Source organism: Meleagris gallopavo, chromosome 31 (assembly GCF_905368555.1).
Source record: "Meleagris gallopavo chromosome 31, MGAL_WU_HG_1.1, whole genome shotgun sequence".
Lineage (NCBI taxonomy): Eukaryota > Metazoa > Chordata > Aves > Galliformes > Phasianidae > Meleagris > Meleagris gallopavo.
The window spans coordinates 2,471,580-2,606,433 of NC_139434.1; the positions used below are offsets into that span (position 1 = coordinate 2,471,580).

The following is a 134,854-nucleotide window of genomic DNA, read 5'->3' on the forward strand; positions in this document are numbered from 1 at the left end:
TGGACAGGTATTGGTGGGAGAAAAAGGGGTATTTTTATGTAAAAACAGGTGTTTATGGGAGAAAAAGGTGTATTTTTGTGTAAAAACATGTTTTGGTGGGAGAAAAATTAGTATATTCTGTTAAATACAGGTATTTGTGGGAGAAAAATTGGTATTATCGGTTAAAAACAGATATTTGTGGGAGAAAAAGTGTTATTTTTTTATAAAAACATGTATTTGTCCGATAAAAGTGGTATTTTTCGGTAATCATTGGTATTTCTTGGTGAAAAAGGGGTATTTTCTAGTAAAAACAGGTATTTGTGGGAGAAAAAGTGGTATTTTCGTGTAAAAACAGGTATTTGTGGGAGAAAAAGGGGTATTTTCGTTTAAAAACAGGTATTTGTGGGAGAAAAAGGGGTATTTTTGGTTAAAAACAGGTATTTGTGGGAGAAAAAGGGGTATTTTTGTGTAAAAACAGGTATTTGTGGGAGAAAAAGGGGTATTTTCGTGTAAAGACATGTATTGGTGGGAGAAAAAGGGCTATTTTCATGAAAAAACAGGTATTGGTGGGAGAAAAAGGGGTATTTTCGGTTAAAAGCAGGTAATTCTGGGAAAAAAAGGGGTATTTTTGTGTAAAAACAAGCCGTAACCCTAACCCTAAACCCTAACTCTAACCTTAACCCTAGCTCTAAACACTAAACCCTAAACCCTAACCCTAATCCTAACCCTAATCCTAACCTTAACCCTACCGTAACTCTAACCTATCCCTACCCTACCCTAACCCTTAACCCTAACCCTAACCCCTAAACCCTAACTCTAACCCTAACCCTAACTCTAAACACTAAACCCTAACCCTTACCCTAACCCTACCATAACCCTAACCTAACCCCTAACCCTAACCCTAACCTAACCCTTAACCCTAATCCTAACCCTAAACCCTAACCCTAAAACTAACTCTAACCCTAATCCTAACCCTAACGCTAAACCCTAAAACCTAACCCTAACTCTAACCCTAAACCCTAACCCTCACCCTACCCTAACCCTCACCCTACCCTAACCCTAACCCTTAACCCTAACCCTAACTCTAACCCTAACCCTAAACCCTAACCCTAACCCCTAAATCTTAACCCTTAACCCTAACCCTAACTCTAACCCTAACCCTAAACCCTAACCCTAACCCTAACCCCTAAATCTTAACCCTAACCCTAACCCTACCCTAACCCTAACCCTTTTACACCTACCTTGTTATGTGTTCCAAGTCCTGATGGTGACAATGCCAGAGACATCACAGAATTAATTGAGAGAAGTTGTTTTTTATTACAGTATTATTTACACTAGATATCACTCATACAAGCATATGCACACTTTAACAGCAATTGGACATTTACAAGCAGAATGTGAGTACGCAGATTCGTTACAATTCCAACACTTAGTTCATGTATAGCATACATACATTCCATACATGATGAACTTTACAGGCACAGCACATATTTATTCAATACAGTTGCAAGACACTGATTACATGTGTCAGACTAACCACGGAAGGATCACCAAGCCTCCATACCCCATTAATGACATTACGTTTACACATACATTGTATAGTGTAACCCACCTCAAAAGCAATGCAGATCTCAGCCCATCAGAAAGGAAATGCAATTCTAATATTGGACATAAAGAGGCACGAGTCTCAGACTGGCCAGGAAGGAACCAAATCACCTCCAACAGCCTTTGGGCCTTGCTTACGGGGCTGGGTTAGCCCTGCGGTACAAACAAACAAAGCAAAGCTAACCCAACCCCGTAAGCAAGGCAAAGCTAAAACCAATTTCGTTTAGATTAATTGAATGGAAAACTACAGCCAATTTAGTCAAAATAAATTGAATGCAAAGCCAAAGTCAATTTAGTAGATGCAAAATGACTGCAAAGCTCAAGCCAATTTGGTGGATAGAAGTTGAATGCACACGCCGAAATCAGCACAACTCTCAAAATGGCCGCAACAGGGCACGAATCTCAGACTGGCCGGGAAGGAACACAAATAGCCTCCGACGGCCCTTAGGCCTTGCTTACGGGGTTGGGTTAGCCCTGCGGTACAAACAAACAAAGCAAAGCTAACCCAACCCCGTAAGCAAGGCAAAGCTAAAACCAATTTGGTTTACATAAATTGATTGTGAAGCTACAGCCAATTTGGTTGAAATAAATTGTATGCAAACGCTAAAATCAGCACAACTCTCAAAATGGACACAAAGGGGCACGAGTCTAAAAGTGGCTGGGAAGGAAAACAAGTCACATCAGAAGGAAACGTTGATTGGCCTGAGAGTAGAAGGGCCCTAAGGAAGGGCGTGGGTGGGTTGGATCGCTGGGCTGAGGCCACTCGAATGAACTATAATGACACCGAGTGCCGCTTCCCACACGTCGCCTGCGACGACCTTGGGCGGCGGTAGGGGCTTGTGGCAGAGTGAAAGGAAGACTATGGAAAGGGAACGGACTGGGGGATATGGGGAACGGCTCAACTGAAACCGAGCTGGTGGTGAGCGTGGGAGGCCTGGAAAGCTGATGGCGTCCCAGGAGGGAAGTCATCGACTGGAAGTGTCGAAGGCATCTGCACCTGTAATACAGAGAGACACGCTTTAGAAAGAGGAACGCCCAGACACAAACAACGCTCGCCCTAAGACCATCCCCACAAAACATGGAAGCCAAGCACCACTCCAAGAAATGGAGTAAGACTAGGGTTAGGAGGATTTAACGGGGAAGCTGTAGGATTTTTATTAGTATTACACAGAAGGTTACAGATGGGTTTAGTGCCCAATTGAAGGGTAGGTTCAGGGTTAATTTGGACAGTTACTACAGTTATCTCTACAGTCATGCTTACAATTAGCACTGCATTTGGGGTTCAGAGCTCATTAGGGTCAGGGTGAAGGTATTAGGGTTAGCTATATTAGGATTATGCTCAGAGTGACTGTTAGGAATGCCAAGGCAAAGGCAAGAGCAAAAGGCAAGGAGAACAGCCAAGAGAACACCAAATCAGAGGGCAAAGGCATAGACAGAACAATGGAAGGCAACATCTAAGGCAAAGGGGTGGCAAAGGCATGGAGAGCACCAAAGAAAAGGTCTCGTCAGAGGTCAGGCCCTAAGAGAAGGCCTCAAAGAACGCCAAAACAGAGACCAAAGAGAACAACGCAGAGGAGGCCAAAATGGAGGACAGTGTTCACAAGAACGCTGCATGGAAGGCCAGTGCAGAAGGTCAAGGGAAATGGTCAAAGAGAACACGGCACAGAAGGCCAAAATCGAAGGCCAAAGAGAACGCCGTAAGGGATGCCAAAACAAGAGGCCGAAGGGAACGCGGCTAAGAAGGCCGTGAGCAATGGCCAAAGCGAACGTGGAAGGGAACGCCAAAACTGAGGCCAAAGAGAACGTGGCAAAGAAGGCCAAGAGGAATGGCCAAAGAGAACGCAGCCAGGAACGCCAAAACCAAAGGCCAAAGAGAACATCGCGGGGAACGCCAGAACGGGGGGGTTAAAACCTCGTTTTATTGTATTTTTTTTTTAATAAATTGAGTTTTTTTTTCCAGTTAAACCCCAAACAGCAGCTGCCCTCCCTCCCTGCAGGCCGACGCTTTGCTCATGCCACAGCTCCTGTCGCCAAAAAAAAGCCCTTTTTTTCCCATAAAACTCCATTTTAAATTACTTTCATACACGACCTGGTAGCTTAAAAACCCGTTTTTTAAAATTTATTTATTTATTATTATTATTTTTGTATTATTATTTAGAATGAGGGCTTTTTTTTTTCCCAGTTGCAATCCTCCCAACACACCGAGGGCTCCCGGCCCGGCTTTGTCGCAGGCGCTGTGGGGGCTGCGCTGCCATATCGTGACAGTGCGGAGGGTTGGCTGCCGTGACAGAGCTCCTGCGGTGTCAGCGTCGCGACGAGGCCTACGCTACGAGATGGCGGCAGGAGGGGCGGTGACGGAAGGACGGGGCTGCGGAGGGGACAGCGCTACTATCGCGATACGCTCCGCGTCGTGGCGGGCTCAGGGGCTGCGGCGAGGCGGCGGACCCCGCCGGGGCGGAGCCAGAAACAAGATGGCGCCGGGTCCGCCACCTTCGCGGCGCCGCCGAGCCGTCCCTCCAAGGGCGCAGCCCGGCGGCGCGCCCCGCCTCCCTGCGTTGCCCATTGGACAGTTTGAGACAGAGCGCCGCTCTCATTGGCGCAGAGCCCCTTCGTGGCTGACGCCTCCGAGCCGCGATTGGTCCGCGCGTCCGTCATTTTACCGATCCGCCGTCCCTGGCGGCGCGTCCCGCGCGGCCGATTGGCGAATCCAGCCGTCCGTCACGCCTCCGCTCCGCCTCCCCCACGGCGACGCCGCGCTATTGGCTGCGCGCAACGCCCATCTCGCCGCGGGGCAGGCCGCCGCGGCCGCTCCCATACGGGGTCTCCCTGCGAGCGCGCGCGGGCGCCGATTGGCCAGCGCGGCCGGCGGCCCCCCCCTCCCCGCCGCCGATTGGCCCCCGCGCTCCCCTCTCCCCCTCCCCCCCGGGGCGGGGCGGCGGGGGCGGTGTGCCCGCTCTCCCCCTCCCCCCTCCCGCGGCCCGCCCTCGCTCCCCGTTGGCCGGAGCGCCCGCCACTCACCGCCCTCGACGCGCTGCCATTGGGCGAGGAGGCGGCGGGGGCGGGCAGCGGGGCCGGGGCAGCGGTGCGCGGCTCCCTCCCTCGGCAGCCCCTCGGCGGTCACCGGCGGGGTTAGGCCGCCGCCTCAGCGCGCCGGGCGCGCCCGCCCCCTCCTCCCCGCCCCGCCGCCGCTCGGGCTCGGCCCCCGGCCACCATGAGCGGTAAGGCCGGGCCCCGCCGAGGCCCGGGGGGGGAGAGGAGAGGGGCGAAACGCTGAGCGCGAGGCGCCCGCCCGCTCGGAGGGGCCAGAGGCGGCTCCGCCCAGCGCCGGGCCGGGCCCCGCCGGGCCGGGCCGGGCCTCGCCTCACCGCGCCGGGGGGACCTGGAGCCGGGGGAGGGACCCGGGGAGGGGGATCGGCCTCGGGGGAGGGACCCGGGGGCGGGCGGCGGGGAACGGCGGGGCCGGGCTGGGAGGGCAGGCGGGGGGGTGTGGGGAGATGGGGGGCCGGGGGGCGAACCGAGAGCTGGGGGACGGGGGGATGGTGGGCGGGGGGGATACAGGGAGCCGTGGGGCAGATGGGGAGAACAGGGAGATATGGGGCGGGGGGGGCGTTGGGGGAGCGTAGGGAGTCACGAGGCGGGGGGGGAAAGAGGGAGTTATGGGGCGGGGGGGGGGAACGAGAAGGGACGATGGGGGGAGGGGGCAGCCAGGAGATGTGGGGCTGAGAGAGGGGCACGGTGATGGGGGAGCATTGGGGTCGTGGAGAGGGAGGGGACACGCGAGGCTGGGGTGGCAGCGGGAGATATGGGACTGGGGGGGGGAAATCGCGAGCTGTTGGGGCTGAAATGTGGGGAAATTGTGAGGCAGGAGTGGAAAACCGGGAGCCGTGAGGTGAGGGGGGACAGCAGTGTTGGGGGGGGGGGGGAGCGTCGGGAGCTGTGGGGCTGCGGAGGGTGGGGGGGGAGGACGACGCTGTAAGAGGAATGGGGGGAGCAGTGGGGGGTTGTTGTATGGGGAGTGGGATTTTCACGGGGGGAGGGCGGAGAGGGGAGAGAGGGTGCTGTGGGAGCCGGGGGTGAGAGGGATGGGGGGGGTCTTTGGAGAAAAAAATGCGGAGGTTGGAATGTGATGAGGGGTTTGCCGAGGGGGGAGGGGGCAGATCACAGCACGGATCCGTGGGTATTGGGATCCCGCTTAGGGCCCGGGGGAGGATCTGCCTGGGGGAATCCCGTGGGCAGGGTGAGAGGGGTGGGCCGAGGCTGGGCAGAGCTCCTGGGGCGGCGGGGAGGGGAACGGGGAGGCCCCGGGGCGGAGGAGGGGGGTGGGGGAGCAGGGAGTGTCCCCGTGGGGGCGGGGAGAAGCGACGCTGGAGCCGGGCCGGGGCCTCCCCCACCCATCCTGCTGCCAGCTGCCCCTCGGCGCCCTGCTCCGTGCCCTCCTCACCCTGCTCTCCTCCCAGCTCCACCCCACTGCCTGGAAATGTCTGTAATCCCCTCTGTCTGCCCATGTAGATTCAGAGAGTCCCGAGGAGATGTCAGCGGTGAAGGGAACGCCCGAGAGGGGCGAAGGAGATGGCAGCAGTGACAGCAGCTCACCGGCTGGGGAGGGCCAGGTGAGTGCAGCCCCTGGCACGCTCCGTGTCACAGCTTCCTGGCTCTGCTTGTCCTGGCACAAAGTCCACAGCCTGGCTGTTTGCTCAGCTCAGCCGAGCGTTGCGCAGCCTGCTTTCCCTGGGGAGAGGAAGAGAGCGCGAGGGATCATCACCACGACCCCAAAAGGGTGACACCACCACCCTGTGCCTGGTTGGGGCGTCCAGGAGCGAGTGCACATCCCAGGAGCTGCTGTCCTGCAGCTTTATAGGGAGATTTCACTACGTCGGGACAGGGAAGGCCTTCTCATGCCCTCCCTCCCTCCCCTTTCTTCCCTTCCCGGAGGGTTTTTCTCTGTGGGTTCAATCTGTCCCGGCCTGACAGCCCTGTGTCTGGCAGTTGTATTTTTCCGGCTGTGCGTGGGTTTTCTCAGGAAGGAGTGTTTATCTTTTCCAAGTACGCTCCTCCCTGCCTTTTTTTTTTTTTTTTTTTTTTAATTTTTTTTTTCCTCCTTTTATTTTCGGCCTGCCCACAGGGCCGCCTCCCTCTCCCTTAACTCCTCCTCTCCCCTCTCAGGAGTCGCAGCCGTCCCCGCTGGCTCTGCTGGCTGCCACCTGCAGCAGGATTGAGTCTCCCAACGAGAATTCCAACAGCTCCCAGGGCCAGCAAGGCGGCAGCGGTGAGTTGGACCTGACGGCCGCCGCTGCCCAGATCGCGCAGTCGGCCAACGGCTGGCAGATCATTTCCACTGGCTCCACCACGCCGACGCCCTCCAAGGAGCAGGGCAGCAACGGCAGCAACGGAGATCCCTCCAAAAGCCGCCCTGTGAGCACGGGGCCGTACGTGGTCACGGCTGCCTCCAACCTGCAGAACCAGCAGGTGCTCACGGGCCTGCCGGGCGTCATCCCCAACATCCAATACCAAGTCATTCCCCAGTTCCAGACCATTGATGGGCAGCAGCTCCAGTTTGCCACCACCCCCACCCAAGTCAACGTGCAGCAGGATGCCTCTGGGCAGCTCCAGATCATCCCCGGCACGAACCAGCAGATCATCACGAGCCGAGCGGGGACGGGCAACCTCATCGCCATGCCCAACCTGCTGCAGCAGGCCGTCCCCATCCAGGGGGTGGGCTTGGCCAACAACACCCTCTCAGGGCAAACCCAGTACGTGGCCAACGTCCCCGTGGCTCTCAATGGCAACATCACCTTGCTGCCCGTCAACAGCGTGGCCGCCAGCCTGGCCCCCACCTCTCAGACCGTCACCCTGAGCGGCTCTGGTTCCCCGGACAGCAGCTCCCAGCCCACCACCTCAGGTGCTGCCATCAGCTCGTCCAACATTGCCACGTCCCACGCCAGTTCCGGCTCTTTTTTTACCAACGCCAACAGCTATTCCACCACCACTACCACCAGTAACATGGGCATCATGAATTTTTCCAGCAGTTCCACAGTGGGGACAAATGTCCAAGTGCAGACGCCCCAAAGGGCCCCCAGCACGGACTCCCTGCAGAGCCAGGTCTCTGGGGTGGCTTTGCAGCCGGGGCAGCAGAAAGAGGGGGATCAGAGCCAGCAGTCGCAGCAGCAGCAGATCCTGATCCAGCCTCAGTTAGTCCAAGGGGGGCAAACGATCCAAGCCCTGCAGACCGCCCCGCTCTCCGGCCAGACCTTTGCCACTCAAGCCATCTCACAGGATGCCTTGCAGAACCTCCAGCTCCAGGCTGTGCCCAACTCCGGGCCCATCATCATCCGAACACCCACAGTGGGGCCGAACGGGCAGGTGAGCTGGCAGACCATTCAGCTCCAGAACCTGCAGGTGCAGAACCCCCAGGCGCAGACAATCACCTTGGCCCCCATGCAAGGAGTGTCACTGGGACAGACGGGCAGCACCAGCACCACGCTCACCCCCATCGCCTCCCTCCCCAGCGGCACGGTGACGGTCAACGCCGCCCAGCTCTCCTCTATGCCAGGCCTCCAGACTATTAACCTCAGTGCCTTGGGAGCGTCTGGGATCCAAGTGCACCAGCTGCCGGGGCTGCCGCTGGCCATCGCCAACGCTACCGGTAAGTGGGATGGGCTTGGTCCCCTCCCTGAGCCAGGTGGAGGAAGTCAAAGGTGAAACTGTGGTGCCTGGGCCCGGCAATGTGTTGGTGGCACCGAGCTGGAGCCAGATCCGGGGGTAGTCGATGTGGGATCCAGCTGGCAAGCAGCCTGGTGCTCATGCCAGCCCTGGAGAGGAACAGTGAGCCTCTGCTGGTGGCCAAGTGACACCGAAAGCAGCTTTGGGGAGTTCTGGCTCTGGTGAGCTATCTGCTGGCTGAGCAGATGCGAATGGAGCACAGGGAGGAGAGGTGGGGGGCACTGAGCAAGGCTGAGCAATTGGCTGAGGGTGAAGCACAAATGCTGGGGGGGCTGAGCAGCTTCCTGGGGAGGGCACAGTGCTGGGGGGGGAGGGGGGAGCAGGAAGAGCCACGACTGTGTGTAGGACGCAGAAAAACGCAGCAAAAGGTCTTCAGCAACCCCCCCCCCCCCGCCCTCCTCCAGAAAAACAAACAGCCCAGAAAGCCCTGGGGAGCTGCTGCAGCAGCGGAAGCTCTCGCCGGGTGTGTTTGTGCTGAAGGGACGCCGTGTTCCCATTGCAGCCTGAGCTGCTCCCAGCGTCTGCCCCAAAACTGCCACGTGTGAGAAGGAATCACTGCTGCACGAAGCTCTGCTCGTCGCTCACTGCTCGTTTTCCTTGTTTGTAACGTTCTGGCTGCAGCTAAAAGGGCCACTGCTGGATTTAGAGGCAGCCCCACTCGCTTCCTTCTCGCGAGAGGACGTGGCCGTTCGCCCGCGGTTGTTTTGCAGCAGTATTTTGGGCTGTTGCTACAGCAGCTCGGCTCGCAGGCATCCGCCGGGGTATTGCAGGCAGCGGTGCGGTCAGGATCTGCCTCATCCCCACAGCTCCATCGCCCCAAACCTCACGGGAGCACTGTGGGCTCGGGGAGGGCCGGGGTCCGTGGCGTCATGCTGCGTGCGTGCAGTGTTGGAAAACCACCACCAACGCATGGGGGAATCCTGGTTCCTGTCTGTTGCTTGGCTCTGCCCTCAGAGGGAGGACCGCTCCCGAGACCACCCCCAGCTCCCCACCCACCCCAGCTCCCCTCCGCCACCTCCTCCCCTTCTTGTTTCCTTTTTTTTTCCCAACTGTGCAGCGCGTTTTGCAGCCTCTTTGCACGCCCTGTCGCATTTGCTGCCTCGGAGCCGGGAGGATGCGACATGGAGGCGATGCTTTGATGTTGTGAAGTTGATAAACGGGGCAGGCTTCGGGTTTCAAAGGGTTTGTGGGGACCTGAGGCCGCAGGGCTCGGTGCTGAGCAGCGCCGACCCGCCTGCGTGAGGTCCTGGAGGGTTTCTGCCCTGCTGCTGCTGCTCCCACGTGGCTGTGGGTCCGTCTGTCGTGTGCAGCCCAGAGCAGAGAGAGGAGAGATTCCTGCAAAAAAAAAACAGCCTAAAAAGGGTTTTAAAATCAAAGCACAGCTCCCAGTGCGCTGCGCAGCTGTAGTTCAGGCCATGATTGTATTAATTAGCTGATGGCTGCCAATTAGCAGCACAGAGGTGAGCTCTGTGGCTGTGATGGGGTGGCATGCAGGCAAACAGGCCCTGGACCGGCTCAGCCTCTACCCAAATCCTGCACAGTGTCTCAGTGCCACCGTTCCCCAGAGCACAGGGAGCTCTGGGGTGAAGAAATAAGGTTTTGGGGGCTCCTGATGTTTCAGCACTCGGCTGCCTGTGCTCAGTGTGGTCACTGATTGTCACTGCAGTGCCAGGAGGGGACGTTCTGTGTCCCTGCGATGTGATGGCTGTGCCCAGCAGGGCTCTGGAGAAGTTTGTGATGCTGTGGTTTCGCTTCTGCCTTCTGACCAATCTGTCGAGGAGAGCAGTGGGGCGTCAGTGTCCCACAGCTCTGGTGTTGGCTCAGCCACAAACATCCATCCCTGCCCCTGTGCAGCCCTGGTTGATGAGCACTGCCTGGCTCTGGCGTTTGCTGGTCAGTAGGCTGTGCTGGGGCAGTGCTGGAGCCCACCAGCTTTGTGGCAGACAGCTGAGCGCTCATTTTTCTGCCCTGGGAAAGGCCCCCCAGCTGTGGACACACATGGAGAGTGGCACCGAGGGCTCTTTTTTGGGCCAGTCACGCTGCCTTTGTGGTATGCTGGTCATGCTGAGGATGCCAGAACGTCCACACTGGTGGGCAAAGATCCAAGGCTCGTGGGGAGCCTCATCCCTGCACTGCTGGGGGACACGGAGGGACCGACCCCAGCACGGTGAGCACTCCCCAGCCGCATCCACACTGCCTGAATCCACCCTGGACCCACTTATCACATCCCTGCGGCCTTCAGGCCCCCCCCAGGCTCCGACCCTCGCTTGGATGAAGGCTCGTGGTCAAATCAAGGCATCGATTGGAGCCCCACAGATCCTCGGTGCAGCCAGGAGCCCTTTGGGCCCCGCGTGCTGAGCACATCCCCAGCTGTGCGCCCTGACTTTGCGTCTGCCGTCGGCACAAAGCCCCGATTGTCTCCATTTTCTGTTTTTAAGGGCAGCTTTGTAGCGTGGCCTTGATGAGACATCCACATGGCATCATCCGCGGAGGGGAGGGGAGATCTGGAATGGATCTCGGGCCAGCAGGCCCTGACAGGCTCTCCCCTTCACGCGCTGTAATTGTTTGTTTCACTCCACCCATGACATCACTGCAGAAAATAATTACTTTGTGAAATTTCCTCCTCTGAACTCCGCGGGGCCGGACCCGAAATACTCCCAGCTCCTTGGCTGCCCTCTCCTTCAGCTCTGCGGGGTGAAGCGTGGTGTGACTGCAAGGCAGCACGTGGGGCCCTCCCAGCACGGCTGTCAGCAAGCACAGCATGAGGACTGCGGGCGGCTCTGCCCTTCCTCCTCCTCCTCCTCCTCGAGGCCACTGGGATGCTTTGCAGCAGTGCAGGTCGGACTGGTTGGGTGTGCATAGCAGCACACTGTGATTGTGCTGAAGTTTCCCCACCCAGCTCAGCGCTGCCTTCCCCTCCCCTGCACAGCTCAGAGCTGCATTTTGGACGCTGGGTCTGAGATGTTACCAGTCCTCCTTGCAGAGGGCAGCAGTGCAGCACAGCTTTGGGATCTGTGGGTACATGAACGTGTGGGGTTTTCTCTGCCCATTGTGCCTTCCTGGCTGTGCTCAGGCCCTCGTTGCCCATCACTGCAGGGCTTTCACTCAGCCCGGTGTGGTTCGGTCGGAGCTGTTTGTGCCGCAGGGTCGGTGTTGCAGCAGCAGAGCTTTCCAGCACTGCAGGCACGATCTCAGCCTTGCAGCAATCCCAATGGAGAGCAGAGGGCCGAGGAGACGTGTAGGGATGGTTTTCAGTGTGACCAAAGTAACTGGCACAGCCTGGGGGTCACAGTGTGAGCTCAGGAGGTGACGTCCCTGTGCATGACTGCGGGTGGCAGAGGCGGATGGGCGCAGACCTGCCAGCTCAGTGCACATTTAGTGCTTCTCCGAAGGAAGTGTGATTAATGGTGACGCACGGAGACTTCCAACCATGGCAGGGGATCACAGAGCTCACAATGTGGCTTTTCAAGTCATTAAACTGCAGAAGAAGTGGCAGTTACTCAATGTGCTGCAGCCTGACTGCAAATCTGCACGCAGCTGAGCAGTGCGTGTTCCCTGCACCCCTGTCTGTAACTCAGAGAACACAGAAGAATTATTACAGAGATAGAGCTTGGCTCATTGGCATCAATGGCTTCCACTCATTTTGCAGATTAGTGAGGAAATCAAATGAGATAAAAGCGGAGGGGCTGCGTTGCGACCCGCACTGCGCTCCTTGGTGCAGTGAGCGCACTGTGATCCTCCGGGATGTGATTTGGGAGAGCAGCGGTCGGACAGAGCTCTCAGGCTGCCAAAAATAGAGAAAGAATGAAGGCAAGGAGGAGGAAATGGGACGAGGCGCAGCGTTGTTGGGCGCTGGGAAGGTTTGGTGCTGTGTTGTGTGCATGGCTCACGCTGTGCTGTCGGGTTTGGGGCTTTGCTGCCCTTGTTTTGTGCCTGAAGCCATCCTGTTGTCTCTGCGCTCTGCTGGAAGCTGAAGCTCCGTGCTGCACGGCGCCGATTTCTTTCCCTTCTTCCTCTCCTCAGCACAGCTGTGGCTGCCAGTGCTGCTGTTTGCACAAGAAGCCGTTTCTTTCCAGCTCCTTCCCGGGAATGAACGTCGCTCCTGTCCCCTCTGGAGGTCACCCGGGGTGGCTCTGAGCAGCCCCGTCTCCCATCCGCAGAGCATTTCTCACCTCGGTTCAGTTTGCTAAATAAAACCGCCGGGTCCGAGCTTTGAGCGGCTGGAAGACAAGCAGCACTTTGTCTGCAGTGCGGCCTCCAGCCCAGAGCCCAAAGCTTTGGGCTTTTAATGGCAGAGCAGCGGGCAGAGCAGGGCCAGGAGGTCCCTGTGCCACCTCCCAGCCCATCCCCTCACAGCGCATCCCCCCGGTTTCTGCTCTCCGTGTGTTTGTTCAGGACTCCGTTGACCTGAGTGTGGACCAGGGACTTGGCAGCAGCATAAAAGCTTTAGTCTTAGAAGCGATCTATATTAGTGCAGATAATAAACGTAAACTATCCAGCTGGTTTCTCTCCACCACGTTCTCCTCTGAAGCTGCAATATTCTGGAGGCTTCGGCTCGGCCTGAGATGTGAAGGATGAAGCGTGCACATACACGATCTGTCTTCTCCTGCTGTAATTTATTTATACCTTAATTAGATGCGAGCCACAGATTACCAGAAGGAAGCCTTGGGTTTTTTCCCCTCCGTGTGACGTGCCAGCAGCCTGCAAAGCGCTGCGTGGGCTTTTGCCTGTTGGAAGGTTGAAGCAGTTCCAAGGTACCCGTGTGGGATCCTCCCCTCCCCAGCGTATTTTCTGGGGGGGGGCTTCGTTTGTCTTCCCGTCCTGTTTGCTGCAGCCCCCCCCTCTCAGGACGGCGCAGACGCAGCAGGGAAATCTCTAATCTGGGAGCTGCAAGCTGTCGGCTTAGGAAGCTTAAAAACAAAACCACCTCGGTTCCTCCCGTGCTGCTTTTAGCCTGTAAACATATGTTGTAAGAGCTGGGGGGCACCGGGAAGGGTTTGTGCTGAATTTACTGAACGTTGTGGGGAGTGCAGCAGTGGTGCTGCCAAAGGGCCTGGCCTGCATCTCCAAACCTGGTGGCAATTCGGAGAGATTTCGCTGCCCTCCTTGTGCCCAGCACTGAGCAGCAAGACCTGGTTTGCATCCAGCAGCCTCCCTCCGTTGCGGCGTGAGTACAACCAGGGCAGCACCTTTAGGGGAAAAAGCCTTTGTAGCCCGTGGTTGCGGCATGGAGGAGCCCTGCCAGAAGGGTTTGGGGGTCTCTGCGTGGAGCCCAGGCATCAGCCCCTCCAAGGTTCATTGGAAGCTGCGAAGATCTTCTGCTAGTTCTTGGAAATGGCAAAAAGAGGAAAGTCGTGTGCTGCAGCCGTGGGACAGAGGGGAGCAGCCTGAGGTGTGCACAGCTCTGGACAGCCCATCCTCCAACCCTCAGCCCCACTGCTGTGGGGGCAGGATGTGGGCACAGCCCTCACCTGATGGGTGACACCTGGATGGAGCTCCACTCTCCTGCTGAGGATCCTTCCGTGCAGCGACAGCAGCAGTGGCTGAGTGAGTCAGGGCTTGTTTCCTTGATTGCAGCCCTTCTGCTTCCGTCCACAGCAGCAGCAGTTCTGCTCTTTCTGTTCCCCTTTCCGTGGAAATCTGCAGAGCAGCTCGTTTTGAGCCTCGTTAAGCATCCTCGTGTGATGAAGAGGGTGAGACTGGAGCTCTTCCTCCTGCCGGACGCTGGTGGTGCAGGAGGAGGAAGCCAAGAGCTGATGTGTTCACTGTGTCACATCCGTGGAAGCTGCCCCAGTCTCTGTTTGGTGATTTTTCATCTTCCTGAGGCACCACTGACACCTGCTGGTAACAGAGCTGCTGAGCACAGCCAGAACCTCTCCCACAGCATCTCCGTCATTTTCCCTCTGCCCTCTGGGGTTGGAAGCTCCTTCCAGGCTGCAGAATTGCTCCCAGACTGCAGCCAGTAAACATTCCAGGCTGACAGAACCCGCAGTGATCCCACCTGAGGTGCTCACTGTGCTGCCTGCTCCCAGAGCACGGAAAGCCAGATTCTTAAAGCAAACGTTGCTGCTTTGCTGGAGGTACTTCTGCAGGCGGTGGGGAGCAGAGTTGGGGGTGAGTCCTGTGTGATGGGGAGCGAATCAGTGACACAGTGTCCCTTTTAACCCTGCTGGCCACCCTCTGTGCAGTGCCTCCCAGGGAACCGTCGGCCTTCCTGGCCACCAGGGCACACTGCTGGGCCACGGTCGCCCTGTTGGCTGCCAGGACCCCCAGATCCTTTCTGCAGAGCTCCTCTCCAGCAGCTCAGCCCCTGACCTGCACTGATGTGTGTTTGCTCCTCCCCACGTGCAGGACCCCACACTTGGCTGTGCTGAACCTCATCAGGTTCCTCTCTGCCTGTCCAGGTTTCTCTTCCCACCTCGGCATCATCTTACAAACCTCCTTATCTCAGAAGGTTGGTAGGAAGAGGTGAATTTGGGGCTGGGATCACCACAAGATGAGGCCCAATCCGGTAGAAATGTCCCAGCCCTAAATCTGCCATCAGCCCCATTAGCATATGTTAATTGCTGCTGAAAAGAGATTACTCAGCCTGCCGGCGCAGCTCTCCGGCATGAAAACCATCAAGCAGCGGAGCTGGAAGGGAAATAAAACACTTGTGAAGTGTAGCTGGGGTTATTGGAGAAGCAATTAGATGACAGCATAAGCTGCAGAGCAATAAAACGGCAATGAAAACTGATAGGCTTGAAAACTTCCTCGCCCTTCACCCCCCCGTTACGAATGGTTTATGTTTGTCTGCCTTTGAGAGCTCAGCACTGCCGTCCCCATGGCTCATAATTGGGAATTGCTCCTCCAGGAAGGGGGGGGAATGCGTCCCACCTGCAGTGCCAGATGATTTTTCAACTTTATATGTGCATCTCTTTTTGTAATTGCAGTAATTAAGCAGGAGCTGGAGCTGATAACTTCTCTGCCAGTCGGTGGTGTTCCGGGCTGTGTTATTTATTGCTGCCTTTTTGGGGGGTTTTGGCACCAGGCATCGCATCTGTTCTACCGATTTGCTCCTGGGTTGGGATTAAAGCAGAGATGCTTAGGGGGGCAGGCTGGTCCACTGAGCCCCGAAACAGAGAGGAAAAAGGGACTTCTAGGGGAAGAGAACCAGAAAAGGTCGTTTTTGGAGCTGTCGGCAGGGAGAGGAGAGAGAAAACGGCCCCGACTGTTGGAGGTGTGAATGTGGGAATGAGGAAATGCCAGCAGCAGGCCTTGCTGGGGAGGGCAGGACTCCCCTCGGTGGTGTGTTGATGCTTTCCTTATCGCTGACACTGTTTGGAGCCGCCCGGTGCTGCTGGGTTTACATTTTTTTGCTTTTCTGCACTAGAAATAGCTGAGATAGTTGGCAGGTGGTGAGAGGGACGTTGGAGGTCTGGTTTTGCTGAGAAGTGCAGCACTGAGCTGTGATCTGGACACCATTGGTGGGCACGGAGCACCGGCTTTGCTGGGGGCTGGAGGTGGGATTCCCAGGGATGGAAAACCATGGAAAGCTGAGGGAGGAAGCCGGGATTAATCACATCCCGGGGCTCGGTCAGGCTGTCAGTGTTGGGGTGGGCACGGGGACACCTCTCAGTCCCCTTTTCCTCCTCGTGGACTCCCATCCCAAACCCTGCTCTGCCTTCCAGGGGAGCACGGCGCCCAGCTGGGGCTGCACGGTGCCAGCGGGGACGGCCTGGGCGACGACAGCGCAGCGGTGGAGGAAGGGGAGACCAGCCCAGACCCACAGCCCCAGCAGGGCCGGAAGGTGCGGAGGGAAGCCTGCACCTGTCCCTACTGCAAGGACAGCGAGGGGAGGTAAGGCTGCGTGCGGGGCAGCTGCTGCTGCCGGGCTCTGCTTCCCTGCCGGAGCTGCGTTTTGGGATGTATCTCATGGGCAAGGGATGGAACCTGGCTCTCTGTCACCCTTTTGTTGGGTGGGGATGGGAATGGGGGAAACGCCGGCGAACAAAGCGCGTTCTTCAGCTTCCTCCACGCCGTCGGGGCTGTTCTAACTCCCGTCCTCACGCTCTTCTAGGAGCTCTGGGGATCCAGGTAAAAAAAAGCAGCACATCTGCCACATCCCGGGCTGCGGGAAGGTGTACGGCAAAACCTCCCACCTGCGGGCCCACCTGCGGTGGCACACGGGGGAGCGGCCCTTCATCTGCGGGTGGATGCTGTGCGGGAAGCGCTTCACCCGCTCCGATGAGCTGCAGAGGCACAAGCGCACGCACACGGGTAAGGCCTGGGGTGGGGGGCGGTGTGGGGGGCTCGGTGCTGCTGGGGAGCCCATCCGGGGGGCTCGGAGCTCTCCTTTGGGCTTTCTGTTGGGGAGAGGGGAAATAAAAGGAGAAAAAGTGGGTGGGGAACTGTTCTGTGATCTTTAAGGACCCAACTTCAAGCCCTTCTATGATTTTTCAGAACCCTCCCAATCCAAGCCATTCTATAATCTTTGAGGTCCCTTCCAACCCAACCATTCCTTGGTTCTATGATCTTTAAGGACCCTTCCAACCTAACCATCCTATGGGTCTGTGATCTTTCAGGACCTTTCCAACCCAATCATCCCTCAGTTCTGTGATCTTTCAGGACCTTCCCAACCCAACCATCCCTCAGTTCTGTGATCTTTCAGGACCTTCCCAACCCAACCATGACATGGCTCTGGGACCTTTATGGTTTTACAGTCTTAGGACCCTTCCAACCCAACCCGCTCCATCATTCCACAACCTTTAAGTCCCTTCCAACCCAACCACGCTGCGCTTCTGCAATTCTCTCTCTCTTCTCTTCCAGGGGAGAAGAAATTCGCCTGCCCGGAGTGCCCCAAACGCTTCATGCGCAGCGACCACCTCTCCAAGCACATCAAGACCCACCAGAACAAGAAAGGCGGCGCGGCCAACAGCGTGGCCATGAACGTCTCCGCCGTCCCCATGGACACGGGGGCTCCGTCGGAAGGCAGCGGCGGACCCACGCCGTCGGCCCTCATCGCCACCAACATGGTGGCCATGGAAGCCATCTGCCCCGACGGCATCGCCCGCCTGGCCGGCAGCGGCATCAACGTCATGCAGGTGGCCGACCTGCAGTCCATCAACATCAGCGGGAACGGCTTCTGAGGGCCTGGGGGTCGCAGTGGGGCAGCAACGGGGCGAACGGAGCCGAATCCCCCCCAGCGTGGGGCAGCCGCAGCGCTGCACCGCCCGGGGCACCGCGGCCCCCCCAGCACCTGCGGGCTGCAGCGTCACGCAAAGGCCAGAGCTTGTCTGTATTTTTAATTTCGGCTTCACTTTATTATTATTATTACCCCCCTCCCCTCCCTGCAGACCCTCCCATCCTTGAAATCCGCCCGCGCCCCCCCGCCCCCCCCTCCGGAGCTGCAGCCTTCGATGCCATCATGCCTTGGTGAGAGGAAAAACAGAAAGCAGAAAAGTATGCTATCATTGGAAAATACTTTTTAGGAAAAAAAAAAAAAAAAAAAAAAAAAGAAAAAAAACAAAACAGGCCAAAAAAAAAAAAAAAGAGGGGGAAAAAAAAAAAAGATTCTATATTATTATTATATATATAAAAATATAAAATGTGTTCGTTGGAGAGAGGAGAGGTTCCTCTTTGCTGCCTTATCTCAGTGCCCACCCCGGGGGCGGTTCGGACCTTCGGTCGCTTTTGATGCTGTTTGACACAGAGAGGAGAAAGAAACCCAACCAACCCCCCCCCATCCTTGGTTCCTTTTGCTTTTAGGGTCTTTCCTTCCTTTGTCATTATTTGGGTGACGTTTTGCTTTCCCCTCCCCTCCGCTTTGTGCTCTGAGCCCCCCTGCCTGCTGCCCCCCCCCCAGTGGGACTGCTGGGATTTTCCCCTACCAGGCAGCAGAAATGGGTGTCAGAAATTGGGGGTGTTTTGGGAAGGCTCCATTTTCTCCCTATTTCCCCCCCCCAAGGCTGCGCAGTCCCTTCCTCTCTTCCTCCCCCTCCTCCTCTTCCTGCTGCTGGACAATATCTGCCCTCCTCTCCCTCCTCTGGGCAGGAAGGAGTCGTGGGGGGGTCCCGATGCAGCCCCCCCCCCCCCGCAGCCCCAGAGCTGTGCTGTGGGGCTCAGTGCCCCCCGGAGCTGCATTGTGCCCAGATTTGCACACAGTGGGGGCTTTGGGGGCTGCGTGGCCCCCTGTTACCCACACTGAGACCCCCCCCCTCTGATTTCCAGAGGGATTTTTGGTGGTGTTTCCCAACCTGGGTCTGGATGAGGATCAAACCCACTGCTGGGGGGGGGCTCCCATCGCCATCCCTCCCTCTTGAGGGGGGCCACCCCACATCACTGTGCTCTCCCAGAGCCCCACATCCTACGGACCCCTACGGACCCCCCCTCCGGGGCCAAACAGGAACGCAGCCCAGCTGTGAACCGAACCCCTTTTGGTTTCTGTGTGTCACAAATGGAGCCCTGCAGGGAGGGAGGAGCTGCCCCCCCCCAAATACCCCCCCATCCCCCCCCGCTCTCTCTCTCTCGATATATATTTTTGCATTTGTATATTTTTATATAGGAAACTTTAAGCATTTGTATTTTAATAATCTGTGAAGCACTATGAATCCTCCGACCCCCCCCGGCCCCCCCCAGCGCCTCACATCCGTCTCCTCTCCCTCCATACTGGAAGCTGTAAGGACTGGGAAGAAAGCGGGATGTTAATTTAATGCTGATTCGGTTCCCCCCCACCTCCCATGACCTTCAATAATCCCAAATGCTGCGGGGGGGGCACCAAGGCCACCAGGACCCCCCCCAAAAGGAACCAAGTGCCAACCCCCTCCCCCCACGCCCTATATGGGCATTGCTGTCAGGTTTTTGGGGTCCCCCCATGGCACCACCCCAGTGTCACTGTCCCCCCCTGTCCCCCCATCCCCCCCCCATTATCCCTTTGTTAAATGGGCTGATTGATTAATTTTCTTAATTTTCCTATGGAAACGCGGCCGGTGGTGCGGAGCTGTGTGGGGTGGGGGAGTCCATTGCCCTGCTGTGTTTGGGGGGGGGGGGGTTTGGGGCGATGACCCCGGAGCTGTGGCACTTCCAGCACTGGGGGGGGGAGGGGGGTTGGGGGGGGGCACCAGGACTCATTTGTCCCCATTTCAATTCTGTGGCAGCCCGATCCCAGCCCCACTCTGCGCACCCCAACCCCCCCCCCCCCCCCAAAAAAAAAACAGCTCCTATGACGACAGGGGGAGCAAAACGTGCCTTGATCCGGGGGGTGGGGGGGAACACGGGGGCAGAGTTCAGCTCCTCCCCCCCCCCCCCACCTCGTCCAGGCTTCCATACTGCCGGGGTTATGATCTGGGGGGAAAAAACGGGGGTTTTGGGGGCTGCCCCCTGAGCTTTAAGCACCGCGGGGGGGTTGGGGGGGGGTGGCCGTGCTGGCAATAAATGACCCCCCCCACGTTGGCACTGCAGCCCTCTGCCATGGCTGGGCTGTTTGGAACCCGGCGGCCCCCGCCCCCCCCCGACGTTTTTCAGAAGTGCTATTTTTTGTACAAACGGACGTAGACAAATTGTAGTTTTTTTGGGGCTCCTTTGTTTAAAAAAAAAAAGAAAAAAAAAAGAAAAAAGAAAAAGGAGGAAAAAAAAAGAAAAAAAATATGGGGGTGAACGACTTCTTTTGTAATAAAGTCGCTGGCTTTGTCTGCACCGTCTGCGGAGCGTCAATGGGGACACCTGGGGGTTTTTGGGGGCACTTTGGGGTCTCTGGGGGCACTTTGGGGTTGCTGGGGGTCCATAGAGGACCACTTCGGGGTCCCTGGGGTCACCCTGAGGCCGCTTTTGGGGTACCTGAAGCCAAGCTGGGCCCACCTTGGGCTCCCCGGGGTGTTTGGGGTGCACAGGGGATCACCTCGGGGACGTTGGTGACACCCTGAGGTCACTTTTGGGGACCCTGGGGCCATTTTTGTGGTCCCTGAGGCCAAACCCTGGGGACACTGGGGGCATTGGGGACCACTTTGGGAGCTGTGGCCGCTTTTGGGACCTCTGAGGTGCTTGGAGGAGAACTTCAACCCCAAATGGGGAAACTGAGACGGGGAGCGATCTGTGATCCCCCTCCCCCCCTTTTGCCACCGGGTTTGGGTGCTGGGGGGGGGTTATGGGCCATCCCCCAGCCTCGCTCCTCCCCACTGCGGGGCCCCCCTGGTGCCTTCATCCTCCTCTTCCTCCTCTTCCTCCTCCTCCTCCTCTCTGTGTCAGCGCTCCGCAGCCCCCGCGTGGATCCTTCAGCTCCGTCCCCACAGCCGGAGGAACCCATGGGGCCACCAGGTGGGTGCTGCCCCCCCCCCCGCCGGGGAAGGGGGGGTCGGATTTTTGGGGCTGGGGGTCACCATCAATATCCGCTCCCAATGTGTCAGACAGCGGAGCCACCAGGTGGGTGCTGACCCCCAACTTGGCTGGGGGGGGAGGAGAGCGGGGGGTTGGTCAGATTTTTGGGAGCGGGGGCCACCATCGGTGTCCCCTCCTCCCCCCATTTTGTTCCCCCCCCCATAGGGCACAACCTGAGCTGCGTGTCCTATAAGCACCCCAGCGTGCGGGGCAGCCTGGTGGGGGGGGGAGAGGTGGGGGCGGCCCCCAGTACCATCCGCTGCCCCCCCCGGCAGTGCTGCATCGGGATCTGGAACCGCAGTCAGGCGTTGGTGCAGGGTGAGCCCCCCGGGGGGGGGGGGGGTCCGTGGGGGGGCTGTGGGGCTGAGCAGCCTTTGGGCGCAGCTGTGCGGGGGGGGTTCGATTCGCTCCCTGCTCCGACCTCGGCCTTGGGATGGGGCTGCGCCGGTGCTGGGAAGGATCGGGGCGGGGGGGGGTGAAATAACAGGGGAGAACGTGGAGGGGGTGGGAATGGGGAGAGGATGGGGGGGGTCCCAGCAATTTTTTCCCAACGGGAAAGAGGTCCTGGGGGATGTAGGGGAAAGGGGGCGGTTAGGTAATGGGTGTACGAAGGAAGGGGGGGGGTTCCCGGGGAAAGGGGGTCCCAGGAAGGGGCTCTCCATCCTGCCCCCCCCCACCCCAGGGCAGGGGAACCCCCTCAGCAGAGGGGGGGGATCTCTGGGGGCGTCCCGGTGACATCACCGCTGTCCCCAGGCTGCTGGGGGGGCGGGGGGCCCGCCTGCCCTTCTCCTTCCTGCACCCCCAGCCCCGCCGGACCCCCCGGAGCCACTGTCCTCGTGTGCCTCTGCCACGGTCACCTCTGCAATGGGAACGCCAGCGGGAGGGGGGGCAGCGGGGGGGGCCTGTGGCCAGGGGTGGCACCCCCTGACTCTGGTATGGGGGGGCACTGAGAGGGGTCCGCTGGGAATCTGGGAGTGGGGTCTTTCGGGGGGTCCTGGGAGATGAATGAGTCATGGAAGGGGGCCTTTGAGTGGGTGGGGGGGGGTCTGGAGGCTGTGGGGGACATGGAGGGGGGGTCAGAGGGACACAGAGACCTTGAAGGGACTCATGGAAATGGGGGAGGGGACCCAAGGGGACCCAAAGCACCCATGGGGGGAGGGGGTTCTTTGGAGTTGTGGCATCAATGGGGGGATGGAGATCGGGTTGGGATTGTGGGGACCCATGGGTGGGGGTTTGGAGCCATAGGAGGTTTCTGTGGGATGGGGGCCCCAAAAAGGGCAAGGGGAGCCCTGGAGGACTCTGTCTCCCAATAAAGGAGTGATGGGTCCCTGTCATGTTGGGGGGACGGTTCACAAGGCTAGGGGGGGTCCCCAGGTGGGGGGTCCTGGTGTCACCGAGGTCTTTGTCCCAGCGCCCAGCAAGGTGCCACCCATGGGGATGCCGTGGCTGTGGGGTGCTGTCCCCCTCCTCCTCCTCCTCCTCGCCTGCCTGGCTGCGCTGGGTAGGGTCATCAAGGGACATGGGGTGACATGGGGGGGCAGGGGGGCACCCGGCTGCAGAGCACCCCCAGCCCCACCTGGGAGGGATCTGAGGTGCTGTGTCCATGGGTACGGGTGCTCGAGTCCCCATTGCTGCTGTGGGTGTCCCCACATGTCCCATCCCAGCATTCCCAAAGGTCCCCAAGCACCATGGCACTGTTTCTGGGGTGGGAGGTCCCTGGGTGTCCCATCCCCCATGTCCCTAAAGTGGGGGGCTCCTGTGCATCCCCAGGTTCTGTCCCCATGTCCCCATGTCCCCCTCCCAGGACGCAGACGGACACAAGCGCAGATGGGTCGGACACCACAGGGACGCCGGGAGCTCAGAGCCCCCCCAAAGCCCCCCAGCCCAGATCTTCCTGCGCTGCGCTTCCTCCAGGTGGGGCGGCACCCATGGGTGGGGACACTGATGGGAGGTTCGGGGGGCAGAACCCCTATTTGGGAACTGTGGGTATGGGATTTGGGGTGTGCAGCACCGGGGGTAACGGGGTCGTGGTGTCTGGGGGCACCCATGGGTGCATGGTGATGGGGTTCCCTGGGCATGTGGGTGCTCAGGGCTGCTGACACCCAGGTGTCCCTAAGATGGGAACACCAGGATTTGGGGTCTGGGGGTTGGGGACACCCATGGGTGCCGGGTTTCCTGCTATGGGGACACAGCCCCCCCCCCCCCCCGTTGGGCGCAGGTGCTGCAGGCTGGGCGCTTCTCGGCGGTGTGGAGAGGCACCCTGCAGCAGCGCCCGGTCGCCATAAAGGCTTTTGCTGCGGGGGCGGCCCGGCGCTGGGCAGCGGAGCGGGCGGTGCACGAACTGCCGCTGATGGAACACGAGAACGTGGCGAAGCTGTTGGGCACCCGGGGGGCCGGGCCGTGTGCGCGGGGGGGGCTGCTGGTGCTGCAGCTGTACCCGGCTGTGAGTGCGGGCAGGGGCGGGGGGGGGAGAGGAAGGGGGGGCACAGGGGGGTGGGTGGGCGTGCGTGGGTGGGCATCGAAGCACGTGGGTGGGGGGGGTGTTGATGGTGGGCATCGAAGCACGTGGGTGGGGGGGGTGTTGATGGTGGGCGTTGAAGCACGTGGGTGGGGGGGGTGTTGATGGTGGGCATTGAAGCACGTGGGTGGGGGGGTGTTGATGGTGGGCATCGAAGCACGTGGGTGGGGGGGTGTTGATGGTGGGCATTGAAGCACGTGGGTGGGGGGGTGTTGATGGTGGGCATCGCTGCACGTGGGTGGGGGGGTGTTGATGGTGGGCGTTGAAGCACGTGGGTGGGGGGGTGTTGATGGTGGGCGTTGAAGCACGTGGGTGGGGGGGTGTTGATGGTGGGCATTGAAGCACGTGGGTGGGGGGGTGTTGATGGTGGGCATCGCTGCACGTGGGTGGGGGGTGTTGATGGTGGGCGTTGAAGCACGTGGGTGGGGGGGTGTTGATGGTGGGCGTTGAAGCACGTGGGTGGGGGGGTGTTGATGGTGGGCGTCGAAGCACGTGGGTGGGGGGGTGTTGATGGTGGGCATTGAAGCACGTGGGTGGGGGGGTGTTGATGGTGGGCGTTGAAGCACGTGGGTGGGGGGTGTTGATGGTGGGCATCGCTGCACGTGGGTGGGGGGGTGTTGATGGTGGGCGTTGAAGCACGTGGGTGGGGGGGTGTTGATGGTGGGCATCGCAGCACGTGGGTGGGGGGGTGTTGATGGTGGGCATTGAAGCACGTGGGTGGGGGGGTGTTGATGGTGGGCATCGCTGCACGTGGGTGGGGGGGTGTTGATGGTGGGCGTTGAAGCACGTGGGTGGGGGGTGTTGATGGTGGGCGTTGAAGCACGTGGGTGGGGGGGTGTTGATGGTGGGCATTGAAGCACGTGGGTGGGGGGTGTTGATGGTGGGCATCGCTGCACGTGGGTGGGGGGGTGTTGATGGTGGGCGTTGAAGCACGTGGGTGGGGGGGTGTTGATGGTGGGCGTTGAAGCACGTGGGTGGGGGGGTGTTGATGGTGGGCGTCGAAGCACGTGGGTGGGGGGGTGTTGATGGTGGGCATTGAAGCACGTGGGTGGGGGGGTGTTGATGGTGGGCGTTGAAGCACGTGGGTGGGGGGGTGTTGATGGTGGGCATCGCTGCACGTGGGTGGGGGGGTGTTGATGGTGGGCGTTGAAGCACGTGGGTGGGGGGGTGTTGATGGTGGGCATCGCTGCACGTGGGTGGGGGGGTGTTGATGGTGGGCGTTGAAGCACGTGGGTGGGGGGGTGTTGATGGTGGGCGTTGAAGCACGTGGGTGGGGGGGTGTTGATGGTGGGCATCGCTGCACGTGGGTGTGCGGAGCCCTGGGGGTGCACGAGGCATGGCTGGGGGTTGCAGAGCACTGGCTGCTCACAGCACCGCTCCCCATGCAGCCGCCAGGTGCCCCCATGCCCCACACTGTCCCCCAATCCCCCCAACCCCCCCGGTTGCCCTCCCGCTCCCCATGTCCCCCCCAGGGCTCCCTGCAGCACTTCCTGCGCCAGCACGTCTCCCCGTGGGCTGGCAGCGCACGCCTGGCTCTGTCCCTGGCACGCGGCCTCGCCTTCCTGCACCAGGAGCTGTGGCGCGACGGTGAGACCCCCCCCCGACCCCCAAATATCCCCTCGTGTGCCGCCCCACAGCCGGTGACCTCCCCGCATCCCCAGGGCTGTACAAACCCAGCGTGGTGCACCGCGACCTCAGCAGTCAGAACGTGTTGGTGCGCCAGGACGGCACCTGCGCCATCGGGGATTTCGGGCTCGCCATGGCGCTGCCGCCCCGCGCCCACAGCAGCAGCGGGCAGGGAATGGCTCACATCCGCAGGGTGAGACATGGGGGGGGAGGGATGACATGGGGGGGAGGATGGACCCAGGGTGTGCTGGGCTGTGGTGTGAGAATGAGCCGGGTGTGAGCGTGGCTTTGGTGCATGAATAGATTTGGTGCGAGCACGGCCCTGGTGTAAATGCAGCCCTGATGTAAACATAAGCACAGCCCTGCTGTTATAAGCACAGCCCTGCTGTTATAAGCACAGCCCTGCTGTTATAAGCACAGCCCTGCTGTTATAAGCACAGCCCTGCTGTTATAAGCACAGCCCTGCTGTAAGCACGGTGTGGGTGCAGGCGGGCACCCAGCGCTATTTGGCCCCCGAGATCCTGGATGAGAGTCTGGACCTGCGCTCGTGGGGCCGCGCGCTGCTGCAGGCTGATGTGTACGCCTTGGCGCTGCTGCTCTGGGAGATCCTCTCACGCTGTCAGACCCTCAGCCCCGGTGAGCGCCCACCCCCAAAGCCCCGAGAGCCGCCCCCAGGTCCCATCAATGCAACCGGGCCCGCTGAGCCCCTGCTCCCCCCCCCAACTCCCCTCCTCCCCCCCCACCTCCCATCCTCCCCCCCAGGCGTTCCGGTGCCGGAGTTCCGCCTGGCCTATGAGGCCGAGTTGGGGGGCAGCCCCACAGCAGCGCAGCTCCGGCGTTTGGCGGTGGAGGAGCGGCGGCGCCCATTGATCCCCCCAGCGTGGCACCGCACGGCGCAGGTGGGACCCCGACATGGGGCGGGGGACACGGGGGGACCCGGTGCGTAGGGGTGGCCGGGGGGTCCCTGGGGTGCCCGTGGGGGGGAGGGTGCCATAGGGGTCACCTCATACTGGGGGGCTCTGGGGGATCTCGGGGTGCTCAGAGGGGGACTTGGGAGTCCCGTAGGAGTGGCTTTATGCAGGGGGTGCCTATGGGGGTCTGGAGGTGGCTGGGGTGGCCCGATATTGGGGGTGTGTGAAAGTCTGGGGGTGCGCTGAGAGGTTTGGGGGTCCCATAGGGGTGCCCAGGGTGACCTTATATGGGGGAATGGGGGTGCCCATGCTCGGGGGGGCCCTGCCCAAGTACCAGGGGTGCACTGTGGGTGCCCAATCCCAGGAGCTCCCCACCGAGGGTCCCACATGGGGTACCTTGGGGGTGGGGGTCCCGTGTACCCCATCACTGACCGCGGTGGGGAGCGGGGGGGTTTTCCCTGCAGCCCTCGGGGGCTCTGCAGGAGCTGCTGGAGGACTGCTGGGACCCCGACCCCGAAGCGCGGCTGTCGGCCGAGCGCGCCCTGCAGCGGCTGCAGCGCCTGGCGGCTCCCCCCGAGCCCCCCCCGCGGAGCTGACCCGGAGGTGCGACCCGAAATGGGGAAACTGAGGCACGGGGGGGGGGGGGGGGGAGGGGCCCCCCACGCCGCCGCGGTAGGAAGGAAGGTCACGCCCCCAAAGGGGAGGAGCAATCGATGGTCCCGCCCCTCCGCATGCTCCGCCCACTTCCGTAGACCCCGCCCCTCCCCGCTTCCTGCAGGGCGGGGCCGCGCTCGGAGTGGAGGCAACGGAGGTGGGAGCGGAGCGGGCGGGACCCCCGGACCCCGCACCCCCAGATTCCCCCCCCACCACCCCCAGTGGACCCCAAATCGCCCCCCTATGCTTCTGCACCCCTACGTACCCCAAGTCCGCCTTGCTTTTGCACCCCCAAATCCCTATTGCTCCCCATCCTCCCCCTCCTACACCCTTAAGCCTCCTCCTCAAATCTCCCACCACCCGGAACCCCCAAATATGTCTGACCCCCCCCCCCCCGCCCTCCATCCCCTTTGGTTTCCTCTCGGGAGCATCGTGGGGGGATGTCCCCGTGCAGGAGGAGGGGACCTCTGGGGGGGTTGGGGTCACAGCTCACCCTGTGTCCCCCCATCTTATCCCCCCATATCCAGGTCCTGGAGCAACTTCCGCCATGTGGGATCCCAGTGCAGGTAAGAGGGGGAGCAACATCCCAAAAAGTCTGGAAATGATCCCTAGAAATGGGGGGCAGCTTCACCTCTAGCTCCTATCCTCCTTCCAGAGTGACTGGGGAAGTTGCTCCCCCCTAATTTTCTCATTTCCCTCCCTAAACAGGGCACCCGCCTCCTCCCAACCCCGTGTACCCCCCACAGCCACCACCCCCCAACCCCTCCTACCCCCCCCACCCCACGGTCCCCCCGTACCTCCCTGGGCAGCCCCTGTGTCCTCCTGCAGCTCCCCCAAGCACCCCTGTAGCCCCCCCATACCCCCCTAGCACCCCTCCGTACCCCCCCGGTGCTGTCCTGCCCCCCTCAGTCCCTCTGTGCCCAACGGGACCCCCGGGGTGCCCCCCCCTGCAGCCCCCCTATGCCGGGGTGCCCCCTCTGATCCCCCCCGGGCTGGACAAGAAGGCGGCGAAGAAGATGAAGAAGAGGATGAAGAAGGCTCAAAAGAGGCACAAGGTGATGGGGGGGGACACACAGGGTTTGGGGGGACGCATTTTGGGGTCACCCCCCCAGTGCTCACTGTGTCCTGTTGTCCTGCAGCACTCTTTGTCTTCCTCCTCTTCCTCCTCCTCCTCCTCCAGCAGCGACTCCGACTGATGGCGCTGCCACCCATGTCCTGGGGCCACCTGGGGGCCACCCGTGTCCTCCTGTGACCCCCCCACATGCTGTGACCACCTGTGGAACCGTCCATGAGCACCTCCTGGAGTCCCAGGACCACCCAAGACCACCCGTGACCACCTGGAACCCACGACCACCTGGGACCATCCGTGACCACCCCATGTCCATGTAGGATCTCCTGAAGTCACTCATGACCACCCCATATCTGCGACCTCCTGGGACCCCCCCCCATGACCCTCACGACCACCTGGAACCGTCTGGAACCACTCATGATGAACATCACCGTGTGACCCGTGATGATCCACGACCACCAGGAACTGTCTGGGACCACCCCAACCACCCCATATCCATGTAGGACCTCCTGGGACCACCCCATATCCACCACTGACCACCTTGGAACCCCCCCGTGCCCATGGGGTGTCCCCATGTTCCTTCACCCCACGGGCCGTGTGGGTGCTGAGGGGATGTTTTGGGTTCAGTGGGTGTCAGCGTATTATGGGGTGATCCCATTGGGTTCTGTAGGGTCCCATTGGGTTCTGTAATGGTTCTGCAGTGCTGTGGGTCTGGTGGATTCCGTGGTGTCACACCTGCCGGGGTTGCTGCTGCCGCCTCCCAATAAAGCCCTCAGACCCCCCCAGTCTGTGTCAGAGCCTCCTTTGCGTTGTGTGGGGCAAACTCCACTGGGGAGGGGTCACCCCTAACCCTAATGCCCCATTGCCCCCGTCGCTCTCCCCATCCCCACCCTTTTCTGTCCCCCTTTGTCCCAGCCCCCACCGTCCCCCCCCAATCTCCCGTTTCACCCCCATCGCTCGCCGCCACCTCTCAGTCCTCCCCGCCGCGGGGGGCGCTGCCTGCGGACGGCGGCGCTCTGCCCGCCCTCCTCTCTGTGGCGCGGGCTGAGGCCGGAGGGCGGAACGAAGGAGGAGGGGGCGGAGCGCTGCCGCTCTGTCCCCGCCCCGCCGCGCCTCGCTGGTGCGCGCCGTCCGTTTCCGGGTCGGGGCGGTTGTAAATCGGCCGCTCCCGCCGCCCCCGCCCAGACCCGCCGCGGCCGCCGCAGCAGGAGCAGCCGCCGCCTCCTCCCGTCGCCGCCATCCCGCCCGCCCCGGCGCGCTCCCTCTCCCCCCCCACCTCCCTCCCCTCCTCCCCGCCCTCCCTCCTCCCGCTCCGCCCGGAGCGCCCTTCTCCCGCCGCAGCCGTTACCGGCGCCGCTCCAGGTAGGCCCGACCTCCGCCCCCCCAGCCCCATCACCCCCCGCTTTCCTTTTACCCGCTCCCCGCGCGCCATCCGCCGCCCTCTTCCACCCCAATCGCGAAGCCGCGGCCTCGCGTAGCGCCGCCGTCCCGCCCTGCGCCGCCCGCCGCCGGCCGCGCCCTCACGCCAGCCCGAGGCCTAAACGCGGCCTACTGCGGCCTAGGCCGCGGCCTGCGCGCCGCGCCGCCTCTGGGGGGGGGGGGGAGGGGGGTGCCGCCGCCCCTCCCCCCCCCCGCGCCGCCACCGGGACCGGAGCGGGGGGGGCCGGGGGGGTTGGGGGTGGCGGTGCCGCGTGACGCAGGTTGCCCCCCCCGCTCCCCCCTCACCACGGGGGGGCTGTGGGGGGGGGGGGGGGGCGGTTATTTGTTATTTTTCAATTTTTTTTTAAATTTTTTGGGATGCTTTAAATTTTTTTTTTTTTTTAAATCGTGCGCCGTTCATTTTTTTGTTTTGTTTTGTTTTTTCTTTAACGGCGATTCCCGATTTTCCTTTTGCTTCTTTTCTTCCTTTTTTTTTTTTTTTTTTTTTTTTTTTTTTTTTTTTCCTTCCCCTTCTCTCCTTTCCCCAAAAAGGGTCCGGTTGGAGCCGGGGCCCCTCGCGGAGGGGCGGTCCCGGTTTGGGGGCTCCGCTCCCGGTTCCGGCCCGTTTTGAGACAGCCCCCCCCACCCCCCCAAATGTTTTCGCAGCCGTGGTCGCAGCGCTTCTCTTCCTCGAGCCCGGCCCGCTCCGGTCCCCCGTCCTGCTCCCCCCATTTCAAGTCTCCTCCATTTCTACTCTTTCTCTCCGTTCCCTGTTTGGGGCCCCCCCCGCGTTTAGGCCCCTCGTTTTCTGCTCCCGGGTCCATTTCCGAGCTGGGTTCCCCACTCCCCTCCTCGTTTTTCTCCCCCGTAAACCCTTTCTGGGCTCCCGTTCACCTCGGGATACCCTCGCAGGGCTTCGATCCTCTCCCAAAACTGCCTTCAGTTTGGAGCAGAGCCCCCCAGCCCTCCCCCCCCACCCCCGTGTGTCGGGCCGATTGAGGCCCGGAGGTGAAGAGAAGTTCGGGGAACTTTCCCTGCTCAGCCCCTCTGCCCGCCCCACGCTGCCTTTTGTCCCCGGGCGGCTCGTTGGACCGGCAGAACCGCTGCGAATGAATGCAAACGATGGCAGCGTGCTGAGCTGGGGGAGGAGGAGGGGGCAGCCAGGAGCCCCGAAATGCCCCAAATTCTGCGGCTGAGGCTCCGTGCTCCCCCAGCCCCACTTCCAGCCCTGCTTTGGCCGCATGGCTCTGACCCAAAACATGGAGTTTTTGGGAGCCTTCACTGCTCACTACAGCAGAAAACTCCACTGCCAGCAGCTTCCCCTTAAAAGAGCATTCGCTCGGAGCTTGGCACGGCCCTGTGAGATTAATCCCCCTGCCCTTGCCCTGCTCTGCCCGGCTCAGTCCTTCACTGGGTTTGGTTAAACTTTGATGAGGCACTGAGCTGACGAAAGCAGAGCACAGCCAAAATTCAGTTTATTTAGTTGAGTTGCTTGTAGTGTTTTTGTTTTGTTTTTGGGTTGTTTTTTTTTTTTTTTGAGAGAGAGGTGAGAGCTAAACAGACATTTTGCTGAGCTGCTCTGCTCTTAGGCTGACTGTGGTGTTTTGCAACTGCTGTCGGCTCGGGCCGCAGGTTGTTTGAAACCTGATCGTGGGCTCATGTGGCCTTATCTGCTTTGAGTAAATCAATTTGGAAGCTGCTCTGAAAGCCCTCAGTGCAGGCGGAGCTGGGAGAAAGCTTTTTTTGTTTTTTTTTATCCTCCCTCCCCTCAACAACTTGGCTTCCCAAGCGGGTGAAACGAGAGGGAAATGGGGCAGCAGCTGTGTGCGCCTACACGTGGCTGCCTGGGGAGGCTTCTCGTTGGGTTGAGGTGCAGAGGCTTCGAGTCGAGGCAAGTCCTGGAGCAGTGGGCAAAGCTTCTGATGCGGGGATGAGCGAGCCTGGCCGTGCTGCCCCATCCACTCTGAGTGGGGAAGAAGAGCCTCGTGGGGCTCCCAGCCCCATGGGCTGCCTTAGGGAGGAGAACTCCGTGGGGACTCAACTCCATGCAGGATGGGGTCTGACACGGATGGGGAGGGTGAGGGAGGGGCCTCAAAGCCGACCCCTCTCTTTCCCAGCTCCCGCTACCCAGCGACCAAAGATCTGACCGCTGACAAAGCCTGACCTGACCCAACGCAGCCCAAGATGGACACCGGTGTCATTGAAGGTGGATTAAATGTCACGCTCACCATCCGGCTACTCATGCATGGAAAGGTACGTGTGTTTCCCCCCGCAGATCCCCCCCAAAATCCAGCTGGCAGCGCTCGATGGCAGCGCTCCCTCACCTCCCCCTCCCCCCCCACTGCCTCGTGGCCGCCATTAGCCAGCGGTGTGAGGAATGTGCTCCTTGGCACCCGGCCGGGGCTCGGGCAGCTCGTGACAACCGAGGCAGGGCTTTAAAAGCACAACCCATCAATAAAAATAACAGCGGGGGGTTGGGAAAGAATGAGCGCAACCGTGGGTGCGATGTCAGCGTGGTTGAGAAGGGTGTCCAGGAGTTTGTTTTGCCCCCAAAAACTGCGTTTTGTGCTCTGTAGCTGGGAGCTGTGGGGATGCCTTTGGTGCTGGGGGAGTTCTTTCAGCACTTCCTAATTGTTGCTTTTGTTCCCCTCCCAGGAGGTCGGCAGCATCATTGGGAAGGTAAGCGGGCAGCAAATCCCCCCCTCCCCAGTGCTCCCCCTCGTCCCCCACCCAGCGCAGCCGCGCTGACACCTCTCCTTTCTCTTCTTCTTTCACAGAAAGGGGAATCCGTGAAGAAGATGCGCGAGGAGGTGAGCCTTAGGCGGGGGGTGGAGGGGGGGCTGAGGGGTCTGCAGCGCTGCCGGCCTTGAAAGGAATTTTCTGGCGGCGCGGCACCGGCAGCAGATGGAGCCGGCGGGCGCAAGGCATGCTGGGAGATGTAGTCAGGGCTGGGGCAGGAAGCCAGCATGGCTAAGATGGCTGCCGGGCGCTGAGCCGAGGGAGGAGGGCGGCCTCGTGGCTCTGCGGAGCCCTGACGTCCCACGCTGCTTCCTTCCCACAGAGTGGTGCTCGCATTAACATCTCAGAAGGGAACTGCCCCGAGCGGATCATCACCCTTGCCGGCCCCACCAATGCCATCTTCAAAGCTTTTGCGATGATCATTGACAAACTGGAAGAGGTGCGTCTCGGCCCTGAGCCTCTGCTGTGTGCTGCAGGGATGGTGCTCCACTTTTTTTTTTTTTTTTTAATTCTTGTACTTTTCTGGACAAATTTGCCCTGTGGAGCTGCTGTGCAGGGCTGGGGTCTGCCCCACAGCTCCTGGGGGGGCTGGAACAGCCCCGTGACCCTCCCTGTGGGTGAGTAGTGTTCTCCCAGCTGGGGCTGATCTTTGTCCTTCCTTGAGCAGAGTCCAAGGTCCAGGTATGATTTTTCCCTCCTGGGTGTTCAGCCAACCTTAAGTGCCTGCTTGCTGAGCGTCAGAGCCCTGTGGTGATTGCCCAGGGCTGGGAACCCCCTGTGACCACCACTAAAACAGCATCAAACTGAGCAGGGCTTTGAATCCCTGCTTCCCTTGTTCTTCTGGACTGTCCTGCTGCTTCCCTGCCTGCATGTTTCTTTGTGCAGTGGGGGCTCAGCCCGATATCCAGCCCTGCTGAGGAGGGGTCTGGGGGTCCTGCAGCACCGAAGGACAATCTGCGTCCCAGCCCTGCTCCTGCAGAACTGCTGATTCTCAGTGGGATGCTGATCCGAATCCCAGCTATGGGAGTCAGACCTTGCTCAGGGCTGTGACGTGAGGAGCTTTGGGCTTTTCAGAAGGGTGAGCTCCTTGGCCCTTCCATCTTTTGTGGGGCACAGAGTTCCTGGTGCCTTATCCCTCTGGATTCAGGACCCCCTTCCTGTCAACACATCAGACCCCTGTGCTCATGGGAAAGCTCAGAAAGCTGTGAGTCCCAAACTGCTGCTGTGTCCTGGGAGCTGACATCCTCCTGGCTCTCGCTGCTGGTGCTCTGAGCCTGGGGCTCAGCAAAAGCTTTTATTTTAGTAGGTCAGCTGAGCCCAGCCGTGTGCCTCCCCTCCCCCTGCCCACATATGACTGCTTTAATCAGCGCCCCGCTTGTTCTCACTGAGCTTTCATCCCCGTTACAGCTCTGAGCTGAACTGGGAGCTGTCTGCAGGGGGAGACTGAGCCCCCAGCCCCTCATCTCTTCAGCACAGCTGGTTCCCATTCAGCTGTGGCTTGACCCAATGCCTCTGCGTTGGGCTGGTGGGGATTAAAACCCCATTTCACCAATACAGCAAGCCACGGAGTTTGGCTGTTTTCATCTCAAAAATGTGGCTGTGTTGATTCCAGCATGTTAACAAAGCCCTGAAAAATGGGATCTGGGAGGTTCGGATGTCACCTTGGAACAAACCAGCCCCGTTCCTCTGGTGTGAGGGTCCTGCACCAAACTGCTCCCTCTGAGCAACTCCTCTTCCTCGCAGGACATCAGCAGCTCCATGACCAACAGCACAGCTGCCAGCCGGCCCCCGGTCACCCTCCGGCTCGTGGTGCCTGCCAGCCAGTGCGGCTCCCTGATTGGAAAAGGAGGCTGCAAGATCAAGGAGATACGAGAGGTGAGTGCTGGCTGCCCTGCTGGTGATGTGCAGGGCCTGGTGCGTGGCAGAGGGGCCAAGAACTTAGGTCTGCCCTGCATAAGTGGAACTGCATAGTGTAGAGGCAGCATCATTTGGCCCTTTTTAAAAAGCTCCTTGTATTTTTAGTGCTTGTGAAACTGAGACTGGGTCAGAGCCTCCCCTTCCCGGCACCGTCCCCTGGAGCGGGATGCTTGGGTTCCTGCTACTCTCGATTCCTTTCCCTAGGCTTTTTCCCAGCTGGCGGGGGGGGAATGCGTGCCACCAGCCTGCCAAGCCCCCAGCTCTCAGTGAGAAAGGCATGTAATGCTGCTTAGTGCTGAGTGCCACTGACCCTTGGCTGCCAGGGATTAACCCTGTCCGGTTCTGCTCACAGCAGAGATGGGCTTGACTTGGGTTACAGGGGAAGGCCGCAGCCCGATTCTTCCTCCTGACCGAATTATTTCCAGCTAGGATTAAAAGGCATTATTTTGAGGGAGAAGGGGGGCACTTCTGGCTATGTATAACTTGGCCACGAGGCTGCTGGATGCAGTGAGCTCACTGTCCTCCCTGGTCTGACCGTTTATTTTTATCCTTAAACTTTGCAGAGCACAGGGGCACAGGTCCAGGTGGCAGGAGACATGCTGCCCAACTCGACTGAGCGAGCCATCACCATTGCTGGGATCCCACAGTCCATCATTGAGTGCGTCAAACAGATCTGCGTTGTCATGCTTGAGGTAGGGCCCCCCCAGCTGTGTGTCGGGCTCTCTCCCTGGGGACACGTGTGAGGCGCAGGGATCCCTCTGCCCTTTCCTGGCCGCAGCCCTCCCGACCAGTAGAAACCCCTGAGGACAGAGGAGCGGCTGCTGGGGGATAAAAGGATAGTTGGGGATTACAAGTGAGGCTTGGAGCTGCTTTAAGCTGGGGTCGAGCCAGTCCTCTTGAGCTCCTGCCAGCTGATGGTGCTGCTTGCTGCCCTGGTGAGCAGTGACACCGAGCAGCAGCGTCCCCCTGTCTCAGCACGGTGCTGCAAGCCTCCCTCTGCTCAGTGCATGGAGCATAGAATAAATAGGACTGTTTGTAGCCCTCGAGGCTCAGCCAGGCTCTGTGCCCTCCTGGGAGCAGACTTGCACTTGAGGTGAAGCGTTGGGTGCTGGGAGGGGGTGGCTGGCAGCGCTCGGTGCCTGATGTCCCTTCTCTGCTGTCACCCAGTCTCCCCCGAAGGGCGTCACCATCCCGTACCGACCCAAGCCATCCAGCTCTCCCGTCATCTTTGCAGGCGGTCAGGTAAGGCCTCTCCTCAGCTCGTGGGGTGCTGGGAGGGGAGGGGTGTCTGTGTGGCGGGGGGGTGGGGGATAAACAAGCTGCCACACCGCCAGCGCACATCAGCTGCTCTGCGTGCCTGTCACCCACACCGCTTCCTCTGGCATGGGGCAGCTCTGCTTGGCCTCGGCCTCCCAGAGCCTGCTCCCAGCCTTCCTCGCTGAGCCTGCTGCGGGAGGCAGGAGGGCAGAGGCGGGGAGGGAGCTGGGAGGGTTAATTTGGGGAGGGGGGTGGTTTTGTCAAAGTGCTCCTGGAGCAACCGGGGGAAATCCTGACGTGGTGGTGGTTGGGAATTTGAATTGGGATGGGAGTCCAGCTGCCAAAGCCAGTTGTCCCCTCTCTGGGACTGGCTCCGAGGACTCGGTGCGACCTGTGTGGGTGACCGGCCCAGAGGCTGGGGGTTCTCTGCTCTCTGGGGCTGGCTCTTAGGGTGCAAAGGCTCAGCCTGTGCCTTGGGCAGGGTTGGGGTGCAGAAAAGCTTCGTCTTGGCGAGGGGAGGGTGTCAGATAGAAGTAGCCTTAAGGGATCGGTGGTGCAGCCCCTCTTGTGCTGACCTGATCCTGGGGAGTCGCTCGCTCCCCCCTGCCCTGCCTTGGGGGTGTGCTGGCAGCTGCCTCAGGCCACCCCGTTGCTGTAGCCATGGAGCCAGGCGCTGCCGTTACAGACGACAGGGCTCCCTTGGGTTCCTGTCTGCTGTAAAGCCCCGAGTCCCCCAGCTTTTTGGGGGTGTGCTGGTCCCCACTGGGTGAGAGAGGAGGTTGGAGTGTGGGGGTCACCGCTTCCCACCCCTCAGTTCCCAGGGCTGCCATTACCGCTTGGAGCAACACAGGGCAACTTGCAGATGCGTCTGCTGCCTCCGTGCTGCCAGGGAGGCCCCCCCCCAGGGTGGGTGCACGCTGATGGGGAGGGCTCGGAGCCCCCTGCCATCAGTCTTGGGGTCCTGCTGTAGGGCAGAGCCATGGCCACACAGACCGGATCCGATGCTGCAGCTGGGGTGGAGAGCTGCTGGCAGCCTCCCCTGGAGCCGGGCCTCCGAGTGCCACGCTTGTCTGGGGACGGAGCTGCTGCCGTCCCCTCCCCACCCTCGCCTCAGCACCCCCACCCCTCGCCCTCCCTGCCTCTTCCTTCCCCCCCTTGACCCTGGTCAGCCCCCGCTCTCCGACAGCTTCTCCTGCCACTCTGCACCCGGGGGGGAGCGCCGGGCGAAGCCACCCGCGCCCTTTGCCAGCGGAGGGTCGTCCCGTGCAGCCCCCCCGGCAAGGGAGCCGGCCGCCATCCCCCTTAGAGCAGTGAGGAGCAGGCTCCCGACAGCCACGCATCTCTTCCTTCCCTTTCCCTTTTTCTCCCCTCCTTGTCTTCCACCCCTCTCCCCGGCCCAGGGCCAGCCCGCTGCAGCCGTCCGGGCCCGCTCCTGGTGGTGTTGTGCTCTGTCTCGCAGCTCAGAGTCGTGTGTAGAGCAGGGTTAGCCCTCGAAAGCAGAGCTAATGTCGATGTGACTTTGGTGTTAGCGGAAGGTTTCGGATTGACAGCCCTGGAGACTGAAGTCCTCTAATTTATCCACAGGACAGGTACAGCAGCGGCAGTGCGAGCTACCCCCACACCGCCCCATCCATGTGCCTCAACTCTGACTTGGAGGGACCACCTCAGGAGGTGAGAGGGGAGTTCAGTCTCCACGGCCCGTTCAATCCTTGGCCTCTCTGAGACTGCCAACAAGGGTGGCATTCCCTGTCCCCGTCCCCCAAAACCCGTCACGGTGGCTTTTGTGCTGTGGACTCCTGTCCACTTGGGAACTGGACTCTGAGCCCACCAACCTCTCCTCACGCAGGCCACCCGGCAGCCACTGCATGGCAACGAACTTGGGCCAATTCCAGCCTGGGCTGCAGTTCTTCCGGTGACCTGGAAGTGAGGCTGTGTACCCCCCTCTCCCCTGCCTCTCCTGTCCCCCCTGCCCGGCCCCCCACCTTAGCCAGCCAGGCCCCAGCCAGTGACTCGCCCTTTCTGGGTAGCTTCAGGAGGAATCTGAAGTCTGTGGCTGTCCCTTAACCTCGAGACGAGGAATTGGCAGGTCAGGCGCTCAGCCTCGTTACCCCCCGAATGCCTCTCTTTGCCTTGTCTAGCATCGGTAGCCAGCTCCAGCAGTGACCTCTAGCTTGCCCGGCGACGTTTCCTAGGCGTGCGGAGTGACGAGAGGACTCGGAGCGGGACTTTTTGGGGGGCTGCTGGGCCGGGGAAGGAGGGGCCGGGAGCTAGCAGGGCTGGTGGGCGCTGGAGACCCTCCCCTGTCGGCGAGGCGGGGGGCGCAGGGCTAGAAGCATTGTCGGACTCCACCACACCATACATCTTCATCAAGATCCCAGCCGTTCTGTTTGTCTGCCACCTTTTTTTGGGGGGGACGGCGCCATACTGTCCACTCCCTCCCTGTAACTGCCACCTAAGGCCAATTTGAGTACCTTCCCGTCTAGAAACTGCTTGGTACAGCATTGTCCGTCCCCTGCCTCTCCCTGCCCCACTTCCCTTGCCCCGGAGAACTCTCCGCCTTGGCTCTCTGACTTCCTGGCTAGTTGAAATGTCTGTCCCTGGGTGGCTGTCCGATGGTTGTTAATAGGACTGTTTTCCTCCTTTTGTAGGCCTATACCATTCAAGGACAGTATGCCATTCCACAGCCAGATGTAAGTTTTTGTTTACACTTCTTGTCTTGAAATCCACCCTTCTTCCCCCTTCCAAAATTTTCTCCGTGCTTTCTCGACTCGAGCTGTCAGCTTGGGCTGAAACTCGATCTGATCCGAACTCCCCCCCAAAAAACTTCGCCCTCCTGCAGCCAGCTTCACCTGGTCTCAGATCTCTCCTTTTCCCCCCTCCCCTTTTCTCTCTGACATTCCCCTCCTCCGTTTTTCTGCTCCCCCCCTCACCGACACCACCACCACCACCTCCCCCCCAGCTGGCATTTCACTCCAGCTCTGCCTTTCCCTCCCCTCTTGAATTTGGCACACTTCCCATCCAGGGACACCACAGCGCATGACGGGACGCTGTCACGGTGGCTCTCCTGGGGGCAGGGGACAGCTGAGCCGTCGCAGGTGGCAGTGGAGGGGGGGATCTGGCCTGGCCCAGGCTGCTGCCAGCCTGTGGGGGCCGCTGGGTGCAGGAGAACAGTCCAGGCGGTGGCCGCCCCCCTTCCCCCTCGCCGTGGGCGCTGTCCCTGCTTGCTGGGATGCCGCCCTCCTCTGGCAGCCATGCTCATCCCGTAGGCTCGTTGCAGGCTTGGCGGGGCTGATCTCTTCTCCTGGCACCCTTAGAGCAGTGAGGGGGGGCTCTGGCAAGGAGGGGCAGGAGGAAGCTGTGCTCTGAGCTGCTGCAGGGGCCGCGCGCCGCTCCGGGCTCCATCCTGGCCTCCCTTCATCACATCCCTCTCCCCACGCTGCTCCCTGCATGGTGTGGTGTGAGCACCCTGCGGTCTCATTTCTCCTGCTCCTCTCTGCTCGTCTCCCTGAGCTCCTCTCATAGCTCCTTGCTTCTCCTGGGGGGTGGGCGCAGCCCCCCAGCCCACTCCTGGCCGAGGGTGGGGGGAGGCCTTTGGTGCCGCTCGCTGTGTCCGTGTGCCTGCCGCGTGGTTCTGGCCCTGCTGGGCTTGGGAAATAGCTAACATCAGCTTTTTTTTTTTTCTTTTCTCTTCCCTCTAGCTGACCAAGCTGCACCAGTTGGCAATGCAACAGTCACACTTTCCAATGTCTCATGGCAACACTGGATTCAGTGGTATGGAAACTCCTTCTCTCCTCTGTACGCTAACGTGGGCCGAAGGCCAACCTGGGAGCCGGGCTCCCCTCTAAGCAGGGCCTCTGCACGGGGTCTCGTGTGCTCAAAAAAAAAAAAAAACCACAACCAAAACACAACACCAAACAAACCCAAAAACCCACAGCGTGAATGATGAAGTCTGGCCAGGTAACCGTCTCTGTCTCGTTGCCCCTGGGGGCAGCTGTGGTCTCTGCACCCCCCCCTCCCTGCAGAAGGCAGATCAGTGAGCAGGCAGGGCCTCCGTGCTGCTTTCCTCCCTCCCACCCTGTCCTTCATGGCTTTGCCAACGCTCTGGGGACCCCCCCAGCCTGCAGCACCTGCTCTCCCCCCTCTGGCTGCTCCAGCCCTGAGCAGGCAGCTGCTGAGTTGCACCAAATTTGCTGGAGCGTTTGCTAAGGTGGCTGCATTTCCATTTGGGGCTCTAAACGTGAGACAGCCAAACTCATTGTCACTTGTGTCTTAACAGGCATTGAATCCAGCTCTCCAGAGGTGAAAGGCTATTGGGGTAATGATTGAAACACAAAATCTATAGTTTATTGTGTATTAATACTGACCGGGGTCTCGTTCTCCCTGTTAAATGCTGCCCGCCTTGTGCACGGGTGGGAGGGGCAGGGGGGGCAAGGGAGCTGCTGGAGGTCCTGGATGGCCCTCAGGAGCTGTCAGTTTGCACTCTGGATTCTGGAGAGCAGAGCTTTGTCAGAGGGCTCAGCTGTGTGGTGTGTGATGCTGTTAGAAGGCCTTGAGCACATGTGAGCCCCCCCACAATTCACCCATAGGCAGCCCCCCACCCTTCCCTGCCCCCATAAAACTTTTGCCCCGGATCACATCCAGCGGCGCAGCCCCTGCCAGGCGCTGCAGGGATCACTGCTGTGTCTGCACTGAGCTGCTGCTCCCCTGCCAGTGAGGTCGCAGCTCCCAGAGTGGGGCAGGGGGGCAAAGTGCAGAGTGAGAAACCCGAGCAGCAGCCCGGTGGGGGCCCGACCTGGCACTGCCCTGCTGGGCTGAGGGAGCGAAGCGCTTGGAGGCTGCAGGTGTGGATGGTGGCCCCGTGGAGATGGGGTGCTGCTCCAGGACGGCCCCACTGCAAAGGAGAGCTTGTGGTGGCAATGGGAGGACAAATAGGGGGTGGGGGAGGGTGGCAGGTGAGTGGGAAAGAGGAGAGGGGAGTGGGGCTCGAGTAACTTCACTGCTTGCTCTGCCCTTCCCGTCCTGTCTGAGCTGTCTCCGAGGTGGCTGTGAGGCCAGCAGTGATTGCTGGCTGCCCGCTGTGCTCGTGCCCCCCACCGCCCCCCCTGACCCTCTCCTGCTTTGTCTCTGTCTTTTAAACAGGTTTGGATGCTTCTGCTCAAACCACCTCTCATGAACTCACCATTCCAAATGATGTGAGTATCTGCGCCCTCCCCCCTTGAAGGATGGGGGGTGGGGGCTCAGAATCTGTGTCCCTAGGAGATGGGGGGTGGGGCTGCCCTTCCCTGCCCACAGAGGGGCTCAAGGCAGTGCTACGAGTGATGGCTGCACCCCAAACAGCTCCTTGGGCTGCTCTCTTCATCCTTCCTCCTTCCAGCCAGATTTAAGGCAGAAATCTCATGTTTCTTCTGCCGTTGTAAATTGAATCGTAGAATGGCTTTGGTTGGAAGGGACCTTTAGGGGTCTCTCAGCTCTAACCCCGTGCCCTGGGCTGCTCCCACCCATCAGCCATGCAGGGACCCCTCTGTGGCCCTGAGCCCCTCTTGGGAGGGGGCACCCACAGCTCTGGGTGCAGAGCTCCCTCCCCCCAGCTTCAGTTTGAAGCCGTTGCCCCTCGTCCTGTCACCGTCTGCCCATCTAAGAAGTATCTGTATAAAGGAGTGCTGAAGGGGTTTAAAGCCCTCCTGGGAGCCATCAGCCCCACCTCTGGGTGATGCCCCCTGTGGGTGATGGAGGGGGACGGGATGCCCTGCCCACTGCTGATGAAGCTGCTAATGAAGGCGCTAACGAAGCCGCTGTCTCCCCGCAGTTGATTGGCTGCATCATTGGGCGTCAGGGCGCCAAGATCAATGAGATCCGCCAGATGTCCGGGGCGCAGATCAAAATTGCCAATCCAGTGGAAGGATCTACTGACAGGCAGGTTACCATAACTGGATCTGCAGCAAGCATTAGCTTGGCCCAGTATCTAATTAATGTCAGGTGAGTCTCTGTGATGAGGCAGCGCGGGGGGGAGGGCTGGGACCACCCTCGTGCCCCCAAGCATGAGCGGAAGGGGCTTCCATCCCCATCCCCATCCCCCTGCCCTTCCTTCCCCTTCCCCACGCCTGCCCCCCTGCTGCGATCGCCTCCTGCTCTGTGGGAAGCTGTAGGACGAGGGAAGGCTGCAGTGGGTCGTGGCTGCGGGGCTGAGGGGACCGTGGGGTCCCCAGAGCTGCGTTTGGGATCTCAGCAGTTTGGGTTGCGCGGTTCGGATCCGTCGCTTTCTGTGCTGAGGGCTTCTGGGGGTGCTGCAGCCGGGGGGGGATCGAGGTGGGATCCCCAGCACCTCCCAGCGGGATGTGGGGATCCCTGGGATCCCGACGGACGCAGGCAGCGTCTGCCCTGCAGCAGCTGTGAGCCCTCGGGGATCGCTGGGTTCCCCGTGGGGTCTGCGGCGCTGTGGGGTGAGGGATTGGACCCTCAGGGCTGCGCTGAGGCCTCCGGGTGTGCAGATGCGTCCCATGGTGAGCGTTAGGGCTGGAATTGGGGTTCGTTGGGACCTCAGCTCTGTGGACGCTGGAGATGAGCGGTGGCTGTGGGGTGGCAGTGGGGCTGTGTGGGGCTCTCCCTACGGAGGAGCAGCCCCGCTTCTGCTCCTCTCGGCTCCGTGCTGCGCTCCCCCTCCCCGAGCCGGGTTTCGCTGTTTGTCCTGTGCTTCCTCTGTGCTCTTCCCACCCACCCACCCATTTTTTTGTTCCTTTTCTCCTCTGTTACAGTTTAGAAAGCGCTAAACCCTCCTCCCAGGCAGCCTCCGTCACGATCCCTGACCACCTCAGCATCAACCTCTCTCAACCCTCCACCCCTTCTTCTTCTTCCTCCTCCACCACCACCCCCTCGCTCGCCACAGCGGGGGCCTCCGACGCGCCCGCCAGCCTCCCCAACCCTCTTCCGACCGCCCCTTGTGTCTCCAGTCTGCTTGGCATGAAACCTGTCCCTCTCCTGGCTCTAAATGTTGTGTCTGCTGCTAAGGGTGCCTCCGCCCCGGCCGTGCCGTGCGTTACTAACAAACTGAAAACGGAAAAGCAGAGGTTCTCTCCTTACTGAGCCATAGGGCAGCTGCCCCATGCGGGCGCCTCAGATCTCATTTCCCCTCTCTGGGTTTTTTCCCCTCCTCCCCCCGTTGTGATGTTTCTTAGACCCCCACTTTTCTGGCCAGGGCTGCCCGTTGCTTTTCCTCTCCCCGTGCCCTGGGGTGCGGTGCTCCATTCGCCCCCATCCGTCCCAGTAGAGCTTTGTAGCCTTTGGTTCTTTGGGTTGTTTTTTTTTTTTTTTCCTCCTCTTTTCCATTTTTTAGTAGCTCGGTTGCAATCGCTTGGGTTGGGGTGGGAGGGGGCAGAAGGGGAGGGGGGGTTGGTGGGTCGTTACCAAATAAACGAGTCTGGATTTAATTGCATTCCCGGTTCCGTTGCCCACGGGGCTCGCGGCCTCGCTGTCTCTTTAATGTCTGTACCTGTAATAAAGTTGCCACGGTGAGAATGTGCTCTGCAGCTCTGTGCGGGGGGGGGGCCGAGCCCCACGCGTGGGGAGGGGGCCCGGAGGGGTTCCTTGTGGCAGAGGGGGGGCTCACAGCCACCCTCCGTGGGGCAGCGCTCCGTGCCCCGTTTCAGGGAGGGGAGGAGAGGCTTTGAGGCGCAGCTCTGGGGCTGTGCTTCGGGGGTGCTGCGCTGTGTTCCCCCCCTCCCACCTCCCGCTGCTCCCTGAGGGCCCTTTGCGGGTTCCCCGTTCCCTGCTGCCCCCCCTCCCCTCCCTGCTGCCCCCCCTCCCCTCCCTGCTGCCCCCCCTCCCCTCCCTGCTGCCCCCCTCCCCTCCCTGCTGCCCCCCTCCCCTCCCTGCTGCCCCCCTCCCCTCCCTGCTGCCCCCCTCCCCTCCCTGCTCTCGGGGCCCTGGGGGTTCTGCACTGCTCTGCTGGGAGCTCCGTCCCCATCCGCAGCGCTGCGCTTTGCTGGGGGGGCGGCAGCCCTCAGCCCTGCATCCCCCCCCTCCCACATCGCACTGCCAGCCCTCCAGCAGGCAGAACCCCCCCCCACCTCCCCCCAGCCCCCCTCTGACGGCTCTTCTTCCTTGCAGGCTCTCCTCCGAGACCGGGGGCATGGGAAGCAGCTAGGAGGGCCCCGGCACGGCCTGCGGACCCTCGGCCTCACCTCACCATCCATCTGTGTAGTCCCTTAGCAGCAGCCCCAGGTTTTAAACTAGTTTGTAAATTTTTCAGTTCCTCCCATTGCTCTCCTCGCCACTCATCGGATTCTTTCAGTTTTATTTCATTGATTTTTTTTTTTTTTTTTTTTCTCCTCCTCTTCGTCGTCGTCGGTTTAATTTTTGTTTTCATTACAGCATTTTATTTCCTTTCCGCTCCGCTGCCGAGCGCCCATCTTAGTTTTATTAAAGCTTCTCTCTCCCCTCCTCTGCCCCCCCGCCCCACCCCCCCTTTTTTCGGCTCATGAAGTTTCTGTTGGTCACATTGTTAAGAGTGGAAGAGCGACATTTCAGTTTAGTTCTGTAACGTCAGGAGATTTTTCAGAAAAAAAACAAAAAAAAAAGAAATAATAATAATAAAAAAAAGATGGACTGGAGCTTTTCCTTGTGAATAGAAACCGGAGGATATTTTGGTTAATGGATCTGCCTGTCTCCGTCTTTATTTGAATCCCCCCCTCCCTCCCAGTGTGGGGTGGGGGTCCCTCTGTGCCCCCCAGCATCTCCCTGTGCCCCTCTCTTTTGCAGGGGGGCTGATGGTAAATCCGTCCCCCCGTTGTTCTCTATGGGGCTCTGCCCCTAAACTGCTCCCAGTTGCACCAGTGAAGAGCTGGTGCTGCTCTTATCAGCCCCATTTCCCCCCCCCAGGGAGGAGTTGTCCTACTGTGCCCCCACCCTACAATTTTACCCATCCCTTTGGGATAAGCTGCCTTCTCACTTCACTCCCCCCTTACACTAGGTCCTACACAAACAAAAAGGGGATGGATTCCTGTTCTCCCCCCTTCCCCTTACAGTAGGTCCTACACAAAAAGGGGACAGGACCCCCCCCACCTCCCCGTTTTCACCCCCTCCCCCCAGGGACAGAGACAGCACAGAGTTGTGTAGAGATCGATAAATATTTATATAAATATTTGGGGCTGTACAAGTGGTGGTGGTGGTGTGGGGGGAGGGGAGGTGTGTGTGTGCAGGGGGGGTGGGGGCTGCAAGTCACAGGCCGGGGGGGGCTGTGGGCCGGGGGGGTCCCTCTGCGCTCCCCGAGTGGTCCAGTTCTGCGCTGTCGCAGTCAGAGTCCTCCGAGACCTGGGGGAAGGATGGGGGTCCCTCAGAGCCCCCTCCCAGTGCTTCCCCCACCCCACAGCTGCAAATGGGGGCTTTGGGGGAACCCACCCCCCTCTGAGCTGCTCCTGGGGTCCCTCATCCTGTGGGATTTTCCCTTGGGGAGGGGGCAGCTCCTGGGAACCCCCCTCGCAGTGATGCTTTACCGGAGAGGTCTCTACCCGTGGTACGAAGACCCCTCCCCTATAACGCCTCCTTCTGGGGGATCCCAGCTCTGTGGGGACCCCTCCCCATAACCACCCATTGGTTTGGAGACCCCTCCTCTTATTTCCCCATCCTTTTAGGAACCCCTCCCTATTTCCACACATTTTCGGGGCCCCCTCCTCACATCCACCCCATAACCACCCCTGGGGGGGGGAGGGAGGGGAAAAAATGGAGGATCCCCTCCCACCCCACATCACCCATTCCCAGAGGACCCCCCTCCCCCCACCCATCCGGGTCAAACCGAAGGTTGGGGGGGGTCACATCACCTTGGGGCTGCCCCCCCCGTGCCGACGGCCGTCTGGGGGAGCGGCGTCCAGGGGGATCTCGGAACCCTGCGAGAGTAAATCCTCGGAGCGGTCGTCGGGACGTTCGTCCGTGTTGGTGCTGCCCACGTCGGGGGTGGCACTGTGGGAGGGTTCGCTCGTGTGCCCCTCATCCCCGTCCCCGTCCCCGTCCCCGTCCGAGAAGTTCTCCGAGCTGAAGGTCGACAGCGACTGCCGTTTGGTCATACCCGGGGGCCACCTGGGGGGGCGAAGTGAGGAGATGGGTATGGACCCCCCGCCCCCTCCCCACCACCCCAGCGTCCATCACGAGCCTCCCAGCACACACAAACCCCCAACAACTCATTCTGGGGGGGGGGGCTGAGCACTCAGTCCCCTCGCAGCAGCCCTCCTGGGGGTCTGAGCGCTCATGGGCCCCCCCCCGGCACCCACAGACCCCCACCCAGGACCCCCCGTGCACCCACCTCTGCCGCAGCGGCAGTTCCACTTCGCTGTCCACTTCTCCCTCCTCCTCCTCCGACGACACCCCCCGCTTCTGGGGGCACAGAGGGGGAAACCGGGGGTCCCACGGCTGCTCCCAGGGGTCCCATTCTCCCCAACCTCCCCCCCTCCCGCTCCAGACCCCCAGAAGCGTCGCCCCTCCCCCCCACAGCCACTCACCTGTCCCCGTGTCACGGCTGCACGGTACAGCATTGCCGCGGGGGTCAGGTGCTGCCCGGCCCCCCCTCGCCCCCCCCGGGCAGCACCGCTGTCCCTCTCGCTGTCCCCGGCTGTGGGGGGCTGCGCTGGGGGGCTCCCCTGGGTGCCCACTGCCCCCCCAGACCCCAAATCAGGTTCTGCTGCCGGGGGGGCCCCCGCAGCCTCCAAAGTGCCCCCCAGGAGGTCGGGGCCGGCGGTGGATGAGGGGGGTCCGGGCAGCCCTCGGGGGGGTCCGGCTTCGGGGCCGGGTTCTCCGCAGCCCCCCCGGGACCCCCCTTTGCGGTGTCGTCCTTTGGCTCTGCGGCTGCGTCCTGGAGAGGGGGGGCCTTTGGGACAGCCGGGGAGGGCCACCTGCGCCATGGCTGCGTCCAGTTTGGGGAGCAGCACCTCCGGCTTCAGGATGTCGGGGCTGCGAGGGGACACGGGGACATGGAGACCCCCAACTCCAGTGAGCAGGGGGAGAGCCTGGGGGCCGCGTCCCCAAATAGCCCCACGCCAATAGGGACACCCCCAGAAGCGCACTCCAGGGACCCAAAAGGAGCAAGGGAGCCCAGGTCCCCAGACCCCCACCCCCAAGGACTCCAGCCATAAAGAAGACCCCCCCCACACACACAAACGTGTCCCTTTTCCCCCAAGGATCCACATACCTTCATCCCCAAAAAATCCCCCCAGTGATGGGCCATGAGACCCCCCCCCAAGGGACCCCAATGCCCTCAGGTCCCACAAATCCATCCCCCCGTGATGAACACCCCCCATATTCGACACCCTTCGAGTCCCAGCACTCAAAAACTGGGACACCTCACACACGACACACTCCAAACCCCCCCACCCTAAAAAACCTGGATCCCCGCCCCCCCATCCCACGACCCCCACGCACCGCTTGCTGTGGGGTGAGAGCTTTTGGGGGACGTTGCGCTTCTTGATGAGGGTCTCCACGGCGTTCCCATGCAGCAGCCCCCGCGGCGCCCGTGGTTTGAAGAGCCCGGGGTAGCGCTTCTCCAGCGCCTGCTCTCGCCTGGATGGGGCCATGGGGCCAAACATGGGGCCATCAGTCCTCCCCCAGTGGCAAGCATAGGGTTGGGGCAATGGGTATGGGGTGGGGAAAGGTTTGAGGTGAGGCAGAAGTGGTTGTGGGGGTGGGATAAGGGTGGTCGTGGGTGTGGGATGGATATAGGGTTGGCCGTGACCGTGGGGTGGCCATATGGGTGGTACAGGGGTGGCCATGAATAGCCATTACTGTGGGATGGAAATAGGGTGGGTGTAGGGGTGGCCATGACCACAGGGGGACCATGGGGTGCATATAGGGTTGGTGAAGGCCATGGGGTGGCCATGGGGTGGGCAGGGATCCCATTGGGTGCTGGTCCCACTCACCGGAGCAGCTCCTTCTCCTTCAGCTCCAGCTGCAGCATGAGGGCACTCAGCTCCATGTACAGGTTGTTGGCGCGCTCCAGTTTGCGCTCGTAGTGCTCCCGGATGTCCAACGCGTGCCTGGTTGGTGTGGGCACCCCATGGCACCCCATGGCGCCCCATACCACCACCCCATCACACCCCACGCAACCCCACTGACAGCTCGTGGCACCCTGTGGTGCCCCATCACACCCCCATGGCACCCACCTGCACCACTCTGGGGCACCAAAGGCCCCCCTCCAAACCCCCCTGACCCCCCCCATTTCCATGTCCCCATTACTCCCCATTCCCCACTCCCCCTGTTCCCATGTCTCCCCCCATCCTCCCATCCTCATGTCCCTGTGACCCCCCAGCCCCCCAGCCCCGCACCGCAGCTCCTCTCGCCGCCGGTTGATGAGCTCCTCCTCCAGGCGGTGCAGACACGTCCCCTCCGATTTGATCTTCTCAAAGTGCAGCTTCACCTCCTCACGCCACTCCGCCTGCGGCACCGGGCACTGGGATGTACTGGGATGTACTGGGACATATACTGGGCATGGATCCCCTGAGCACTGGGATGTACTGGGTGTGACCACCGCGAGCACTGGGATGTACTGGGCATGGATTCCCCCCAGCAGGCATCAGAGACCCCAGCACCACCCCCGAGATGTGAAGCGTGGGGTCTGGGGGTCCCCGGGTGCCCCAGATGGTACTGGGGGTGGTGGGTGCCCCCACGGATCCTGGTGTCCCCACGGAGCTGGGTGTCCCCGTGGGGCTGTGGGTCAGGTACCTGGGATTTGAAGTAGGTCTCCTGTGGGGTGGAGAGGACGTCGGCGGAGGCGATGTCGAGGTGCAGCAGGATCTGCCGGAAGGACGGCCGGTTCCGGGGTTTGCTGTTCCTGGGGGGGCAGTACGGAGCTGGGGGCTTTTTGGGACCACGGGGGGGGAACGGCTCCCGACAGCATGGCTCACCCATGGGGACGTCCCACAAACAAGGGGACAGGCAGGCAGGGCGGGTGTCCCTGTGATGGGGTTCCCCATATCAGGGTGACAGCGGGAGGTCTCTCATGGGAGTCCCTAAGGTGGGGGTTCCCACTGGGGTTCCCTGTGCTAGGATCCCCCCACCCAAAGGCACCCGTCCCCACGCATGTCCTTACAGCGTGTCCCCACGGGGCGTCCCCACGTTGCATCCCCTCTCTGTGCCCCCCCTCTGTGCCCCCACACCCCACAGCAGTGCATCCCAGCTGTGTCCCCCCCCCCGGTGCGCTCACCAGCACTGCCGCAGCAGCACCTTGAAGCCGTCGGGGCAGCCGGAGGGGACGGGCAGGTGGAGGCTGTTGCTGCCCACCCCCCAGATGATGGCTGAGGAGTCCACGTCCTTGTAGGGGATCTCACCCGTCAGCAGCTCCCACAGCACCACCCCGAAAGACCTGGGCGCAGCGTCACCCATGGGAACCCCCGTCTCCGTTGTCCCCTCCCCCCACCTCTGCCCAGGCTGCCCCCCGTCCCTCCTTAACGCCCCTAATCCCAGTCCCTGCCACGTCCCCCTCCGTGTCCCCATCCCCATTCACCCGCAGTGACCCTGAGGTTACCCCCCCGCGTTCCCCCCCCCTATGACCCCCGATGCTTCCAATGCATTCCCATTGACTCCCAGTGCTGCTGTGCACCCGATGCCACCACGGCTCCCTGCTGCTCCCCAGGTCCCCGCTGTCCCCATGCCCTCACCAGATGTCGACCTTCTCAGAGACGGGCTCGTTGCGGATGACCTCAGGTGCCATCCAGGCCACCGTGCCAGCAAAGGACATCTTGGTGCTCTTGTCAATGAGCTCCTTGGAGGTGCCGAAGTCCGAGATCTTCACCACGTCGTCGTAGGTGATGAGCATGCTGGGGGCAGCCACTCAGCGTCACTCCAGGGGCACAGGGACGGCATCACCATGGGCACGTCCCATCGTGGGAATGCCACTGCCATGGACATGGCACCACCACGGACACCACACCACCATGGGCATGGCACCACCACGGACACTGCGCTGTCACGGTCTTGCCACTGCCATGGGGTTGGGCACCACTATGGACATTGTGGACATGGCATCACCGTGGACATGGCACCAACATGGACACGGAATCACCGTGGATATGTCAATGTCATGGATGTGGCACCACCGAGGACACATCATCATCACCACGGACACGTCAACGCCATGGACATTGGGGCACGGCCCTGCTATGGCCAAGTCACCACCATGGACACACATCTGTACCACCAAAGCTTTGGCACCACGGCGGTTGTGCCCCCGAGTGCCTCCACCAGCAGCACCCACCCAGCACCCAGGGGCGCTCGCTGAGCCCCCATCCCCGCTCACTTGGGTGACTTGAGGTCGCGGTGGATGATCTTGTGGAGGTGCAGGTAGTTCATGCCGCCGGCGATGCCCATGGACCAATCCACCAGGAGCGAAGGGGTGACCTTGCGCCCGGCACGCAGCACCTCGTAGAGCTGGCCCTGGGCGCAGAACTCCATGATGATGCAGTAGCAGGGCGCCTGGGTGCACACACCCCTGCTGGCACAGGGCACCGTCAGCGCAGCACCCACTGTTGTTGTGGGGGCACCCGTTGTTGTGGGGGCACCCGGCTGCACCCGGTGCCCGTGGGTGCTGGGGTGCCATCTGGACTGGGGCACCCGCTGGGGCTGGGGCACCCACCTGCATCCCAGCACCCATCAGCACCGGGCACCCATTTGTGTCCCCCCCCGTCTCCCCATCCCCAATCTGCCCCCCGCTCCGTGCCACACACCGGAGCTGCCTGCATCCCCGTGGCCGTGCCGTGTTGGTGCTCCCCATGCACACGTTGTGTCCGTGGCCCCGTGTCTGCCCACGCCGTGCCCCGGTGTCCCCAAGAAGCCATACCCATGGTCTGACCATGCTGCGTCCATGCCCATGTCCACAACACTCTCCACGCCCGTGCCGTGTCCACGCCGTGTCCGTGCCATGCCATGCCCCCATGCCACATCCACGGTGTTCTCCATGCCCACGCAGTGTCCGTGCTGCGTTCCGCGCTCCATGCAATGTCCATGCTGTGTCCCCCATGCTGCATGCCCCACACCATGACCATACCCATGCTGTCCCCCGCACCTCATGCCATCTCCCCCCCAGTGCTGTCTCCCACCCCGCACCCGTGTCCCTGCCCCATTCTGTGCCCATACTCACAGCGTCTCCCACCCCATACCCACGTCACACCCCACGCCATCTCCATCCCCGTCCCCATCTCTGTGCCCACACGTTCCCCACCCCCCCCCAACGCCCCCACGTTGTGCCGTGCCCCCCGCTCACTTGAAGGTGATGATGTTGGGGTGTTTCAGTTTGCGCAGGTGCTTTATGTCGGTCTCCTTCAGGTCCCGCACCTTTTTCACCGCCACCTCCTCGCCGTGGAAGCGGCCCAGGAAAACGGCACCCTGCGCACCGCTGCCCACCCACTGCAGGTCCAGGATCTCCTCGAACGGCACCTCCCAGGGGTCTGCGGGCACCTCCACTGCTCCGCTGCGCCCCTTCCTCACTGCGCTCCCCACAGCCCCACTGCACCCCTACTGCACCCCCAATGCACCCTTATTGCAACCCCAACCCCACTGCATCCTCCTAATCCCACTGCATCCCTTCTGCAACCCCAACCCCACTGTACCCTTACTGCAACCCCAACCCCACTGCATCCCTACTGCAACCCCCAACCCCACTGCACCCTTATTGCAACCCCACTGGACCCTTATGCTCCCTTATGGCCACCCCAATGCACCCTTATTGCAACCCCACTGCATCCCTGTTGCAACCTCACTGTACCCTTACTGCAACCCCAACCCCACTGCATCCTCCTAAACCTCCTGGCCCTGCATGTGGCAGGGGGTTGGAGATTCATGATCCTTGAGGTCCCTTCCAACCCTGGCCATTCTGTGATTCTGTGAACCCCACTGCATTCCTACTGCAATCCCAACCCCATTGCACCCTTATTGCCACCCCACTGGACCCTCCTAACCCCACTGTTTCCCAACTGCAACCCCAACCCCATTGCACCCTTACTGCAACCCCACTGCATCCCTATTCCAACCCCACTGCACTCTTATTGCTACCCTAATGCACACCTATTGCAACCCCACTGCACCCTTATTGCCACCCAATGGACCCCTATTGCAACCCCAACCGCACTGCATCCCTACTGCAACCCCAACCCCACTGCACCCTTATCACTGAATCCTCCCAGCCCCATTGCATCTTCCTAACCCCACTACAACCCCAATGCACCTTTATTGCAACCCCAACCCCACTGCACCCCTATTGCAACCCCAACCCCACTGCACCCCTATTGCAACCCCAACCCCACTGCATCCCTATTGCAACCCCACTGCACCCTTATTGCAACCCCAACCCCACTGCATCCCTACTGCAACCCCAACCCCACTGCACCCTTATCACTGAATCCTCCCAGCCCCATTGCATCCTCCTAACCCCACTGCAACCCCACTGCACCCCTATTGCAACCCCAACCCCATTGCACCCTTATCCTCCCAGCCCATTGCATCCTCCTAACCCCACGGCATCCCTACTGCACCCTTATTGCAACCCCACTGCATCCCTCCTGCAACCCCAACCCCATTGCCCCCTTATCACTGAATCCTCCCACCCCATTGCACCCCCTGACCCCCATCGCACCCCCACCCCCTCCCATCCCCGCAGCACCCCCAGCTCCTCACCCTCGGCCTGGTGTTTGTGCTCGGCGCTGTAAGCCTTTCCAATCATACTCCACACGGGTTTGAGGCACCCAAAGAGCCCCTCCAGGAACCCCCCCGCCGCCTGGCACCTCAGATGGGCCCCATCCGCCGCCAGCGGCCCCGCAGCTCCGGGTTCCGTAGCACGGGGGGGACCTCGGCGGGGCCAGGCGTCGGGGGCTGCGGGGATGGGGGGGGGTCCTTCCCGCAGGGCGCACTGCGTGGGGGTCAGCTCCTGCTCCGGGGTCCCCTCCGAGGCCACCGCCAGCGACGGGGAGGGCGTCCGTGTCTCATGCAGGCAGGCCATGACCTGGGGAGGGGGAGGGTGGCTGTGCACCCCCTTACGTGCACCTGCACCCCCCTGCACCCACCTGCATCCTCGCACCCACCTGCACCCCATCCTTTGCACACCCGTGCACCCTGCACCTCCACGCAACCCCTGCACGGGTGGGCAGCCCAGTGTGCACCAGCGCTGCTCACACCCGCGTGCAGCCTCACAAACCTTCTGCACAACCCTGCACACCTGGTGTGCACCTCCCCGCTCCCCCCCCGCATGCACCTCCAGCCCCCACGTGCACCCGCACACCTTGACACCCACGTGTGCACCCACCTGCACCACTGTGCAATTCCCCGCGCTCCACGTGCAACCCGTTGCACGCGCCTGCATCCCTGCACCAGCGTGCATCTCCTGCACCGACGCACGCCCCGTGCGTGCGCCTGCACCCCCCGCAGCCCCCGCGTGTGCACCCCTTGCACCAACGTGTGCAGCCCTTTGCACGACGCCTGCACCCCGCCTGTGCATCCCCGCGCCTGCGGTGCACGCGCAGCCCCTCGCACACGTGCACGGGCGTGCAAAGCTGTGCACGAGGGGGAAACTGAGGCTGGGGGAGGGGAGGGGGGGGCTCAGCTCCAGTCGAGGTGGGGGGTGTTGGGAAGGCTCCGCCCCCCCGAATTTGGGGGTGGGGGTGGGGGGGGCGTTGCTATGGCAACGGAGCCGCGAGCGGATGAGGTCATCCCTGAATTTAAGCCGGGAGGGGGGGGGGGGGTTGAGTCACGGGGGGGCGGGGTTTCACCTCGGGGACCCCGGGATGAGGGGGGGGTCAAGGGGGGTCAGAGGGGGGGACCCCTCCCCGCCAGGTGCCGCCCCGCCCCCCCCCCCCCGTGAGGCCATCGCGTCACGCTATGACGTCATGGCGGCGCGGGGAGAGGGAGGAGATGCCCCAACCCCCCCCCGGGGGTCCCCGCATAAGGGAAACTGAGGCAGAGCCCAGGGTGGGGGTGAGGGGCTCTGTCGCGACATACGATAGGCCCGTGTCGCGATAGAGCGGAGATGGGGGAGGAAGAGGGAGAAGGAGCGCCCCCGCGCTGCCCGTGGCGGTGCGGTATATCGCGACAGAGCGCCTTATCGCGACACGGCGGATAGAAGGAGCGCGGAGGGGCTGTGGGGGCACACGCGCGTGCACACACGGCCTGGTGGGGTGAACCGTCGTGCAGGGGTGCACGCGCGTGTGCAAAGCGGGGGGAGTTGCGGTGCTGCCCCCCCCCGATACACGGACAAGCCGATCCCACGCGCGGTGCACGCGCACCTGGGGGGGGGGGGGGGGCGCGCATCCCACGCGTGCACGAGGAGGAACTGGGGGAGGGGGGGCGGCAGCAGCGCCCACGCGTGTGCAATGTGGGGGGGGCGGGGAGGCACGCGCGTGTGCAAAGGCCCCGCGCCCCCCCATCCCCATCCCGGTACCGACCCGGTGCCTCCCCCGCCCCCGTCGCGGTGCTGTGAGTACCTCGCGATGCGCGGCCCCGCGGCCGCTGCGCGCTCCCGACGCCGCCGGTGCCGCTCTCCGTTATCCGCGGGGCCGTTCCCGTTCTCCCGGTGATGCTCCGCGGCCGTTCCCGTTATTCCCGGTGCCGGTTCCGCTGCCGCCCCCGGAGCGCTGCGGTCGGGGCCGGGCCGGGTCGGGGCGGTGCGGGCGGGGCCGGTACCGGACCCGGTGCCGCGGTCGGGGGAGAAGCGGCTCCGAACGGCCCCGCCCGGCGCTCGGCCCCGCCCCGGCCCCGCCCCGGGAGCACCGGAACCGGCACCGGGACCCCCCCGCTCCCCATCCTCCGGTGACACCTCCGGACCGGGATCCCCCCGAGAGGCACCGGGACCCTCACGAAACCGGGACCAGGGGGAACCGGGACCCCCCGACCAAAACTCTTAATGGGGGCACCGGGACCATTCTCCCACCCCCCCAAAAATCGGCGCCGGGAGAACCGGGAGCCCCACCAATACTGGCACCGGGACCCCCAGAGCCGGGACTGGGGGCACCGAGACGCCCCCCCCGGTACTGAGCTCCCCCGGTCAGTATTTGGTACCCCCAGTGCTCCCCAGATCGGTACCGGGGGCAGACGGACCCCCCCCAAAGTGCAATGGAGGCACCGGGACACCCCCCGGTCCCCAGTACCAGCACCGGGATCCCCCGGGTGCTTTTCGTAGCCCCAGGACCCCCTCCGGTCGGTACTGCGACCCCCGGGACCCCCCCCCACAGTAACGGGGGCACCGGGTCCCCCCCCGGCCCACCAAAGTTCCCCTCCAACCGGCACCGGGACCCCAAAACTGCTTCTGTGCCCATCCTCGTGCTCCCCCCGTACCCCTCGGGGGTCCCAGTCCGGTCCCACTGCTCCCTATGGGTGTCCGTCTGTCCCCAGTGCTCCCCGTCCATCCCCGCTGTCCCTCTGTCCTGTGAGGCGCTGTCTGTCCCCGTCCATCTGTCCCCATTGCACCACATCTGGCCCCATCCACTGAGCCCCGTTGGTCTCTGTCTATCCGTCTGTCTGTCCCTGTCCGCTGTCTGTCCCCACTGTCCCACCCCAATCCAGTGGCCCCCCCGCCTCGCTCCCTGTCCATCCCCGTCCCCATTGTCCCCCATTTCTCCGCCCCCCCCTTTTCTGTTGGTCTCTGTCCCCATTGTTCCCATCACCTCCCCACCCGGATCTCTTCCGTTTGTCCCACGTCCGTCTGTCCCCATCTCCCCCTTCTGCGCTCCTGTTTTCTTCTCCATCCCTGCCATACATCCCCACCGTCCCCATTGCTCCTCAGTGTCCATCGCTGTCCCCATGTCCATCATTGTCCCCTTGTGCCCCACTGCCTCAATTCTCCCCATCTCTCCCATTGTCCCCATTGGTCCCCTCTGCCCCCATTGCCCCCATTGCCCCCATTGCCCCCGTTGTCCCCGTTGTCCCCATTACTTCCTATCAGTCTGTGTTGTCCTCTATGTCCCAGTGCCCCCATTTGCCCCCATTCTCCCCCATTGTCCCCCATTGTCCCCATTGCCACTCACTGTCACTGTGTCCCCCTCTGTCCCCCCATTGCCCCCCATTTCCCCATCGCTCCCCATGACCCCACACCCCCCACTGTCCCCACGTCCCACATTGCTCCCCCTCCCCCTCCCCCCCCGGGGAAATTGGGGCACGGCCCCTCCCCCATCCACCCACGTGACCTTTCCATGACGGCCCCGCCTCGCTCCTCTCCCATCGCCCCCCGCGCGGACTGCGCCTCCCATCGCCCCCCGCGCGCCAACCCCTCCCTTTCCCGTCGCCCCCCGCGCATCGCGGCGCAGCGCGGCGCAGCGCCCCCCGGCGGCGCGGAGGTGGAGGCGGCGGCGTTCGGAGCGCGGCGGGGATGAGCGAGGAGGGGGCGGGCGGCGGGGCCAGGCGGAGCGGCGGCTTCCCCAGGTATGGGGGGCATCGGGACCCCCCGACCGCGACCCCCATCCCCTCCTCCGCCCCCTCCGTCCCTCCCGGAGGCACCGGGCCCGCTCGGGGCCTGGCTGTGCGCGGTGGCGGCGGCGGACGCTGCGGCCCTGCGTGCCCCCCCCCCAATCCCCGTCTGCCCCCCCACCCTACGGACCCCGACCCCCCCCCCCACTCCCCGTCTGCCCCCCTCTTCCCCCCCCCTCGAGGTGCCCCCACACCGCTCTGCCCCATCGCTGCGTTCCCCACAGCCCCGGCCCCAAATCCCCATCCCAAATGGCTCCATCCTCACATTGCCATCTGTGTTATCCCCATAACCCCCATAACCCCATAAACCCCCATAACCCCATAACTCCGTAACCCCCATAACGCCATAAACCACCATAACTCCATAGCCCCATAAACCCCCATAGCCCCATAAACCCCCATAGCCCCATAACCCCCATAGCCCCATAACCCCATAAACCCCATAGCCCCATAGCCCCCATAAACCCCCATAACTCCATACCCCCATAACTCCGTATCCCAATACCCCCATAACTAACTCCATAACCCCCATAACCCCCTTAACTTTATAACCCCATAACCCCCATACCCTCCATAACCCCCATACCCCCATAACTCCATATCCCCATAACTCCGTAACCCCCATAAACCCCATACACCCTTACCCCCATAACCCCCATCTCCCCATCCTTGCTGTCCCCTCCCCACATAGCGCTGCCACCCCCCATCCCCACACTGAGTGCCACCACCCCATCCCCATCCCCCACCCCTGACAGCGGTGCCACCCCATCCCCGTGTCCCCATACTGCATCCCTGTGGCCCCATCCCCTTGTGCCCACCCCACACCCCCTCCCTGTGGCCCCACACCCCATCCCCACGTCCCCTTCCTCATCTCCCCACACCCTCTCCATGTCCCCATCCCCTTGTGCCCACCCTCGTGTCCTCCCTCCCGATGTGCCCATGCCCCCCCACACCCCATCCCCGTGTCCCTCTCCCCATATCCCCCTCCTCATCTCCCCACATCCCATCCCCATGTCCCCCTCCCCTTTTCCCTACCCTCCACCCCCATCTCCCCCTCTCTATATCCCCACACCTTCTCCCTGCGTCCCCATCCCCACATCCCTGCGTCCCCCTCCCCATTCCCCCACCCCGCACCCCCTCCCATCTCACCGTGGGGTGCAGCCCTGTCCGCAGCCTGGAGCAGATGCTGGCCTCCAGCCCCGGGAAGACCCCCATCAGCCTCCTGCAGGAATATGGCACACGCATAGGGCGCACCCCGGGCTACGACCTGCTGAAGGCAGAGGGCCAGGCACACCAGCCCAACTTCACCTTCCGTGTCACCGTCGGCGACGTCAGCTGCACCGGTGGGTCCCGGAGTGCCCCACTGTGCCCCACGGCACCCCACAGCAACCTGTGGTGCCCCACAGCATCCCATAGAAAAGGGGAACCAGGAGGGATCTCCCCTGATTTGGTTCTGTGGGGATGCTGTGGGACAGGGGTTGGTGTGGGGCGGGCTGGGGGGTGTAGAGGGATCCTATAAAGTGGGTTCTGGGTGGTGAGATTCCCCCATAGCTCCGTGCCTGGGACGTATGGGGACTTATGGGGGCATCTCTGGAGGAGCCGGCATTGGGCTGTGCCTTGGGAAGCCCCAGAGACCCTAAAAGTGCATCCTTTGGTAGAAGGATGGTAGCCCCAAAAGTGGATCCTGGTGGTGACTCCCCACGACCCCCGCACTCGGGGTTCCCACAGACCCCAGTGCTTGACCCCAGCACTCTTGTCCCCCTCCTTTCCTCCCCCCCATCCCCTCACCGCTCAGTCTAGAAGCCCCCACCATCACTCTCACTTTCCCCAAGACTTGAGGGGGTTCTCAGCCATCTCACCCCATCTCTCGAGCTCTATGGAGTTTGGGGGGAGGGGGGACATCCCAGGTGTCCCCCACTCCACTCAGCTGCTGTCCCGTCCTCTGCTCCCCCAGGGCAGGGACCCAGCAAGAAGGCAGCGAAGCACAAAGCAGCAGAGGTGGCTCTGAAGTTGCTGAAGGGGGGGGACATGCTGGAGCCCGGCGCCCCCGAGGAGCCCAGGTTGGGGGTCCAGGGGGGCTGCTGGGGGTCAGGGGAACTTTGGGGGGGGGGCTGGAGGCAGCTTGGGATGGCTCAGGGATTTTGGGGGTTGGGCGGGATTTTGGGGCAACCTGAAAGGGTTTTGGATACCTGGGGGTGGGCATTGGGGAGGTTGTGGAGTGCATGGAGAGTGGTAGGGGGCACCCAAAGGGGATTTGGAGGTATCCAGGGTGACTGGGGGTGGGGGGTTGGGGGCTTAGGGTCTGAATTGAGGCTGCTTGGTAAGACTGGGGGGGTTGGAGTTGTCTGGGAGGGGTTAAGAGGCTCTGGGTGGGTCTGGGGGCTCGTGGGAGCATTGAGGCTTGTTCTGGGGGGAGCCAGGAGAACTGGGGATGCCTGGAGGGGGGGTCCAGGGGGAAACTGCAGGTTCCTGTTAGGATTTGGAGGGAGGTTTGGGGCTGGGGGGGCGGCTCGGGCGTTAACGTGTCACCTTCTGTTCCCAAGCTCTCCTTTCCCCTCAGAGCCCCTGGCAGAACCCGGCCCCACAGCCGCCCCCCCGGCCCCCGCTGTGCTCCCTCCTTCCCCCAGGTCAGGGGGTGGGGGGCACCAAGCCCCCCCCCAGCTCCCAGCGCCCTGATGCCCCTCCCTGGCCCCCCTCAAACTGGGGGTCTTGGCCAGGAGGTGGGGGGGTCCTGGATGCCCTCCTCATGTTGTGCCCCTCCGCCCCACACAGGGGTCCCCCCCTGGAGGTGAAGGCGCCCGTGCCCCCCCCGCAGTCAGAGTGTAACCCGGTGGGGGCTCTGCAGGTGGGTGAGGGGCTCCCCAAGGACCGCTTTGGGGCCGGAGGGGTTGTTTTGGGGGGTGGGGGGAGGTGTCCTTGTTGGGGACCATTCTAGGGTGCAGTTGGGCCGGTGTTGGGGGTGGCTGTGCCCATTTTTGGGGTGGCTGTGCCCATTTTTGGGGTGGCGGTGCCCATTTTGGGGGTACCCATACCCATTTTGGGGACCGACCATCTCTGTTGAGAGCCATTGGGGGGGGGTGCCCACACCTGTTTGTGGGGGGGGGGGTTGTGACATTTTGGGGTTGCCTGTCCCCATTTTGGGGCCGCCTGTCCCCTCTTTGTGTCTCAGGGCAGCTGCCCCTCTTCTCCCCACATCCCTGCCCATTTTGGGGTCGTTTCTCCCCGTTTCGGGGCCGTACCCTCCCTAACCCCCCCCATTTCCCCGCCGTGCCCCCCCAAGGAGCTGGTGGTGCAGAAGGGTTGGCGCCTGCCCGAATACACGGTGACACAGGAATCGGGGCCGGCGCACCGCAAGGAGTTCACCATGACGTGCCGCGTGGAGCGCTTCGTGGAGATCGGTGTGTGGGGCACAGCGTGGGGTGCAGACACGAGCTGGGGGGGGGGGGGAGCCAGGGGACACCCAGCTCAGCCCCACGTCCCCCCCGTGCCGTCGTCCCCCCACCCCCTGCAGGCAGTGGCACCTCGAAGAAGCTGGCGAAGCGCAACGCGGCCGCCAAGATGTTGGTGCGAATCCACAACGTCCCCATGGAGCCACGCGAGGGCAGCGAGGCTGAGGTGGAGGAGGATCAGTTCTGCATGGTATGGGAGGGGGGGGCACGTGGAGAACCCCCGGGGGGGGGGGGTCACTGGGGGCTCCTTGCTCCGTTTCGGGGCACGGGGAATGGAAATGGTTGAAACCGGGGGGGTGGAAGTGTAGGGGATGCCCTCTGAATTTGGGGTCTCTGGGAGGCTGGGGGGGTCCTGCAGCCCTCAAACCCCTGTGTACCCGGGGGGGCCCCACCTGGGGCTCCCAACACCCCCACATCTCAACTGCTCACACATGGGGACCCCCAGGGCGTCCTTTTGTGCCCCGAGCGTCCCCGTGAGGGCAGCAGAGGTGTCTGAGCCTCTCTGTCCCCACATCGTCCCCAAACGGGGTCCCTATGGTTCCTGAGTACCCCCCCCCCCCCCAGCCTCAAATGTGTCCATGTATGGGGGGTCCTGGTAGTCCCTCAGCCCCCCATGTCCCCAGAGGTGTCCCCATATGGGGGTCCCTATAGTTCCATGAGCCCCCCATGTCCCCAGGGGCGCCCTGACGGGGGGTTCCCTGCAATCCCTGTGCCCCCCCCACCCCCAAAAGGGGGTCCTCACACTCTGCCCCTTCCCCACAGGCGGGTCCTCGGCTGGAGGGGCTGCGGGGCCGCGCTCCGGGCTGCACGTGGGACTCCCTGCGTAACTCCGCGGGCGAAAAGATCGTGCAGCTGAGGAGCCACCCGTTGGCACCCATGGGTGCGGGCGCCTGCGCGCTGCTGCAGGAGCTGTCTGAGGAGCAGAGCTTCGCCATCAGCTACCTCGACATCGGTGAGACCCCCCCCACCTCCCAGCACCCAGCGCCGTCCCCGGGCTCAGCGACCCCAGTTCTCCACCCGCGGGTGCCCCAGCTGTGGGCTGAGGGACGATTCGGGGGTCTCGTGGTGACGCTGTGCCCCCCGCCTCCCCTCAGATGCGCTCAGTCTCAGCGGGCTGCACCAATGCCTGGTCGAGTTGTCCACGCAGCCGGCCACCGTCTGCCACGGCGCTGCCCCCTCCCGTGACGGCGCCCGCTCCCACGCCGCCCGCAACGCCCTGCAGTACCTCCGCATCATGGCGGGGGGCAAATGAGCCCCCACCCCCCGCCCGGATGGACCCCCGGCGCCCGGAGTCCCCTGGATGGAGCCGGGGATGCGCAGACGGACCCACGGACGGATGGAGCCACAAAGTGACACACGGACACCCTGACGGACACCCAGATCCACCAACGCGCCGTGTGGGCACCTGGACGGACCCTGGGGCGTTCTGACAGACACACGGATGGACATTCGGGCCCTGGATGGAGCTCAGGGCCGGGGGGACCTCTGTTCTGCCCCCCACCCCCAGGGGGTCCCTGGGCACGGGCAGCCCCCAGGAATAAAGCTGGGGGGTTTGTAACTCCCCGTGTCGGTGTGTTCTTGGGGGGCTGTGGAGGGGGGCACTTATGGGGCAGGGAGGGGACATTTACCCCCTTCATCTCCCCCTGCCTGAGGCAAAACCACTGCGAGCATTCAGGGTTTGGTGGCACCGCTTTATTGGATGAGCCACGGACAGACGGACTCAGATCCATGCAGGGGGACGGACCCACGGACGGCTCCGGGGACGGACGCTCAGCGGCGGCGGCCGAAACGCTGCGGTGTGGCCATGGTCCAGAATGGAGCAGATGGGGGATCCCAACTGCGGGGGCTGAGCCACGAAGGGGCCCCCGGCCCACGGGGAAACCTGTGGGGAGGGGAGAGACTGACGGCCACCGGGGGACAGACGGACAGATGGGGATGGATGGATATGGACAGGGGTGGACAGAAAGGGATGGACGGATGGAGAGATGTACACGGGTGGACATTGGGATGGATGGACAGGGATGGATGGACTTGGACAGACAGACAGGGATTGCTGGACAGAATGGACGGACAGGGATGGACGGACACAGATGGTAACAAAGCAACAGGCAGCTGTGGGCAGCTGGGGACAGACATCAGTGGGGACAGAGGACGGGTGGACAAAGGGATGGATGGGGACACACGGATGGACAGACAGGAGGCGGTGGGGACAGCTAAAGATGGATGAAGGAGGACCGAGTCAGTGCCGAGGAGGATGGATGGATGGGCGGATGCGGACAGAGGGCAGGACAGACGGACAGGTGGGACGGATGGGACGGACACACACGGGACACACAGACACGGGGCCACGCGCACCCTTCGGGACCCCCCGACATCCCTACACCCGACCTCCCCCCGCCGCCCCCCACCCTCCTCACCTTTGCGGCTGCAGCTCCGGGGCAGCGCCGTGCCGGAAGCGCCCCATGGAGCGGAGCAGCGCGCCCAGAGCGGACGGACCCGACGGGGCGGCGGCACCCGGACCTTCCGGGAGCGGATCGGGCCGGGGGGGTTCGGGACACGCGCGGGAGGTGTTGGCGGTCCCGGCCAACAGCAGCAGCAGCGCCAACACCGCCCGCGCTGCCATCGCCGCCGCCCCCCCGACCGCCGCCCTCCGCTTCTTATAGACGGGGCCGCGGCCCCGGGAGCTGCCGGGGGGTCCCGAGGGACGGGATGGGATGGGGGGGGGGCGGTCTCGGCTCTCCGTTAATTGAAGTCATTTCGCAGCCGCGACAGCCGCCGCGGGGATGCGATGATGGGACGGGCGGGGATTGGGGGGGGGAGGGCGGCCCTGAGACGGCGGACCCCGACAGCTGAGCCCCCCCGCAGACTTCCGATCTCGGGACCCCCTCCACCCCCCGCCCTCCATCCCCACAAATCCCCCCCCCCCCGAGACCCCCTTCGGACCCCCTCCCACCCCCCCGAGCCGCTCTCTGTCCCCACCCCGCGGCCTCGCAGCGCTCCCGCAGCCCCGACGGGGCGGCCCCGAACCTCGCCATTGACCCCAACGGACAGCAGAGCCCCCCCGGGGGGGTGACGGCCAGAAATGCCCCTCAGGGCGGTCACCCCGGCACTGCCCCCCCTCAACCCCCCCCGTAACACAAAGTTCAGCCACGCACTCCTCGGTAACAGTTTAATGTCGTATCTGCAGCATAAATAAAGGCACATGAACGCCGTTCCCCCCGCGCCCCCCGGGGCTGTGAGGTCCCGCTCACAGGGGCGGCCCTGGGGGGGTCGCGGGGGGGGGACGGCGCAAAACCGTTCCGTAGCGTTAAGGGCTGCGCGTCCGTTCGGAAGTGATACACGTCTATATAGGTCTGGATATACTCATAATATGCGGGTCTGTATATACTACAGCTCGTGGTTACGCGTACTTTTTATTTTGGGGGGGGGGGAAGGAGGGAGGTCTTTTTTTTCTTGGCTTCTTCCATTATTGATCGTCAGAGCTGAGGGGGTCCCTCCGTCGCCTCCAAATGAATGGGGATCCAAAAGGGAACGGGTCCAGAAGTGACACAACGGGCAGCTCCGGCCCAAAGCTGGGGGGGGGAGCGGGGGGGGCACAGAGGGGTTAAGGCACCGCAAAAGGGGAGGGGGGGGGGGGCAAAGCAGAAATCCTTCATCCCAGAGCAAAGTTGGGTTCCCCCCACCCCAAAGTCCCGGAGCTGAGATGGGAGGACGGGCAGACGCCCAACCTGGGGGGGGAGGGAGGGAGGGGGGCGGGACCCAACCCGGGGTGCCACAGAGCCCCCAATTTATGGCTTTGGGACGCTGTGCCCCCCAGGATGGGAACGGGATGGGGGGAGACGCCCGGCTTTATCCAACGCACCCATTTGTGGGGCCTTCACTGCACTGGGGGGCTGGGGTCCGCTCAGGGCACGTGGAGATGGGGAGGGATTTGGGTTGGGGTCGGGGCAGCGGGGTCCCCTATGGGGTGAGGCAGTGACAGCGCTGCCACGGGGACACGGGGCTGGGCCGGGAGCTGGAAAATCCCTTTTGGGGTCGCGAGTGAACCCGGAGACACCGAGATCTCAGCTGCGCCAACCCGCAGAGCTCCGGGGCAGAGCCGTGGCACCGGGGGTCCCGGGGGCACCGGGGGTCCCTGCGGGGTCCTGGCGGCTGTTGCTCCGGATTTGGGGAAAGCGAAGCAGCCCCGACTGCTCTCCTCCATCAGTTCCTGCGTTCCCATCGCGTTTCGCAGCTTGGAGGAGCTGCTGAGCCGCCGTCGGCGCAGGGCGGCCCGCAGGCGATCCGGGGAGCGGAGCAGGGAAAAAAAAACGGGGTGGGTTTGAAGGGAAGCGCAGAGCTGCTGATCGATGGGAAAACAACCAACCCACGGCGCTCCCGCAGCGGGACCGCATCATCGCTTTGGGTTCTGCTGTCCCGAAGGAGCGGCGCTGAGCACCGAACTCAGCTCCAAAGTGACGAAGTGCGACCTGAGGGGAGCTGGGGGGGCGGAGGGGCGGTGTGGGGACACAGAGCTGTGGGGGGGGGGTCTCATAGGAGCCCTTCGCTTCCAAAATACCGACTGCATCCCCAGTGCCCGCACGCGGAGCCTGGAAGGACACCTGCAGCTCTCGGTGCCGGGTTCGGCTGTTTTCTGCTCAGCCCCGGGTCGGAAGAGCAGAACGCGATGGGGATGGAGAGGAAAAAACAGGGCAAACCAGCGGCATCCCCCCCCCCACCACCCCCGTGCTCCCACCCCCCCCCACCTCGGAAGAGGCAACGATGCGCGATTTAAGGCCACCAACGCGAGGTCGTCGCGATCCTCGGGGCTGGGAGCGATGAGCGCCGGTTCGCCCTGCAGGAAACCCGCAGGCACTGCAAACAGCGACCGGCCCAGCCGCGGGTCCCGGTGCGGTTCTGAGCTCCGAAATCCGTCCCTGGAGAGGAGCCCGACCTCCCCCCGTTCAGCAGCAGCTCTGCTCAGTCTCAAACGGCGCCGGGCAGCGGCAGCGAAACCTCGCGGCCCCCCGGGGCTCAGCTTTGCTGGGAGCGGAGCTTTAGTGTTCAGGGAGCCGAAAGCAAAACCTCTGGAGGCGCTCACGAAGCGCGGCTGTGCGCCTTCGGGCGACGCATCCGGGGCTGGGGGCCGCGGCGCAGCCTCAGAAGCCCCACAGCCGCCCTTCGCTCAAAGCAAAGAAAACCAAACCCCAAATCCGCGCCGTCCCGCGGTGGGGGGGGAGGGAAGGGGGGGCGGCCGCGCTCAGTCCTCGGGGCCACGAGCATCATCTGCCGGCAGACTGCGACTGTGGGGCCATGATGACGTGTGGCTGCAGGGCCAGCTCTGTCCTTTGGTTCGCCATCTGCGTCAGCACCGACGTGGCCACGGCTTCGGCTGCCGAGCGGACGCTGAGCCCGTTGGGGGACGCGGTGACGGAGCTGTGCTGGATGACGGGCGCAGGGGAGCCGGTGGGCTCCGAGCTCTCCTTGGGGCTTTCTGCTGGGGAGAAGGGGAAACGGAGAAGTGGTTGGGGAACCATTGCGTGCTTTTGGGCTCTTTAAGAATCCTTCCAACCCAACCACCCCATGGGTCTGGGACCTTTCAGGACCTTTCCAACCCAACCATCCCATGGCTCTGTGATCTTCAGGACCTTCCCTTCCAACCACCCCATGGTTCTGTGATCTTTCAGGACCTTCCCAACCCAACCATCCCTCAGTTCTGTGATTTTTCAGGACCTTCCCAACCCAACCATTCCATGGTTCTGGGACCTTTCAGGACCTTTCCAACCCAACCACCCCATGGCTCTGTGATCTTTCAGGACCTTCCCAACCCAACCATCCCATGGCTCTGGGACCTTTACAAACCCTTCCAACCCAACCACCCTACAGTTCTATGACCTTTCAGGACCTTCCCAATCCATCCATGCTGTCATTCTGTGGTTCTGAGATTCCTGAATGCTCACCTCTCAGCCCAGAACTGAAGGGTTGAGCCCAACAGGAGCCACAGCTCCACCCCAATCCCCCCACTGGTACAACTGGGCAAAAGAGAGTGAGCTCTGGAAATGAAGCTGATGAGGGTCTGAACGTAACACTGCAATGGGAACTGTAAAGTTGGGAGGGGGGGCAGAGTCCTCCAAAGGTCTCTGCACAAACACAACGCAATGAGGTAAGAAGCAGCCAGGCAGATTGCCTAGCTGAGAACGAAATAGGTGGTATAAAAAATAAGAGGAAGGAAAGGAAGAAAATGGGAAGATAAAAATGAGGCCTTCAGCTTCCTGAACCACTCTGATGCCAGTCGCAGGGAAGGAGATCTGGAGCCCCGGGATGCCACTGACACAGCCTGCCCGTTCCTGAGCCCGCTTTCAGAGCAGCGATGGTCTTTGACTTTAAAGCCATGGAGTGCTCTGCGTGCTGCCCGCAGCGGCTGTGTGGGTGCAATGCCCCCCAGCGCAGGGACAAAAAGGCCACGTGAGGCTGCAGGCGGAGACAGCGGGCAGGAGGTGATGGGGCAAAGCCTGAGGCAAAGGTTCCCTCCCTTTGTGGTCCCTGCTGCCGTTGAACCTCCTGGCAGCAGCAGCAGAAGGCAGCGCTCACCAAGGTAGCCCTGGGTCTTCTTCTGCAGGGCGGTGACGGGGCAGTCCTTGTGAGCCAGCAGCAGCTGCTTCAGCTGAGCCACCTCATTCCTCAGCAGCGTCACCTCGTTCTGCGATTGAAAAACAAGGACATGTGGACGTGTGGACATACGGACACACTGCTGTCAGCTCGTCCTGCAAGCTCGCCGCTTGGCATCGAACTGGAGATGGCCTGGGGACACCAAAGCTTCTGGGTGGGGGCATTTGGTGACTACGCTCCCCTGAGCTGCCCCTCGCTGTGCCATCTCTGCCCAACCCTTCCTGAGCCCCCACAGCTTTCAGGCCCACTTCCCTCCAAGCTCTGTGCAGCAAAATCACTCGCCTCTATGGAAAGGTTTGGACAAACAGCTGAAACTCCGTCAGTTACGTTGCAGAACTGCCCAAGGAAACAGTTTCTATAATTACTTTGGGAAGAGAATTAAATGCCATGATCGGTGCTATTGAAAAAAAATTCCATTCCATGAGTCATGGGCAACCAGTGGGAGAACAAAGGCCAGGATGGACACGAGTTGTTTTTGCAGACCAACCCTCGGCCAACGCTGAGGGCATTAATGAGGGGGATAACTGCAAAAGGAGAAAGGTTCTGTTCAGCTGTTTTTAGATTTGCTGCACTTCTGTAGGCACGAGGGGCGCAGCCAGAAAGTCCCAATTCTTCACAAAAATCTGTGGCTGCAGCTGCGAAACCTCCTTGCTCAGCCCTCCGCCCCATGAAGGGAACTGGGACTGCTGTGCTGACCCTGTGCCAGCAGAGAGCTCTCACCTGTGGGAGGGAGATTTCCACCCTATAAATACAGCTGCTTTCAGCCCGTCCCCACCAGGAGGTGCTCTGTGCAGCTCCCCCAAGGAAGCACTGGCCTTCCTGGCCACTGGAGCACACTGCTGGCTCACGGTTGATCACCGGTCAGCTGTTGGTCAACTGTTGGACAACCAGGGCACCACTGGCCTTCTTGGCCAGCATGGCACACTGCCGGCTCCTGGTCCAGCGGGACCTCCAGGTTCTTTTCCAGAGCTCCTTTCCAGCAGCTCAGCCCCTGACCTGCACTGATAAGTGAGGAGTTCACTCCAGACAGCAGCACGGGGACGGCGTTCCCTCCGTGGTGACCGACCCGGAGCGGCCGGGCTGAGCTCAGCCTTAATGGTTACATACTCACGCTCAGCTGGATGTTCTGGGTTGTGAGCTCCTCGGCTTTCTTCTCCAAGGAGGACACCCACAGCTTGCGTTTCTGCCGGCAGCGCGAGGCAGCAGCTCTGTTCCTCTCCAGGAACCGCTGCCGGCGCTCGTCGGGGTCCTCATCAACCGTCCGCCTCCGCCGACCGCCGGTGCTGGGAGTGGGTTGGGCAGGGGAAACCTGGAGATGGGGAAAAGAGGTGCTGAAAGGGAGCATGCAGCTAACAGAGCCCGGAGCAAGCGTTTCCCACCAGGTCTGGCAGAGGAGATGTGGGATCTTGGGGCTGGAGGAAAGAAGGATCTGGTTTGCAGAGCAGGCCGGGGAGGAACGGAACCACGCGCCGTCTCCGCTCGGGGTCCGTAACCGCAGGCAGAGCACAAACAATGGCTTCTGAGTGGGCAATTTGCTTTCAAGATTAATTTGCTTTCCATTTTCTCCGAACGCCTTCAGCCAGACGCACTCTCGGAGGCAACGGGAAGATTTTGTAGCTCCACACCACATCCCAGTCTCATTTCAGAACAAAGGAAACGTTGGGGAGGGTGCGGGGTCCCAACCTGGTGGGCTCTGCCACTGCGGCTGCTGGGCTGTCAGGCAGCAGATGGACATTAAAACTTTTGGAAGGCGCTGTAACTGACAGAGCAGGTGGCGGTGCTGATGGAGGGCTGGCATTTGGTGAGCTGGCAGGAGCTGCCGGAGCTGATTGCCTGAGAGAGGAGCGTTTAACCCTCGTAATCGAACGGGGAGAAGGGAGCAAAATATTCTTTCAGAACTCCAGCCCTTGTCAAGCAGTTTAACGCCTTGGTGGAGTTCTTTTTCTGCCTGGTGGCGTTCGAGAGCTGAAGCAGCGCTTGGAAAAACAAAGTTTTTAACCCATTTTGCAAACCAGGACGGTGTGAGGTTTGCTCCCCTCTCCCTGAGGCTCAGTAACCCCCAGCGCCGGGGCTGAGCAGCAGCAGACCTGAGGCTGAGCTGGCGATGGAGCGTCGGGGTGCTGGACGAGGATCTGGCTCTGCTCCGGGCGCGCCGTCACCATCGTGCTGGCTGAGCCCACCACCAGGCTGCTGCCGTTCAGCGAGGAAGACGCCGTCAAGCTGGCCTTCAGCCTCTGCCAGAGGAGAACAAAGGACATCAGTCACCCCTTCCCCGCTCCGCTGAGGCTTAATGCAGCTCCTTTCCCACCCAGGGAACCAGGTGACTGAGGAGTGGCAGCGGCCGTTCCAAACCCAAGTGAAGCCACCACCACCGCCTGGTTTGCCCCAAGGCAGGCAGCAGCTTCCAGCTCAGACAGGTGCCCGAATCCCCAGACCGGCCCAGCGGGACCACATGGGGATGGGAAGGGGATGATGGAGCCCCATCCGGGCAGCGGGGCAGGGTGGCTCCTCTCATCCCTCGAGCGTTCTGAGGTATCCCGCCCAGTGTGCAGCTCTGCAGACACTTGGTGGTGGGACGGAGAGGGGCAGCATGGAACAGCACAGCGCTGCCAGGAGGCAGATCTGTAACCCCCAAAAAACAATGGCGTTTCGCTGCCCTTAGTTCTAGAATTGAGGTGTTTTTTTCCTCACAAACCTTCAGTTGAAGGCTCTGCACAAAACCCATTACCCAGATCCTCCGACTGCAGCACAGCATCCCTGCTCTTGGCTCTGCCATCCCCAAGCCCACCTCCAGCCCATCTGTTACCTTGGAACTGCGGGCAGCAGCTCTGCACAAACAACGCTGGGCTGAGCTGCGTCCCACCAGCACTGAGTGCCCACCCTGCCAGCCAGAGCAGCAGCCCCACCAGCACCTGATCCCAGCGCAGAGCAGCACTCTGACTCATTTCGGAGCGGCTCTTTGCAAAAGAGGGAAACGGGGAAAAAGCCTTCGTGGAGGGGCCGGCGCAGACGGAACGCTGCGGGCACGCGTTGCACACTCACCATTTTGGCTTCTGAGTGCACGGGGAGACCCGACGGGGAAACGGAGCCACTGCTGCTGATGGGCGGCCCGGGAATGCCGGGAATGTTGGGCACGATGGACACGGGCCGTGCCAGCTGACGGGGAGGAACCGACGCAGCGTTAGGAGCCGCGGTGCCAACGAGCTCCGCAATCGTTCCCCGACCGAGCGCATTTATCAGCCCTGACAAATCTCGGCATTTAACTGCCTCCATCCATCAGTGCTGCTGTCAGCCCAGGGCAGCAGCCGCCCCTTTGGTGGCCACGGTTGCTGGTGAAGGATTGCCCGGCCGCAGCAGCCCCACACCTCCCTCCTCTCCTCATCCCTGGCTGGGGAGGGAGGGAACGGAGCGCTCCGATTCTCGGCAGCGCTGCAGAGCTGCAGCAGCACCGGGGTGCATCGAAGCGTCTCCTCCTGCTAAGCAAGGAGAGCTCTGCCCTCGCCACGGGGAAAAACAGAACCTGCACTTGCGTTAGCACGCCGCTCAGGTCCGCTGTTGCAAAGCAGTGCAGCCCCAAAGCCGTGGCTGCAGCCTGCAGCATGGCACAGAGCTGCGTGCCCACGAGCTGCGCGGGGCTGCCTGCTCTGACACCGACCTCCCCTCCACCTGGGGCAGATTTGGCTGCGATTCGCTCCAAAACCAAAACACAGAAGGATTCGTGCCCGGGGAGGGGGGCTGAGGTTCTCGGGGGGGCTCAGAGCTGCTCCTGAGCTCTGCACCACGGGCAATTCCCTGCATGCAAAAAGCCCAACACGTGAGGAGAACATTTGCAGGCACTCTGGTGACGCCGGGGGGGTGGAGGGGAGGGGGCTTTGCTGGCCTGCAAAGAGCAACACGTTCACTGCAAGCTCGGATGGTTCCGACTGCAGCACGCAGCTCCAAATGGGAGCAGTAATCAGTGCCCCTGCAGCTCCCAGCCTCGATCCACGGCGTGAGCCATCTGTCTGGGCACGGCTTTGTTTTTCCTCCAGACTGATTGCCCTCTAGTGTGATCGCCGCGTTATTGCTGCCTTGCCAGAGCTGCCCCCCACCAAACCCACCCTCCCCTCCCGCTCAAGCCTTATCTTGCGCGGGGGGGGGAGATACGCTTTAATGTCTGCAGCACGGAAGTGCCTTGGCAGGGGGAAAAGCGCCGTCCCTCCCTCCCCTCCGCCTCGCAGCGCCGTGCTGCGCTTCCCTTACCGATATCACAGACGGCATCTGCATGGGGGGGCCGGGCAGGACAGGCATCGTCTGCCCGTTTGGCAGCTGCACGACGAGCGGAAGGGAACCTGAGGGTGACCTGCAAAGACAGCCCAGGGCGCGGGGGTTATTTGGGGCCGACGTTGTCCGGGAGCACAAATGAACTCCGGGCTGCCCCTTCCCGAAGGGCACTTTGTGAACAGAGGGATGTGGAAGGTGGGGTGGAGGCGACGGGGACGGAGCTTCGTGGCTACAAATGGAAACAACCAAGGATTTTTTTCCACTGCAGATCGCTTGGCTAAATGGGAACGCACAGCTCTGCCTCCATTTCACTCCTCTCACTCCATTTCAGAGCGCAGCGCTCAGGCGGTGACCGTCCTGAACAGGGAAAGGGGGGGGAACGGAGCAACCGATGGGGAGAGGAAGGAAAACGTCCCTGGAGCTCCTCCTGCTCGGTGCAGCCGGGAGCAGAACGGACAGAGAGCAGCGGGGAGGAGAGCAGAGCTGCCGGGATGGAGGAAAGAAACGCTGCCCCCCCTCCCGGCACAGCCCAGGGGATGGGGGATGGATGGAGCCAGCATGGAGCGACGGCGGCGTGGGGGGAGTGGGGTCAGAGCGGGGGGCTCCGCGTGCCCATAACTCAGGCTGGAATTTTTAAGGCTGCCCTGGGAACGCCAACGCTCGGCTCTCATTCATTTCTATTGGGCATCCCAAATCCTCCAGGCTGCTTTGAAAATCCCAGGCTAACAAGGCGAGCTGTAGGGAGGTCACAGCCCTCCCTTCCATCTCTGTCACGCTGACAACCCCCCCCGCGGCCGCTGCGGCCCCATTATGGCTGCAGCCAAACCCCCCCGTGGAGCTCTGGGACGGATCCATCCCTGAGAGCTGCAGAGGACACAAAACCCCACTGAAGCCCAGATTGCTCCAGTTTGATTTTCTCATGTCTCCAAGTGAGGGGGGACTCTGCGCCGAACAGCCTGGGTTACAGGCAGAATGCAGGCAGAACAACAGGCAGAATAAGGGCATCTCCCGAGGGCTGCAGCCAGCAGTGAGCACCGTGCTGATGTTGTCCACATGGATCAAGGGGCAAAAAGGAGCAGTCGATTGCTGTGCTGAAACAAACGGCTCCCACGGCAGATGCTGAGCGTGCAGGAGGGCAGAGGGTTGGAGAAGAGGTTATGCTGCAGAGGCAGCGGCTGTCTGAGAAAATCCCAAAGCCACTAAAGACACAGACAGCTTCCTACGGATGGCTTTGCTGAGCTCTCTGCTCTGCTCCAGGCTGCAAAGGCAGCTTGGGAGTCCCCAGACACCAGCAGAGCTGGGCTCATGGGAAGGAGCTCTGCAGAGAAGGACCTGAGGGTCCCGGTGGCAAAAAGGGAGAGCGTGAGCCAAAAGCGTGCCCTGGTGGCTGAGAACACCAGTGGTGTCCTGGTTCACCAATGACTGACCACAAGCCAGCAGTGTGCCCTGGTGGCCAAGAAGGCCAACGGTTCCTTGGGGTCACTGCACACAGCGTGGCCAGCAGGGCAGGGAGGTGCTCCCCACTCTGCTCTGTGCTGGGGAGGCACCACCTGGAGCACTGGACCCAGCGCTGGGCTCCCCAGTTCAGAGCAGACTGGGAATTGCTGGGAGAGCTGTGGGAGCCCAGAGCACCTCCTGGTGGAAGCTTCTATGAGTCTGTGTTTGGGGATTAGTTTCTCCCTGCAGTGAGATCCGCCTCGTTTCATTACACTACAACAATTAGTTCCTGCCTCCTGCACTTCCACCCCATCCTGCTTTTGCAATGAGGCCCTTATGCCCAAGCAGCCGCAGCACCTCGGATCCTCTGCCAATCAAGGAACTTCTCCGGGTCCCTAATTACTGCTCAGGAAGCATAACAGGAGGGAAGCCCTCAGGGCAAGGACTCCCTGCTACAAACTCACCCGAGCTGCCTGTTGGATGGCGGGGCCTGGGTGATGACAGAGGTTGGGGAAGGCAGGGTGGGGTGCAGGGGGTCGTAGCCCAGGTGCAGGGGCAGCGATCCGGGGCGCACGATGGTTGGTGTTGGTGTGGAAATGATCACAGGCTTGGGAGCGACCTCCTAAAGGTGGTCAACAGATAAAAGGAGACACGAAGTTACTGTTTAGTTATTAAGTGGAGCTGTAAGATCCGTTCCGGCTCAACCATCCTATGGTCTTTAAGGACTCTTCCAGCCCAAACTCTACGATCCCATGAATCACCTTCACCAAAACCTGGCTGCCTGTTAATTACAGTCTGACAGATCAATGCGGTGGAAGGGCAACACGGGAGCATAGCAGCAAAGGGACCAGAGAATGGGAGGCATTACAAAGGAAAGGTGCTCACTCATCTTTGGACTGCGCAAGGAGGGATCTCCAAACAGAGACCCTTCCCCAGTGGCAGTCAACCCTTAAATGGGGTCTAAGAGAGGTGCAGCCATGCTCCATCCCTTCTGCTTGCACAGCTGCATCGCCTTCACCTGTGCTCCCAGGGCTGACCGGGTCCTTTCCCCGGTGCTCAATCAGTGGGTCAGGCAAGGACTCAGCAGTTCCCATACTTTGCCCCTTCTGGTTTCCCTCTGATGGCTCTGAAGGCATTCAGTGAAACTTAAGGCACGGAGGGGCACCACCTACCCAAACTGATCGTGTATCACTGCAGGGAATGGGGCACAGAAATTCTGGCTCTTGGAAGTCATCCCCTCTATGATTCACTGCTCCTGCCCCAGCCAACGCCTCCACAATGGGAAATGCTCCTCTCCTGCTCTGACCACCTGCAGCCCACCCTGGGGGCGAAGCTGCACTGCTGCACTTCATCCCCACCTGAAGAGCATTCCTGGGATAGGCAGGAAGGTTCTCTTCACCTCCACGTGGAGATTTAAGTGTGTCTGAAGAGCGGTGGGGGGGAAGGAGGGAAGAAGCGTTGCTCTCTCTTTCACAAACAAGATGAGCCACAGTGGTACCCAAATGGGGGGAGGCCTCTGCCAGGGCTCGGGTCGGACGTACCTTCTCCTTGCTCTGCGGCGACCGTGGGTTGGAGGCAGGGCTGTCAGGGGGGGACGAGTCCACCTCCACCGGCTCCTCCTCCTTTATTTTGATGTCTGGGGTGGAGGGCAGCGACATGTCCAGGGCTGCGTTGCTCTGCGGAAAAACCAGCGACGGATTGAGAGGACAATGAGCTCACATCGCCTGCCGAACGGCCGCTCGTTTTCCCAAAGGAAGAGCTGCAGCTCTGAGCTGCCAAATTATTATTATTTATTGGTCCTGAAGCAGCAGCTGGGAGCCCGAGGCGGAGAGCGGAGCCGCGCCGGCCCCGTGAGCACACAGCCCCAATGGCACCTCGTGCTGAGAAGACAGACCTGACTCTTTGCATCCCTCTTTTCCGAAAAGGGCTCTGCGGAGGAGAGCAGGTAACAAAGCCCTGAGCCACAGAGGGCACCTTCATCCGCAGAAAGAGCCGCAAAGCGTTGTATAAATCAGCCTGAATTATTTTACTGCCCGATCATCGAAAGCAAACAAAGAGCCGTGCGAGTTATTAAACATCCATGGGCTCCCCATTAAAATGAAACCCGACTGCATGCCCACAGATGGCAGCACGCCGCCAGCCCGGGAGCCTGCAGTGCCACGTGCCCCACTTCAGCTGATGGGGAGCTGGTGGGGGTGGGAAGGAGGTGACAAAGGGGGGGGACACGAGAGAGCGGCTGCTTCTGTGGGGCTGGGAGGGAACGGAGCGGGATGGGGCTGTGGGGTGGATTCGGACGAAGTCCCTGCACGGAGCATCAGATTAGGGCAGAAATGCCCGCACCGCAGAGCTGCTCTCCATCCCCCATCCCTGCTCAGCAGCCCAGCCCAGCCCCTAACCCACACCTCCTCCTCTGCTGCATCTGAAGTCCTCTCCAGGGAGGGAAAATTGAGGCAAAAAGGTAAATCTGTGCCTCTGGGGCTGCTCTGGCGCTGATTTACACCGGAGCTTGTGGCCACGTACCTGCCCTGCTAAGCAGAGATGGGAAGCACAAAGGAGAAGGGATTAACGTGCAGGGAAATTTCGAACCACTTAAAGTGCCTCCAGGGAAGCTCCCGCTGCTCCCATGGTTTTAATTAAGGCTGCTGTCGGACCACCCTTGGAAACGGAGGACAAAACCCGGCAGCAGCCGTGGGGCCGCGGGCAGCCAACGCTCTGAGCATCGCAGCGATGCAGCAGCAGCTCCGGGGGGGCACACAGAGCCAGCAGGGCTGGGGGCTGCGGGGTCTGCAGAGCTTTTTGGGGAGGGTTAACACATCCCCTCCACCCAAACCACCCCCTGAGCTCGGAGCCACCGCTTTCTCCCGCTGGTGGAAATCTCTCATCTCTCATTGCTGGTGGGAATATTTTGCCTGCGGCCGTCCTGAGGAGCAAAACAAAAATTAAAAGGCAAATATCCGAGAGCTGAAGGCTGCAGAGCAACGGGAGCTGGGTGGTCTCCCTATAAAGCCAGCGGCGAGACTGCGGGCGGCTCAGCCACGCCGACCCGAAACCGCAAACGGGGCGCAGCCTCGCTCTGAGCTGCAGAGAACAAAAGGTGCAGAGGGGAGGAAGGCCCGCACGGCCCCGCAGCGCTGAGCGGAGATGGATTGGTGCTGCCAGGAGCAGAGAGAGGCACTTTGCAGCGCTCGTTCCCAATTCCTCCGTCCCCCATCTCGGGGAAGATTTACGCCGCTCTGCTCCCGCGGTTTATTTCCGAGCAGCGCCGCTGACTGCGGGCGGACGGACGTCCATCCATCAACCCCGTAAATGTATGTGGCAGCCTAAGAGCCCCGCACGCAGCTGTGCTCCTCCGATCCCTGAGAAGGGAAGGGGGGGAACCGTCCTTAATGAGCTGCTGGCTGATGAGATCCCGCCGTCCTTCAGCCCCGGGGTGGCGGGGGCAGCCCGGATCGATGCCGCCGGCAGCCGAGGGGCTCTTTGTGAGTGCAGCCCCTCCTGCACGCAGCCCCTCTCCCCACTGCAGTGCACCGAGCATCTGGATGGTGCTGGGGGAGCCCTGCCCTGCTCCTTGTCGGGGGGACCCCAGAACTGCACCTCTGGGGCGCATCGTTGGGGATCTGACACCCGGAGAGGTTCAGAAGGGACTCTGCTCAGATCCCGGAGCCCCCAGGGTTGGTCCTTTCCACCCCGACCCGCACAGCATTTGGGATACTGCCTCTCTGCTCTTTGGAATAAGGGAATAATCAGCCCTTCCAACCCGCTCTAAACGGGGCTCCCATCACACGGCTGCCAGCCAGAGTCACCCCACAGGAAAAGCCCAACATGCGCACAGCAGGACGTCCTGCCCAACGTCTGCCCTCCAGCACAGCCCCCCAGCCCAGGCTGCCCTTCTCCTCTTGCCTTTTTCTCCTCATCCTCGGAGGCTTTCTTGAACTCGTGCTCGAAGGAGCTTGCCAGCTCGTTGAACAGCCCCACCTCCTCGCAGTTCTTCAGGAACCGAGTCGGCGTCGGGGTCTGATCTGGGGGGATCACAACACCACCAATTCACACCGTACCCCCGTGCCCCTCCTGCACCCCCCGCTCAGCACAAAACCTGATGATGTTTTCCTGTCCTGTCCCTCCCAGCCTGGGGCTCTGCCTGTCCTCAGGGGCGACACCGGAGGGGAGGAGTGGGGTTGGTGTCCCCAAAAGGAGCAGACCCCAAAAGCACAGAGGGATCAGAGGAGGAGGAGAAACCCACCAGCAGCAATCCACCTGCATGGGACCCCCTGCACTTTCCAGCACGAAGGGGGTCCTTGGGACGCTTCCCTTGAGCCGGGGGATATTTCACCCTCCCTGCCCCATTAAGGTTTGTCCATTAAGCACGCTTTGCTCGCCCACACCTCTCCCCATTAAGCCCACGACCTGCTCTGGCTGCAGATCTCAGTGGGATGCTGCGTCTGCAGCATTTTCGGGGCTGGACCTGAAAATTTTGGGGCCATTCCCCACTCAGCATCGCTCTCCTGATGCCACAAAGCACCAGGACTGCTCCCACCCCACCACCTCTCCCATCCCAACCTCCAGGAATTGCCCAGAAGTGCCCAATTCCCATTTCAATCAGTCCTTGCACGGGGAGAGCTCTGTTCCTTATGACCCTCCAGATCCTCACTGCAGTGTTTTGGTGGGGGTGAATCCTGCTGCTCGTTAGCACAAAGCTAACGAGGGAGGGAGCAAGGAAACCCCTGGACAAAGCAGCCCTTCCTGAAGTGTTTTGTGCTGGCATCTCACCCACGAGTGTGTGCACCTCTGGGAGCTGCAGAAATGAGGATCTGGGACCCCAGCTGTGCTCCCATCCCCTCCCAGCCAACACGGATGGGAGTTCACTGAGGAAAAGCCAACCTCCCCTCTATTTAGCAAAGGGCTCAGTGAAGGAAAACCGACCTTCAGCAAACTGAGCCTGCCTGCAGCCCCCACCCCAATGCCTTCCCCATCAGCTCCCGTGAGGCTGATCCCACATGGAACGAATTCTCCCCATTTTGTGTCCCTTGGGGTCCACCCTCAGCTCTCTTAGGACCTCACCCATAGTTGCCAACCCCAACCCCAACCCAACCCCACACACCTTACACCTAAGCCCTAACACTAACATTAAGCCTGGCTCAAAGGCTCGCAGCAATCTGAACTGCCAGTTCCCCCATCAGCCCCAAAGTGGGGATGGGGATGGATCTGGGGAAAGTGTGTCCTTCCCAAGGGCTGCAGAAAGCATTTTCCTGCTCTCAGCCCTACACAAACCCCCATCCCATCAGAAACCCAGAAGAGGATCCCAACGAAGCAGGAGAGCATCAGTAAGCAGTGATGCTCTGCTGCCAGACACCGATACGTGCTTTCTTTTTCCCATTCTATACGGGCTGTGCCGACCCTGCAGCACTCAGAGCTGTTTGGGTTTACAAAGCAAAACCCCAAAAAAGGAAAAGCCGACGCCTGCGCTGGGGAAGGAGCTTTGCTGTCACATCCAAAAGCACAGCCAGCACCAGAGGAACCTCCATCCACCCATCACCCCCTCCACATGACAAAAAAGGGAGGAAAACAAAAGAGAGAGAGAAAAAAAAACAACCCACCAAAAAACCCAACACCGCCGTAAAGAAAGGGGAAAAAAAACCGAGCAGAAAGTCAGCAAGCAGCCTCCGGCTCCGCTCTCCTCCTGATTAAATGCAGATCACAGGGCTTTTTATGGGAGGCAGAGACGTGGCTCGCTGCATCTGCTCCCCAGCATTAATCTTGCAGCCGTGGGCATTAACGCGGCGCGGGGCTGAGCAGTACCTGCCATGATGACCGAGTCGGTGCGCGCCGGGCCGAATTTCAATGTCATCTCATGTTTGTGTTTATGAACTGCCAGGTGGTCCTCGTTTGTAAACCTCTGAAATGAAACGGTTCAGAAAAGGGTGAATCAATGCGGGCTGCGTTTTATGGGACTGGGGTTGGGGATGGGATGGGATGGGATGGGATGGGGTGGGTTGGAATGGAATGAGGATGGGGATGGGATGGGGTGGGGTGGGAATGGGATGGGATGGGGATGAGATGGGATGGGGATGGAGATGGGGATGGAGATGGAGATGGGGATGGAATGGGGATGGAGATAGGATGGGGTGGGTTGGAATGGAATGAGGATGGGGATGGGATGGGGTGGGGTGGGATTGGGATGGGATGGGGATGAGATGGGATGGGGATGGAGATGGAGATGGGGATGGGATGGGGTGGGGTGGGATGAGGTTGGAATGGGATGGGGTGGGGATGGGATGGGATGGGGATGGAGATGGAGATGGGGATGGGATGGTGTTGGGGTTGGGATGAGGTTGGGGCACAGTGTGGTGTTTGCACACTGCTCAGATGGAAAACAGCACTGTGTGCAGTGAAAGGGGCACAGAGACGGCCGAGAACCCATTTCTGAAGATTGCAGCTGAGATAGGAAATGCAGGTTGATGCCGGCCCTAATTAGAGGCCATGATTAGGGGCTGCTCAGCTCTTTGGGATGGGGCAGATGAGGCTCTTTTGCTGTGCGATTTGCAGCCGGTCCAACATCCACCAGAGGCAGAACAGCGGGGAAAAAACCAAGGGATTTCTGTGGGGCCGGGGGGCTCACGGCCACCCCACGGAATTCTGCAACGGGGACGGGATGCTGCCTGAACACAGACAAAGGCAGGAAGGGCAGAGGGAGGACAGGGTTAAAGCAAACCCTCCTGCAGAGGAGGACGGAGCTGCTCCTCGTGGGCTGCAACAAAGCACGGCTGCAGGGCGGGCGCATCGCAGCCATCGGGATGGGGGTCAGCACGGGACGGGGCCGTTTTCATTTTGCCATTATCTCCCACTCCCAATTCTTCGTTTCCCATTATTTCCCCTTCCCCACCCCTTCTTTCCCATTCTTGAATTCCCCATTTCCCATTATTTCTCATTCCCTTTCCCCATTCCTTATCTCCCATCCCCATTTCCCATGATTTCCCATTCCCCGTGTTTCCCCATCCCCATTCCCCATTATTTGCCCATATTCCCATTAATCCCCAGCCCCCATTATTCCCACTATTTCCCATTATCTCCCATTATTCCCCACTCCCCGCCGTTCCCCATTTTCCCCACCATTCCCCACCGTTCCCCAGTTCCCCCTCCCCATTCCCAACCCACACCATTCCCACCTGCAGCACAACAAAACCAACCCAAGGACAAAAGCTGCACTTTTTACCCCATTTTTCCAAAGGGAAACTGAAATCTGCAGCACATAAACCCTCTGCAGAGGTGGGGGGGGGGGGGAGGGACTCACACAGCATTTCCAAATGCTGAAAAAAGAGGAAAGGCAGAAAATCCTCCATTCTGCAGATCTGGGTGCTTTGGCAGCACTCGGCGCCCACCATCCCCCCCCCAACCCCCAACCCCATGCAGCAAAAAAACCCCGAGACGGAGCCCGGCACGTCAGCCCTAAATCATGTCATGTTACACTGAGAGCAGCGCCGGGGGGACGGGGGGGGGGGTAGAAGGAGGGATAAAAAAATGGGATGAGTTACGGCCACGGCGCTGCCTTTCATATCCAATCCCCTCCAGCAGCAGTTGAAGAGCTGCCGTGGCTGCAGCCGCTGTTTTGGAGGGGCTGAAGGATTTGGGGTGGGATGGCAAGCATTGCATTCCCCCAAGTGCCACTTGCAGCCCGGATTTTGCCTTTTTTCGGCTCATTTTTGGGGCTCTGGGTAAACACGGTCTGCACCCCAAAGGAATCTTTTTTGGAGAGAACCAAGGAGGGCTGTGACAGCGTGGGGATGAGAGCTGTGCATTGTGCAAACCTTTGTTTGCTGGGTGCAACGCAGAGCAATGCTGGGTGCAACGCAGAGCAATGCTGGGTGCAGCACAGAGCAATGCTGGGTGCAGCACAGAGCAATGCTGGGTGCAGCGCAGAGCAATGCTGGGTGCAGCGCAGAGCAATGCTGGGTGCAACGCAGAGCAATGCTGGGTGCAACGCAGAGCAATGCTGGGTGCAGCGCAGAGCAATGCTGGGTGCAGCGCAGAGCAATGCTGGGTGCAACGCAGAGCAATGCTGGGTGCAGCGCAGAGCAATGCTGGGTGCAGCGCAGAGCAATGCTGGGTGCAGTGCAGAGCAATGCTGGGTGCAACGCAGAGCAATGCTGGGTGCAGCGCAGAGCAATGCTGGGTGCAGCGCAGAGCAGTGCTGGGTGCAGCGCAGAGCAACGCTGGTGCAGCGCAGAGCAATGCTGGGTGCAGCGCAGAGCAGTGCTGGGTGCAGCGCAGAGCAACGCTGGGTGCAGCGCAGAGCAATGCTGGGTGCAGCGCACAGCAATGCTGGGTGCAGCGCACAGCAATGCTGGGTGCAGCGCAGAGCAATGCTGGGTGCAGCGCAGAGCAGTGCTGGGTGCAGCGCAGAGCAATGCTGGGTGCAGCGCTACCTGCACCCCCTGCATGGTGCAGAGCCCACTGCACTGCGCTCGATGGGTTTTTACGTCGCTAAGGGCATTCAGAGCACACAAAGCGCTGGCTGAGCACTGAGCCAGAATTCAGCTTCAATGTAGATGAGACTGCAATGGCACAGAGCTCCCTGCAGCAGGGAGACTTCACGTGCAGGGAAGCACAAGTCCTGTTGCAGCCTTAGCAGAGATGGGGGGGGCTGACCCTGCTGCCCCACGCTCATCACAGAGCTCAATTAACAAAGCTGTTGTTAATGTGGGAAGGCAGAATGGCACTCTGACTCAATGTGATACGGACAACGTGGGAGACAAAGCAGAACGGTGACAGCATTGCAGCTGAGCAAAAAGGGCTCAGGGAGGAACGGCAGCTCAGTGCCAGCACTGGTGGTTGGGGGCTGTGTGGTGTCTGCCATTCTGCCATTGCTGCATTGCCCATTGCTGCCCATCATCTCCCATTACTGTCCATCATCTCCCATTGCTGCCCATCATCTCCCATTGCTGCCCATCGTGTCCCATTGCTGCCCATCGTCTCCCATTGCTGCCCATCATCTCCCATTGCTGCCCATCATCTCCCATTGCTGCCCATCGTCTCCTATTGCTGCCCATCGTCTCCCATTGCTGCCCATTGTCTCCCATTGCTGCCCATCGTCTCCCATTGCTGCCCATCGTCTCCCATTACTGTCCATCATCTCCCATTGCTGCCCATCGTCTCCCATTGCTGCCCATTGTCTCCCATTGCTGCCCATTGTCTCCCATTGCTGCCCATTGTCTCCCACTGCCCACTGCTGCCCATTGCTGCCCACTGTTGCGCACAGCCACTCCTGACACACATCACAATTCCAGCCCCGTTTTCTCTTTGCTGCCATTCCCTTCTGTCAGCTGGGTTTTCTTACCAGATCTTTGGGGGTGTCTGCACTCCCAAAACCACCCCATGTCCAGCAGTGCCCTTCCACCAGAGGAAGGGCGAGACCGCAGCTCCAAGCATCCCAATGAGGACGAATGCAAAGAGCAGTTTGGGGCACTGCACCCACACAGCACAACCAGCCGTGGGTGGGGAGCACCCCCACACTCATAGGGCAATGGGAACACCTCCAAGTTTGCTCCAGCACTTTGTCACGGAGCTCCTGGAGCCCATCCCAGCCCATCCCATCCCATCCCATCCCATCCCATCCCACCCCGTTCCTCCTTGGCTAGAAGGGCAGAGCATTTAGCTGGGAGCAGGTAAATAATTTAATTTACATTTCTATAGCTCTGCTTGTCCCAGAGGGCTTCTCACACACATCCCCTGTGCTGAATGCAGGTGTTGGGGGGGGGCAGCAGCCATCTGTCCAACAGTGCAGCGAGGAGAGAAGCTTTCGGCCAAGGACGGAGGGGAGAACTCCTTCAGAAACCGCCCTCAACTTTTCATTATCATTAAATGGTTTTTAATTGCTATCATTGAGCAGGCGCTGCGTCTCCTCCGCCTGCACGGAGCTGAAGTTCCGCAGCAGCGCAGCCCTGGGGAGGAGCAGATCTGATGCTGGGCTGAGATCCCAATGGGTCTGAACTGCTGTGGGCACTGCCAGGACCACCACCAAAAAGGGGTTTCTGCAAGGTGTGCTGAAGGATCAGGAAGCATGGAATGGTTGTACGGCCTGAGCTGGGAGGGTCCTTAAGGATCGCAGAATCACGGGATGGTTGGGTTGGAAGGGTCCTTGAAGATCACAGAACTATGGGATAGTTGGGCTGGAAGGGTTCTTAAAGGTCACAGGACTGTGAGATGGTTGGGTTGGAAAGGTCCTGAAAGATCACAGAACCACGGGATGGCTGGGTTGGAAGGGCCCCAAAGCCCCCCCTCAGCCCCACCTTTTGCCCTGGGCTGCTCCCACCCCCACCAGCCGCCCAGGGCCCCATCCATGGCCCTGAGCACCCAGGGATGGGGCACCCACACTTCACCGGGCAAAGAGGAAGGAAGGAACATTCCTCCACTTTGCAACAGAAGCCTGTGTGAACAAAAGCAGAGGAGGAGCAGACAGCCAAAGTCCTCCGGAGGAGGAGAGCAGCCCGAACCCCAAACCCCAAAACCCCAAAACCCCCAGTTTGGGTTCAGCACATCCCCCACGCCGCCATCCCTTCTATCCCAAGCTGCAGTGAGTTCTGACCTCCACACGGCGGAGCATTCCCTGCCTCCTTCCCAGACAAGGGAAGGTTATCAGAACCCCGGTATTAATTACCGCTGCCACATAACTCGAGAGGCGCAGCGGTAATTAACGGAGCTGAGCGGAGGGGCGGAGCGGAGCCCACGGATGCGTGGCTGCCCCATGGGAAGCCCTGGATGGCTCCTGCGTGGATGTGAATCATCCGTACGGCCCCGACTCGACTCCCAGCAGCACCGCTGTGACCTTGGGAGAGCCATCAATCCTCCCCCACCCCACCAGCAGCACAGAGCGGGGAGAGGCAGCCGCTCAGCTTCAGCAGGGGGAGAGCAGACGGAGCTGAGAGCGCATGGAGCTGCACTGCAGGGAAATGTTAACAAAGGAGATGATGGCTGCGCGTCCGACAGCGAGTGCTGGGACTCCTTGGGAGCTCAGCATCTCCCGAGAGCAAAGGGAAGGGCAGGGAGCCGAAATCCAGCCTCTTCTATAGCGGGGAGCTTGATTCCTTCCTGCCTTACAGCAGGGAGCTGAAATTGTGCCCTGTCTTCTAGCAGGGAGCTCAATTCCCTTCTGCCCTACAGCAGGGAGATGCATTCAGCCCTGCTCTACAACAGGAAGCTCCAGGGCTGAGCTGTTTGGGCAGCTGTGTGGCACTGAAGGAGAAAAGTGGGATCCTGTGCCATCACAGCCACCCGGTGCGAGGGCTCTTCGCCCCCATCTCACCTACACTGCACTGGGTTGGAATCACAGAACGGTTTGGGTAGGAAGGGACCACAAAAGGCCACAGGTTCCTCAGGCACGAGTTGCCCTTGGTGCCTCCGTGGTGGTTACCACCAATCCCCTCCTCTTTATTTTCCACGTGCCTTAGTAGGGCCCTCAGGAGGAAGCCTCCTGGCATTCTGGCCTGCCTTCCTTTCTCTGGGGATGCAGAGCTTCTGGGCTGGGAGGGAATGGTCCTGGAAGGGAGGAGATGGTCCTGGAAGGGGGGGTGGTCCTGGAAGGGAAGAGATGGTCCTGGAAGGGGGGGTGGTCCTGGAAGGGAGGAGATGATCCTTGGATGCGGCACTGCAGACGGATGCCTTCGCTGTTTACACACAGAACCAGAATGCTGGGTGAGGGCTGTGCACCTCACAGCTTTGGAGAGCAGAGCAAAGCCCCTCCAGAAGCCACCCCAACTGCAGCGCACCCCAACGCTCCTAATTGCCCAATTCATCATTCACAGGGCAGCCTAACGACGACTCAGCATCGCTGTGCGCCTGCACTGCTCCATAAGGACGGAGCAGAGCAGCTCCTTCGGTGCAAGGAAAGCCAGTGGGGACGGAGCACAGGGAGGGTGCTTTGGCTGCAGGGGTGGATCTGTGGTCCCTTCAGGTCCCTCCCAGCTCAGATCCGCTCACACGGACGCTCTGCAGAACCTCATTTCATGTAATGGTGCCATTTAGCGGAGCCGCCGCCGCCCGATGGATTTACGGCTCTCCCACCCTCTGCTCACACTCACACACAGCCCTCATTGTCTGCATCTTTACTCTCCGGGGGGAATTTTAAGGACTTTTAATGTTTTTATTGTTTTAATCCGCTGTATAAAATCAAATCGAATCAAATAAAATGATTTGAGCAGAACAGCTGCCGCGATGCCGGCGATGTGGCGGTGCAGTTTGTCGGCGCATCGTTAAGCAGAGTTCGTTAGTTAACACCCTTCACCCCCCCACCCATAGTCACAAAGCCCCTCCCCACCCCACACCTCTTCCCATCATTACCACCCATGAGCTCAAACCTCCCCCACTTCAGCCCAAATCCCCCCGGACAGGGAGGGGTGATGCTCTCAAAGCAAAACCCCCAAATTGCCACATTTTGCACAACGAAGGGACCCTTTTTTGTGCCCCTAAATGGAACTGCACTGCACCTCTCCCTTCTGCCCACGGCTGTGTGGCTCTTCGTGTGCTTGCAGCCCCTGCAAACCCTGCATGTCCTCCAAACCAATCCCTGGAAATAAACCCATTTATTGCTCAACAGAAACACAGCATCGCCAGCAATGGGCACAGCGGTGTGGGGTTCTGTGCCTTAAGGAGGAGCTGCACCCCTGAGCTCGTCACGCAAAGCAGCAGCCACAGAGGGGGGAGAGGGGATGGCAAAAAAACCCTACAGCTTAAAATTCAGAAATGCCTTCTATGCAAAGCTCTGCTCACACCCTCAAAGCTCTAAGAAAAAAATGCAAAAGAAAAATCCCAGATTTTGCTGCGGAGAGGTGTGCTACCCCACCCCCATTCCTCCAGCAAGGAGAACCTGTGCTCTTCAATGGGTTTTTCCCCCACGCAGAGCTGTGGGCTCTCTGCAGAAGGACGCACCGTCCCCATTCACACTGCGCTGCCGCAGAGGGGCGGAGCGACCCCCCAGCACCAGAGACAGGGGGGGTCCGGACCCCGAGGGGGGGCTCAGCCTCCGGGAGGGGTTTGAGCTCTGCTTGCTCTCCTGCTGCCCATTTCTCCCTCCTGCAGAGCCGTGGGAGAGTTGCACGGGGCGGCAGCGTGGCTGAAAGTGCCCCCCTGTGTCGGTGAGCGATGGAAATTGAAGCAGGGCAGCAAAGGAACACACAGCCCTTCTTCTCCTTGGGAGCCTCCTCTGCATCGCTGGGGCTGGGGAAGGAGGTGGGAGGTGAAGGCTGAGCCCCCCCGGATGATTTTTGTCCCAGACTGTGTACAGCAAGTCCTGCACGCTCACGCATGTCTGGGAATTAAATGCCTCTGCAGGCATGGAGGAGAAGGGCTTTGTCACAGCTGCATGCTGCATCTGCGCTGCAGAATGAGAGATCTGCTCCTGTCATAAAACACAGAATGTGCAGAGATCAGCAGAGGGGTGAGATGGGAACCTCAGAGCAACAACAACAAAACCCCCAAAGCAAACAACCCGATCAGCAAAAGACTGCTTTTAAAATAGCAAAGTATTTGTGCCTGCTGCAGGAGCACTGCAATGTGCATTGCTGCAGGAGCACGGCCAGCATGGAGCACTGCAGGGTGCATTGCTGCAGAAGCACAGCCAGCATGGAGCACTGCAATGTGCACTGCTGCAGGAGCACGGCCAGCATGGAGCACTGCAGGGTGCATTGCTGCAGGAGCACAGCCAGCATGGAGCACTGCAGGGTGCACTGCTGCAGAAGCACAGCCAGCATGGAGCACTGCAATGTGCACTGCTGCAGGAGCACAGCCAGCATGGAGCACTGCAGGGTGCATTGCTGCAGAAGCACAGCCAGCATGGAGCACTGCAATGTGCACTGCTGCAGAAGCACAGCCAGCATGGAGCACTGCAGGGTGCACTGCTGCAGGAGCATGCACACCTGGGCAGCTCTGTGCTCCTGTTAAGCTGCAGACCACAAGCAAGTTTTTAGATCCATCTAATTTTGAGTTAATAAAAGAGCCCAGCTCGATTTACGGCCTCGTGCTGGCAGCACACACAGCTTGCATCTGTGATATAGAGCAACAGCTCGAGGTAAGGACCAGGCTGAGATTACTTTGTTCAGAGCAGACACTCTGTGGTTGTGGAGCCCCTTAAATCACAAGGAGAAGAAAGCATTCCCTGCCAGTGCCCGGCCGTGCTCCTTTGTGGGTAGTTCTGCAGCCCTGATCATGTTCCCAAGAAAGGAGAAACCCTTCCTCCCCGTCCCCCCCTGCTTTGGAAAGTGGAAACTGCCTCATAATGTGGGAACAAACAGCGAGGATACGGCTCAGGAAGAAAAAAAACCAACAGAGAAATGATTTGTTAGAAACCTGGCAGCGTTGGAGGAACTGCAGAGACGGCTCCGTGGGCTGCGAGCAGCCGTGCTGCAGGAGGGCCCCTCGTGGAAGGGATGGGAGCTCTCTGTGCCCCTTTTGCAGCACCAAAATGTAAGTGCACCTTCTGCAAGACCTGCACCCAGCGATGGCAGCTGCTGCATACCTGGAGGCGTTGCTCTCAGCCTCAGCGCAGCATCAGAGACAGAGGGGAAAGCCTCGCCGCTACTGCTGCAAATCCAGAGCTGCTATTTCTTCCTGCTAATTGCTGCTGCAGCCAATGGGCTGGAAATCCGAACGCAGCCGGAGCAGATAACTCTAAGAAATGTGAGAACCGCTGCCAAACCTCGGTGCAGCTCCACAGCGAGCAGCCAGGCGGCCCAGCTGCTGCTGCTGAGAAAATTGGAGCTAGAAAAGAGTCAACACGAGTTGAAGTCGCTTATCTCCGCTATGGACCCGTAAAGCAATTCATAGCCTCCTCCCCCCAAATCTACACCGAATTGAATCTGAGAGTTCTTCAGTGAAATTTGCTGCAGAGCCGTACGGAGCGGAGCCAGCAGCTCCCAGAACCTCCCGGCCGTGCCCACACCGTGCACAGAAAAACCCAGCACAGCAACAGCAGCTGCAGTGCCCTGGGAAGCAGCACCCACCCATGGCTGCAGGTGGAGAGCAGCCCGTCCCAGTGTGGAGGGTGAGGAAGGCAGCTGGGTTAACCCAGGGAGGACACGGAGGAAGGCAGCAGCAGAAAGCAGAGGTCACTGTGCTGTCGCCTTTCCACTGCTCGTCCCGCTGGCACGAGGGGAACAGGTGTAGCAACAGCCCCTGCACTGCAGCACTGCAGCAACCACTGTGGGGTTGCTTATAAACCTACAGCAAAGGGGTTGGGGGGGGGACGGCAGCAAAATTGAGGAATTATCCCAAAAGGGCAGGGATGGAAAGCGAGCCCTGTGCCGGGTGCCGGGTGCGGTGCAGCGGCCGCCCTGCAGCACGCAGAGCAGTGCAGGGCTGCAGGGAGCTCTGCAGCAGAGCAGCACAACCACAAGGGACGGCCCTCCCTGCTGTGCTGCAGTGCAGACAGCTGCAGATGGCTGCTCCGGGCACGGCTGGGAACAGCAGAGCTCCTCGTTAATACCTCACAGCTCCTAATTAATGCCCCGTCAGCCAGAGGGAATGCCAACACGTTCTCCTGCACCGGCGATTTCACGCGAGCACAGGTCGGCCCTTTGGCACAGGTTGCCGTGAGTTTGCTGTGGGATTTGTGCACGGGTCCTGCAGTGCCGTGGCACCCGGGCTCTTACTGAGCAGAGGGGGGTCTGGAAAGCTGTCCGGAGCCATTTCCATCTGACAGACAAGTGTCTGCACCGCTTCAGCGCGCGCACGTGCTTCCAATGCAAAGCAGAAATGGCCCTCTTGGAGCTGGCAATGAATCCCAGCCATAGGAATGATAAAGGCTTTAACTTACAGGAAATGCTGCTATTAAATAATATTTAAGTCTTAATTATATTTTAAAACAGCCATTTTATAAAAAAAGAAGTTCTGTTATAGTGCTTTTGTAGTTAAAGGTCTGTCAACATTTCCATTTTAAGCCTTCATTTCTAGGGGGTTTATAATTTGGTCATAAAAATTCATTCTAGGCTGGAACTTGGCATAGAGGGGCTCAGCCTAGGAGCAATATTTTTTATTATCCAATTTGGTTTAAATTGGTTTGGCCGTTTTTAAGTTATAGGAGTGTAAAAAATAAACGTTTACTGGTTTCAGATGCCTTCTCCAGCTGATTACTATTCAAAATTAGCTCTCCTCTCCCCACCTCCAAAAACACCTTCGTGAGAGGTGGGGGAGATCATTCCGCTCTGCTGACACCACGCACGAATTGCAGTTCAGACGAACGCACTTTTTTGGAGCTAACAACCCCAGAGCTGCTCCAAACAAACCCTCCTTCCACCCTGTCAACGTGCAGCCTCTGCCATTTGTGCAGGTAGCGCAGCTGGAAGGGCCGTAATTGGAAATCAATAATTAACTCCGCGAACCTGCATTCCTGGGAAGTGATGGAAGGCCTTTAAAGCGAGATGTTTCTCTGCAGAATTTCACCTGGGCCGCTGGCAGCTGCAGATAAAGGGCTGCAGATGTGGAGCTGCAGACGTTTTGCTTCCATTTAAAACACAGCGAGGAAAAACTGCGCTTTACGGCTCAGCTCTGCGAACCACGCGGGCGCGGAGGGGCTGCACGCGACGTGGCTCTGCACGCTAAGTGCAGGACAGGGCTGTCTGTGCCCACGATCAGGAAGAGCTCAGGGAAGGCCGTTATCTTCGCTCCGTCTTCCCCATCCACCATTTTTCACTTTGACGTTTGGCCGTATGTGGGCACGGCCCTCGGCTGTCCGGAAGGGCTGATGGACGATGGACGGGATCTGTTCCACGTGGGATCCAGAGCTGCGTGGCCCCCTGGTGCCCCACGGCGCCGTGTCTGTGCCACCCCACGGCTGTCCATCCCCACCAGCCCACTTGTGACCAACGCTATCGGCTGCTCTCCTGCTTCATCAGCTCAGGTTTCCAAAGACGAATCAGCACCGACCTCATTAAACCCGCGGCTGCCAGGAGCCCGAGCTCTCTAGGAAAACCAGTCTGTGCCCAAACGGAGCCCTGCTCAGTCCCAGTGCCGAGACAGGAACGATTTCTACAGGAGGACGGGGTGCCGTAACTCTGCTTAACAGCCATTTAAATCCTGCCTGCTCTCACAACAGGTCGCCAACGGGGCTGACGCCGCTCACAGATTTGATTTCAGCCCTCTGAATTTCCCGTGCTGCCCTTCGGCAGCGCCAGGAATGGAGCCTCAGGAGGCAGACCCCAGCAGGGCCGTTAAATCAGCACCAAGAATTAAAGTGGAAAACACTCAGCTGTAAAGCAGACCGGTGCAGGCGCTGCTCTCCCTCACCCTGCGCTGCCCGCACACCTCCCTGCCTGCTGCACTCCGCTGCTCTGAATCCAACCTGCCTCCCCCGAGGGCGTTCAGCCTCTGCAGGAACGCAGGCCAGGCTCAGTCCTTGTGCTGCTCCCTGCCTGGTGCTGGGACAAAGAAATATCAGCACGAATCACAGCCCAGAACGTCCCACAGCAGCGCCCGAGCTGCCCCAGCACCACGCATGTCCCAGCCCACGTCGAAGTGAGACCCTCAGCAAGGAGAGCCCGTCACTGGGCGCTCCTCAGAGGGAGAAGCTGCCCGTTTCTTCCCCCCTCTGCCTCGTATGAAAGGAATAATCCATATTCGTTTGGATTATACAAGCCACAAAACACACCTTTGCTTCGGTCCCACCCTGAACCAATCGCTGAAGCCGTTTGTTGCCTCGTATATTACAAAGCAATAGAGATTTAAGGGATAATGGTCATGGTGGCAGAGTATACAAAGCAATAAACTGCTTTTGAGGTTGGTTAAATGCCAAGTGATGCTGAGGCCTCAATGCCATAAACATTATTTCTATTATATGACAAGATAAGAGGATACAATAAACCACAAAGAAGAAAAATCATTGTCTGGCCTCGTGAAAGTTCTGGGCTTTGCGTTTCTCGGACACTGCACGAGCATCACCTCGGTGCCGTGGGCTTAAAGGGAATAAATTGTTAAATTAAGGGCGGGTTTAAAAAGCAAACGATTGTTTGAGGAAATGGCCTGGATAACTGCAGTGCCGAATGAGGACACAGCAGTGATTTGCGTCGCTTCCGAGGAGGGAAATGGCGTGGGGTGTGCGGGCAGGAGAAGCCCTGCTCTGCGCAGAGCCGCTCCGTGGGATGGGCCCCATCTGTCCGGGATGGGAATGGACCAAGCATCTCTACTGGTAGAGACGTCCTCTGTTGCGATGCTTTGTCAGGCCTGGAGCCCCCGAAGCTCTCTGGGAGGGCAGCAGAAGGCGGCTCAGCAGCCAGCGGTGCCTTTCACAGCGCTCTGCTGCCCACCCCGGGCATGGTGGGAGGTGCTGGCAGTGCTGGCAGGGAAACGGACCCTGCGAGGACCCCCCCGACTGCCCCACAGCCCAGCGCCACCCACTGCCCTCCTCCCTTACAGACCATGGCTCCGGATCCCTTCAGCTTTAATTACCCCGTGTTAATGAGTCACAGCCGTGTCGTTATACAGACTCAGCCCTGCCTTCCAACTTCACCGGCAGCGCGTCGGCTCACAGCGAGCACATGGTTGTGCTGAGGCTGACTTTCATCTCTGCACAATAAATGGCATTAGGAGACTTTTAACGATGATTAGCGGCGCGCAGCACCTCGTTTTGCTTAATGAGTTCAATAGGAGCCTCAGTGCAGGCACAGCCCTGCGCCAGAGGAGGCAGCAGCTGCCCACTGCCCTGCAATGCACACAGTGGAGGGTCAGGGGGGAACGGTCCCATATCTCCCCCCAGAAGGACCCACCCCCCACGACCTTGGGAAGAACCCTTTTTAAAAGCATGGGGAGCATTTAGAAGTCAGCTGCGTCGCAGCAGTCGTGCTGTTGGGAAGTGATGGAACACACAGGATCCCAAAATAACAGCCCTTACAGACCTAGCAACCACAACATGTTTATGGCCCCCCCCCGGAGCCCCACTGACCGCGGTGATGTGGGGGGCACGGAGGGATCAGCGCATCTATTTTTGGTGGCTGCTCCCATTTCCCCCTCCTCGCTGCCCTGGAAATTCAGTCCTATGGCCTCCTTGTGCCCAAAGCAATGAAGGGAAAGCAGGGAAAAGAGGAACAAAGCCAAAGAATTGGGGTGGTGTGAGGTACGGAGGGAAGGAAGCAGCCGACGGGTCAAAGGAATGGCACTGGGAAACAAAAGAATTCTTTTGCCTTTAAGCTGAAGTGAGAAAATCACCACTGGTTTCATGGTGATTGCCTTCAGTCCCCTGCTCGGGTCGGCCTGGCTCTGTTCTCCCTCCTCCTGTCACCTCTGGCGCTGCTGTGCATCTCAATGCAGAGCTCACACAGGGAAGGACGCAGCACTCGGAGTGGAACGGCGCTGATGGTTGCTCTGTGCCTTCTGGTGACGGAAGCTGAACCCACTGCCGCTGTTTGGAGCCCTGGCAGCACGTCCTTGGGAACAGGATCCCCCCGAAAATGGGGGATGTACCCAAAGAAGCAGGAGCCTGCAGGGACCAAAACATGCTGACGGATCGGGGAAGAGATCAGAGGTCTGGAAGTGAAAGGAACAGAGACATCGGAGCCACGGCAAAGGGACGCAGCCAGCAGGCACTGCCCCACACACGGTGACCCTGGTGGCCAAAGTGGCTCAATATCCAGCACAGCTGCCCACTCAGCAGTACTTGCATACAAAATACACCCAAAGGTCTTAAAGAATGAGAAAATGAGTTGAACGCTGCAGGAGAGCCCCTCCAGCACCAGCACAGCTCTTTGTTGGGCTGGGAAGAATCTCCCCATGCTGCTGCTCCGCTCACAGGAGACCTACAGGGAGAGGCTGGGGCTGTGTGTGCAGTCTGAAGGACTGCAAAGGGTGACTCCATCGGTCGGTAAACACCCACCGAGATCTGCTAGGAAGGATTTTCTGTCTAACAAACAAAAATTAATAAGATCCGCAGCCCAGGAGCTGCAGCCGAGCAGGTTCAGACTGGAAATAAGGCAATTCTTCCCCACCAGAGAGAGCAATTAACTGTTAGAACAACTTAACCGAGGGCTGCGGTGAATTCTCCATCACTGGAAATATTTTAAATCAAGCTTGGATCATCATTATTTCATACATGCTCTGGTTTGAACGGGTACTGAAGGACGTTCCAGGAAGCCGTGCGCGAGGTCAGGCTGGATCACAATGAATCACAGCGGGATGAATTACCTGGATTCGAACATTTCAATATTAACATGAAGAATTGTCAGAATTACCCATAAGCAGCAGTCTGGAACAGCGAAAGGAGGAAGCAACCACCTTTATATGTCATTTGTGGGAGATTGTGGGAGATTAAATTTAAATACATTGTTGTTTGCCTTAATTGCTTGTTTGAATCCGATTTTAAGGTTGTATGATTGAGGTGCTCACATCATTAAGTGCTCAAATGCAGCTAATACATTTTATAAATGACTTGCACAATTTCACAGGCAAAGAAGTTCAGGATAAAAAGCAGCCTACAAAAAAAAAAAAAAGAAAAAGAAGGAAGATCACCTGCACGTGGATGGGAAGCGCTGCGGACGGGACCGAAGTGCAGCAGAGCTGAAGCGCTGCTGGTTAAAGAGCCACAGGTGCAGGTTTGGAGTCCTTTTTTTGGACCCGTTTCTGCACTACAAAAATAAATGTCGCAGAATTCGCATGGGATGCAACATTATCCCTCCTTTCAACTCCCAGGGGGGACGGGGGGGACCCTGTGGGGGGTCAGAGCTCCCAGGCGTTGTGACCAGCAGCACACGGCGGGCACGGAGCGCCGGAGGCCCGACTGAAGGCACAGAGCCCCCTCCTCTCCATCCTACCAGTTGCATTCTGAGGTCGGAACGCTTCAGAACAGACCATCCCAGCTGTCCACACCCCACACAGGGCTGTGCTGGTTCCTCCCAGTCCCCATTGCAGCAGCACACGCAGGGTTGTGCAATGCTCCGCTCCTCCCACCAACGCAGCGCTGGGACGGCCTGGAGCTCACTCCAGTTTGCACCAACGCTTTGCACGGCTGCAGCCGACTCCACTTTGTCACCCACAGAGCAAAAATTCGCAACGGGTCTTTTTTCTCCCTCTCCCTCCCTTCTATTTTTCAGCAAGTCCGGAACAGACGACAGCAGTTTGGGGTCTGCATAACACGACACAAACCATCAGCTGATGCACACGGCAAAGAACTCGTCCACACGGAGTGAACCTCCGCCCTCCCCAATGCTCTGATAGGAGACAGCAGAGCTCTGGGCAGACGTGAACGGAGATGAGGTTGTGCTGTGCAGTGGAACACACGGACACACGGACAGAATAACAACACACCACAAAGCACAGCAGGTTTCATTACGTTGGAGTGCCCGCGCTCGCTCATAACCTGGATTTACACACTGCAAATCCTCCGATCTGATTACCTCCAGTGATCACGTAAAACACCGCCTTTAAACTCTTTGCCTCAGTGATAAAACAGCCACTTTGATTCACAGCGACACGTTCACAATAAAGCACACTGTGCAGGTACCTGGCCGCAGCCGGGGGCGTTGCACACGAAGGGTCTGTCGTCGCCCATATTTCATGCAGCTCAGCTACGCTGGGGAGAGAGCAGAAAAGAGGAAACTGTTAAATAAGAAGGGAAAAAAAATAAGTCAATTTTAAATACCTGGAGCAGAAGCAGCCACGTGCAGGACTGTAATTAATCAGGGAGGAGGAGATGGCTGCGTCCTGCGTCCCATCGGGGAACAGAGATCAACCCGAGCCGTTAACGAGGCGTCGGAGGGTCCCACTGGTTTTCATGTATGGGAAAAGTGCTGCCCTGTGGGCAAAGGGCCACTGGGAACCACAGGGGGCTGCCCCACACTGAGCCCCACGGCCCCCAGGCATCAGCCACCGCTTCGTCCCCACCTGCACTGCAGCGAGCGAAGGCAGCGGTGGTCTTTGGGGGGGGGAAAAACCCAACGTGTGAGCACGAAGCGATGGAATAAATCCAAGTCCTCTCTATGTGCAAGTTATATTTTCAATGGGAGAGAACTAAAATTTGTCATTTAATTAATTAAGGGATTATAGGAGTGGTGCTCCATTTTACAAGGCAATAATCCGGCTCCCTAGTGGGTAAACTACGAGGCTGATGGCAGGGGCAGTTTATCACAGATTACAGCCAAGGATAACAAAACACTCGCTCCTATTATGCTACGAGTGAAGCCACTCTTATTAATAAGAAATAAGAGTAAATAAAGCCGCCCCCACCGCCCCAAATTGGAGGAATAACCATTCCCTCCACCCACTGCTATTCTCATAGCGGGGTTTTAAAAAGCCATCACGCAGCGAATGCTCTCCCTTTGCTTTGCAGAGAACGCCATGGCTGCTCCAGCAGCTCTGTGCTCCGGGTTGGGTGCAGGAGCAGAAAGCTCAGCAGCCAGACCGCATCCATGGGGACACGGCACCGGGGAGGGGGGCACTGCTTTTAGGAGCTGGGTACAGGAAAGTGCTCTGAGAATGCAACACTGCAGCGCAGGGTGAGCAACACGGGGTTCAAAACGGTCCCCCGGTGCTCAAAATCGACGTAGTTTAAGGAGGAATAAAGAAATTCTTTAGTAATTTCCAGGCGAGGCTCCAACGCGTGGCTGCAGGGCGGAACCTCCTGCAGCACAGCACAGCACCAACCCAAAGCTGCGCAGAAGCGGCTGCCCGTTCCTCCCCTCCAAAAGGGGGGGATCCCACAGCACCGGGCTTTGGATTTATGGAGCAGACCCACAGACATCCCAAATGGAATCGGACAGTGGGCAGAACGCTCCCGGATGGGACAAGAGTGACAGTAAAGATGGGCAAAAACATCCCAGCACCACCGAGAGCCCTGAGGCGCAGTGGGGCACTGAGAGGTGACAGCACCGTGCAGGGAGGTGAAATGCCAGCAAGGGGCAGCCTGTGTCCCAGCACAGGACAGCACAGCAGCTGCTCTGAAGGCACACGGAAGCCCTGAAGACGGAGCTTTACCCACAGTGCAGCCTCGAGAGCAGGGAGAGATGGAGAGGTCGAACCTTCCCACGGCACCAAAGCGCTGCTCACACTGACTGCACAACACTGCAAATGGAAGGGATCTCACATCCAACCCAAAGCTGCCAACCACGATGTCAGGCACCAGACGGGGTGCCCAGGGCCTCATCCATGGCCATGAGCACCTCCAGGGATGTGGCACCCACGGCTTTGAAGGAGAAGGGAAGCAGAGAGCTCCTCATATGCTGTGTCACCTGCACTCAAAGTCCAGAAGAACAGCATGTAATATTCCTGTTAGCTGAGCACAGCAATGCAAGGCTGGGTGAGGCAAGAGACAGCCCTTGCTCACCAGCTGCAGCACAGGGCCACCCAGTCACTGCTCTTCCTGTAAGGAAGGAACAAAGGATAACAGCTGGGACACGCAGCACGCTGCAGCTCAGCACTGGAGTCATTTCACCGCCTGCCGTACAGGGGCTGGTAAAACTAAAGGTGGTAAATCTAAAGAACAACTAAAGGTCTGATAACTGCTGTCCTGGGCAGCCTGGATCTCGTTTTCCCATCACAGCCCGACTTTGTGCCTGTCCTCCTCGCCCATAGGAGGCACGGAGGAGTCACAGCACTCAGCACACGAGCTGCAGGCAGCGTTGTCCATCACACTGAAAGTAGAAGCAAGTCATTATTTCCAGCCTCTCCACTCTGCATTTAGTCACTGATTTGTGCAGGCTTTGACAAGTTGCTTCCAGAGCCTGGGGCACAAGTTTGCACTCGCGGGGCTCGGAGGTTAATGTCTGAAAAGCATTCCTGGATGGAAATAGCAGCACGGCCATCCTAAGAAGCTCCTCCTGGAGCGCAGGCTGCGAGGGGACCCTGAGCCTTCGGGGCTCCCCAGCTCACCCCCGGACCCAGAGGCTCCCAGGCCGGCCCACATTGCAGCAGTGGTGCTGCCCACGGTGAGAGCTGCAGCACTGAGCCAGCAGTGAGGGCACGAGCTGCAGGAAACGCCATAACACACCCTGCTGTCAAACAGCTCAGCGCTGGAAGTGTTTACAGACTGCTGAAGCCACCCCTGTATGCGTATGGTGGTGTGGGATGAGCTTGGGGATGTATCTGTTCCATCAACAAACAAATCTTATTGTCCAACACGTGGCATAATTATGGGAAGGAGCTGCTGTGTCTCCCAGGGCAGCCAACACTGCACTGCTAAGGTTGGAAATCTGTCCATCCCACCCTCTGCCTTCCCAACAAGAACAGCACGAGGTCAGCAGAGCCCTAAGCCCACAATTCCAAGGCGAATTAAAACTGCCTGAGAAACGAAAGAAACGGATCAGCCATGGCTGCTGGGGCTCCAACGGCCCACAGAGAATGAGAGAGGGGGAACCAAAGCAAAGCAAAGCAAACCAAAGGAAAGCAAGGCAATCCAAAGCAAACCAAAGGAAAGCAATGCAAAGCGAAGCAGAGCCCGGTGCTGCCTCGTGCTCTGCCTGCCAGCCCCATCCCACGGCACAGCTCTGCCACGAACTGGGGACAGCACGCAGTCAGAGCTGCTGGGCTGGCAGCAGGAAGCTTTGCTCGTTCTTTAAAGGCAGATTCAGCCGCTCGTTCACGACGGAATAGGGCTGCTATGCACATACATGTGCTCAGATTTATATCACATTTAGTCAGGATAAATTGCTTCAATAAATTCTCTTCTTAAGAACAGGCAGGATAAGCAGATGATTGGATACCAGCAACACACTCCCATCCCTCTTCCTGCAGCGTGGAACAGTATTTCCACGCTTTGATGATTTTTAGCATGTTGGGAATGGTGAGGGGAAGCGAGGAAACGCAGACAGATTACCAAAGTGTGCTTCAGAGCTCCGTCATCACCGAGCTGACGGGCAGCTGTGGCCAGAGAAAACTGAAAAGTCACTTCCAAGCAAAGCACACCATGCTGCCATAGCTCACGTGTGATTTTCTCTTACCCTGCTAACAAGCACGGACTGCCTGCAGGAAGTAAACCCAAAGCCACGCTTCACGGCAGTCCCCGGAGCACTGCGCTGCCCAGCAGCACCCCTGGGTTGGGCAGCCACGGGATGCAGGAAAACGTCAGCAGCCCGGCTTCCAACAGTGCGTCTCTGCAGCCGATCTCATCCCCACCTTCACCTGCAACCCGCAGTTCCTCACCGACGCAGTGGAGCCTCGCGAGAGGATGCTCCCAAAGGCAGGACGAGGGCATGCTGCACATGTTTACCACTTCACTGCTTACCCACGGGTGTCAGCGCTGACAAAGATGACTTTTTCCTGAAGTTAAGCTCAGATTACTGCTCTGGTGAAGAAAGAACTGGAGACGATCTACTTTATTTTGAGGCTTTGGAAAATGTGAGTCAGGAGTGTGAAGGCGGCGGTGCAGACACTGCATCAATTCTGTGTGCAACTCACCAAGCGGGCTGCAGGCTGCTCAATAAATCAGGCGGTCAGCAGAGCCACCTGGAACCTGCCAGCATAATTCCCTTGTGAAGAGTCGAGAGAATTAAAACAGAAAACCCTCAAACAAATCAAAGTATCAAATTAGCACCTGCGGAACTCAAACCAGGCAAAATCCCTTCAGAACAATTCGGTGCAAATGGAAAATCCATCCCGGGGATGGCAGGTCCAGAAGGTTGGGCTCGATGACCTGAAGTGGTCTTTTCCAACCATAGTGACCCTATGAAGCCCCTGCACTGGGAAGGCAGGCAGACAGGAGAGTTCTAACCCTAATCCTGCCCAGCGCCGTCCCCTCGTGCGGCTTTGCAGCTCATTCCCCTCTGCTGCTGCCCTCAGTGCTCCCCGATCCGATAGGGAAACGCCGCCCTTCCCCACCGCTGCCCCCCATGCACACGGGGATCCCATCCCCCGCTGCTCCCCGGCACTGCAGCAACACCACAGGTGCCATTCTGCCTACTGAGGCTCAAAGAGCGGGCCGTGCTGCTGGGCTGGCAGTGAGATCCCTTCTCTTGCCTCAATCATCAACATTTCCCCTTTTTTTCAAAAGTTCCATTCTTCCTGCAGATATTAAAGCCAACCCATATGCTGCTTTCCCCCTGGTAAATCAGTCCATAAACCAAAGTGGTCCCAAAGCACGTTAACTAACCCATTAAGAACGAAACCAAGCCCCTTATCCTAGTCTAGACAGACACCTAGGGGTAATATTTTCACTCCCTTAAAACAAATTAGATGTACTACACGCATCAACAGCAGCAATGAAAGACCAGCCTTCCTGAACGGGATTTCCCCCAGGACGGTGCTGGCACCTCACGGAACCCATTTCGAGCAACTTCCATTTGGAAACACTTTAGGAGAAAGAGACAAGAAGCAGGATGCAGGTTTTCCAAAGCACTTCTGGCATTTATGGGCCCTTTCATCCGAGATGCTCTGCATCTTTTCAGGTCAGCTTTACACAGAAGGGTTTCTGAAGTGTGCCGCAGCCTCAGGACGCGGTTTTGGCTGCAGCCTTGGTTGGGCAGCACAGGAACAGCCGCAGCCTGACTGCTCTTCTTTGGTTCTGTGTGTTACCCACGGGGACTCTTCCAAAATGCATCTCACTGCAAGCGTCTCACGTCCCACCAGGTGCCCACGACGGCCCCCATCCGTGCCACGATGCAGGCAGAGGCAGCAGGTATTCTGTTTGCAAAGCTGTTACAGACCTGCTCCAGCCAACCGCCGACGAGAAGTCGAGATTGGAAAGCAGTCTGAAGCCAAGATCTGCAGATGCGAGTCACGATTTGCAGAAGTAATGAGCAACCACGGCCTGGAGACCAGGATAGGATGCCCCTCATCCCCCCAGAGCTGCTCCTGCTGCCCCACGTCCAGCTGCCCCACGCACAGCCCACACCCTGCATCACCGCGGGACTCCAAACAGCGCACGCTTCTTCTGCACTGCCACAGAGCCCCACTGAAAACCTTCCCCTTACATCTCCAGATGGCACAAATCCCCAACCACAAACTGCTGAACGCTGGGGGACAGGGCTGGTATGAAAAACACTCTAAAAATAAGGCTCTATTGTTGTGCTTGCATGTGACTATTGTTATTGCAGGAATGCCTGTGCCCAACACTCGTACATCTGCGTCTTGCAAAACAAGCTGAAATACTTCAAATCCCAGTGAATCTCGGGTGGATGCAGAAATTGTTCTGTTGCAAATGTGCCAGCGCAGCCCCACAGCACAGCCCCACAGCACAGCCCCACAGCACAGCACTGCCCCACAGCACAGCCCCACAGCACAGCACTGCCCCACAGCACAGCCCCCCAGCACAGCGCAGCCCCACAGCACAGCACTGCCCCACAGCACAGCCCAGCCCCACAGCACAGCCCAGCCCCACAGCGCAGCCCCACAGCGCAGCACTGCCCCACAGCGCAGCACAGCCCCACAGCGCAGCACAGCCCCACAGCACAGCCCCACAGCACAGCCCCACAGCCCAGCCCCATGGCACAGCCCAGCCCCACAGCACAGCACAGCCCCACAGCACAGCCCCACAGCACGACTCCCCGCCCTGCAGGGATGCACTCTCTGGTTTCCCAGCACCAGCACATTTATGGTTCATTCCCATAAATCAGAAGGATAAACTTTATATTAATATGACCACAAAATTAAAGCTAGAGGTTTGCATCAACTATGAAACAAAACCAAAAGAGCTGCAGAGCTACCTCCTAAAAATAGGCTGAAAGTGGAACAGAAAACAAAAGCAAATGGCACGCTCTGCTGACGTGTGTGTGCTCTCTGCTACCATTCACTCGCCCGAAGGATGAGCTGCTAAATTAGCAGAACCACTGGAGATGGGGACACGGAGAGAAAGGAGGTGAGCTGAGAGGTGCAGTGCACAAAGACGAGGGCTGCTGGCTTCGGGCAGAGAAGCACACGGCTGTGGGTGGGATCAGCTCTGTGCTCTGTGTGGGTTGATGTGTGTGCTCCCACCCGACCTGTGGCTGCTGTGGGTTGAGTTGTTCTGCTTTCCAAAACGACGCTGCAGCTCTCATCAGTGCATGGCAGCCCAGCAGAGCACAGCATCCCAGCATGGCAGCCTGGCAGCACCATCAGCCCGAGCGTGCAGCAACAAGCCTGAGCAGGGTGCAGCTGGAGGCAAGGTGCCTTTCCACCGATGGGCAACAGAGAAAACCTGTTTGCAGTCCTGCCGTGCTGCCAAACAGAGCAAAGGGCTTTTGAGAAGGGTGGAGGACCTGGAGAGAGGGGCAGCTTTTGTAAAAATGACAGCACGGCGCGGTGAGGATCCCTGCGTCCTCCCGCAGGGACTTGGGCCAGCTGGGAGCCCTGCAGCTCCCACCTCCCTGCCCACGGCAGCTCGTGTGAAAGGCAGCACAGAGCGAGGAGTTCGGTTTTGATGAGGCTGAGCTACATGGGATTAATTCTCGCAGACTAATGAGTCACAAGGCCATCCCAGATCAATTTGGGTAACTTTGTTGAGACCTGGGAGCCATGCCAAGAGCATTAACAAGCGGAGCCTCGATACAAACAAGCCTATTCAAACCCAAATGGTGCTCAAGACACCAGAGGAGCCCCAAGGACAGGCAGTACATCGCTACTGGGAAGAAGAGATAAAACCACAATAAACGAGATTATTATGGATGGCTGCACAGGATCTGTGCCGCGGCATACATCTTAGACAGAGGGATAGACAAGATTGCAGGCAGGCTCAGCGCAGAATCCGTAATTGCCACTGGGAGCAGGAACGCGAGGGGGAGGTTCAGCGCAACGAAAAGCAAAGAGCTGCTGGATAAGCACGGGGGAAGGAAAGGCAGAGCACGATGGCCATTTCTAGGCCACTACCCAAAAAAGAAGGAAGTGTAAGGCACTGCCCCAAGCTTTCAAAAATAGTAAGAGATTTCCCACTAAAATGCAAGGAAGGAAACATGTTGCTTTGAGACCCTTCCAGGAAAGGCTCTTTATTATTCGTCTAAGCGCAGCCATTAACGCTCTCTGCTTTGTGTTTCCTGACCTTCCAAAGGGACGCTCAGCTGAAATCTGGAGCCAGAGAGCAGCAGCACCCCGAACAGCACAGAGGGGACCCGGCTCCATCCCAGCAACCCGGCTGCATTCGGTGCTGCCACCCCCAGCCCCACCCCCAGCACTGCTGCGATGGCACAGAGCCCCACCAAACCCACCTTCAGGTGCCATAAAAGCGAAGAGTTCTTCCTTTTTAGGCAGAGCAGCCGCCTGGACACTCAGCAGGCACAGCCCTGCTGCCCGAGCTGCCCTGCGGTCCTTGCAGAGCTCGGCTGGAAGCGGCTGCCGGCTCTCAGCCCCACTTCGGTGCCTGCAGGCTCTCAGGGAAGCGGCCCGTTCCTCCCCTGGGTTGCCCGGCTCTCCGTTCACCTCTTCGTCACCATCTCTCACGCCCGGAGATGTGCTGAGAGCTCTTCAGCTGTGCAGGGAGGATGGCACTGAGGGGGAGCGTGCCGGCTGCTGGGAGCCCCAGGCTTTGACTTCAGAGTTATTCTGGGGTGTGAGGGAAGGAGCGAGAATGTTTGCTTTGCAACCAAAAAGCGACAGGCGAGCTTAAAACTGTCAGCTGGGAAAGAACGCCAAAAGCCAGCGCTGTAAAATCTGCTTCGGAGCCACAACACCCTGATGCTTTATAAGCTTGATAAAGTAAACCCAACTGTATAAACTGGAATATTGGCAAGGAACTACCACGAGGTAAATCTCCGATGGACACGCCATATTTAACAAGTCATTACGAGTCAACCTCCGGCTCGGAGTAAAAGCAAAAGTCCAAGGGGGTCCCTCCTGGCTGCACAGCTCTGAGCCTCGAGCCTGCACAGCTCGGCCACAGGATGTCCCCAGCAGCAGGCCTGCTGGTGAGTGCGGGATCCACACAGCACCAAATACATCCTTGCTCCCTGCCTGCAAGAGCCACCCAGCAGCCCTGGAGCTGCACCACTGCCGTGAGCAGCAGCTGCTGTTAGCAGGATGTCCCTTCCTAGAAGGCAGGGCCCAAGAGCCTTGCAAAGCAGGCAGCAGCGCACGGAGGAGCAAAGCGACAGCGCGGCTGCAAATAAGAGCGTTCCCACACGCTTTGGGAAAAGGCTCAAATCTCACATGAAGCAGAAGCCGCCACCAAGAGCTGCTGTCCTCCTCCAGACACGCATGAGATGGGACAGGGAGCATTGTCAGCGTCCTGTCAGATGTAAAACCCCAGCACAGGATTACCAGAGCCCTGGGGCAGCACATCAGCCAAAGGCACCCGGCTGGGACTAGAAAAGCTTTCCCTTAGACTAAGATCAACAAACCCCTCGGCTCAGAGCCCCGGGCAGCCAGAATGCTTCCCCCAGCACAGCTTCCACCAGTCCTGCCAGCCACACCACTCACTGTTTATAACTCCTGTAAACAATACCGACTTTACTGTTACCATAACAAAAAGTGCCATTCCTTAACCCTGCTTCCAGCCAGGGGCTGGCAGGATAAGAGCTGTTAGAAGAGCCTGGTTGTCCACCATCCTCCTCGCCCTGGCCAACCTCCAGATCAGATCTGGCCTGGCCTCTGATGTGGGAGAGGTGTTGGGGAGGTCCCACATCACCTCCCAGCCCAGCTGCAGGGCTGCACACATCACAGCACAGAGGGAAGGATGCTGGGGTCACACACAGCTGAAGGGTGAGGGAAGCACGCAGGTGGGTTTGGGGACCCCCCTCCCCCCTCCCCAGGCACCTCACAGCAAAGTTCTGCCTGGGTTTTATTTTGTGCCCATTTCCCCCCGTCCCACTGCTGTGCACCACTCAGCAGAGTTGGCCCCATCCTCTGTGCGTCCTCCTGCTCCTCCCTGCTCAAGCAGATTCCTGGGAAACAAACAGTGGCTTCTCTTGAAATGCCTTCCCTCACCAAGCCTCACCAAACACCGCCAGAGCAGCCCTTGCTTGGCACAACAGGCTTTAACACGAGCAAGGTTTCTCTAGTGAAGTGCCAAGTATCAGATTCCTAACACAAAAAGGCATCTGTCCAAAGGGTCTGGAAGCCTTTGATGAATATGAGACAAAATCCAACACAAACCAGCAAGTCAGCAACTTCCCCAGGCAAGAAGATGGAGAAAGATCATTTCTAAACCATAGTCCAATTACTCACAAGGCAGAACTGTGCTTCCCCTTCCAGTTTCTGGTAAGAGAAGGGCTGAAGGACTGCAGCAGCAGGCAGAGCGTGGCTCCTTGGCACCAGGATGTGATTTGGTGGGAGCACAGAGCAGCTCCTCAGCAGCAGCAAGGCTCAAATCACGGTTCATCACCCAGTGGCTGCTGCAGGACCTCTCCAGCTTAGGGGGAGCTGCACAGAAGTCCCTGAGCCGGACGTTACACCAACTCAACTCCCAGCTCCACCACCTCCGAGACGAGGGCAGACGCTGCTCCTCTGCTAAGCACAGGCACAGGGAACAAAACAACCTCAGTGTGAACCCAGAAGGACAGCAGGTGAGAGCAGACCTGTGCCCAGCGCCGAGCACCACAGCGCAAACCTCCCCACGACCTCTGCTGCCCTCCTTCCTGCCACAACCAAACGAACCCTCGCAGCCTACAGGAAAAGATGCTCAGGACAGATCACCAGGTGGGATTTCTTTGGGTACTGCCCTCAGGTCTGCAGCAAACGGAGCAAAAAGCATCTCCAAAAAGCAGCCAGCAGCCCCGGGTCTCCCCGTGCTCCTTCATTAGCAGCAATACATCTTTGGGCGTGTGCGTCTTCACAGCGTGCTGCAAGAGATCTACTGCAGGAGAGAGAAATAACTCAAGTGTAAGAAAGGGAGAAAAACCTCAGAGAGCCACTGCTTCTCACTGAGCAGAGATAATTACTGCAGGGCTGTGACAGGCCCTGCAGAACGCGCTGCTTTATCGAGGAAATGCCAAAGTGACCTAAAATTGCAACCCATTTCCTGAAATTATTCAGTCGATAGGAGCCCATGTTTCAATGGAAGTGAGGAAAAACAGCTCCCGAAAGTGGGACTGAGGAGCCCGAGTGAAACTCGGACGTGTTTTCCCTGCGATGGTGTGTGAGCAGTTCTACAGCAGGTCCCAGTCAGGGCTGCGTGGTGCTGCGAGGCTCTGGTGTAAGCACTGCCCGTGAATTAAAGCCATGGGAACAGCAGCAGCAGGACGGGGGGACGGCACAGAGCTCAGTTTGAGGGCTGTCATAAAGGAAAAGTATTCCGTCCCACCTGTTATTATTTACACCGCAGGCGGGCGTTTTTATTTACTCAGCATTTGAAGGCACACACGCTTTATGGAATCATTATTCGATATGCGAGCCCTGAAATCAGAGGGGAGTAAGAAATCCTCCAAATAAAAGGCACGTCTGGAAATTCAGCACACGACTGTTTGACCAGAGCTGCCTTCCACCTTCGGAGCGATTGCGTTTCAGCCGTGAACAAAGCAACCATTTCCTACAGACAGCACAGATCCATTCAAAACCTCACGCAGGTGACGGATTCAGCGACCGCAACGCTGCTCACACGAGGGCAGGGAGCTTCCAAAAGCAAAGGCAAGGCAGCAGCGGGCGGATGGATGAGAAGCATGCAGAGGAAGGCGGCGCGGGGCCTCTCAGAGCTCCATCACAACACATCTGCTTGCTGACTGCGCTCGGGGTGACGTCCCACAGCCACGTCTCATCGCGTTGGCTTTGCTCAGCGTGAGCCCAATGCAGGTGATGAGCAAAGCTCTTATATAAACTCCTTCCAATCCAGCTAAGCTTGCAGGCAGGCCTCCTCGGCCCCATTTGCAGGCAGTAAATCTGCACTGCAGGCGCTCGCCGTGTCTGCTCTCACATTTCGGGGCCCCAACAGCTGACCCAGGGCCGTCGCCGTCACCCCTCCTCGTCTCCCTCCGCTCCTCACCCAGCCCCGCTCCACCACCACACACAAAGAGGGGGACGTTGCTGCCATGGGGATGGCAGGAGAACGGCCAGCCCCCCCCACAGCTCCACTGCAACGAGAGCAGCGTGGAGGGGAAGAAAACCCCACGTGTTGTTCTTACAGCCGTAAATGGCAACCCAGGGCTGCTCGGCCAGCAGCAGCAGCCCCTCACTTCCAAAAAACCCCCATGAATTTCCAGCACCTTCGACCAGGGACACGACCAGCAGCACCTGCTCTGCACCACGAAGGTTTGCTCCTTCCGCAGACTCAGCACCAACGAAAGCATTTGGCAGAAAACGCGGCGCCGTGTTCTGCTCTAAGCCTGCTTTACTCACGTTGGAAACAGTTAAAGGGTATAACGCAGCTCAGCGCCGTCACTCAGGTATAAATACACTCTGCTGTATTCCCCAGCACTGCCAAGTTCACCTCCAGCCAAGTTCTTCATATGCTGAAGTTTGTGAAAGCTGCCTTTGGGGTTTTTTTAATGTTATTTTTAATAGCAACAATGGTATTCGGAGCGAGGGCTGAAAACAGCTCTACAAGGGGAAAAAAAAAATAGGAAAAAAAATGAGAAAGCTGCATAAGCAGCAGCACTGAGAGCATGGCAGCCCGTCCCCAACAGCAGGGACGGAGAACTTGGCAGCTTCGCCCTTCGAACCAAAAGCACAACGAGCATTTCGTAGCAAAGCAGTTTGAGAAGGGGGGAAAACACCTCCGTGGTGCTTCTCCTGCAGGGGCAGCTCGTGGCTGTGCCTCACAAAGAGAGCTGGGAGGCGAGGCTGAGCGTGCAGAGAGAAATCCCTGCATGGCGCAGCACGGCCCCGCGCTTTGTTTGCTGGCCAAGCAGCTGGCACTGCATCTCCTGCACGAGGGTGGGACGGCACAGCAGCGTTCCAGAGCGCTGCAGGGCCAGCTCTGCTGGCAATCCCTGCGAGCCGAGTGCGTCGCTGCTGCTGGGAAGTGCAACAAATGGCCGTGCTGACATCCTGGAGCTCAGCTCTGGCCCCATGTGGGGCAGCAGTCCCTGCTCCTGCACGGAGGGAGGAGAGCTCACCGCAGCCAGTCGGGCCTCCCAGCCGAGTGTGCAGGGCTTGGTGGGAAGAGGTGCAATCCAAGAAAGTTGTTCCGCTCAGTAATTAGCCAGCACGAAAGCTGGGTTTAGCCCTGGTGAAACCACACTGCGTTGGAGTTGTTTAAGGCACTGAATTAATCATGTTTTAAAAACAAATGTCAAGCTTTGGCACGCGGCACAGCGCAGCGCGTGCTACGCAGGGGCTGCTGGATGGCTGTGTGCGCTCACGCGTGTCCAACCAGGTGTGGCAAAGGGTGGAAAGAACAGCAAGAAACCTCCTGGAAGACTACAAAGCTGAGCTTCAGAGAAACAATTAAGGTAGGCTCCCAGCAGCCAAGGCTAATTGCAGCCAAACAGAAGAAAAACACGAGCTCCGCAGAGGGAGAATGCGGCGGAGCAAAGAACATCACCGCAGGGCACGGCCAGGAACCCAGGGGCTGCGGGCGCAGGGTGGGCACCCATCTGCTGGGGACTCCCAAGGGACACGAGCTGGGGATCTGTCAGCATGATGAGATGTGGCAGGCGCTGCTGCAGCACCGTGTGGTGGATGGGAACCCGTGGTGGGCTCAGAAGGAAGGCAGGCTATAAATGTGCTTTCGTTGCGCTCACGGTGCGCGGTTTCCTCCTCACCAAGGGGCCTTTGGGCTCCCCTGGGACACCCAGACCCGCTCACACCTCTGCTCTGTTGCTCTGCACCTGCCCGCCGTGCTACCAGCTCCTTGAAATGGAAAATGAGAAAAAGAAATACTCTGAAGTGTAGGGGGGGGGAAGTTAAGAAGCAACAGGTCTCCAGTCCCCAAGGTCTGCCATAACACGTTTTCTGCCAGCAATGAAAAGCTCTCCTGGAGTGTGTGCGTTGTATTTGGGTGCTGAACGCTTGAAGGAGGAGCAGGTTTGGAAATCTGGCCCCAAGGAAGTCAGCAGCATAAATCACAGAACGGCCAGGGTTGGAAGGGAGCTCAAGGACCACGAAGCTCCAACCCCCCGCCACACGCAGGGCCACCAACCTCCACATCTCACAGCAGCCCAGGCTGCCCAGGGCCCCATCCTTGCTGGCCTCGAACACCTCCAGGGATGGACGGGGATCCACAGCCTCTCTGGGCAGCTGTTCCAGCACCTCCCCACTCTCACAGCAAACAACTTCCCCCTGACAGCCAACTGAAAGCTGCCCTCCCTCCACTTCCAGCCGTTCCCCTCGTCCTGCTGTTTCTCCCCTTTCCAAGAGCTGATCCCCTCCTGTCTGCAGGCTGCACTCAGCTCCCCCCCAGCCTTCTCTTCTCCAGGCTGAACAGCCCAGCTCCCTCAGCCTGGCTTTGCAGGGAGGTGCTGCAGCCCCTGCTCATCTTTGTGGCTCCTCTGGACCCTCTCCAACAGCTCCCTGTCCTTCCTGTGCTGGGGGCTCCAGCCCTGGACGCAGTGCTGCAGACAGGGCCTCACAAAGCGGAGCAGAGGGGGACGATCACCTCCCTGTCCCTGCTGCCACCCCTCTGCTGCTGGAGCCCAATAAATAAAACCACAGAAAACGAATCCAAAACGATATCTAACCGAAGAGATCTTCTGGTAATGCATTCTGCACAACGCTGTGCACCACGAGCACTGCCCCACGCGGGCTGGGTGGACGAGCCCTGCTGTCCCCAGCACTGTGCACATCCCAAAGGGCTCCTGCAGCTCTCAGCCAACACACTGCGCAGTGCTGCTGGAGCTCAGCGAGTCCTGCTGGGCACAGGGCACTGCTCTCCTCCCCGCTGCCAGCCCAGCACCCAAACTTCCCCCTTTCAGAAGAGGGGAAGGAAACCTCCCGCCTGCCCCACACCACGCACAGACCTTCCTACAGCCCCGCTGCTCCCACAGCTGAGGTCCCAGGGGCTCTGAATAAAGACACTGCTGAGAAGTTACAGTCCTGCAGCCAGGTCTCATTATTCCTGTCTGCTCCTACGCTGCTCCTCTACACAGCTGCTGCTGCTGCGGCTGTGCCACACGGACTGCAGCTCTTCCAGGCTCACCACAGCCCCACTGAACTGCTGAAGAAGGGCAACACAGGCATAGCAAGGTGTGTGCCCAACTGCAGCGCTGAGCACGGCTCCACAGGAAGTTTGTTTTCACCCAGGAGCTCCATGAATCACACCGAGAGAAAGAAAAAAATCAGAGCACCAAACGCACACGGTGGGAAATGCTGGAGAAAACTGGGAAACAGGGAACCTTGAGAGAGCAGAAATACAAGCAGAGTGAGAATTAGTACAGATTAATGCCAGTGTGGGGGAAGGTTACATTGGAGTGAGACACAAAATGAATCGGAAGGTTTCAACTCATTTAAAAGCTTTTGTAATGCTTTCCCTTCTTCGTAACCCGGGACGCAGCGCGGAGCCCCAACCCAGCACTGGAGGGAACCACGTCCAGCTCAGAGCCACAGAGGGATTCTGGCAAACTGGAAGGCATTCAGGAAAACGGAGTCGAGCAGCTGGAGGGATTGATTTACAGGGGAAGATTAAAATAACTGGGCGTGGAGCTGGGCTGAGGCTGAGGAAGGTGGACAGAATAATTTTTAGCTGGTTGACAGGCAAGTGCCAAAAGGCAGAGGAAGTGTTTAGCATTCTGCAATTAGGTACAAGCAAAGGATTGGCACACAATTAAGGAGATTCGTGGCTGTGCTGTAAAAGTTCTCACAGCGGTGAGCTCTGCTGGGTGCTACGTATTGGCCCACTTTAGGACTTCCAGGCTGGGAGAGGGGCAGAAATAGAAGGTGCTGCTCAGAAGCAGAGCTCCTGGAGGGGAAATCCAACTGAGATGTGGGAATTCCTGGCAGTGCTGCCCAGAAGTGTGGGCGCCCCATCCCTGGAGGTTCACTGGGCCACGGATGGGAACCTGGGCGGCCGATGGGGGTGGGAGCAGCCCAGGGCAAAAGGTGGGGCTGAGGGGGGGCTTTGGGGCCCTTCCAACCCAACCATCCCGTGGTTCTGTGATCTTTCAGGACCTTTCCAACCCAAGCATCCCACAGTTGTCTGATTTCCATTGCTGAGGTGCTCCCATCAGCCGACCCCACTGCTTTTGGGGTTGGCTGTTCTAACACCAAAGGCAAACAAGCACTCCAGCACTCTCCAGCCCACAAAGCGATGATGCTTGGTGACACCAATCCCTGCACTCACGTCACAGAAGGCAAATGCAATCTCTCACTTCACAGAACAAGGAACGAGGACCTTAACCTACTCATTTTCTGAAATCTGGCTGTTGAATCCACCTCCCACAGACTTCTCCTCCACTTTTAAACAGTGAAGTTATTCTTAGTCCCCACCGAGAAAATCCCAATCCAAGAAAACCATCCAGCAAAGCCCGTGGTTCAGAACTGCAGCCGAATTCCCCTCCAGAAACGACTGCATTTCAGTGACAACTATTTTTAAAGCAGTTTGCAAAGAACCAGACAATCCCTTCAGACTTCAGTGCCGCTGGCCAAAAAAAAAAAAAAAAAAAAAAAAAATGCCCTACTCAAAGAGTGCTGCAGCGAGGCAAAGCAAATCGGGCAGCCTGCTGAAGTGAGAGCAACGCCTTCGTGTTGGACTCCTCCACGTTACGCTGGAACGTCGTCGTTGGAAGGGGCCTGAGCAGGGAGAGAAGGGATAACTTCACAAAGATAACGGTGGGACGCAGCGAGGAGAGGGCAGCACTGGAGCTGTGCAGGATGAGGAGTGCTTACTGTCAGACCACACACCTCAACCAAACGATGACAGAATTGTAAGGGTTGGAGATATTGATCAGCACTGATCAGATCCCCTCTCCCCTTCTCTCCCTGAGCTGCTCAGCCCTGGGGCTCTCAGCCTGTCCCCACAGCTCTGCACGCTCCGTGGGGGTCTCCCAGCAGTTCCCAGTTTGTCCTGAACTGGGGAGCCCAGCACTGGGCCCAGTGCTCCTCATGGTGCCTCCCCAGCACAGAGCAGAGTGGGGAGCACCTCCCTGCCCTGCTGGCCGTGCTGTGTGCAGTGACCCCCAGGGAACCATTGGCCTTCTTGGCTGCCAGAACACACTGCTGGCTTGTGGTTATCCTGCTGGCCACCAGGACCCCCAGCTCCTTCTCTGCAGAGCTCCTTTCCAGCAGCTCAGCCCCTGACATCAGCCTTCTTTCCCCCAGGCTGCACAGCCCCAAAGCAATCAGTCTTTCCCCATCAGGGAGACGCTCCAGGCCCCCCACCATCTTTGCAGCTCTCCATTATAGCTGCACAATCCCACGCTGACAATTCCACAAAGCAACTCTGAAGCTGTGCTCACAAACTGGAGCCGCCCAGAGGCACCGCAATGCTTCAGTGCTCCCAGAGCCCCCCAGGGAGAATGAACCACTGGGGTCAGGGCTGGGGAAGCAAACACCAAATTCCCCACATTCTGCTGCTTGCAGATCTCCCTCTATGCTATGGAGATCGCCCTGGAGGTGCGTGGGGTGGGGGTTGGCTCAGAGCCCCCCATCTCCCACCCCAACCCGGGGCACTCACAGCTGTATTGTGGCCTCTGGACACCGCTGGGAGCTGGGAGCTCTGCAGCACTCCGGGGAGGGCTCACAGGACACCTCCCCACCCCACAACACGCCCCATCCCCTCGGGGTTCCCCAGCTCTGTCTATCAGAGCCTCTCGCAAACCTCAGAACTCGCTCAAATCCCCTCTCCCGTCCCACACTCCCCCACATCCCCCCGCCCTCGGGACCCTTCCACCTCTCCAGGGAGCCCCCCGCCCTCAGACCCCCCCCATCTCACTGTCCCACCATATCCCATATGGAGACCCCCACCCCCCTTTTACAGCTCCTCCAGACAATTCTCCCCTCCTAGATCCCCCCACGACCTCCACCCCCTCCAAGAGGCCCCCACCCCAAAGCCCTTTTGTACCTCTGAGCCTCCTCGGGTCCCTGAGCCCCCCCACTCTCCCCTTTTTCCCCCCATCCCGTTCCCCTCCCCCCCCCCCCGAGGCCTCCCCGCTCCCCCTCAGGCACCGCCCGGGCCCCCTCTCAGCCTCCCGCAGCCCCGCCCACAAAAGGAGGGGCGTTCCGCACTGGCAGCACCCATCCTGGCCGCCATTGGCTGAGAAGCCCGTCATTCAGAGCCTACCACGCAGCCCATTGGCCGCCGCGCGCCGTCAGTCAGCGGGGAGGCGGGAAGAGGGTGGGGTGGGGGTGGGGGGGGCAGAGCGGCCGCCTGAGGAAAACTCGGGGAGAGTTGTGGGGGGAGGGGCCGGCGCTCCCCACCGCCCTTCGTTCCCTCCGGGGCTGCCCCAGCGCTACCGGGGAGGCCTCGCCGAGCACCGGAAACGCCGCGTACCTCAGGGAGGGCCGCTGCCGCCGCTGCCGGGGCCTCGCGCTGGCTGCGTCTCGCGCTCGGGCTCCCGCCTCCCCTCAGCCGGGCCCGGCCCCCCCGAACCCCCGCCCGCCCCGCGCACCGAGATCTCGCGAGACCCAAGGGGAGGAGACGCCGCCGTGGGCACCAATGGCGGAACTGGGAGGGCGGGGCTTCGCTGCACGGGGCGGGGTTTGCGTGTGGGCGGGGCTTACGGCCACGCCCCCCCCCCGCGGTGTTCTTTCGCCCGCAGCGGGAACGGCAACACGGAGATGTCGCGACAGAACAGCGCAGAGCACTGGGAGAACTGGGCCAGCTGGGGGCTGCAGGACCGGTTGAGGAGGTGCAGCAGGACAACCCTGGGAGAACTGGGGACGTGGCTGTGACTCCCCCAACCCAGCTGAGCCCAGCTCCTGCCCCAGGTGCTGCTCAGTGTCCCCACGGGGATGTCCCTGGGAGGCAGACATGGAGCTGACTCAGCCTGGACCAATGCCCTGCGGGCTCCTGGCTGTCCCCAGCACGATCACTGATGCCTCCAGCCTCTTTGGGACACAGCTGAGTGCGCTGGAGATAAGAGGGCTCAGCACAAGGTGTCTGCTTTGGGGGGGACACTGTCACCCACCAGAGCACCCAGCGGGGCTGTGCTGTCCCCATGCCAGCCAAGTGACAAGGCCTGGGGCCACCAAGAAGGCACGAGGACACAGAGCCATTATCCAACTGTATTTATTCCCCCCAGCAGTTGGGGTGAGGGTAAGGAGCGGGGCTTGCCCTGCCCCACGCTGGACATTCACAGCTGTGCCTGGGCTGCAGGCACTGTCACCATCACTGCGTCACTGCCATGGCTCTGTCACATGGCAAAGAGGATCAGGAAGGCCACCATGAGGCAGAAGAGCCCCATGGCCTCAGAGAGAGCAAAGCCCAGGATGGCATAGGAGAAGAGCTGCTGCTTCAGTGAGGGGTTCCTGGGGGAAAGGGGACACGGTCAGTGGGACACAACTGGTGTGCCTCCCCCTGCCCCCCCCATCCCCTCCTCACCTGGCATAGCCGATGATGAGGCTGCCAAAGACGGTGCCGATGCCGGCCCCAGAGCCGGCCACCCCTACAGTGGCTGCACCAGCACCGATGAATTTGGCAGCAGTGTCGATGTCCCTGCGGGCCACACTTGTCACGATGGTCCTACAGGCACTCGGGTGCATCTGGGGGATGGGGTGGTGAGGACAAGTGGTGGAGTTGGGGAGGCAGCCTCACCACACCTCCCTCACGCCTTAATTTCTCTCCACTGATGGCCTTGCAGCCTCCTGAGGACCCCAAACTGGACACGGGGCTCAGCTCCTTCCCCATGTCCACGAGTGCTGAGTCCCCCAAGTCCCCATGTGCGGAATCCCCCTGGTCCATACGTGCCCCCCCACCACGTTACCTGCTCCATCCGTGCATTGGGTATGCTGAGCAGGGAGGCAGAGAGAGGCTGGCACAGCACCCGCGGGCTCCTCCACACCTGCAAGACACGACTGCTGTCACATTCCTGGGAGGAACATAACAGCCCCACCTGCCACCCCCAATCACAGCCTGCAGCCTTAAAGATGCAAAAAGAGTCCCCAGACTTCTCTCCCACCTGAACCCAGAGCACCACTTCATGTCACTCCTGCCCAGCCCCACACTGGGGGGACAGGACGGGATGCTGGGCTTGAAGCTTTGTCACCCATCAATGCTTTGTCACCAGCTGTCACCACTCACCAGCGCAGGAACAGTGACGAACTTTGTACAGGCGTACATGGTGAGGGAAGAGGGACACACGTGCGGGACACAGCTGGAAGAGACACATGGACACAGGAGAGTGAGGGGGAAGGCGGCCCTGGGGACAGGCAGGGGGACGAGGCAACACCAGGAGGGCTGAGCCACATGGGTGGGACGTATCCCTGCCATCCAGGGGACGAGGCCAGCTGAGTGCTACCTAAGGGGTGGTCAGGGAGTGGGAGGCAGAGGGGGGGCATAGATCGGATGAGGGTCTGGGTTGGAGGGCACGGGGATGGGTGAAGAGAGAGCAGGGGGAGGGCACATGGGGGAACTAAGAGGGACGGGATGGGGGTGAGGATCCCAAAGGGGGCTCCCAAAGCTTACGATGAGGGGGGGTGATGGCAAAGTGCAGTGTGAAGGGAAGGTGACCCCAAAATGCCCTGTAAGGGGGGGGGAGGCTCAGCCTGAGGTGCAGTGCGAAGGGCTCCCCTCAAAGCAATACGAAGGGTCACCCCAACGCCAGGGAGCGCCTCTCAGTGCACCGTATGGGGCGGGGGGGAGGGGGTCACCCCAAAACGGGGGAGGTTCACGTGGGGGCCGGGAGGGGGAATCACCCCCAGTGAGGAGGTTCCCATAGAACTCAACGTGGGGGTGACCTCACCGCAAAGCAGCCCCTCGGGAGATTCCCCCTCCCTGTTTCCACCCCGGGACGGTGGTTCCCTCTCTCTCACCCTCACTTACGATAAAGCACGATTCTCCCCCAGCGCCTCGGGCCCACCCGCAGCCCCGGCCCTCTCACCTGGCGCACCGGCAGCGGGCAAACCGCGGGCCTCCGAGTGCGCACGCGCTTCCGGAAGCGCCACCGGAAAAACCATAGAGCGGGAAGGAAGAAGGCGGGACCTGTGTACAGAGCGTCCCCTTCCGCCCAGCGGCGCCGCCTGCCGGGCTGGAGGACGAGCAGGAGGGGTGCGCGGGGGGAAGGGGCAGAAGGGGGCGTGTCCAAATGGAGGCGGGGCAAAATGAGGGCGGGGCAACATGGGTCGGGAGATGCAGCGCCCCCTGGCGGTTCAGCGGAGAACAGCGAGCGGCATTCCGGGAGGCAGGGGGCGCAGATATGAGTGTGAGTGTGAGTGTGAGTGTGAGTGTGAGTGTGAGTGTGAGTGTGAGTGTGAGTGTGAGTGTGTGAGTGTGAGTGTGAGTGTGAGTGTGAGTGTGAGTGTGTGAGTGTGAGTGTGAGTGTGTGAGTGTGAGTGTGAGTGTGAGTGTGAGTGTGTGAGTGTGAGTGTGAGTGTGAGTGTGTGAGTGTGAGTGTGAGTGTGAGTGTGAGTGTGAGTGTGAGTGTGAGTGTGAGTGTGAGTGTGAGTGTGTGAGTGTGAGTGTGAGTGTGAGTGTGAGTGTGTGAGTGTGAGTGTGAGTGTGAGTGTGAGTGTGAGTGTCTGTGTTCATACACTCACGTGTGCACGCTTTTGTGTGTTCGTGTGTTTGTGTGTACGTACATCTGTGTGCATGCCATGTGTGCGTGTGTTTGCATGTGCATGCAGGTCTGCACACCCGTGTTTGCGCACATGTGTGCATGTGTGTGCATGTATGCGCGTGTTTGCATGTGATTATATGCATACATGTGTGTTTGCACTTGTGTGCGTGTTTGCATGTGCACGCACGCCTGTACACATATGTGTGTGCACACGTGTGTATGTGCGTGCTCGCGTTTGCACACGTGTGCATGCCCACATGTGTTTGCATGTGTGTGTGCCTCTCTGTGCATGTGTGTGCATTTATTTGGGTGCAGCTCTTTGCCGCGTGGATGTGTTTGTATGTGTGTGTGTGTGTACCCGTGTACAAACGTGTGCATTCACACACGTGTGTCCATGTTCCCATGTGGTCACAGCAGTGGGGGGAGGTCTGGGGGGTCCAGTGGTGCTGTCGGGGGGGATTTATGGGCCGCCCAAATGCGGGAAGCCATAAAGCCGGAGAGCGCCGCTATTAATTAAATCATTGTTATAATTAACTTTCATTAAAGGAAAATCAATAGCGAGGAGCCGGGCTGGAAGGAGCCCATCCATCCGTCCGTCCAGCTGTCACGGGGGGGTCCATCCCCACCCCCTCCCCTGACCCAATTCCCACAAACCCCCATCGCTGTCCCCCCCATTATTATACCCCCCTAATATTACGCCCCCCCCCCCAATCAATTTTTTCTCTCCTCATTTATTTTTTAATTACCATTTTCCCCATTTCCCCCTTTATTCCCTGATTTAAGCCCCGGCTCCATCCGCCACCATTGACCTTAACGGCTTAAATTAAAGCTCAGTGTCTGCGCTCCCCCCGGGGGGCCCCCCCCACCTCCCTCCCCACCTCACCCCCTACCTCCCCCCCAATCCCCCTCCACCGCCGCCGCTTTAATGTCACTGCGATGGCTTTGACCTTGGGATGAACGTCGGCTCCAAAGCACCGCGGGGACAGCGGCTGCTGAGCCCACGTGTGGGGTCTTTATGGAATGGGGGGGTTGATGGGGGAGGGGGGTGGCGTCACCCCCGGGTCACTGTTACTGTGGTGGTGGTCCCTGCTGTGTCCTGGTGAGGGATCAGGGTGGGATGGGATGGGGTGGGGATGGGATGGGGAAGGGGATGGGCATGGGGATGAGGAAGGGGATGGGATGGGATGGGATGGGATGGGATGGGATGGGATGGGATGGGATGGGGATGGGGATGGGGATGGGGATGGGATGGGGATGGGATGGGGATGGGGATGGGGATGGGGATGGGGATGGGATGGGGATGGGGATGGGGATGGGGGTGGGATGGGGGTGGGATGGGATGGGGTGGGGATGGGAATGTGGATGGGGATGGGGTGGGGATGGGATGGGGATGGGAATGGGATGGGGGTGGGATGGGGATGGGATGGGGATGGGGATGGGATGGGGGTGGGATGGGGATGGGGATGAGAAAGGGGATGGGATGGGATGGGATGGGATGGGATGGGATGGGATGGGATGGGATGGGATGGGATGGGATGGGATGGGATGGGGAAGGGGAAAAAGAGATGGACACTTCCAGAGGGGCAGAAAGGATCACATCCTGAAGGGTCAGGGGCAGAGGACAGGGATGAGGGATGGAGAGATGGATGGGCAGAGGGGTGGGACAGAGTGAGGCTCTGCTACGGTGTGCACAGCTGGATCCCAACATCGCCATCACAGCTGCACTCAGCTGGATCCTGGGAGGGGGTCGCTGCCACATCTGGGCACGGCTGGATCTCAGCGTCGCTGTGACACCACGCACACAGCTGGGTCCTGGGATCGCCTCCACATCTGGACGCAGCTGGGTCCCAGCATCGCCATTCCACCTGCACACAGCTGGCTCCTGGGATCGCTGCCACATCTGGGCACAGCTGGATCCCGGCATGGGGGGGAGGGGGAGGAGGGAGGGGGCAGAGAGCAGTGTCGATCTGGTGACACTGAGAACAATCCCATATCTGCACGGTGGGTGACCCACCGGACTCCCCCACCCGCCTCCCCCCCGGACACAGAGCAGCACCTCTGGGTGCTGGGTGCCCCTTTACCACCAACCCCCCCCCCCCCAGCCCCCCAATACCGGGGTGGCCCCGGGCTCCCAGCAGGGATGCTCTCACGGTGCCACCGTCTGAAATACGGCCCCATAAATCCGCGCCGTTGTGGCTCATTGCTTAATTAGAGCCTGAAACGAAGTGATTCAGAGGGGCTCGAATGGGATGGCGTCATGCGAGGCGCTGGGATGGGAGGAGGAACCACTGGGGGGGGGGGGGTTCTTTTGGGGCGACTTCGGGGCTTTTTGGTGTTGGTGATGAGGATGGGGTGGGATGCACTGCACCACACCGATGCACCTACCGGGATTTGGGGGCACAAATGCAACCCCCCCCCCTCCCCCATGTGTCACTATGGGTGTGGGGTCTCAACAGGGCTCCCTGGGGGTCCCCTATCACCCGGTGGGGGCAGTGACCCCCCCAGCCCCCCATTCTGCCACCTCTGAGGGACATTTTCTTCTTTTTTCTTTTTCTTTTTCTTTTTCTTTTTTTTTTCCCCCTTTTTTTACAGCCTTTTTTTTTTTTTTTATGGCAAACTTCACTTTACGTCTCTGACATTTAACAGCAGATCGGATCTTCCCTCCGGGACAGCAGGAAATGGAGATATTTATTGGGGTCGGGGGGGAGCTGTGAGATTTACTCCGATAGCGCAGCGCCCTTATGGGTCTGTCCGTCCGTCCGTCTGTCTGGCAGTGCCATGAGATGCACTGTGGGTGGAGATGTCCCTTTATTGGGGGCTCAGGGATGGTGTGACCCCCACTCCCCATCCTACCCCACCCAGAAGGGCTGTGATGGGAAGCCCGGGCTGGTGGGGATCCTCTGGTGGCAAATATGGGGTTGTGTCGCCCCTGGGATATGGGGATGTGTTTGGGGACAGAGATGCTGTCCCCAGAGCTGGGGACACGGCATAAGGACAACATTTGGGGACATGGTTTAAGGATCGTATTTTGAACTCGGGGATGTGTTTGGGGTCAGAGGTGCTGCCCCAGTGCTGGAAATGTGACCTAAGGATGACGTGCGTGACCTGGAGATGTGACCTACAGACTGTGCGTCAGATCTGGGGAATCACCTCAGGGTGGGGACAGTGTCACCCACCAGGAATGGCCCTATAGCCCCATAACCCCACAACCCCATATCTTCATGGTCCCATAGCCCCATTACCCCACAGCCCCATAGCCCATTGCCATTTGGGTGCCCTTAAGCAGATGTCAGGCTGGGGAGCAGCCCCCATTACAGCAGTGTGGGGATTTATGGGCACAAAGTTTCCCCCCACACCGTGAACCTATGACAAAAGGCAAAGGGGGGGGGGGGAGGGAATCAATCCCATATATTTCTCCCAATATTTTCAGCCATTCCTTTGTTCTCAGAGCACTGGGAGCTGAAAGGACGGCTCCGCCTGTGGGGTTGTAGTATTTTTCCCTTCTCTTTCAGAAATTCCCCATAAAATTGGATATAATTTTTTGGAAGGGAAAATAATTCCCATTGTGGTTATTTGGGTTCTGATCAGGAGTGTCCCCCCCCCCCTAACCCCCCCAGCTTCCAGCTCTGGGTGTGCTGAGCCTTTTGGGGTTATTCTGTCTGTTTTGGGGCAATGGTTCCTTCCGAGGTGTTTGGGGAGAAGTGAGGACCTCCACCCCACACTGACCCCATTGTGGTCCCAATCCCCATCACCACGTTGGGATGGAGAGATGGGGAGGGAGGAGAGAAAAGAGGTGAGATGGGAGGGGTGAGGGAGGGGTCATGGAATGGGATGGGAATGGGGATGGTGGGTTTGGGGTGGGTGATGAGTTGTAGGATGGGTGAGCAGAAATGCTTGTGGAGTGGGGAAATGGATGATGGGATGGAATGGATGGGAGCCATGGGGTGGGATGGTGGGTTTGGGGGTGGGCGGTTGGCTGCAGGATGGAGGGGTGGCTCATGGGGTGGGGGGGGTGGGATGGTGGGATATGGGATGGGGCAATAGGTTGGAGAAGTGGGATGGGAGATACGGAGAGCCAGGGGTGGGATAGGATGATACAGCATGGGATGAAAGGATGGGTGATGGGATGGGATGGATGCAGTAGGGTGGAATGGGATGGAAACCCATGCGGTGGGTCAGGAGATGGAGCTGCGCCATGGGGTGGGACACAGACAGCCGGGATGTCCCATAGGGCAGCAGCACCGCCGGCTCTCTGCCCCACAGCCCGGTTGATGCGTGGGGTGGAAACTCCATCACGTCCCATTTTTGGGGCAACTGCTCCACCCTCCGGAATCGCACAGGAACGCAGCGACGTGGCCGCCCCTCCCGGGAGACCCGAACCCCCGCGGGGTCCGTCCGACCCCCCCCCACAGCCCCCAAATCCCCCCGCCCCCCCGGTTCAGCCCCTCGGGCGGTGGATCCTCCGATGGCTGCTAAGGGCTGTGCTCGCTGTGTTCTATGGGACTGTTTGCCCACTTCCCTCCAAATTCACCCCAATTTGGTAAAACACTGCATTTTTCCCTCCACCTCCTAAAATTTGTTTGAGAAAAGCCATGAAATGATGGGGAAAAAGCAGAGATTTGTGCCAGGGCCACGTGCTGCCCCTGCTCCATCCGTTGCCCCCCACATACATCCCCAATGAAGGACCCCAAAGCCAGGGCTGAGGATTTGCCCCCCATAAGGCAGCATTTTGGGGCCCCTTCTGAACCGAAAGGTTTTCCCGTTGAGCTGAGAAATGGGATCCATTCCATCACAGAAGTGTGGGAAGGGGTCATGGAGGCGACACGATATGTGCTGCAAAATGGCTGGGGAGACCCATTTTGGGTGGAAAACAGGCAAAACGAGGTTCGTGTGGGGCTGCCTCACCTTTCCCTGTGGAAGATGGAGGGGTCAGTCCTTGGGGTGACCCCATCGGGGTGGGGATCTCAGCACTGCAGTGCTGGGGACCTCCGCATCCCCTCCCATCCCCGATCCCTTTGGGGCCCATCGAGGACCTCTTTCCATCCCAACGATCCCACCTCGACCACTTCTACCTTCCGAGTACAGAGCAGCCAAGGGATGGTTTCCATGACAACCCGCAAGAAAAAAAAAAAATTACATCTGCATTTCTCCATTTGGGGTTAAGGCTGCAATTTGTATGCAGGCAGGCGCGCGGCGCCTGAAATCCAGGCGGAAAATCCAACAGGAGGAAGCGGGAGGGGATGGGATGTAAGGAGGTGGGAGCGCCGTGCAGCCCCTCTCTTGTATAGGGCCACCCCCAGTGAGAATGGGATGGGGACGGGATGGGGACAAAGGGACAGGAGGGGTGGGAGTGGAGGGGGAGAGATGCACAGAGGTGCTCAAGGAGAGAGGAGTCATCATCCGTCCTTCACATCCGTCTGTCCTTCCCCTCCGTCTGCCGTTATCCACCTGTCCTTCCCATCCATCCATCCTTCCCGTCCATCCTTATCCATCTGTCCTTCCCGTCCGTCTGTCCTTATCCATGTCACATTCCTACCCACCCATCCTTCCCATCCTTCTGTGCCCTTCCTGCCTACCCATCCTTTCTCTCCTTTCCGTCTGTCCTCTCTATCCATCCGTCCTTCCCCACACCCTGCATTCTACGTCTCTTCCCTTTCCACCCCTCCTCACCTCTGTCCTTTCTGTTTCTCCTTCCTATCTTTTCTCCCCATCTACGTATCCTTTCCATCCCCCTATTCTTTCTCTTTCTGTCCATCTGTCCTTGCTCTCTGTCCATCCATCCATCCATTCAGCCCACTTGTCTGTCCTTCTAGTCCATTTCTCCATCTTTCCTTCCCATCTGTCCTTCCCATCCATCCGTCCGTCCATCCATCCATCCATCCATCCATCCATCCATCCATCCATCCATCCATCCTTCTTCTCCCTCCTATCAATTTATCCCTATTATCCATCCATCCTTCCCATCCATTTCTCCTTCCCATCCATTTCTCCTTCCCATCCATTTCTCCTTCCCATCCATTTCTCCTTCCCATCCATTTCTCCTTCCCATCCATCCATTCTCTCTCCCCATCCTTTCCACTCCATCCATCTATTCTGCTTGTCAGGGGGTGGTGGGGTTGATCCTGCCTGTCCCATTGCCCCCCTCCCATTTCCCCACCCTCTTCTCCCTCTCCCATCCCCCACCCCAATTCCACCATCAGGAAGGTCACGGACGCCCTGCAGCCCAGACCTCTGCTCACCCCATTACCCCCCCATCGCTGCCACGATGGGAACCAACCCCGTCATGGCACACAGGTGACACCGCAGACCCCGGGTTGACGCCGTCGGGTGACACCGTGCTGCCACATCCCAGTGCTGGCAGCGGCCCCACAAGCACAGCAGTGATTTATGGGCTCCTGGCAGCCCCCCGCCCGCCGTCAGCCTTTGTCTGAGCGCAGCGCTGCGGTCCTTTGTCCTCACGGTGCTGCTTTGTCACCGCTGTGATTTCCCTCTTCCTGGATTTGGGGACACTGCGGGGACAGCACCGGGCGCGGGGTGGTGGCAGCGTGGTTGGAAGGCGTTGGGATGTCAGCGGGATGCAGCCCCGACACCACGGTGAGGGGCACCCCCAACCCCCGCCCTCCATCCCTCCCATGGGATCCACTGGGGATAGGATCTGTTGGACGGGTTCTCTTGGGGATGGGATCCATTTAGGATGGGGTTCGTTTGGGGTAGGATCCATCAGGGATGGGATCCAATGGGGATGGGGTTCACTGGGGATGGGATCCACTTGGGATGGGTTCCATTTGGGGTATAGGATCCATCAGGGATGGGATCCAATGGGAATGGGATCCATTTAGCATGGTGTCCATCCTGGATGGGATCCATTTGGGATGGGTTCCATTGGGGATGGGATGCATTGGGGATGGGTTTCATTTGGGGTAGGATCCATCAGGGATGGGATCCAATGGGGATGGGTTTCATTGGGGATGGGTTCCATTTGGGGTATAGGATCCATCAGGTGTGGGATCCATTGGGGATGGGATCCATTGGGGATGGGTTCCATTTGGGGTATAGGATCCATCAGGGATGGGATCCAATGGAGATGGGATCCATTTGGCGTGGTGTCCATCCTGGATGGGTTCCATTTGGGATGGGTTCCACTGGGGATGGGTTTCATTTGGGGTGGGTTTCATTTGGGGTAGGATCCATCAGGGATGGGATCCAATGGGGATGGGATCCATTGGGGTTGGGTTCCATTGGGGATGGGTTCCATTTGGGGTATAGGATCCATCAGGGATGGGATCCAATGGAGATGGGATCCATTTGGGATGGGATCCACTGGGGATGAATTCCACTCAGGATGGGATCCATTGCATGGATCGGATGGGGATCCATTTGTGTTGGAACCCCACCAAACACAGAGGAGCAGAAATTCCAGGCCCATCCCCGTGCCCCACACCCAGGGGTCACACACATCACTTTCCCTTCTGAGGCCCCAAATTCACCATTTTTTCACCCAAGCCGTGCACTGAACACTTTTATCCCCATAAATACCCCAAAGCTGCCACAGATGGAGACCAGCAAAAGTGTTGCCCCAGTTCCCTCCGCAGACATTATTACCCCTGGGCTGAAATCCTCCATTTTCCCCCCAAAATGCCATTTTTTTCCCCAAAATGCCATTTTTGCACCACATCCTCCTGCAGCGCTCTGAGGCAGATGCTGGGACGGAACCCCAGAGGAAGGCTGCGAATGCCAACCTCCCCCAGCGCTAATCAGCCTTGCAATTATCCCGGCTAATTAAGCAGTGCTGGGAGGTCTCACTTCTCCCTGACTGGTGGTTACTGGTGGTTACTGGTGGTTACTGGTGAGAGGTGATCTTTATGCTGCCCTATTTCTGTAGCTCTGATCAGGGATTGAATGACAAAAGAGCATTTTTCCCCCCAATCTTTCCAGGAGGAATTTTTTCTCCGCCCATTTTTTTTAGGGCTGGAATTGCAAAAAAGGGTCATTTTGGGTTTAAAAAGCCCCAAATTTGGCTATTTTCAGCCTCAAGGTGGAAAAGATTCAGGAATACTGACAGGTCTGATCCCAACGCTATTCCTATTGCGGGAGGGACGACGTCGCACCCCGATACCTTTGGGGTCCTTTTGGGTTTTGGGGTAATGCTTAAAACAAACAGCTCCACATCTCCAAAGCCCCAAAATCCCCCAATCTGCCCCCAAAAGGTGTTTGCTGGGCAGTGATAGGGGGGGGGGGGGATGGTCCATCATCTTTATGTCCCGCTGTAACACACTGAGCCACGTTTTATATCAGACCCCTTTGGGCAGAGGGGAGGTGGGGGACCCGATTTTGGGGTGGTTGTTTTTTTTTTGGGGGGGGGGGTTGTTTTTTGTTTTGGTTGTGGATTTTTTTGGTTTTTTGTTTTTTTTTTTGAGAAAGGAGGGGGAAAAAAAGAAGAAGAAAAAAAAAGTCGTAAAATGAAAATAATAATCATAATAAAAACTAAAGTTAAAAATCGCCCAGAAGAACAGAACCGACGGTAATGAGCACCGCAGAGATGGTCCATAAATGGGGATGGGGAATAAAGGCAAAGGGAGGAGTGGGGAAAGGGCACCGCGGCCCCAAAACCCTCATTGCTGCCCCCAAAAAGTCGGGGAAATGTTTGATGAACGAACCCAAAATGCTGCAATCCCAAATAGGGGAGGAATGTCCCAGAACTGCTCCAATGGGAGACCCCAAAGCGGTGGGGAAACTGTTCCCAAATGGGGGGATCTCATATTGGTGGAGATACAGAACTGAATCCCCCAAATGGAGACCCCAAATCGGTGGGGAAATTTCCCTGCATCCCCCACATGGGGACACCCCACGTTGGTGGGGAAACGGCATTGAATCCCCCAAATGGAGACCCCAAATTGATGGAGATTCAGTCTCCAAATGGGGGAACCTCATATCGGTGGGGAAACAGCGCTGAATCCCCCCAGATTGGTGGGGAAACAGCCCCACATCCTCCAGAAACAAACCCCGGGGGGTGGGGGGGAGGTTTGGGGGGGGGGGTGGATATGAGGGCATTGGGTTGGGGGTCGTTGGGGCAATAGTGGGGATTTGGGGTGGGGGTTGAGGGAGGAGTTGATTCGGGGATTGTGGGGGCAATGGGGCGGTTTGGGGCGGGGGGTGGGGGGGCAGTGGGGGGGTCGGGGGGGGCTGCAGCGCAGTGCGGAGCGGCTCTGCAGTGGCGTTTCGCAGCGGTGCGTATCGACAGGGGGAGCGATGCCGCTGCGGATCCGCAGATCGCACCGCACAGCGACGGCGCGGAGCCCCCCCGGCACTTCGCCCCCCCTCCCCCCCCTCGCCCCCCATCCCTTCACCCCTCTTTCCCAAATCTTATTTTTGGGGGTACGCGTCCTCGCGCCCTGCAGAGAGCTCTGGGACGTCCTCATCACAATTAAACCGATCGGGGGGCAATTTTTATTTTATTTTATTTTTTTTTTTTCGGGGGGGGGGGAGGGGAACCTTTAAATCACCCCCAAAAAAAGGGGGTGAATAACACCGCCAGTGCTGGAGCACGACGCCCTATGAGAGACCCGAGAAGAGGAGCCCTCCGGGGGGGGAGGGGGGGAGGGCGGGGGTCTCAATGACAGCAAATGGAGCGGGAGAGCCCCCCCGTGAGGGCTGGGGGGGGGGTGAGCGGGGGGTGGCAATGGCTGCAAACGGAGCTGTGCTGCAGTGCTCTGCAAAGGGCCGGGTGCTGCAGCAGCGCTCTGCAGAGGCGCCGATCTGCGGGTTTGGGGTGAAATCTCCCCCCTCCCCACCTCTTCTACCCCCCCCCCCCCCCCCAGGGATGAAAAGGACGTCAGAACGGTCGTATGGTTGTATTTTATGCGCTGCTCCAAAGGAAAACGGGGGAGGGAGCGGGGATTCGGGGAGCTGGGAGGATGTGAGGCTTTGCAGGAGGGGTCACCTTTGCAGGATGCATTTCCCAGCCACAATCCCCCCCCCTCCTCTCCCTCCCCCCCACCCCCCCGGGGGCTCCTGCGTGCTCAGAGCTCAGCCACAGCTTTGTGCACCCAAAGGGGGGAACCGTGGTCGGGTTTGTGGGGATGGGGGGAGGGGGGGGGGGTGAGTCTGTGGGGTCACACTGCGCTGGAAGCCCTCCCCACCTTCACTTTCCTTTTGCACGGGGGGGCAGCGCTGCCACCCCCACGTTTTGCACGGCCAGAGGGCCCACCCCCCTCCCCCCGCCCCCCACTCTCCAGCTCTGCTTTCCACCACCGCCACAGGCTCACCACGTGCCGTCACACGACAGAAGTGCCCCCATCTCGTGTGGAAATCACCTCCGGGTCACAGAGCTTTTATTTTGGTGGGGGGGAGTGGGGGGGACACCATCAGAACTCCACCACATCAGCTTCGCTCCACTCCAAGCCCACATCACCACCACGACCACTGCCGAGCGCCGTCTGCCAGAAGGACGCGGGGATGGAATGGGGAAAAACCTTGCAGAAGGCTGCGGGGGGGCACAATTCTCTTTCTCCCCCCCCATCCCCGAGCAATACCGGCCCCTCTCCCCATCAGCGGGGCGCGCCGGGCTCTCCGCCCGCAGCCCGGCCTGTTGCAGCTCGCTCCCTGCATACTTTGCAGATGCGTCGGCGCAGCTCTGCTCCCCTTTGGGGCTCTGCGGCTGCAGATCAGACCCCCTTTACACCCCCCCCCCAACAAACGGCTCTCTGAACGCTTTTCCCCTCCCTCAGATCCCGCGTTTTGCTGTCGATCCCATCAGGATCTATAGGGCAGGAGAGTCCTATGGCCGCTCGGTTTGGTTTGCTGTGGGTTTTAGGCTTTTTTTTTTCTTTTCTTTTCTTCTGGAAATCTCAATAAATACAGAGAAACAACCAAATAAATACGGGAAACAACGAAAACCAACCCGCCGTGGGCCGATGTTCAGCCACGGTGCAGCCGCGTGGCCACAACCGCTCTCCTCCGCGTTAATCGGTCATTAACGATGTGATGAAATTCAAACAGGTTTCGCTCCGTGGAAAGTCCGTCTCGCCTTTCGGAAAACTCTCTGTTGGTTTAATTGGCTCTAATTTGCATGAAAACAATTATCAGCCGCGTTCCGCCTCTGGAAAGGGGTGAGGGAAGGGATGGAAGTGTCTGGAAAAAAGAAAAGGCGCTGTGAATCACCGCTGGGATGCGGCTTTGTGCCTCTTCCACCGCCGCTCCCAGCTCATGGAGGTGCCTCCTTGGGACGGAAGGGGAGCGGGGAGACCGAAATCCCAAATCGGTGCTGGGGGTGCCCGGATGGAGGTGGGCTGTGGGATGGGGGTTGGGCCCACGCGTCGCCAAGGAGGGTTTGGGTGAATGGAGTCAGAGGGAAAACACGGCCTCCATCCCCACATCCCCCCTAAAGGGAAGAAATTGCGGTGGAGGGGCCTCAAATTGGAATCGCTGCATCTCCATCGCCTCCAGCCCGGCTGCGCCCTCTGCAGCCCCTGAGATCACAGCAGAGCGGTGGGACAGAGAGACCGAAATCACATCATAGCAGAGAGAGACAACCCCCAGAATCACTGCAGGGCAATGGGACACAACCCCCAGAATCACTGCAGGGCAATGGGACACAACCCCCAGAATCACTGCAGGGCAATGGGACACAACCCCCAGAATCACTGCAGGACAATGGGACACAACCCCCAGAATCACTGCAGGGCAATGGGACACAACCCCCAGAATCACTGCAGGACAATGGGACACAACCCCCAGAATCACTACAGGGCAATGGGACACAACCCCCAGAATCACTGCAGGGCAATGGGACACAACCCCCAGAATCACTGCAGGGCAATGGGACACAACCCCCAGAATCACTGCAGGGCAATGGGACACAACCCCCAGAATCACTGCAGGGCAATGGGACACAACCCCCAGAATCACTGCAGGACAATGGGACACAACCCCCAGAATCACTACAGGGCAATGGGACACAACCCCCAAAATCACAGCAGGGCAATGGGACACAACCCCCAAAATCACAGCAGGGCAATGGGACACAACCCCCAAAATCACAGCAGAGCAGCGCTGCTTTCACTTTATCTTTATAAATCCCCCCCGCTCCCCCCTCCTCCCCCCCCCCCCCCCCCCAAAAAAAAAGGCGTGCACAGCACAACAGGACACAAAAACGGAACTGAAGTCCCCTCGGATTTGGGTCGGGGTGAGAGTCAGGCCATAAATCAGAGCCGGCTGCTGAGTGGGAGAAGCGGAGGGGGAATCCCCACGGCGCTGCTGTTGGAGCTGCCCTCCGCTCGGGGCCACCGACGCTGGGGACACCGGGGGTGCCAAAGTGCCCCCAAATCGGTGGGGACGTGGCCACCCACCGCACGGCTTCGGCATCGCAGGTGGCATCGCGCTGTCGGCGCATCCAAGCGTTCAGCCATCGGGTTTTTATTGGAGAGGGGGGTGTTGGGGGTGGGGGGGGGGTTTCCTGGAGCTCTCTCCCCGCATCCCGCGTTGGGATGAAGAATTTGGGAGCGTCCCAAGCGAGCGGCAGCGCCTTGCTATGCGTGCTGCGGTCACTAGATGGGGAGATAGCACGGAGCTCCGCGCTGCTGCTGCTGCTGCTCCTGCGGCCCCGCAGAGCCGTGCGCGCCCCGCACCCAGAGAGCGGAGTCGGGATGGGGGCTGCGCTCCTGGGCACCTCCCAGCCCTACGGTCCCGCTGTTTCCAGGGGTGGGAGGAAACGGAGAGACCCCCCCTCAATGAGCCGAATTCCGCCCGGCGCTCAGTGAGAGGAGCTGTAGGAGGTGTGCGGTGTGGGCTCCATCAATCTTCTCCTCCCCCCCATCCCGCGTGGCGAAGGCACCCAAAAAAATCCAAATAACGTCCTATGGTGGACTCCAATCCAGCCCTTCACTCTGCCCCCCCTTCTCCCCATCTCCCACATCCCACAACGGTCCCCAGTCCGGGGCTCAGACCCCTCCTGGAAGAGCCTTGAATGAGTGACTGCAGCCGTATCTCCCGGTGCCACCGGAGTCCTCTCTCTCTATCTCGCCTCCCCAGGCATGAGTTATAATGTGCAATAAAAAGAAAATCAGTGCACTGATGCCAGTTAGTGTGACTAATCCAAGACCCAGCCTATTAACTGGCGAGCGGAGCATCCGTCTCGGCTCTCGTTAGAAACTCAGCCAACTACCCAGGGATAAATCTTTCAGCACATGTGGGAGTGCAGCTCAGCGGGCAGAGCAGCCAGGAGAGCGGAGGGGTTTTGCTCCCGGAGTCAGATCCAGAGCTTTGGAGGAACCAAAGCGTGTTCAGGGTCTGTTGTTGGCCAGGGAGTGTGTGGAGATGGGTGCTGAGCTCAGTTTTGGGGTGGGAATGGGGAGAGGAAGAGGCTTTGGAGGAGCAAAAAGAGCCCTAGGAGCATCCAACCCAGACAGAGATGGAGAAGGGAAACTGAGGCATGCAGCAGTCAGAGCTCAAGCAGTGCTGGATGGCATCCCATCACCAACAGCATCCCATCACCAATGTCATCCCATTAAAATGGCATCCCAACACCAACGGCATCCCATCACCAATGGAATCCCACCACCAGTGACATCCCAACACCAATAGGATCCCAACACCAACAGCATCCCACCACAGCAGCATCCCACCACCATCACCTGAAGGACACAGCAGCTCTGCCCCAATGCTGCCTCTCCAGCACGTGCCCTTATTTGCTTTATCTTCAGCTCTCTCCATTAATTTCAGCATGATTTATGAGGATGTGTTATTTATCTTTTTCTCCCTCCTTTGCCAGGCCGGAATGGAAGGTCCACACCTTTTTATAGTGCAATAAAACTCACAAAATGAAGATGATTTTGTGAGGTTTTCCAGCCACAGAGAAGCAAAGGGATGTTGCCAAAGGGGAGTCGTACTGCTGGGGCCCCTGCAGCAGCTCACGCGGGCTCACGAGCGGTGGTGTAACCCATCTGGATCACCTCCTGGAGACACTTGGTGGCATTTTGCAGATTTCTGTTGCCTATGATGCAGGTAGATGTGGGCTCTCATGCCTCAGTTTCCCCCTGGCCCCATTCCCTTGGGTGCTGTCCCTTGGGGACATCTCTCCAAATGAAGGCTGAGGAGGAGACCTCTCTGCCTGGGGATGCCGACACTACATCCAACCCAAATTGACCTGAACGTCACTCCTGCAAATCCCAAAGATGTCCTGAACCCCTCCTGTCAAAAACCTCTGCCTCCAAACGTTGCCTTTATCTCAAGTTAAAGAACACCTCCTGCATTCCCTCCCAGCCCCAGAAATTTTGTGTACTGGTTTCCAGATGACCGGAGCTTTATGGGAATATTTCACTGTTAAGCTGCTATGCCAGCACTGCTTGGCCACATGGTTGATTTAACAGCACCTCATGGCTGCTTAATGTAAAGCGATCAGCCACCAACTTCAGCCAAATCAATAGAGAGCAGGTCGGAATCAGTGTGAAAATACCCAGACCCAGGGCCCGGGTGCTGTAAATGAATATTAAAATCTCATGGCGAATTAATTGTGTGCAGCCTAGAGGGGAGAAGGTCAGTTTAGATTTCCCAGAGCAGTTCCAAGTTTGGGCCAAAGGACCTCGGATGGGTGTGAAGGATGGCTCTGGTGCCAACTGGGAGAGGTGTGGGGCTCTGGGGGGGCTCTCTGGGGGGGCACAGCAGGACTGGTGTCAGCTGAATGCAGGGAGCAGCAGCGTTGGATGGGATCTGAGAGGAATCTCAGCTGACGTCGGGTTGTTGGAGATGGCCAAGGCTGGAAGAGCTCAAGCATGGAGATGACAACTGTAGAGTCACCCGATGCTGTGATGCTGTGATTCTAGACTTCTACAATCCTACAATTCTATGACTCTTTGACCTTGGGCTTGGACACCATCCTTGTGTCCCAGGTACAGAGCAGAGCTCACCGCTGACGTTGCGTTGGCCACCATTTGGGGATGGTTTCCAACCCACCTGCACACTGCAGCAGGCAGGGAGTCAGCGCCCTGCCCATCTCCTGGAGGACCCACACCTTTTTGGAAGCGAGCTGCGAAATCCCACGCATGGAGATCTTTTGCCAGCCTCCCCCACTCCCAGCCACGGCCACGGGGAGCGGTGCCCCGGGGGGGCTGGCCCTCATCTCCTGGCCAACGCTCATCTGGCACAGCGACGTGCGAGCAGTCGCCGTGTCGAGGATCTGGAGCCTCTCCAAGCTGATGGTTCTCATTTTGCCATCAGCTCCTTGCCAGCATCCGGCCTCGTCGGCTCTCCGAGCTCAAAGGAGGGGTACAGTGGCTTCATCCTGACAGTGCTGAGCACCTCCTTCCTCGGGCCGCCCCACCGATGGGTTTCCCCATCTGCCTGCTTATTTTTGGTTGTTGTTCCAAGAAATGCAGCTCAGGGGCTGAGACGTGCGTGCAACCCCACTGCCACCGAAGGCTCACGTAGCTCTTGGCATGGTGGGACTGCAACGTGCTGGGGCTTGAGGCCATTGCACACGCACTGTGCCATGCATGAGGTGTTGCACCACCAGAGTTGCACCACGCTTTCGGTGTCAATACAGCGTGGGCTCCCAAGGCACCCAACTCAACTGGATGCCATCGCCGTGCGCTCCCGGTGGGGACCCCAAATCCATCCCTGGAGTGGGATGCGCTCAGCCAGGGCACCCACATTCCCTCCCTTCATTAGCATCAGTGGGATGGATGAGATTTGGGTCGGCCCCGAGCTCCCTGACCTTGGAGGAGCAGCCGATGGACGCCGGAGCTGCGCGGGGCCGTTCCGTCTGCACGCTGCGCCGCGCTCGAGTTATAAGGATGGATGGTTGGATGGAGATAATAAAGCCCAGGAGCATTAAATCTTTGCACGACACCGTCCGCACCGCCGCATCCACCGGGCTGAAAGGGCTATATATGTTTTTCATAATTTGTAATTACTTTTTACAGTTCTCTCCCATAACTCTGTCCATCATCTGGGTCAAAATATACAATGTGTGTGGGAGGGAGGGTCGTAAAAACGTGAAAACAAACAGTTTGTCTTCGGGGAGATTAACACACAGTTAAAAGACCCATTTTAACACCCTCTCCATGCCGCCAGCCAATTAGCCGATATAATGGGCTCCACTTGATATTTGAGTTTTATTTTATTTCGCAACGATACCAACGCACTTAATTGCAAACACATGATCCCTAATTGGCAGCGGTGTCATCCTTGAGGTATGCGGTTTATGTAAGAGAGACACGGTTTGGGGTTAATGTGGAGGAGATTGGGCAACGGGATCCTCTCTGAAATGCGACTGAAACGCAACTTGGGGGGAAAATTGGACCTGAAGGGCAGGAGTGGTTCCCTGGGATCGTGGTGAAGGACTTTGGAGAATGAATGGGAGGCGGTGTGGACTCTCTGGTATCTATAAAGGGTTGAGGGTCCTCTCGACAACCTCTGGATTCCATGAAATTTGGCAGATCCAAATGGAGGGGCGATGCGGGGCTGAACGCTGCTGGGCTGATGGGGAGCGGTGCTATCACAGCCACGGGGGTGGGGAGCGGTTCTACCCCCAGGAGAGGAAGCTGCAAACCATAACTGGCGGTGAAAGTGATATTTTTGGAAAGTTGGCCCGGGCTGATGCTGCTGGAATGCGGCTCCTCACAGAGAGTGACAAAGAGGAATTATGCTGGGACTGAAGCCGACTTTTCTTCGCCCTCTTGGCAGGCTGAGACGCAGTGATTTCCTTGGATGAGGGCAGTCCTGGCCCCTTCCCACCCCTACAGGTGGTGGCGTTGCTTAGGATCTGCATCTCCCTGCCCCCCGCCACCCTCCTGCTCCCATATCCAGCCCCACATCACCCCCAGCTATAGGGTTTGGTGCAAGCTGTGAGGCCATCAATCCCTCGCTCCCCTTCACAGGGTCTTTCTGCTGTGCATTTCTTTTGAATGAATGCATCCCATGCAGGGCAGACCTTGGTTTTTTCTTCTACACACCAAAGCTGCTTCCCAAATTCCTCTCCCATCTGACCAGTCCGGAGCTCCCACCCATACTAAGAGGATTGGGGTGGAGAGAAATGACCACGAGGGACCTGGGGGAGAGGGGCTCACGGTCCTGGGGCATTGCCATGTGCTGTGGATTTGGGGTCCTCTCTCTGTCCTACCCATACAGACCCATTTTGGGGTATATTGGGGGTGTGCCTGGGAGCGGAGAGAGTTTGGAGGGAAGGGGGGGGGCTGCAGCATGAAAAGGAAATGGAAAAAATTGTTTCAAGCATATGGGAGGGGAGGAGGGAAAAAAAAACCATTAGGAAAATGAAAGCAGCTGATGACTAAATTGCTTTGGTGAAACATCTGCACAGCGTTACGGACACGGCGCTGTCTTCAAACCAGACACTCCGCTCCGCTTCGCCTCCCCCAGCGTGTGCGAGCCCTCCTCGCTCTCCTGCTCGGCTCTAATGAAAGCAGCAGCTTTATAAATCGCAGCTGGGAGGGCCGGGGTGGGAATTTGCCTGACTTAATGGTCCTCCATTTAGCCAAGGCTTTGGCGGCTCCTGCAGAGGGGAGGGGAGCGCGACCGAGCCCCTGTGATGAAGTGGGAGATGAGGGGACAGGATGGGGACCAGATGCACTTCCATCCCCTTGTGGCACCTCTAGCACCTCCCGGCCATCCCTGGTCAAGAGTCAGCTGCTGGGCATCACCATCGCTGTCATCACTGCCACTGTCATCGTCACCACCATCGCCATCATCACTGGGGGCTCAGCACGGAGCTGGGAGGAAAGCCTCACAGAATCACACATCAAAAGAGCCACTGAGGTTGGGAAGATCCTCCCAGACCACTGAGTACAACGCCAGCCCACCCCCACCACACCCACTGACCGTGGCCCCCCAGGAGCCACATCTCCACGCTGGGGGGCTCTCCTCTCCCTTCCCCATCAATGGACCATTCTGGGGGCTGTAGATCCAGCGAGCTCCTCAATATCTCCTGAGACTCATCCTGAGCTGGAATTGGATCCAGCAGTAGGCGACCCCTCCTCGGATGCTGCAAGCTTTGCTCCTGAGCAAAGGGATGCTGAGCATCACAGGCGCAGCCAACCACACCTCAATCCTGATGGGATTTGGGGATAGGACCGCTGCCTCGGAGCATCCCGACCCCCCACTGCGGCACCGGTGGCCAAGAAGCTGCAGGACGAGCCAAAGAGCTGCTCAGATCCACGACTCCAAATCTGGCAGCAGCTCCATCTGTGCAAACCTTCTCTCTTGGCTACCAGGCTGTTTTCCATCGCGGGGTTATTTCCCCAGCTCGGCTCATGTTTATAGTGGATCAACCTGCTGCGAGGAGCCTAGGTATTATTTATGGCTAATTATTGGCATTTGGCTGGCTGGGAGGATGGGAGGAATACGACACCGTGGTGCTTACACGGCTTGTTCCAAACTGCTCTCAGCTCCGCCGGCTGAGTGTGCGTGTTTACGATGCCAGCTCACGTTATTTTCATTACCCCCTTTCCACTAATAAACTTTCGGCTGAACCAGACTTGAGAGGAGCAAATCCTTCACAGGAGATGTGTTGGTGTCTTTCCAAAGACCCATTGTTGAGAAATGAAGGGCGCAGCCGCGCGGGGACGTCGGGAGTTCAGCTGCAGTGGATTCATCGCATTTGCATCGTATTAACTCCGGCTGCCGGCTGCCGACGGCTCTCTCTGCATCTGAAAATAATAAGGCTGTGGGAACAGTGGTCCTAAAGCACATTTTCAAAGCATCTTTTAAAAATACCGAGGGCAGGATTGTGGTGGGTTTGGAGGGCGGTGGGTGAGAGGAGGAAACGGGAGGAGAAAATGTCCCCGTGTCGGAGGGTATGGAAGGGAGAGGAGCAAAAGGTATTCGGTAGGTCCCATCCCTGGGACAAATGGAAGGGATAAATGCACAAACATGGGAAGTTTGGGGGATTCAGCAAAGAGAAGCGTGGGTTCTGTCAAATGGTGGCTTCTGCTGGCTGGAAAACAGGTTGGGTTAAGGTGGAAGAGGGACAAAATACGGTTCGGGCCCTGGGATGGTGGTAATAAGTGTTGGGCATCTCCAACACGGCTGCCTCCACCCAAATCCCAACTGCTGCCCCAGAACACGGAGCTGCCCCATCTCCATGGGCACCACCTTCCCTCCCTACCGGAGCACAACCCTACGAGCCAGCAGAGAATCCCTGCTGAGGAGAGGCACAGTGCTACGGGCCATTGCGCAGGGCAGGATCTGGGGATGGGTTACTGGGGATGAAACCACTCTGACAAATTCCCCACCGCCCATTCCACTCAGTGGGGACACGCGGTCCAACGAAGGCGATGCCGGAGTTGAACGCGTCCCATCGCGGTTGGGGACGTGGTGACATCTCATCTCCTGGGGCCCCCCACCCCTCAGGACTATTTTTAACCTCTGTGGGTTTAAATGCTGCCTCCAGACCCTGACCCCACTGCGTGATGCTCACCTCCCAGCCCCGGAGCACCGCCAGCCCCACGCTCCCCTGCTCCCAGGGGGGACGCGAAGGGTGTGATTTAACCCAAAAAAGCTGAGTTTTAGCTGATGTAATCCCCGCAGCTGGTGGCCCCATCCCCCATTGCCTCTTCCAACAAACCCCAAAGAAACATGAGGGGGGGAATATCTTGCTATGGCAGCCCCCGAGCAGACCCTTTTGCAACTCCTTGGGGCGCCCACGGGGAGATTCCACCACTCCCCACACGTTCCCCATTTGCAGGAGATCTTTGGGACAGAATGAGGTTTCCTGCAGTCTGTGCAATGAGGAACCCAACGACCTCCGAGGACGCGCTCGCCTCGGGCTGGGGCTGCTTTTGGTTCACCATGCATCAGCACAACGAGATGCTTTACTGCTGTGCCTCGCTAAGCAATTTTTATTCCTTTCTTCAAAATCTTAAATAAACCTGTTTTTTAAAAGTACCTCTGGAACAAGGGAAATGTATTATTATGGTAATTGTCTTGTGCTAATTATACTTATTACTATAATAACCGTTTTGTTGTCACACAAATAAAGTGGATTACATCATTTGTAAGTGCCAGAGGCAAGCGATGGCTCCGGAGCGGTGAGCGGGCGAGTTCTGCGGGTTTTCTCTTTTGGCTTTGGGTGAGATGGCTTGGGGTGCAGAGGGGGCTGAGCTGGGACCCCAAATGAGCAGATCTGGGATAACAACGGAGCAGATCTGGGATCCCAATGGAGCAGATGTGGGATCCCAATGGAGCAGATCTGGGATCCCAGTGGAGCAGATCTGAGATCCCAATGGAGCAGATCAAGGATGCCAATGGAGTAGATGTGGGATCCCAATGGAGCAGATTCAGGACTCAAATGAAGGTGATTCGGGATTCAGACAGAGGTAATCTGGAGTCCCAGCCAAGCTGATATAGGACCCATGAGAATCTATTTGGGATCCCAATGGAGCTGATTTGGGATCCAACTGGAGTCGATGTGGATCCCAGGTGGGTGTTTGATGGGGAAGACGAAGCCTTTGAACTCATGAGCTGCTGTGTGGTGCCATCCAGAGGTGGGTGGCAAAGTCAGGACAAAGAGAAGGAAGGTTGCTGCTGCTCCTCCAGCAGTGCCCCCGCTGTCCCCAACCCCTCCTTCATCCCTGGGTGCATTCTGAGTGCCATAAGTGACACAACAACCATCCCACCCACAACCCAACCCCCATCACAGCTCCTCCAGCAAAAGATGAACGCGATGCTACTCCTCCTTCCCACATCATCCCCCAACTCCCCTTCTCCTCCCAGCCTTCCCCCCTCCATCATTGCAAAAAAAGACCCCACCACAACCACCAACCAGCCCTTCATTTTCCAGGATATTGGGTAAAAGGAGGCGTTCTGCCTTTTTTTTTTTTTTTTTTTTTTTTTTGGTGCATGTGCACATGTGTGTGTGAGCGTGTGTCTCTCCTTCCTCCTCTCCCTGATGGGCCCCCGGAGCTTATTTTACACGAAAGCAACACAGGTTGATGTATTTTTAAATGGCTTGATTTTATCACCCTGCTTAATGATTTGTCGCGTTATTTATTAGACAGCGTGATATCCAGAGGGATTCATCGCATTAACGTATAAATAATGTGGCAAATAGTTCAATAGAGCCATAAAAAAGGGGATTTAGAAATAAATTGACCTATGTTTGCTACATGTAAACGAAGGTGGTGAATGATAATGTGCGCCGTGCCCTTAAGCGTGAAAAATGGGAGCTGAGGATTAATCAGAAAGTTTTTTAGTGGGGAAAACTGCCAGGAAAACCCCCAACCTCATCACTTTTGGGGGGGGCTTTACTCGTTTTTGTCCCTTTGCTCCATTTTGGATGGGGTTTGGAGGTGTTTGAGTGTTTCCCATGGGACAGAGGTGCTCGGAAATCCCCAGTGGGGTAAATCTGACCCCGCATCCAAAGCTGATCCAAAATCTGATGGATGGAACAACCCCAAATGCTGCACGTTCCCATGCAGCGCTCTGTCGTCTGATGTTGGGTTTTCCAGTCGGGTTTTTGCAGCCCCCCTCCAAACAACGCC

The 134,854-nt window shown here is 59.4% G+C and overlaps 8 protein-coding genes and 2 long non-coding RNA genes across 38 annotated transcripts; 4 read left to right on the plus strand and 6 right to left on the minus strand.

Annotated features, from left to right (window-relative positions):
- Positions 1-1,276: 1,276 nt before the first annotated feature.
- Positions 1,277-4,736, minus strand: LOC146542463 (uncharacterized). The gene is made up of 2 exons (XR_014880274.1): positions 4,603-4,736; positions 1,277-2,581 (listed from the first exon to the last, which is right to left on the minus strand). It is a non-coding gene; the product is annotated as an uncharacterized LOC146542463 (long non-coding RNA).
- Positions 4,662-19,977, plus strand: SP1 (Sp1 transcription factor). Of its 3 annotated transcripts, none has more exons than XM_085212462.1 (6): positions 4,662-4,802; positions 6,094-6,194; positions 6,748-8,227; positions 15,975-16,143; positions 16,364-16,563; positions 17,113-19,977. In XM_085212462.1, the coding sequence occupies exons 1-6, from the start codon at positions 4,796-4,798 to the stop codon at positions 17,430-17,432; spliced, it is 2,277 nt and encodes a 758-aa protein (XP_085068588.1). In that variant the 5' UTR covers positions 4,662-4,795; the 3' UTR covers positions 17,433-19,977. The 3 variants fall into 3 exon arrangements, with proteins under 3 accessions (XP_085068588.1, XP_085068589.1, XP_085068587.1); XM_085212463.1 differs by lacking the exon at positions 4,662-4,802 and adding an exon at positions 5,320-5,473; XM_085212461.1 differs by lacking the exon at positions 4,662-4,802 and adding an exon at positions 5,677-5,821.
- Positions 19,978-20,053: 76 nt separating this feature from the next.
- Positions 20,054-28,218, plus strand: AMHR2 (anti-Mullerian hormone receptor type 2). 7 transcript variants are annotated; one of them, XR_014880273.1, is made up of 14 exons: positions 20,054-20,595; positions 20,821-20,973; positions 21,409-21,588; positions 22,067-22,156; positions 22,460-22,569; positions 22,874-23,098; positions 24,646-24,760; positions 24,835-24,992; positions 25,288-25,435; positions 25,562-25,698; positions 26,175-26,313; positions 26,892-26,930; positions 27,318-27,419; positions 27,504-27,536. XR_014880273.1 is itself a non-coding variant. In XM_085212470.1 (13 exons), the coding sequence occupies exons 1-11, from the start codon at positions 20,346-20,348 to the stop codon at positions 26,304-26,306; spliced, it is 1,680 nt and encodes a 559-aa protein (XP_085068596.1). In that variant the 5' UTR covers positions 20,057-20,345; the 3' UTR covers positions 26,307-26,313; positions 26,892-26,930; positions 27,073-27,174. The 7 variants fall into 7 exon arrangements, 6 of the variants coding, with proteins under 6 accessions (XP_085068596.1, XP_085068595.1, XP_085068594.1 ...); XM_085212470.1 differs by lacking the exons at positions 27,318-27,419; positions 27,504-27,536 and adding an exon at positions 27,073-27,174 and having other exon boundaries at positions 20,057-20,595; positions 26,193-26,313; XM_085212469.1 differs by lacking the exons at positions 27,318-27,419; positions 27,504-27,536 and adding an exon at positions 27,073-27,174 and having other exon boundaries at positions 20,067-20,595.
- Positions 28,219-28,558: 340 nt separating this feature from the next.
- PCBP2 (poly(rC) binding protein 2) lies at positions 28,559-43,086 on the plus strand. 11 transcript variants are annotated; one of them, XM_085212485.1, is made up of 16 exons: positions 28,559-28,795; positions 30,970-31,105; positions 31,508-31,531; positions 31,630-31,662; positions 31,914-32,030; positions 33,335-33,466; positions 34,072-34,200; positions 34,676-34,750; positions 36,350-36,436; positions 36,612-36,677; positions 37,414-37,455; positions 38,464-38,536; positions 39,042-39,080; positions 39,905-39,957; positions 40,572-40,741; positions 41,518-42,277. In XM_085212485.1, exons 2-16 carry the CDS (start codon positions 31,037-31,039, stop codon positions 41,843-41,845), a joined length of 1,437 nt encoding a protein of 478 aa, XP_085068611.1. In that variant the 5' UTR covers positions 28,559-28,795; positions 30,970-31,036; the 3' UTR covers positions 41,846-42,277. The 11 variants fall into 11 exon arrangements, with proteins under 11 accessions (XP_085068611.1, XP_085068600.1, XP_085068607.1 ...); XM_085212474.1 differs by lacking the exon at positions 41,518-42,277 and adding an exon at positions 42,869-43,086 and having other exon boundaries at positions 28,573-28,795; XM_085212475.1 differs by lacking the exons at positions 39,042-39,080; positions 41,518-42,277 and adding an exon at positions 42,869-43,086 and having other exon boundaries at positions 28,579-28,795.
- A 133-nt stretch (positions 43,087-43,219) lies between these two features.
- MAP3K12 (mitogen-activated protein kinase kinase kinase 12) lies at positions 43,220-53,931 on the minus strand. Of its 4 annotated transcripts, XM_085212464.1 has the most exons (14): positions 53,209-53,930; positions 51,410-51,734; positions 50,001-50,184; positions 49,038-49,229; positions 48,400-48,558; positions 47,946-48,104; positions 47,465-47,573; positions 47,068-47,177; positions 46,663-46,779; positions 46,169-46,306; positions 45,253-45,700; positions 45,057-45,127; positions 44,578-44,833; positions 43,220-44,071 (listed from the first exon to the last, which is right to left on the minus strand). In XM_085212464.1, exons 2-14 carry the CDS (start codon positions 51,729-51,731, stop codon positions 43,979-43,981), a joined length of 2,358 nt encoding a protein of 785 aa, XP_085068590.1. In that variant the 5' UTR covers positions 51,732-51,734; positions 53,209-53,930; the 3' UTR covers positions 43,220-43,978. The 4 variants fall into 4 exon arrangements, with proteins under 4 accessions (XP_085068590.1, XP_085068591.1, XP_085068592.1 ...); XM_085212465.1 differs by lacking the exon at positions 47,946-48,104 and having other exon boundaries at positions 53,209-53,931; XM_085212466.1 differs by lacking the exons at positions 51,410-51,734; positions 53,209-53,930 and adding an exon at positions 49,578-49,758 and having other exon boundaries at positions 50,001-50,142.
- A 1,057-nt stretch (positions 53,932-54,988) lies between these two features.
- TARBP2 (TARBP2 subunit of RISC loading complex) lies at positions 54,989-60,193 on the plus strand. Of its 2 annotated transcripts, XM_085212421.1 has the most exons (9): positions 54,989-55,141; positions 56,348-56,529; positions 57,141-57,246; positions 57,730-57,813; positions 57,959-58,031; positions 58,467-58,584; positions 58,698-58,825; positions 59,398-59,587; positions 59,730-60,193. In XM_085212421.1, the coding sequence occupies exons 1-9, from the start codon at positions 55,089-55,091 to the stop codon at positions 59,885-59,887; spliced, it is 1,092 nt and encodes a 363-aa protein (XP_085068547.1). In that variant the 5' UTR covers positions 54,989-55,088; the 3' UTR covers positions 59,888-60,193. The 2 variants fall into 2 exon arrangements, with proteins under 2 accessions (XP_085068547.1, XP_085068548.1); XM_085212422.1 differs by lacking the exon at positions 57,730-57,813.
- Positions 60,194-60,393: 200 nt separating this feature from the next.
- On the minus strand, positions 60,394-61,261 carry NPFF (neuropeptide FF-amide peptide precursor). Its single transcript, XM_085212492.1, has 2 exons — positions 61,053-61,261; positions 60,394-60,517 (listed from the first exon to the last, which is right to left on the minus strand). The coding sequence occupies exons 1-2, from the start codon at positions 61,256-61,258 to the stop codon at positions 60,406-60,408; spliced, it is 318 nt and encodes a 105-aa protein (XP_085068618.1). The 5' UTR covers positions 61,259-61,261; the 3' UTR covers positions 60,394-60,405.
- Positions 61,262-61,790: 529 nt separating this feature from the next.
- On the minus strand, positions 61,791-110,276 carry LOC100545090 (cyclic AMP-dependent transcription factor ATF-7). 7 transcript variants are annotated; one of them, XM_085212114.1, is made up of 12 exons: positions 110,141-110,276; positions 92,453-92,521; positions 76,780-76,876; positions 74,884-75,002; positions 72,525-72,659; positions 71,448-71,605; positions 69,526-69,625; positions 68,326-68,439; positions 67,371-67,517; positions 66,395-66,592; positions 65,206-65,314; positions 61,791-64,108 (listed from the first exon to the last, which is right to left on the minus strand). In XM_085212114.1, the coding sequence occupies exons 2-12, from the start codon at positions 92,498-92,500 to the stop codon at positions 63,897-63,899; spliced, it is 1,437 nt and encodes a 478-aa protein (XP_085068240.1). In that variant the 5' UTR covers positions 92,501-92,521; positions 110,141-110,276; the 3' UTR covers positions 61,791-63,896. The 7 variants fall into 7 exon arrangements, 6 of the variants coding, with proteins under 6 accessions (XP_085068240.1, XP_085068236.1, XP_085068239.1 ...); XM_085212110.1 differs by having other exon boundaries at positions 61,791-64,111; XM_085212113.1 differs by lacking the exon at positions 110,141-110,276 and adding an exon at positions 108,330-108,420 and having other exon boundaries at positions 61,791-64,111.
- On the minus strand, positions 83,286-92,339 carry LOC146542465 (uncharacterized). The gene is made up of 3 exons (XR_014880253.1): positions 89,410-92,339; positions 85,487-89,203; positions 83,286-84,370 (listed from the first exon to the last, which is right to left on the minus strand). It is a non-coding gene; the product is annotated as an uncharacterized LOC146542465 (long non-coding RNA).
- A 586-nt stretch (positions 110,277-110,862) lies between the features above and the next one.
- ATP5MC2 (ATP synthase membrane subunit c locus 2) lies at positions 110,863-112,779 on the minus strand. The gene is made up of 5 exons (XM_085212423.1): positions 112,631-112,779; positions 111,890-111,962; positions 111,573-111,650; positions 111,191-111,351; positions 110,863-111,117 (listed from the first exon to the last, which is right to left on the minus strand). Exons 1-5 carry the CDS (start codon positions 112,762-112,764, stop codon positions 111,003-111,005), a joined length of 561 nt encoding a protein of 186 aa, XP_085068549.1. The 5' UTR covers positions 112,765-112,779; the 3' UTR covers positions 110,863-111,002.
- Positions 112,780-134,854: the final 22,075 nt, after the last annotated feature.

Coding starts and splice junctions, on each gene's coding strand:
- TARBP2 (XM_085212421.1), top strand. CDS start 55,089: ATGAGCGAGGAGGGGGCGGGCGGCGGGGCCAGGCGGAGCGGCGGCTTC. Junction 57,247..57,729: donor GGCGCCCCCGAGGAGCCCAG/GTTGGGGGTCCA, acceptor TCTGTTCCCAAG/CTCTCCTTTCCCCTCAGAGC. Junction 58,032..58,466: donor ACCCGGTGGGGGCTCTGCAG/GTGGGTGAGGGG, acceptor TGCCCCCCCAAG/GAGCTGGTGGTGCAGAAGGG.
- ATP5MC2 (XM_085212423.1), bottom strand. CDS start 112,764: ATGGTTTTTCCGGTGGCGCTTCCGGAAGCGCGTGCGCACTCGGAGGCC. Junction 111,352..111,572: donor CCAATGCACGGATGGAGCAG/GTAACGTGGTGG, acceptor CCCATCCCCCAG/ATGCACCCGAGTGCCTGTAG. Junction 111,118..111,190: donor CTCATCATCGGCTATGCCAG/GTGAGGAGGGGA, acceptor CCTTTCCCCCAG/GAACCCCTCACTGAAGCAGC.
- AMHR2 (XM_085212468.1), top strand. CDS start 20,346: ATGGGGAAACTGAGACGGGGAGCGATCTGTGATCCCCCTCCCCCCCTT. Junction 20,596..20,820: donor GGAACCCATGGGGCCACCAG/GTGGGTGCTGCC, acceptor CCCCCCCCATAG/GGCACAACCTGAGCTGCGTG. Junction 24,993..25,287: donor GAATGGCTCACATCCGCAGG/GTGAGACATGGG, acceptor GTGTGGGTGCAG/GCGGGCACCCAGCGCTATTT.
- PCBP2 (XM_085212485.1), top strand. CDS start 31,037: ATGGACACCGGTGTCATTGAAGGTGGATTAAATGTCACGCTCACCATC. Junction 31,532..31,629: donor TCGGCAGCATCATTGGGAAG/GTAAGCGGGCAG, acceptor CTTCTTTCACAG/AAAGGGGAATCCGTGAAGAA. Junction 38,537..39,041: donor TGGCAACACTGGATTCAGTG/GTATGGAAACTC, acceptor GTGTCTTAACAG/GCATTGAATCCAGCTCTCCA.
- LOC100545090 (XM_085212110.1), bottom strand. CDS start 92,500: ATGGGCGACGACAGACCCTTCGTGTGCAACGCCCCCGGCTGCGGCCAG. Junction 76,877..92,452: donor ACGCCCCCGGCTGCGGCCAG/GTACCTGCACAG, acceptor GTTTCATTTCAG/AGGTTTACAAACGAGGACCA. Junction 68,440..69,525: donor AGATGCCGTCTGTGATATCG/GTAAGGGAAGCG, acceptor CCTCCCCGTCAG/CTGGCACGGCCCGTGTCCAT.
- SP1 (XM_085212461.1), top strand. CDS start 5,692: ATGCGGAGGTTGGAATGTGATGAGGGGTTTGCCGAGGGGGGAGGGGGC. Junction 6,195..6,747: donor CACCGGCTGGGGAGGGCCAG/GTGAGTGCAGCC, acceptor CTCCCCTCTCAG/GAGTCGCAGCCGTCCCCGCT. Junction 16,564..17,112: donor GCACAAGCGCACGCACACGG/GTAAGGCCTGGG, acceptor CTTCTCTTCCAG/GGGAGAAGAAATTCGCCTGC.
- MAP3K12 (XM_085212464.1), bottom strand. CDS start 51,731: ATGGCCTGCCTGCATGAGACACGGACGCCCTCCCCGTCGCTGGCGGTG. Junction 50,185..51,409: donor GCACAAACACCAGGCCGAGG/GTGAGGAGCTGG, acceptor AGGTGCCCGCAG/ACCCCTGGGAGGTGCCGTTC. Junction 45,701..46,168: donor CTCTCACCCCACAGCAAGCG/GTGCGTGGGGGT, acceptor GTCCCCTCGCAG/CCCCGACATCCTGAAGCCGG.
- NPFF (XM_085212492.1), bottom strand. CDS start 61,258: ATGGCAGCGCGGGCGGTGTTGGCGCTGCTGCTGCTGTTGGCCGGGACC. Junction 60,518..61,052: donor CCGGAGCTGCAGCCGCAAAG/GTGAGGAGGGTG, acceptor CCCTCCCCACAG/GTTTCCCCGTGGGCCGGGGG.